Source organism: Coccinella septempunctata, chromosome 3 (genome assembly GCF_907165205.1).
Source record: "Coccinella septempunctata chromosome 3, icCocSept1.1, whole genome shotgun sequence".
NCBI lineage: Eukaryota > Metazoa > Arthropoda > Insecta > Coleoptera > Coccinellidae > Coccinella > Coccinella septempunctata.
The window spans coordinates 13,088,848-13,233,026 of NC_058191.1; the positions used below are offsets into that span (position 1 = coordinate 13,088,848).

A 144,179-nucleotide genomic window follows, 5' to 3' on the forward strand; every position below is an offset into this window, starting at 1 on the left:
AACCTGTTGACGTTTCAAAAATCATGTTTTTAATATTCACATTTCATTATTTAACTGAACGACTACTTGCTTTGCTTCTTCTTAGATTTAAAGGGAGCATATGATAGCGTTAATTTGGAGATATTGTATGAAACAATGGTGGAATTAGGAATCAAGGAGAGGATCGCGTTTGTTATCACAGAAATATTCAATGGCAGAGAAATTTTCATCAGAGATCACTTAAATGAGTTGCATGGTCCGAGAGTGGTATACAATGGACTCCCTCAAGGGTCCATTCTCAGCCCAATACTTTTTAATATCTATACGTCCATCTTGCATCGCTTGTTCAAAAGTAATATAAAAATACTCCAATTTGCTGACGACTTCTGCTTTTATATCTCCCATAGTGATTATGAAGAGTGCTTGAGAGAGCTAGAGGAAGTACTGAGAATACTCAAGGAGTGGCTATTCAAAATGGGATTTTCAATGTCAAACGAAAAATCTGCGTTCATGTGTTTCACCAGACACCGTCTTCCTACGAGAACACACCTAAACATAGCAGATTTACAAATTCCCTTCGTCACACAATATAAATACCTTGGCATGATCCTCGACCCTAAGATTCTCTGGACAAGTCATATTGAATATTCGACGAACCGTTGCGAAAAGGCTCTGAATATATTGAGATGTGTAACAAAAAAATCTTGGGGTGCCGACCCCAAAACAGCACTACTTTTTTATAAATCTTATGTGAGATCAATTTTAGATTATGGGAGTATATTTTACGGGTCGTCAGCAAATACAAATTTAAAGAAAATAGACCGAATCCAATACAAGGCCATAAGACTCTGCATAGGAGCTATGAAATCCTCACCATGCGATGTAATATTGGCGGAAGCGAATGAACCTCCCTTAGATCTAAGACGTCAATACCTCGCCGAAAAGTTTATAGCTAGGCTCAGAGCATGCAACTCTCCATTAATAACTAGGCTTGCACACCTGAATACGGAGAACCTCACAAACCCTTTCTGGCGTATAGAGAATTCACCTCCCTTGACGACCGCCTTCTTGAATACTCAAGAATTTTTCCACGATCCTAACCAGTTGGAAACCTCACCATCATTTTCATTCCGGTTCGAATTACTTCTTTTTGAGCCGCTGATAATTTTTCCCAAATATTTAGACATCCCAGTATATAACCATTGTATTGTCCAATCACTAATACAAGACCTCCAAATAACAACGACCATTTTCACGGATGGAAGCAAGGATTCGTTTGGTGTTGGTTGTGCCTTCTTCATTCCAAACTTGAACCTAACTATAAAATTCAAATTGCCAAAATCTTGTAGCATTTTCACAGCTGAGGCCGTTGCAATCGAAAAGTCGTTAAAATGGTGTATTGAGAATGGCAATGGTAATGATGCAATTATCTTCTCGGATTCGAAGTCTGTTCTCGAAAATATTGACAACATACGATCAATTAACAAAAGAAGACCACTAATCTATCGAATTAGAAACCTCCTCGTGGAAGCGTCACATAAAAACATGAAAATTTTTCTTGTATGGGTAAAGGGTCATAGTGGAATAGACGGAAATGAAATAGTCGATGCCTCTGCGAAAGATGCTCGCATAGGCGGAGAAATCTTGAATATTCCTTGCTACCCGGACATCTTAGCTGAATTCAAACACGGCATTCGAAAAAGATGGAAACACAGATGGAAAGAGATCGGTCAAAATAGTAAAAATAAATATTTCCTCATACACCCCGACCTCCCCAAAAAAGTACCACACATTTTTGCGTTCGATGTGAATAAGAAGTATTGTACCATAATTACGAGAATGAAAATCAATCACGGACTATTTAATGAGCATTTGCATAAGATTGGAATCTCAAACTCTCCCTTATGCGCAGAAGACGAAGAAATCGCAGATCTAAACCATTTGATTTTTAGTTGTAGCAAAACTAGAGAAAAACACGAATTGATTGAAAAACTATTGGAGACAAATATACAACTTCCAGTAAATATACAGGCTCTTCTAGCCTCCGAGAACAAAAACGTCTACGATATCTTGGTAGAACACATTATCAAAAATGGCATATTAATATAAAACACCTAGTGTCAAAATTTTTAGTGTGTGGCTGAAGAACTATGTTCAGTGCCAACTAAGAGGGAAAAAAAAAAAAAAAAAAAATTTAACTGAAAAATTACTTCCCTACTACATAACGAGGCGGATTATTTAGTAGATTCTAGTGCAGATTCAAGGAGATGTAACTTACGAACGACCGAATGTTGAATATTATTTTCATCTATTCTGATACTCGTGATTAGGTAGGTTGAGCTATTTTTGATCTCTGAATTTCTTATCATTTCAATTCTACATCAATCACTTTGTTATTATGTTTAGCTTTCTCTATCTTCATTCTCTTTTTTTTTTGTTTCAGATATGTTTTCAATTTCGAGATGTACAAGGGAACAAGAAAATTTATCACAATGAAAGAGCCGGCCCGATAATTTAAATAGCTCATTATGTGAATAAATTCAATATAACTAAGCTCTTATAGGGACAGATTTTTGCTGAGGTTTTTATCGTGGTTGTTTTGTATCATACATATATGTGGATATTACTTGATTCCCATTTCCTCTGCTTATACTGAGATTTTATATTGGAAAGCGGTGTGAAGTTGGCTGACAATATCTAGCTGACAGAATCCCGAAGATACCCGAAGCGGCGATGGCCGCCAGTGGCGTACCCCTACTATTATTTTCGCCGAAAAATCGCTTCAGCATTAAGCTACATTCACAATCAATTCACGGGCCGAAGTGCACTTCGGCACGGAAGCTTAGCAGATGGCGTTCTCCGTTACCATTCACAATGAAATTCAAGAGAAAATTTCTTGCAAGTTGCAAACTATCACTTCGGCAAGGAATTTCGTGCCGTCTATGGATGATGCTGATGCTTATGTTTTGATCAATTACATTTTTTATTCATTTGAGTATTCGGTTCCAAGATTATTGCGAATGGTAAATTTCATGCCGAAGTGCACTTCGGCCCGCGAATTGATTGTGAATGCAGCTTTACGAAATGAGATTAGCAGTTGAAATAATATAAATATTTGATGTTTGGCATATATAAATTTGATAATTCGAACAATTCGTTGGAAAAATGTATTTGTTCCATATAATTTCTCGATCAATTGAACTGAAATCGTCTAGAAGCGAAGTTTATTTTATATAACTTCTATGTTTTTACGACTGTCAAGATGAGATTTTCACTCAGATGAAGGTGGACTATTCAGGATTCATAATCCGTAAAAAACTTTTCTTGCACCCCTTGCAGACTACCCTTTTTCGACCCTTTTCCGTATAAAACACCGAATTTGCGATATAAAGCGCGCAGTCAGCTGTCTATAACTTCCATGTTTTTACGACTGTCAAGATGAGATTTTCACTCATATGAAGGTGGACTATTCAGGATTCATAATCCGTAAAAAACTTTTCTTGCACCCATTGCAGACTACCCTTTATTGACCCTTTTCCGTATAAAACACCGAATTTGCGATATAAAGCGCGCAGTCAGCTGTCTATAACTTCTATGTTTTTACGACTGTCAAGATGAGATTTTCACTCAGATGATGGTCAACTATTCAGGATTCATAATCCGTAAAAAACTTTTCTTGCACCCCTTGCAGATTACCCTTTTTCGACCCTTTTCCGTATAAAACACCGAATTTGCCCTAGGAAGCGCGCAGTCAGCTGACTATAACTTCTATGTTTTCACGACTGTCAAGATGAGATTTTCACTCAAATGAAGGTGAACTATTCAGGATTCATAATCCGTAAAAAACTTTTCTTGCACCCCTTGCAGACTTCCCTTTTTCGACCCTTTTCCGTATAAAACACCGAATTTGCGATATAAAGCGCGCAGTCAGCTGTCTATAACTTCTATGTTTTTACGACTGTCAAGATGAGATTTTCACTCAGATGAAGGTGGACTATTCAGGATTCATAATCCGTAAAAAACTCTTCTTGCACCCCTTGCAGACTACCCTTTTTCGACCCTTTTCCGTATAAAACACCGAATTTGCCCTAGGAAGCGCGCAGTCAGCTGACTATAACTCCTATGTTTTTACGACTGTCAAGATGAGATTTTCACTCAGATGAAGGTGAACTATTCAGGATTCATAATCCGTAAAAAACTTTTCTTGCACCCCTTGCAGACTACCCTTTTTCGACCCTTTTCCGTATAAAACACCGAATTTGCGATATAAAGCGCGCAGTCAGCTGTCTATAACTTCTATGTTTTCACGACTGTCTAGATGAGATTTTCACTCAGATGAAGGTGGACTATTCAGGATTCATAATCCGTAAAAAACTTTACTTGCACCCCTTGCAGACTACCCTTTTTCGACCCTTTTCCGTATAAAACACCGAATTTGCGCTAGGAAGCGCGCAGTCAGCTGAATATAACTTCTATGTTTTTACGACTGTCAAGATGAGATTTTCACTCAGATGAAGGCGAACTATTCAGGATTCATAATCCGTAAAAAACTTTTCTTGCACCCCTTGCAGACTACCCTTTTTCGACCCATTTCCGTATAAAACACCGAATTTGCGCTAGGAAGCGCGCAGTCAGCTGAATACAACTTCTATGTTTTTACGACTGTCAATATGAGATTTTCACTCATATGAAGGTGGACTATTCAGGATTCATAATCCGTAAAAAACTTTTCTTGCACCCCTTGCAGACTACCCTTTTTCGACCCTTTTCCGTATAAAACACCGAATTTGCGATATAAAGCGCGCAGTCAGCTGTCTATAACTTCTATGTTTTTACGACTGTCAAGATGAGATTTTCACTCAGATGAAGGTGGACTATTCAGGATTCATAATCCGTAAAAAACTTTTCTTGCACCCCTTGCAGACTACCCTTTATCGACCCTTTTCCGTATAAAACACCGAATTTGCGATATAAAGCGCGCAGTCAGCTGTCTATAACTTCTATGTTTTTACGACTGTCAAGATGAGATTTTCACTCAGATGAAGGTGGACTATTCAGGATTCATAATCCGTAAAAAACTCCGGTCGATAGCCGTTTGATTGTCAAATCAATAAATTTAATTTCTCTCTCTCTATCTCTCTCCCTCCTAGAATACCTCCAGAAGTGTTTCGTCATATGTACGTACAGGTTAGAAAGATTTTCCGGATTCATGCATAACTATTCATTTGTGTTGACATTTCATTGCATTTCATTAAAGTTATTAGTAAACACGCTGATGATAGAAATACAGGCAACTTCTTTCAAAGTAAAAATCTAATAGCTAGGTATTGAGGGTAGAGACTACCCTCCATATAGCTAGGGCTATGAGTATCAAAAATGGCAACTTTTCTAAAGAATTCAATCAGTAGATAATGGATGAGACATATCCAACAACAAAAATTAGCATATGTAGTTTCGAAATAGTACAAAAACTTTTATTCTCGATAAAGGTGAAAGACGAATTTGCGAATTTTTTTTTAAAGGTCTGCGAAAATTGAGGGAGATTTTTCATGTAAACTAATGCAGCTTTTTCTTCGGAAAGTTTCGATCTGTATGAGAATGAATAGAAAAATTCTTACTATGCAGGAGTGCAGGAGGTTTGAAAGAATGGCATTTTGTGGGGATCTACCAGCAATAAGCCTACAATAGATATGAAAAATTGAACCTTCTTAGTTACTTTTATACGAGCAGTCTACTAACAGAACCTTTTTTCCCACTCAAAAATGACAAATTCATTGAAAGTTTTCATTTAAAAAAACGAAAGTTCGCCTAATGTTTCGAAATGAAAAAATATTTCGTGCTTGTCAGTGGATTCTGCTTAAAAGGGCCTGTAAATGGTTCAAGTTTCAGATCAAAAAAGTTATGAGAACTTTTCGAAATCGTCAAGATTTAATTTTTTGCTAATAACTGAAAAACGGTTTTCACCGTTCTTTGTTTCTCTGAAAAAGAGCTCGAGAATGAGTCATCCGTTATCTTCTAGCTGCCATAGTTTTCGAGTTTCCCTCAGTAGACAAAGAATTTTGCCCACCCTGTATATGGTTTTACCCATCCTCATGAAAACGACAAGCTTTCTTCCAATTCCAAACGGCTCACAGCGGCATCTTCAAAGCAAGCGCATTATGTCGTAAATCAGATATGTCAAGATTGCCCCTTTCTATCCAATAGGAAGAAGGCGCACACGTGTTTTGAACTTCCCTAGTTCGCAGGTGGTCATCTAGAGATTTTGTAATATAAATTAATTAATTAATTAATAACGCACCAATTTTATTATCGAATCTGTATATATCAGAGTTTTATACGGAAAAGGGTCGAAAAATGTTAGTCTGCAAGGGGTGCAAGAAAAGTTTTTTACGGATTATGAATCCTGAATAATCCACCTTCATCTGAGTGAAAATCTCATCTTGACAGTCGTAAAAACATAGAAGTTATAGACAGCTTACTGCGCGCTTTATATCGCAAATTCGGTGTTTTATACGGAAAAGGGTCGATAAAGGGTAGTCTGCAAGGGGTGCAAGAAAAGTTTTTTACGGATTATGAATCCTGAATAGTCAACCTTCATCTGAGTGAAAATCTCATCTTGACAGTCGTAAAAACATAGAAGTTGTAGACAGCTGACTGCGCGCTTTATATCGCAAATTCGGTGTTTTATACGGAAAAGGGTCGAAAAAGGGTAGTCTGCAAGGGGTGCAAGAAAAGTTTTTTACGGATTATGAATCCTGAATAGTCCACCTTCATCTGAGTGAAAATCTCATCTTGACAGTCGTAAAAACATAGAAGTTATAGTCAGCTGACTGCGCGCTTCCTAGGGCAAATTCGGTGTTTTATACGGAAAAGGGTCGAAAAAGGGTAGTCTGCAAGGGGTTCAAGAAAAGTTTTTTACGGATTATGAATCCTGAATAGTTGACCATCATCTGAGTGAAAATCTTATCTTGACAGTCGTAAAAACATAGAAGTTATAGTCAGCTGACTGCTTTGAAATTGTTCAAATCTTTCAACGAGTCGGTTCGTACTGAAAATAATTAATCATTAGTTTGTCATTCTAATCGAAATTTTGCACTTTTTTTAGTGATTTATGATGTTAATCATAATTTCCTGAATTTCGGGAACGAAATTTTTAATAATCACCCTTGCAGCCTTGATGAATTAATAAAATAGAAGCTTTAGAGTAATTTGAATATAAATATTAATTATGATCTTGAGGCAAGAGTATAGGAAATGATCTTCTGAAAAGCCTCGGATAAAGCTTTGGAATCATATGAAAAGCAGTGTCAGCAAAGACAGAGTCGTCTCTGGTGTCAGTGCGAGAGATTTTAAATATTCCAAATAGTTCAATATATAAAAGGAATCATATCAAAAAGTAAAGAACAAAATTGCTGAAATATTTTTATTTAACATAATTGGGACAAAAATGTTACATTTGCTTAACAATTATTAAATAAAATTAATTTAGTCATTTTCTGACGACTAGTAGAGGATCCCCATGAAGTTCATCATTCATTAATTTTGATTGATGGAACATTCTACACTAGCCCTAGTGCACTCTTCATGGTCGAAATAAATCCTAAAGCGAATGTCTTTCGATAGTGAAAAAGAATGTTGGTATCATCAATTTCCAATGATTCTAAATATTCTATAGTTTCACTGAAAATTTCCTCAACATACCTCAGGGAAAAAGATCTAATTGAGCTTTAAACCCTCTCCGGAACAGATTTCTAGAATTAAGAATGTCAAACACTCTATCAATTCAACGGTAGCAGCACTATCTTCGAATTGTAAGTTCTTACATTTGTTATCAAGAAATTCCATAGCATCTGCTACCCCATTACTCATTGTTTGAGTAGCTAATCTGACATTCATAATTCTATTTTTATAATTGATATGCTGAGATGAGAGGGAATTAGCCAACCTTAGACCTTCCTCCATTTTAACTTTTTCTAATTCCTTGACAAACTGCCAAGAAATGTTTCCTGTGGGGGACTGCAAATTTTTTTCTGCAAATGTATTTCTACGGATACCAATTTTTCCTTCCTGTAGCTTTGGTCCAAAATTGTAAAGTAAAAGGTTTTCGGAGAGGGAACCTAAAAAAATGAAAAACATAAGGCATAATTTCTAATTATTTACTGCTTCTCTCCTTTTGTGGATTCTCACTTCTGTAAAACTGTTCAGGATGGATTGGTTTATGTGATACCAACACTTCACAGAAAAAATATTATATTATATTTATATCCCCTGTATTATGGCATCCGTTTCCAACACAATACTGGACCATTGTTGTTATGAAATTCTTCTTATTCAAAATATTTTTTGTTACTGGAAAAACCACTTTTGTCACTCTGGGGAACACATAGACTTAAAATACACTCACCAAAAAACTATATTTAAGCTTTGAAAAAGCACAAGAAATTCTGTTCAACAGCTAACTTGACTTGATATTTAGACATTTTTCGAGTTTCTTAGGAGTGTAAATCGGAAGTATATGGCTTCTAAACAAGTTTTCACCATGATTTTTACTAAAATACTGACAAAAAGACATTAAACAATGTAATTTAAAATGTATCTACGAAAATGACATTTAAATTTAGGTTATAATAGTGTAAACAAAAACACGCTAGAGAGAGAAAGGTTGCTCTACACATCGAACTCTATGGGAACTGGAATGGCATCGCGATACAGGCAAAATGAGGAAGAGTGAAAGGGAAGATGTAGAGCAACCTTTCTCTCTCGCACGCCGTTGCTATTAGCAACGTAAACATTTCAATGTGCGGGAATGAAAGAATGAACTATTCGAACTGAAAATATTTGAAGGTTTGATACTGATTGGAAAAATTCACTTCTTTCTCTATTTCCCAAATTGTTCAAATCTTTCAACGAGTCGGTTCGTACTAAAAATAATTCATCATTAGTTTGTCATTCTAATCGAAATTTCTAAAAATTTTGCACTTTTTTTAGTGATTTATGATGTTAATCATAATTTCCTGAATTTCGGGAACGAAATTTTTAATAATCACCCTTGATGAATTAATAAAATAGAAGCTTTAGAGTAATTTGAATATAAATATTAATTATAATCTTGAGGCAAGAATATAGGAAATGATCTTCTGAAAAGCCTCGGATAAAGCTTTGGAATCATATGAAAAGCAGTCTCAGCAAAGACAGAGTTGTCTCTGGAGCAGAGACAGTCGTCTCTGGTGTCAGTGCGAGAGATTTTAAATATTCCAAATAGTTCAATATATAAAAGGAATCATATCAAAAAGTAAAGAACAAAATTGCTGAAATATTTATATTTAACATAATTGGGACAAAAATGTTACATTTGCTTAACAATTATTGAATAAAATTAATTTAGTCATTTTCTGACGAATAGTAGAGGATCCCCCTGAAGTTCATCATTCATTAATTTTGATCGATGGAACATTCTACACTAGCCCTAGTGCACTCTTCATGGTCGAAATAAATCCTAAAGCGAATGTCTTTCGATAGCGAAAAAGAATGTTGGTATCATCAATTTCCAATGATTACAAATATTCTATAGTTTCACTGAAAATTTCCTCAACATACCTCAGGGAAGAAGATCTAATTGGAGCTTTAAACCCTCTCTGGAACAGATTTCTAGAATTAAGAATGTCAAACACTATCAATTTTTCTAATGAATTCAACGGTAGCGGCACTATCTTCGAATTGTAAGTTCTTACATTTGTTATCAAGAAATTCCATAGCATCTGCTACCCCATTACTCATTGTTTGAGTAGCTAATCTGACATTCATAATTCTTTTTTTATAATTGATATGCTGAGATGAGAGGGAATTAGCCAACCTTAGACCTTCCTCCATTTGAACTTTTTCTAATTCCTTGACAAACTGCCAAGAAATGTTTCCTGTGGGGGACTGCAAATTTTTTTCTGCAAATGTATTTCTACGGATACCAATTTTTCCTTCCTGTAGCTTTGGTCCAAAGTTGTAAAGTAAAAGGTTTTCAGAGAGGGAACCTAAAAAAATGAAAAACATAAGGCATAATTCCTAATTATTTACTGCTTCTCTCCTTTTGTGGATTCTCACTTCTGTAAAACTGTTCAGGATGGATTGGTTTATGTGATACCAACACTTCACAGAAAAAATATTATATTATATTTATGTCCCCTGCATTATGGCATCCGTTTCCAACACAATACTGGACCATTGTTGTTATGAAATTCTTCTTATTCAAAATGTTTTTTGTTACTGCAAAAACCACTTTTGTCACTCTGGGAAACACATAGACTCAAAAAACACTCACCAAAAAACTATATTTAAGCTTTGAAAAAGCACAAGAAATTCTGTTCAACAGCTAACTTGACTTGATATATAGACATTTTTCGAGTTTCTTAGGAATGTAAATCGGAAGTATATGGCTTCTAAACAATTTTTCACCATGATTTTTACTAAAATACTGACAAAAAGACATTAAACAATGTAATTTAAAATTTATCTACGAAAATGACATTTAAATTTAGGTTATAATTATATTATATTAGTGTTCTGTGGTTATAATAGTGTAAACAAAAACACGCTAGAGAGAGAAAGGTTGCTCTACTTCTTCCCTCTCTCTCGGTCACAATTTTCGACGAATTTTGCTACCTACGATGCCATTCCAGTTCCCATAGAGTTCAATGGCTCTACATCTTCCCTCTCTCTCGGTCACAATTTCCGACGAATTTTGCTACCTACGAAGCCATTCCAGTTCCCATAGAGTTCAATGATATAGGTATAGTACGCCTGTAAATTCAAAATTCCCGCCATTCAATATCTACTTCCACAACCAAATATGGCGGCATATAAATCATAGAGAAAGGGAAAGAGGAGAGTAGTCAATTCAGTGTTATTCATGGGCGACACGTTTAGTGGCGCCCCCCTTGGCTACTGGAGAAACTAATCCGAAAAAATTTGCGCGGGAAATTCAAATAACGGCCTCGTTTTTGAAATAATATTTACCAAGTTCGAAAAATACACTCCGTCGCCTCTCTCTACTCCTATTGTTCTTTTTATCGAGTTTAGTGGGAAAGATTCGATTAAAAGAACGATAGGAGTAGAGAGAGTCGATGGAGTGTATTTTTCGAACTTGGTAATTATAGATTTTTAGACGAATCATGAAATAGTGTAATAAAATAGAAAATCAACTGAAATAAATATATATTCATGAAAATATTAGAAAATTACATTTGTATAGAAAAAATATACAGAAAATTAACCGAAATGAATATATAATAGAAATATTTGACAATAACAACTATAATTACAATATTGTACAGGATACATTATATAAAGGAACTGATCTTGTAAAGGGTTGAATGGATAAATAATATGGGCCAAACTAAACACAAAAACTGAACTTTGATATACATGAATAACTGAATTTGATGGATTCAGGCTTTATTTCTATGGGGTCATATCATATTGTATATTATCGTAATACTTTCTTACAATTATTAGAGAAATACATACCATACTCCAATTAATCATGAACAACCAAGTCCACATGTTCTTCACATGTAAACCAGAAAAATGTTACATGCGACTTTAAAAATAATTTCAACTTAGGGGTTATCGATGCAATATGTCCAAATGGCGGTACAATATGCCATTCTCATCATTTTCATAACTCTTGTTAGATTTAGAAATCAAATATCAAATTATTGCAGTTTTATATGATGTAATAATAAGAGTTCGAAAAGCAGCAAACATATTGGAGGTTCCCCTAGATTGAGACTTCTAGTTCTCAAAAACTTGAATCCCTGGTCCCTACAAGTTTTGTGTGGCATTTATTGTTTAAAGCCATCCAGACTTGAAAGCCATTTGAGTCTTTCTTGTTTCTTCTGGGCATGGGATCTGAAAAAATATTCTATATTTTGGTATCCAAAAAATGAATAACATTTCGCAATTTTGTAAAATCAAGCAATACATAATTTTAATTGATTATAGAAATAGAAATATATACAAAAACTCACCATGTGTTCAAAAGCAAACAATTTCTTTTTCGGGGAATAAACAAAAATCTCGAAATACTCTAACCACTCTAACTCTAACCAAAGATTATAGACTCTAACCAAAGATTATAGAGTTAACTCTATAATCTTTGACTCTAACTTTTTGGCGATTCAAGTTCATCTTCAGGCCACCTGGTGGCGGAAATTTAAAACTCCAGAAGTAGGTTGAAGAAGTTGTTTAGCTTGGTTTTCAGATCGTCCATTTATAAATCAAACAGTAAACACTTGGTTTGGAGAATTCAGTGATTTATTTTGTTTTGGTTTATATATTTGTATATTAAGATGGATGATAAATTAGTCAAAATGTCGAAATCGAAAGTGTTTTGTTGCGTTTATGGGTGCAATAGTTTTGCCAAAAGGGACATGGTGTACTTTCATTTTTTTCCCAAACATAATAATTTACATTATTAAATTGAATTATATTGCTTTCAAATCGCTACCAGTACTACCACACTCCTAATGTTTTCAAAGAATTAATTCAAATCTCCAGGATAGGTACAGATATGTATAAACACATATACATACATACATAATTCTTTAATTAATGAAAAAACATAACATATTCATACTTAATTCTTTAATTTAAAATGTCACAGAAACTCAACTATTTGAACGAATGTAATGTTTTCCAAGGTTTGCTTCTGCATATTATTAGGCCCATCTTCAGTACTGACAACCCCGTCTTCTTTTCGAAAATTTCTGGAGCCAATAGTTCATATTTTATACCATGTCTGGTATAAACATTCAAAAATTGCTTGGGATAGAAATATGTTCTACATTTCTCTTCCCATTAATTTTTCGAATAGGTATACTTATACAGATCATAGCATCGAGAACCAGTGACTCGAAATTTTCTTTCTTGCTTCCGGAGAGCCTTATTGTATTCAGTTGTCATACATACATTCAAAGAATTGAACAAAGCCAATTCATTGTATGTGATAATACACTGAGGGCATTTGAAATTCATTTGTGGGCCAAATTTATAGAAATTCTTCAGAGAATCAGAATTTTTTGCATTTCTAATTCTTCATTCTGAAAATAAATCATTATAGTTTCAAAGGTTCAAATGAGATTATAGTTATTTTCTTGTGAGATGCAATGCTGGATGAAGGCATCTTATTTATAAAAAATTTCCTTATATCTTCTTCATCCTGTGATGATAGTTGATGTGCAGGGGACGCTTTGTCTTCTAAGCAATTCGTTTCCAGAAGTGGAAGAGCTTGATATTTGGATTTCGTCTCTTTTTTTTCTTTTTCCACCAGCATTTTAGGTCATTGCTTGAAATTTTCTCAAGTTTGAGAAGGTCAGTCCTGAAACAAAAAACACAAGGAACAGCAAAAAAACTAACAATTATATTATGTATATATGATTGTCAAATTGTAAGTCCTGATTCAGACATCAAATACATTGAATTTATACAACCAGAATTGCTGAAATATGTTTGCACCTCCCTCCTAAACCGGCCTTACAAGAACAGGTAAATGCTGATTCTATGGCTGATTCTTCATCGATTATAATTTTCCCCTTAATCTCGTGAGGATCTGAGAAGAGGCCGATGTTCGCAAACATACACCAAAAATTTCAATGACTCTGCTGCTCTTTCCCAAATTTCCACACATCATAATATGCCCGGCATCCAAGACTGCTCCTCCTAAAATGTTTATTGTTTGGTCAATGAATATTTCATTCATAAATTTGCATTTACTCACCTTCAAATAAATTTCTGCTAGTAGGAAATGATCCGAAATATCTCCTTGAGGCTTAGGAATACACCATTTTCATTATTAGCCATCATTCTTGCGAACAAAAATAACGAATCTACACAAATTTCCTTCTGTTTACACTGATTCGACCTACTTGTGTAGATGTCACAAAACGAATGTTTATAGAGGGCGCAACCTACCATTGAATCGCGATTTGCATTAAACAAAACAAACTCCGACGGAATGACGGAAATCAGCTGACCTGAGTTCTGTCATAGATTACAGATTTCTTTCATCCACATCCACTAGTTCTTGAACTGGCCACCAAACACTAGCGCCATTTCCGACGGGATTCCAAAAATTCTTAACCTAATTCCAAAAACGTGTCCCCCGTGTTGCCTATCTATTCGGCAGTCTCTCTTTTCTCTTGTCTCTGATATAAATGACATTTGGTGTTGCCACAGATTACTTAGGACTTTTCACTCACAGAACACTAATATACACTTCTTTCACTTCTTGTATATTAGTGTTCTGTGATTTACATTTTGCACGGCATGGCAACGTTGGATTTCAATGCTCAATAGTAGAGTTCCAGAATTACATCTCGGAGGAAAGAGAGCGAGCAGACTTTGCTCTGATTCGTAGATAGACGTAGATCTACGCTCTGATTGGACGGTATTGACTTAACAGATTGAAAAGATGCGATTCTGGAACGAGTCATTTCTAGTCGCTCCTGTGACCTGCGCCTCCTTTCCTATATCTCCTTGAGCTGGGTTATTTGCGGTTAATACTAGTGACGTAGGATATGACGTCAGATCACTTCCGGTAACCGGTTTCAAGCTAAAATACAACGGTAACTTCAGGTGACATAACCACAAGTAACCGGTAACACCGTAGATAGACGGGTAACACGCTAAAAATCTCCTATAGTAAGCTGTGGTTACAGCGCCAAAATTCGCCTTGAAAGTACGTTTGTGAACGCTTCGGGTAATCAGAGCTTACTCAGAGCATGCTCAGAGTAAGTTTGTGAACGCAACCCTAGTATTCATAGATAACCTACATGTATTATGTCTATGACATAGACCTAATAAAATATGGACCAAAGATTATAGAGATCTCTATAATCTTTGATATGGACCGTAGATAGAGGAAGGGGAAGATAACGTAAACAACAAGAAAAGTGTGTCCAACATCTCTATGTTTTTGTTGACATTTACTGTGCATCTACTCCATGTTTGTTTACGTTTACCCCAATATTTGAATGTTTATTATCGTATTTGTGTTCGATGTAATAGTGTTTCGAGGGTTTTAAGACTTGAGTATCAAGATTTTCGGTGTTGACATGCCAGGAAATTGTCTAATTTGTGGAAAATATGCCGAAAAAGATAGATTCGGATTGGGGTAAACGTAAACAAAAACAAGTTGATGTTGGACACAGAGAGCTCTCCTTCGTAGCTGCGCAATGCGGTATCTTCTCTTTCCTCTATCTACGATATGGACAGGCCCTGAGAGAGAGAGGTCACGAGTAGTACGTTAGAAAGAGATGGACATATGGTAGAAAATGTCAAAATCATATGTTTATTGTTTACTGTACAGCTACTGTGTTTTCAATCGATATTTCATTCTCGTCACAAACAATTCAGCAGAAATCTAGGTTTTTAGAATCGACTGCTACATGCTAATAAAGCGAAAGTGATTTATTTTTGGAAATAATAGACCAATAAAGGAGTTTCTTTGTTATTTCATGTATGTACATATAGGACATGATTTACAAAGATTTACAAGGAATATACCTAGTCTACTTTCTATATTTCATAAGGCCACAGCAAGAATTTGGAGAGGTGACTTGAATTTCGAGATAGTAGATATATTATTGAATATTATAAGGAATGTTGTTCTAAACGAAGAAGTTACATATGTACCATCACATTCTATTTCAAGGCATGTCCGAAGAAAATACTTAACTCTAATCTGGATTCAATATTAGGAAGAGAAAAGATGTAAATCATTCAGTAAGCCCTGTGACATCGGCAAACTAAAAACTCAATATTTTATGTTGATCAGTGTCACAGAAATCTAACACTGGAAAGCCACACGATAAAGAAACAGGAGCAGTAAAATATTATTGCCAGGAGTGCCAGAGAAGAGCAACTAAACCACCTGATGGAGAACCTATCAAAATAATTGAAAAAAAGGTAAAAGTTTAGATTAGTGCCCACCTCCGATTTTGACGTCGATTTTTTCTTAGATAAAGTCTTGTATGAAAAATCGATTGGTACATGTCTCAACCTTAGGAGACTTGTAGTTTGGGAGATATGATTTTTCAAAGTTCTTATGAAAATTGCGAAAATTCGGTATAAATCAGTCAAACTGTAATATTTTCCCTGTTCAGCCCTTCAATAACTAAATCCAATCGTTTATTCGTTTAATTAATATCTTAAAATGGCATTTTCATGTACAAATATGATTTTTCACTGTCCTAACTTAAACTAACCTAACCTAACCTCAAAACCATTATTTATATTTCATCGAAAATTGAAAAATTCCCCACATTTTTCAGAATAAACTAACTGAAATCATTAACTCATCGAGTTCTCTTAATGCCAACATTCGAATTCATTGAAATTGATGAAAAAATCGAAGACAAACATCCAAGGTGGGCGCTAAAGTAAACAGGAGCCGAAAAAAAAATTGTGAATGATTAATCATCATATAAATATTTCCCCGGCAGTAAATTTCATATTATTTGTGAAAGTATCAATAAACATACTCAAAAGTATTGCCCTTTTCTCTATACCACACATGTTCTTGCTCAAGGAAGGTGAAATGTTTAAAAAATTCACTTTAACGATTTATTTTTCTCTGTGCAGCCAGAACGCAAAGCAGGGGTCCTTTTATCTTCCCAAATCACGAGTAATTTCAGTGTATATAAAATCAGACTCTGGCGAATGAGATAATAGTGTTGTTTTACACAACTCTCAAGTTTTTTACATTAATTAAAATCAGAAAAACAATTTTCAGGTAGTATTTTTTTATAAGGAATCTATTATTTTATCAACACTTGGAAGTTTCAAGTACGAGAAAAATATAGTTGATTTGATAACATTTTCGAAGTTGATTTCAGTCAGAGACAACCTCTGTTGTTGTCTTCTCTTTCAGTACAAAAATTGCTTCAAATTAATAGAAAGTCTATAAATCTACCGACAACCACCCAAAAATGCAACATGGAGGTTCAGCGGGCTGGTAGAATTCCCGAGTTTACTCGATAACTTGGTTGAAGCGGCAACGTTGATTTATTCTCTACCAGCTCCCAGCTTGACGTTTACTACCAGGGACTACTGTTATCTCTCTTTTCTACCACCTCCCTCTCTCTCGTTGGTATTCCTCGATGCGGTGAACGGGAAAACCACGTGAAGGCCTGTCCATGTATTATTAGGTCTATGGTCTATGATGAGGTGCGACTCTTGTTTACATATATATGTTTTGGATATTTTACATTTCACCTTTACCATTTACTTCCATGGGATATAACTTGAATTAAAAATTATTTAATTAAAATAAAATATTAGAGGCGATTGGACGGTTCTGTCTGCAATTATTTAACCTCAAATTGAATTAGTAAACGCATCAAATGGAGCTACCAGTCGATGAAGAGAAATATAACTTAAAATGGAATAGCCACCACAGTATTATAGCAAATAATATTTTAGAACACTTAGCTAGTGAGGATCTTGTTGATGTTACACTTAGCTGCGAAGGAAAATTCATCAGAGCCCATAAGTTAATTCTGTCAGCATCTAGCCAATATTTTAAGGTTTGTAAAGAATCAATTGTCTGAACATTATAATTTCATTTCGACCTTACTTTTCTAGGAACTCTTTCAACTTCACCAAGGTCATAACCCAGTAATAATCATGATGAATGTGAGATTTGAATATATACAATATATCATTGATTATGTCTATAAGGGTGAAGTTAAACTGTTATCTTCTGAGATTGAAGGTATTCTGAAGTTAGCAAATGATCTTCAAATTAAGGGATTGTATGGTGTATTGAACAAAAAATTTGAATCTCTTTCTGACAAAAAGACAAATCTTTCCACACAGAATAATGGAAAAACGAAAGATAAGGTTCAAACACAGAGTAGTACATCAAATGCTTCTGAAAAAGAATCTACCGTTTCAAAGAATTCATTTCCCAATAGTACATTAATTTTTGGTGAAGAACCTAATTCAAAGGTAGACTATGAAAGGAGACAAGCAAAGCAAATTGGGAAGAGGAGAAATAGAGAGAAATGCATTATACCTAAGAGACGGAAAGTTGCTAAAAGTCCAGATTGTAAAAAGGTATGTTTACACTTTGATACACTTAAAGTGCTTATGAATTGTATATAAATGATTCAGCAAAAAAAGAGTCTAGCTTTGGATACATTATATTTTAGCTTTTGTATGATATTAATGCAAATTATATTTTGTATTATCCTGATATTGAATGAATTTATTTTTGAGTTTGTCATTCTTTTGATTCACATCATGGGTTGAATGAAATTTCTATCCGTAGGGTTGATCCTCTTTTGGATGTGTTTTTGTCAGAAATCAGATTGCATATTGTTGAAATTGGTGAGTACTTATGAAACCATGATAATGAATTTAAGTATACCTACTCAAAACACAAGAAATTATGAAAAATTTTGTGTACTTGAGCCAGTTATGTTTACAAGAAACTTTGCATGTAATTCAAATGGTAAGAAAATTATTAACCTTCTTGAGAATGACCATAAATGTATCCTGTTCATTTCAGATAGAGCACATCTTTTGTGACAATTTATTTCAATAAATAATCACTTATATTCTTCGATAAATTAAACTGGACATTGTTCTGGTACTGATGAAAACACATTCTAAAGGACAACAGTTAGAACGCTACAATGTCAAAGTATTAATTACAGAAGACTAGTACTTCAATCTTGTTATGCCCATTTGCACCAACTTATTTGAGGTAGGCTTTAGTTGAGATATAATTATTTCAATGATTGCTATGGTAACTACCGGTGTGAACCTAGCAGACCGTTCGACGTAAACACCTGGACGCAGTGAATAACTACATACAAAGAATTGATCTTCGAAAAATTTTCGAGAACCCAATGTGTTCATCATCGAATATACTATAGCAAAAAATATTTGTAGGAACATAACCATATTTGGTATGTATAATTGTTATATCCAAATGATTAACCACAAAAAAAATCAGCGAATCGCATAGGGATACAAGGGGTGACCAAATATGGTTATGCTCTGGCGAGCAGTTTTCGTGTTATCCAATTTTGAAATATAAGGGATGACTAATCACATCCTGTATCCCTATGCGAGTCGCTGATTTTTTGTGTGGTTAATCAGACTGGTATAACGATCCCACATATAAGAGATGGTTATGTTCCGGTGATCAGTTTCTGTGTTATGGAATTTTCAAATATAGGGGATGACTAATCACCCCCTGTATCCCTATGCGAGTCGCTGTTTTTTTTGTGATTGATCAGACCCATTTAATAATCCCACATATAAGAGATGGTTTTGCTCCAGTTAACAGTTTCTGTGTAATGGAATTTTCAAATATAGGGGATGACTAATCACCCCCCTGTATCCCTATGCGAATCGCAGATGTTTTTTTGATTAATCACTTCGGTATGACGATTGTATCTACCAAATATGCTTATGCTCCGGCGAATAGTTTCCGTGTTATCGAATTTTGAAATATAAGGAATGACCGATCACTCCCTGTATCCCTATACGAGTCGCAGATTTTTTGTGTGGTTAATCACTTCGATATTAACAATTATACACACCAAATATGGTTATGCTCCTACGAATATTTTTGGCAATAGTGAAACACGTAAATTCGAGAATGAAAACATTAAATCCTTGAAATAATTTCGAAGATTAATTTTTTTGATGTCCTTCCTATTGTTTCACTCTTATTTCAACAAGTCTGAGATCTCCATGCATTCTCTAATGAAGTCTGTTTATACTGTAACGCAATTTCCATATGAATTTGAGCTTCCGGCTGTACGCCTGTGGTCACCGCATTCGGTCTGCTAGGTTCACACTTGTATGGTATGGTAACGTCAAGCCTGCCTTAAAAAAGTCGGTGCGAACAGGCATTTGAAATGCGGTATGTATAATATTCTTTTAGGAAGAACAGAGTCACCATTCGGACCTATGTTGACAAAACCTAATAAAAACATACTAAGAAATTATTGATAATTTTGAAATAAAACAATGTACTTCATTCATATACAGGATATTTTTTCACCATGAACTGGACGAACATAATAATATGCATATATTCGGGTAGAAGTATAGGTAGAAATATTTTTGCTTAATGAAATGGATCTATTTTTTGAAACACGACGTGGATACAGAGTGCTTAATATCATTTTTCAGCAATATTTTGTTGAGTGTGCTGAGATTTGTATTTGTTTTGAAATAATGGTTCATGGACAAACCTTGGTATTTTTCAGATCATAAATAAAATATGGTATGAAATTCTGCAGAAAAAATACTAATGGCGGGAAAGCTGCAAAGTCCGCTTTTTTTCTCGATCAAAAATTGGACTTCTTTTTCGGAATATATTAGATTTTCGATTTTCTAAGAATTTTCCTGAACAATTATTTACAAAAATATTAAAAAAATTTATGTTTAAAGCATTATTTTTCGTTTTAACACTGTTTGTCATCCTAAAGACTTAAACGAAAGCAGAATTGAAAAATATCAATAAGTTTTTTCATTTGATCCATCCAAAAATCTGTCGTGGACTCGTTAAGCTTTAGCTTACGAAGCCTAAAATTGTGAAACCTATATCCATAACTTTCCACCCCGTTTTTTGAGCTTTGGGATGGAATAAAAAAACGTTCAGACATGTCAAATTTTTTTGAAAGGGGGACAAATAAGGGTGTTCAAATGAGTTTGGGATCACTACCCCTAACAGCGCTAATTTTTGAATAGGGAAAAGGGGTCGAGCAGCTCCTTTTTGGAAAGGCAATTCAAATTCCTGCATGAGTGTATTTTTTTATCGCTTGATTATTATACAGAGTGACTCAGTATTCCATCAATAACTTCCACACGTCGAATTTGGATCTTTTAGATAGAGAAAACGCTCGGACGGGTCAAAAAATGAATTCGATATCACTACTGTTTCATCCTGTTTAATAGTTGAGCGATCGAAGAAATAAAAATAATACGCTCATGCAGGTAATTGAATTGCCTTTTCAACAAAGCTACTCGACCTATTATCTCTATTCAAAAATAATTGCCCTAAGTGGTAGCGGCTAGAGGGGAAGTGATATCGAATTCATTTTTTGACCCGTCCGAGTGTTTTTTCCATTTCAAAGATCCAAATTCGGCTTGTGAAAGTTATTGATGGAATACTGAGTAACTCAGTATACTAATAAAGCTATGAAAAAAACACTCATGCAGGAAATTGAATAGCCTTTCCAACAAGGTGCTGCTCGACCCCTTTTCCCTATTCAAAAATGTTGTTAGTGGTTGCGGCTAGAGGGGTAGTGATATCAAACTCATTTGAACACCCTTATTTGTCCCCCTTTCAACAAAATTCGACCTGTCTGAGCGTTTTTCGTTATTCCATCCCAAAGCCCAAAATTCGGGGTGGAAAGTTATAGATGGCCCACCCTGTATAAAAATTATTAGTCTATGAGCGTAACAACCTAACTTCAGTGATTTTTTCATTCGTTTGTGCAGCTACACTGCAAATCAGCTGATTCAAAGTGCAGTGTAGATTACACTTTTCCAAGAAACAGAAGAAAGGACCTAATTTTTTTACAGAATTGGAAAATTTCAATAGAAGAAAAGTTACAGCGGTATTCCGAAAGTAAAAAATGCATATTAGCGAAAAATAACCGGTCACTACATAACCAAGTTTCTCATGGAAATTGGCCCTCAGAAAATATTCCCTATCTTCCATAATAGAAAAAGAACTTCTTTCCAAAAGTGTTCAATTTGACCAATCCTGTAAAACCCAAGAGATTAAGGATATAATTTGAATCTCTGATGAAGTAAAGAAAATTTCTATATTTCAATACTTCATTCGTTCTTACAGGTTGAGACGACACAAAACGATGAGCCAAATATAATATCAAAGGTGATTAAATCGCTTATCGACTTCTTTTTCGCATTACTTTTAATTTTGCTTCCAGTGTTCAACAAATCCCATAGATCCCCTTGGTCATTCTCTGCAGGTTAGTTAAGTCATTATGCTGCCTTAGATATAATTTTTGTTTTTTCATATTATATTATTCATATTATCCTGATTCTCCATAGGTACCGAAGTACCCCTCAGAAGCTTTTTATATATTATATTATAGAGTTTTAAATATTTTTCATTCCAATAATTTTCTATTTTCAATAGTAGAAAAGCCACAGCGGTATTCCGAAAAGTAAAAATTTATATTTTCGAAAACACCTTGTCACTAAGTAACCAAGTTTCTCAAGAGAATTGGCCCTCAGATAATTACGACCCTCTATCTACTATAATAGAAATAGAACTTCCCTATCGAATGTGTCCAATTTGACACATCCTGTACAGGGTCGGCAAAATTAGATGGGATTGAATGGCAGCTCTGAAACCGTGAGAGCTAGCGAAAAATGGATGGCACGTTTCCTGCCTCGATTTTCAAGATGGATTATGGCCAGAACCGTATCCCTCTATTGTCTTTTGTTTTCAAGTTATAATTGAAACCTCATTTTTGGCTCTTCGAATTGGAGCCTCTATTTCGAAAAGTTTCATTGATATCGAAAAAGAAATGTAACATTCTACACACATAGTAAAAAAAAGGCTCACGTTAAATGTAAAATAGTTTAATTGAAACATAAAATAAAGAAATGCCGTTTTGTAGTCAACTTATAGAAAATTAAAATGATTAATTAAAAGAAAAAATCGCTCTGAATCATCGCATTAATATCGCGTATTTCCTCCTCTAGCCCTAATAACCTCCTGTAACCGAGTCGGGAGCCCATCCATAATATTTTGAATATCCCTTTGTGGAATATCTTCCCACTCCTCAAATGCTGCAGCTTTCACCTCACTCATGGTCGTAGGAACTGGCACACGACTCCGGATCCGTCTTTTTAGATTGTCCCATACATGTTCTATAGGGTTTAAATCTGGACTTCGAGCTGGCCACGGTAATCGTCGAATATTGACGTCGTCCAAGTATTCGGTGACCACTCTGGAGGTGTGTGCACGAGCGTTGTCGTGCATTAAAATAAAATTATCGCCTATTAATGGCGCAAAAGGAATGACATGTTGTTCAAGGACTTCTGTCACGTACCTGTGAGCATCAACGCTGCCTCTATCAAAGACGACCAACTCTGTACGGGCGTCGTAAGCAATGCCAGCCCATATCATGATCGACCCACCTTCGAAACCTACTGTTTGCACCAAACAGCCTTCAGCAAACCACGGCGTCTATACACTCGCTGACGTCCATCAGGATGTCGTAAAGCAATTCTCGATTCATCCGTGAAGAGAACCATTGTTCGGAAGTCCAATTTATGTGTTCTCGAGCAAAGTCAAGTCTCGCTCTTCTATGAACTGTGGTCAGTTCTGGGACTCGAGCTGGTCTATATGCTCTGAAATTCCTCTCCGCCAACCTTCTTCTTATTGTTCGAAGACTCACACTAATATTCCGTACCTCAAACAAGCGGTTACGAGCCTCAGCCGCTGTTGTGAACCGATTTCGCATAACGTTCGAGACGATGTAACGATCATCTCTCTCTGATGTACACCTTCTACGACCCTGTCCTGGCCTTCTTGTGTACAAACCAGTATCTCTGTAACGTCGAATAGCATCTTGTATCGTGGTTCTTGGGTATCCAAGCAGTCTTCCAATCGTACGCTGGCTGAACCCAGCGTCTGCAAGCGCTACAGCCTTAGCTGCTCCGGCTGCGTCCAATGGCATTTTTTTTTAGTGTGGAGAAAATAACGGCTTCCCAACACCTCGGTTTTATTGGAAAAAATTTTATCACAACGCTTTAAAACAAATTTATCCTGTTCATTAACGTTTCGACGGGAATGTCAACTTCCGACTGAACTCATTATTGTTGAATAAAAAGGAAAGAAGTTAACAAAACATATGTATGATTGTTTTATTGGTTGTCAATTTCCTCACTCATCACATTGCGCCAAGTTGTCGAAGAAAAAGTTATGGAAAACAAACCATATGCGATTCGAGATGGGTGGCCGGTTAATTTTGCCTCTGAGTGTATAATATACATCGCGTCACCAATTGTTCTTCCAATAAAAAAACTCAACAACTATTTCGGTCAAGTTGGCAGGTCATTTTCATTTATAATATGGCTATGCGTATAGAACTTCATGCTTCTATGTTGTGTCAGTTATGAGAGACTTTCAGGAAATTTTGTAAATCTGAATTCAAATGATAATGTTCCGAAACCGTTTATTACAAAGATTTTCATTTCGCCATCTTTCAGCTTTTATTTCACCTCGATATCGTGATTTCTTTTGAAGATACATGTATTCAAATTAAAGCTTGGAATTTTATAAACACGCCGTGCTCTATCAAGGAACAAAAACGAAGAGGTGGCTTCAGTCAGAATAATTAATTAGGTGTATGTTAAACTATCATCCATAAATATTCGAGAATAATATTCGTCGTGTAAAAATGGTTTTAAGTTCTGACAATGCATTGAAAATTGTAGTTTCAATTGAAGATGGTCGAAGTACTCGAAGTCAACGATATGTGTCCCGTCTTTGAAATATCCCGAACTACTGTAAAATATGCTCGGAATCGTTATTTTTAGGCAGGGAATTGTAATAGGCTACATGGCTTTGGTAGAAGAAGAGCAACCACAGGTGTTCATCAGCCTCTCTACATTAAGAGATCGAAGAACAATAGTTCCTTTTCTGCAACATCATTCAAGAAATGTAAGGAGACTTGGATAACGCTGAATTTATTCACGTAGTCCAGCTACTGGTTCACCACTACATCCACGACATCGACAAGACCGGCTTACATTTGCAAGAACATACATAAATTGGAATTTAGAACAATGTGGTAATGTATTGTTCACTTATGAATTGAGGAAAGGGTATGCAGACGGCGCAATAAGAGGTTTGTCGACTGCAACATGTCTGAACCAGACTCATATCAAGGAGATTCTGTTACTCTGTTGAACTTTTTTTTTTTGGTGTAGCAGGGGGAAAATGTGCAAGACAGACGAACCACCCTCATCTCCTGAGGGGGAACAGTGTGGGGTTTCTCACTCTCCTGAGCTCGAGACCCACTAAAAACCCTCAACTGCTTCTTGAATTTTGGTTCCGGGCATTTGCCTATAAACCGTTCATCTCTTGGTCGGTTTTCTTCTCGCACACTATCGTGCTGGGATTTATGTGTTTATGCTCTATTGGATTAACACTTTATTGAATTTTTCAATATGTTTCTGTTGTTATCTCTTTAATTGATCTCTTGGTCTCCTTCGGTAAATTCGCATTCTCCTTTTGTCTTCCTCTGGGTCGTAGTCCACTAGTCTCCTGAGTTCTTGATTCGGATGGTTTTTCGCTGTTTCGAATAATTTCTCTGCTTTTCTGTTCATGAATTCCGTTATGGTTTCCCATTTCAGGTCCTTATAAATCTGTCTATTCCTGACAAACCAAGGTGCATCCATTGCACATCTTAGCAGCTTGTTTTCAGTGGCCTGAATTCTTTTGATATGGCTCTTTGCCGCGAAACCCCAGGCAACTGATCCATAAGTCAGTTGAGGCCAGTGGCGGCTGGTCTGTGAGGGCTATAGGGCTACAGCCCCCCATACACGAAATCACAAGAAATCAATCCTTTTATGTTATTTACCTTCCCATACGATTTTAAATGAAAATATTACATTCCACGGTTATTTATATAATTCATTAATGTGAAACTTTCATGCGACTCCTGCAGTTTTGTTTATTTCAATCATAATCTAGCAGTTCGTCCCTGCATGGGCGATGAATCGTATAGCCCCGAATTCTTGCATTCGGACAGTCATTCGGCTCCAGCCGCAACTCTTCGTGTCGGTCGTTTTAAGGAGTAAAAGGGCTACGATAAAAGTCGCCCCTATCAAAGAGGAACAAGAGATTTCACTCCTCGAATTTAGTTCCCGAGTCTACGTCAATGGTGGGGCGACCTTCGCAATGCTTTGCCTCGAGCCAATTTCCCACTTGTCTTCTAGTTGCGAGGGAGCCAATCAGATCGCAGGAATGTTGAATGGCCAATCAGATTGAAGATTCAGTCGAACAGAATCAGCTGGTCTCGTGTTTTGATTGTCAAATTGAAAGCAAATAATCCTTGGTTAAAAGTGTTTTCGTAATTCAATTTTTTCATTAGAATAAAGAATAAGTCATCCATTTATGAATAATATCGATAAATAGGCCACTCCAACCCGCTGTCAGATAGATATCAAAATAGAATTGTTGAGGATTAACAGGTGTTGTGTACATAAATAAAACATATAAATCATATAATTAGGAATATTATTGTACTTTTAGTTAATATACGTACATTGAATTAGCATTAAATTCTTTGAGTGAGGAATTTCACTTGTAATGACGCGTTTTTTGTCGTCCACAATTTTTGTGAGGTTAGAAGGTTGGAATGGCTTCGATTCGTAAGAGTTTCAATCGTTTTCTTCATAATTCAACAGACAATCATATTGACATATCAATGTTTCTAGAGGATATTTCGTGATAATTTAAAATTCAGAAAATAATAATCTGTTCCGTCTGCTAGGTTATGTTTGAAAATTTCGAATTTGACGTAAGGGACTCCGCCCATTTCTGCTCAAGGTCACAGTAACACGCAGCGTCATAATAGTAGAGTGAAATCTCTTGTTCCTCTTTGCCCCTATCATCCGCTTCAGTCTAGCCGCTGCCCGCTAGCGTATAGACAACCTAGCGTGTGTTCGTATTTGTTTACGTTTTGAAATCATGGCGAACAAAATAGTGTTCAAAATATTTTAAAAACTGATTTCGAGAGGCTTTCGCTGGCGGAAAAAAGACGTATTAAACTGCTGGGTAGACCGACTCCCGATTTAAATTTAACCCAGGCAGATAAAACTCTAAAAATTGTTCGACAGAATTAGCTTTTCTGGTTACGACTAATATCGCTGCTCAATTAGATTCAGCTTACCGGAATAATATTATTAAGCACAACGAGCAAGTAGATAAAAACAGGTATGTTTTAAAAAGCATTATAAATTGCATCAAATTTTGCGGAAAACTGGTTTTAAAATTTCATATTTTTATTATTATTCTAAAAGCAGCCCCCTAGTGAACTAGATCACGAGCTATCAATGGTTGAGGCCTAGCAACGGCTTTGATTATCTTCAATTTTGTCTCTTTCGACATCTGGCTTCTTCTTCCTATCAGAGGATAGAGTCTATACATCGCTGCTTTCGTTTTGTCGATTGCTTGTTTGATATGACTTTTCCAGGTAAGTGCTTTGTCAAGCGTTATTCCTAAATATTTGGCTTCATTTTTCCAGTCGATTTCTTCGCCGTCAACATCCAGTTTTGTTGTGGGTCGCAGTCTTCTCTTCTGTAGTAATATTGCTTGGCTTTTTTGTCCATTGAGCTTGATTTTCCACTTTAAGCACCAGTCATTTGTTTCGTCAGTCGTCTCCTGTAGAACTCGTTCTATTACTTCTGGGTTGCGGTGTCGAGTTGCTATGCCTGTGTCGTCAGCATATAACGTTAGCATGGTTCTTGGATTTTTCGGAATATCGTGGATGTATATGTTATACAGAAGTGGCCCAAGTACTGATCCTTGGGGTACTCCAGCCACTATATCTCTTGTTGAGGAGCATTCTCTTCCCACTTTCACGTGAAATCTTCTATTTTTGAGATAATTCCTGATCAACTTGCATATTTTGATCGAATATCCAGCACATCTCATCTTATATATTAATCCTTCATGCCATACTCTGTCGAATGCTCTGGCGACGTCTAGTAAAACGAGACCTGTAGCTTGTTTCTTTTGGAATCCCTCTGTTATGTACTCTGTGAGCCTTAATAATTGTTGTTCTGTTGAATGCTCTCTTCTGAATCCGAACTGTTCTGGTGGTATTAGTTTCAGATTTTCGGTTTCCTCATTTAGCCTCGTGGCGATAATTCTTTCTACTACTTTTCCTAACGCCGACAGTAGACTTATCGGTGTGTAGTTTTGTGGAAACTTCTTCTCTTTGAATGGTTTATTGAATACTATGACTTCTGCCGTTTTGCATTTTTCTGGGTAGTGTTCTGTCCTCATAATTCCATTCGCGATATTTGTTAGAGCGGCTATACCTTTTTTAGGTTATTTCTTTAACATAACATTCGTTATTTTATCGCTTCCGGGAGCTTTCCTCTTCTTCAAACTTCTAATTATTTCCATGATTTCATTTGGCGATGTTGGCTCGTCTATTTCAGCAGTCGCTGGTAATTCATCCATTTCTTCATCATTTTCTTCAACCAGTTCTTCCAAATCTTCATTATCGTCGTCTATCCTGTAATTTATTCTCGATTCTCGTTCGATCGAGTCCGCCAATGCATCTGCCTTATCAGTATTGGTATACGCCATTCCCCTTTCTCCGTGTAGGGGTGGAATTTTAGTCTTTTCTCCTCGTAAGCTTTTTTGCATTCTCCATGCAGAATGATCGATTGTATTAAGTTCTTGAACCCTTTTGTTCCATCTGCTTGTTCTTAGATCTTTCAGGGCCTTTTTCAGAACTTGGCTATGTCGGTTGAGGTTCCTTCTATTTAGATCATTTTTGTTCATCCTATATAGTCTTCTGAGTCTTCGATTTTCTTGTATAAGATCTTTTACTTCTTTAGGCGTATCGCCATGTGGATGACTTGGTGCTGGTCTCTTCTCTCTTCTCGTGCTTTTTTCGTAAGCTTTCAATATAATCTCTTCCAGTTTATCAACCGCACATTCCAGATCGTCTAGAGTGCTTATTGTTGGAATTTCTGTTATTTCTGATTGTATTGAATGGCTGTATTTAGTCCAATTGGTTTATTCTCTTATTTCCAGCAGTTTTTCTCTTGGTTCTTCTCCAATAGTCAATTCCACGGGATTGTGGTTTGAGGTTCCATCTTCCAAAGTTTCAATCGAGAATTCTTGAGTTATATTTTTCAATATCGCGATATCTATTACATCTGGTATTCCTCTTCCAAAAGCAAGATATGTCGGTAGCTCTGGTGCAATCACTATGGCATTTTGTTTTTCGGCGAAATCCTTGAGTTTTTTGCCATTTCTATTCTCTGTTATGGTGTTCCATAATGGGGATTTACAGTTGAAGTGTCCGATGGAGATTTTCGGGTTTGATCCTTCCAACATGTTGTTTATCTCTTCTTCCAATAGATTGTTTTGTGGTGGCTTATACGCCGAGGTTATTTCGACTCTTTGCCGATTTAATTCGGCAACAATCGTCACTTTTTCTGTTTTTCCTTGTGTTTCGTCGGATCTACTTTTAAAGTAGTGTTTCAGATCTGTTCTCACCAATATTGCTACTCCTCCTCCGGTGTTTGTAATTATGTCACATCTATATGTTTCATAATTCATGAAATTTAGTCGTCTGTTCCGGTTTATTCTTGTTTCCTGTAGGGCTATAATATCAGGTTGTCTTTCTGATATTATTCGTTCTATCTCGGCTTTCCGAGTGTTGATCCCGTTTATGTTCCACGAGATTATCTCGAGGGATTTCTTCCTAATATCCGTAAGGTCCATTAATTCAGTTTACTAAATAATGCTTGGAGTTTTTTTCTCCATTTCCCTCTCAATTTTCAACATTATCTTGTTGAAAATTTTTTCCGTGATAATATCTAAATCATCGGCTGATTCAGATATCTTTTTCTTCTCCTGTTGACTGTTCACAGCCTGTTTCATTGTAAGCTTCTTCTGTCCTTCTTTTTTCTGAACGGGTTTTGGAGTCTCCCTCTTCTTTTCCTGCTCTGTAGGTTGGGTCTTCGCTACTTCCTGAATTTTTTGTTCAGAAGTTGTTGTTTTTGTTACCTTCTTTTTCTGTTCAACTGATTTTCGGGAATTCTTCTTTCGGGTCACCAACTTGAACTCGCTACATCCTTTGTAGCTAGCTGGATGGCCCTCTTCTTCACATAAGACGCATGTGGCATTTCTCTCTTCAAATTTTCTGGTGAGTGTGCAGTCATTGCTGCTATGACTTCCTGAGCACTTCACGCATCTCCACGGGAAGGAGCATTTGTTCTGTGCATGTCCGTACCTCTGGCACCTAAAGCATTGGCTTGGACTTTCTGCCTTCTTTTTTGGTCCGACTGTAATACAAGGGTTGTAGAGTCGTTGGATGTCGAATATCTCCTTCTTTTGGGTTTTAACCAGATATAATGGTATCGGCTTTTTCGTTTTATTTGATGTCATTTTAGACACCTCAGCATCATCGATTCCCTGGAATTTCAGGTCATTTTTAATAAATTCAAGATCTGCGTCTATTGGAAGATGCCTAATGACGGCGTAAATTTTCTTTTTCTCTTCCATCTGGTATGTGAAATACTCCTTTCCAAGTTGGTCGAAGAATTTAGTTATTTTTCTGTAGTCATCTACAGTTGTGGCTATAATCTTGATTCCGTCTTTCACTACAGTAGCCCGGTTATAGCTGAATTTCTTGGTATAGAGAGCTTTTGAGATCTTTACCCAATCTGATGTACCCATCATCGTGATGGAAGGGATTTTATCCCTTTTAGGTACTCCCGTTGTCTGCTTGACGGTCTCCTCATCAGAAGAGGAGCTTTCTTTTCGCGCCCGTTTTGTTGGGGGCGCGTTTGGGGCCTTCGCAAACTGCGTTGAATCATTTTTCCTTGTTTCGGGTTGAGAAACAATTCTTTTAAGGGAATTATTTTTTGAATCCGCTACCGGCTTTGTGATTGCGGCGTAAGTGGGAGATTTCGGCATATTATTGCGGGTCCTTTTCTCCCTCAAGAGGCGCATCTCACCGACCAACTGTGACACAGTTTCAGTCATTTTGACTATTTGAGCTTTCAACTGCCCATTTTCTTCTCTGAGCTTTACAAGCTCCTCGTGTTCGCCTTCGCTGAATTCTTCAGCATCGGTCGCTTCCATGTAGGAACCCTCATTATCTGAGGTTTTCGACATGGTTTTATACTAAAAAATCTCAAAATATCAAACAATTTGGAAATTATAAAATATTCAGAAATCTTCACTGAAATAGTCTAATATAGAACTATGGTATAAATCCAAAAGTTTTCTATGCTATGAGAAAAATCAGAAAAAAAGATACGAAAAATAAGCTCACCTGATGTTTTCTGCAGTACCAACGAAAAACAAATTCTGGACACTGAAGATGAACACCAACTTTGAAAATTTTAACGAATTAAAATTCCGATAACAAATATAGAACCTACACAAACTTCACAGTCGGAATCAAATATTCCGTAGCTTTGTTAGTGGGCACTTTCATACCTTATGGTATGGGCCGGTATATCAAGAGCAGCACGTACCGAATTATTATTTACTGAAAAAGGAGCTCTGAATGATCAACGTTATATGCAAGACGTTCTTCGGAAAGCTGTTATTCTTTATGCTCCATTAGTTAGAGATTACTTCATTTTAATACACGACAATGCAAGACCTCAATTAGCAAATATTGTTAACCAATATTTGGATGAGGTTGATATCTAACGATCAGAATGGCCTACATGTAGCCCGGATCTGAATCCGATTGAAAATCTCTGGGATGAAATTCAAAGAAACATTCGTCGTCGCCCTATACTACTCGAAACATTTCACGAGCTGTGTTTTGCGTAGCAATCAAGTATGACGCAGTTCCTATAAAGATCGCGTTATTCGTCTTATCAATTTTCGGCGAATGCGAACAGATATTTCTGCTAGAGGTGGGCATGCGAAATATTGGAAAATGCCAATTATGTTTTTCTTTTTGTTGCAAATTACTGTTGAATAGTAAAACATTATAAATTAAATTATTTGACGAACAATTCTAGGCTCTTATTTGAATGCGTGTATCTTAAAAAAAACCAAGATATCAAGGTGAAATAAAAACTGAAAGATGGTGAAAAGGATGGTCTTTGTAATTAACTGAGCGTAAACTCTTCAAATTTCCTGAAATGTTCCACAGGGTGTTAAGAAATTGTACTACAAATACATGTTTTTTTACCCTGTATAAATAGGCTATCAAAATTTTTTGGAGTTTGTTTCAATACCAGAGAATTAATCTACAATTGAATTTGATGAAAAATCACGAAAATTCTTGGCAAACGAACTTCACCAAACTTTTGAGGAGCCGAGTTTTTTTTTACCGGTGAGTGCACTTGTACCACACCCTGTTTAATGAACCACCCACAAATGAAAACTGCTGTGCTAGTACTAGTATAGGCAAATATGAAGAAGACATGGAAATTCTCGTTATTTCCACATTTTCCACGCATGTTCACAGATATCCGGAATGAAAGTGAACTTCAAAGTCTCTCATAACCTGAAACAACATAGAAGCATAAAGTTCATTATTATATCGATGAAAACGACCTGCCAACTTGATAGAACTATTTTCGAACTTATTTTATTGGTAGAACATTTGGAGATACGACGCATATTATATAATCAGAATCAGAAAAAAAAATATGGGACTAGAATATGTAAATAAAACATGGGGTTTATATTAAAAAAGAGTTACTATTAGATCAATGGAATGGCGGACTGAAAACATCTTCGACTACGCCACTGCATTCTACATGAAAAAGTGCCTTTAGAATGTTACATTTGTTTTTCGATATCGCTGAGATTGCACGAAAAAGAGGCACCAACTCTAAGAACCGTAAAATTAGTTTTCAGTTATAACTTGAGAACAAAAGAAGATAGAGGGATGCAGTTGTGACCATTATCCATCTATTGAAAATCGAGGTCGGAAACATGCCATCCATTACTGCCTAGCTCTTATGGTTACAGAGCTGTCATCAATCCCATCGAATTTTGCGCACCCTTTACAACTCAAGAGATTAAGGGCATAATCTAAATCTCTGATTAAGTAAAGAAAATGTTTATATTTCAATACCTTATTCGTTATTGCAGGTTGCGACGACACCAAAAGATGAGCCAAATATAATATCACAGGTGATCCAATCGCTTATCGACTTCTTTTTCGCATTACTTTTAATCTTGTTTTCAGTGTTCAACAAAGCCCATAGAGCCCTTTGGTCAGTCTTTGCAAGTTAGTGAAATCGATATAATTTTTGTTTTTTCTTTCATATAAGTTTCCATTATATTTCATTAGAATCATTATTTGCAGAGTGTGGCCAATCCAACTGATATTTCAGATGGCCGTCCTCCAGTGAGTACAAATCCTACTTTATATGTAAATGTCAAGATATTTATGCATTTGTTTGTTGGACTCTTGAAAATCTGTCCACGCTACACCACGAAGAGAGTTTTCCTCTTCGCATTGGGTGAGCCGTTTCGAAAATCACGCGCTTATGCGGTATTTCCGAAACTGGCTGATGGAGTTAGTTTGACTCAACCAAGTCCTTCCTCATATAAACCACAACTACCGAAGCAATGTTGGACTGTCCGTTCGTTGGCACGCTCATATCATACAATCCGAAGGTTTCCATCCAGTGTGATATATTGTTTATTGTAAATTGTACAATTACCACTATACAATTTTTGACCCATAAAACATACATGGGGTGTCAGTAAATAGAAGTATTATATTACAAATCGAAAATATATACATTAATCACTAAAATATTAACCTATAAAAGGCACACATGAAGGTATATGACAAGAACACAAAAAAGAAAAACCAATGTTAACAAACGTAGATGCATAACAGTCTATTGGGACTGCGAAGTAATCTTCCAATTTGTAGTAGGCTTTTTCAACCAGTTTTTCTTTGAGTACTGTCCGAATCTTCCTTCTATTTAGCGTTTTCTACTTTCCTGGTAACATATTGTATATCTTCACCGCTGTGTGATTTACACTTAGTTGAATTGATGTCAGTCTGTGGAAGGGAATGATGAATTGGGTTGCATTTCTGGTAGCATAGTTGTGGTTGAAGTTATTCTTCGGTAATTCGTCTTTGTGGTCATAGATTAAGTGACACAGGCGAGTATGAACAGAGAAGTCAAAGTGAGAATATTCTCCTGCCTGAACAATGGTTTACAGCTAGTTGTACGATCAGCATTGCACATATTCCGAACAGCCATTTTCTGTTTCAGGAATATGTTCTCTTTACCTGGCATATTTCCCCACACTAATACACCATATGCAATTGCTGAGTGAACGAAACCAAAATATGCCTCCTTTGCAGTTTGCTGTCCGACTGTTTCACCCACCTCATTACGAAGATTCCTCTCGAGAGACTCTTCCCCAGCTGATTAATATGCTGTGAAAATTGAAATGGATGACGCGGTGGAGACGAGTAACCATATGTCCTAATTGGCAAAGGATCGCGCTAGGGCGTTGGTGGATCGCGCTATGAAAAAATCAAACGTGAACAAATAAAGCTGGATGTCCTAATACAGCACAAAATTGGCTCGCACGATGGAGGAGGGCGCTCGCACTTGTTTGTTTCGATATCGCGTCGAGTACATCTCCTCCACGCCTAGATACAAACCTATACGTATGAATGGTTGTGACCGAATAGGTTACCGATTTCGAGCGGTCAATGCGATTGATCGTTCCAGAACAAGGAAGTTTGTTTTTGATCGCGCTATCGAACGTTGGACAGGATGGACTTTGAGGAAAATCTAATTAATGAAGTGCTGCTTTCAAGATAAAATATGAAGAACCAACTGCTGTCGATGAGGATACACTTTTCTTAAAATTGTTGGCTTCATGAAGCCAAACATTGAATGAAAATGAATGAATGAAATATGTTTCAAGGGAATGGAAGCTGTCCAAAAATTGAGGTTGAGGAGCAAAATCGAAAACCTCATCGCAGATGAAATATCCTATTCTTCTTGTAGCACAATAGTGGTTGTTGAAACCTTTCATAAATATTGTTGTTATTATATTTTAATATACAAACAAGCTGAATATAATATATTCGTTTTTGTCAAAATATTCCAATTTGGATAAATATGGCATCATCATCAGTTTGATGTGTTTGTATGAAAAAGGTTCAATAAATTTCAAGAAATTTTTTTCAGAAATAATGCTCATTGGATTGAAATTTTATAAGTGAGTTGAGAAATTAATGCATACCGCAACCAAAGTCGCACTGACAGCGTTACCAGTGCAGCTTTTAAACACCTTCTAACGCAGCTCCTATAAAAAGATGGATCAGTCGAACAGGACAATTTTTTTTTTGGTGTAGCAGGGAAAATCTGCAAATCAGACGAACCACCGAACAAGTGTGGGGTTTCTCACACTTCTTAGCTCGAGACCCACTAAAAACCCTTAACTGCTTCTTGAATTTTGGTTTCGGGCATTTGCCTATAAACCGTTCATTTCTTAGTCGGTTTTCTTCTCGCACATTATCATGCTGGGATTTATGTGTTTATCCTCTATTGGATTAACACTTTATTGAATTTTTCAATAAGTTTCTGTTGTTATTTTAATCTCTTTTTAATTGATATTTTGGTCTCCTTCGGTGAATTCGCATTCTCCTCTTGTCTTCCTCTGGGTCGTAGTCCACTAGTCTCCTGAGTTCTTGATTCGGATGGGTTTTCGCTGTTTCGAATAATTTCTCTGCTTTTCTGTTCATGAATTCCGTTATGGTTTCCCATTTTAGGTCCCTATAAATCTGACAAACCAAGGTGCATCTATTATACATCATAGCAGCTTGTTTTCAGTGGCCTGAATTCTTTTTGATGTGGTTCTTTGCCGCGAAGCCCCAGGCAACTGATCCATAAGTCAGTTGAGGCCTAGCAACGGCTTTGATTATCTTCAATTTTGTCTCTTTCGACATGTGGCTTCTTCCTATTAAAGGGTAGAGTCTATTCATCGCTGCTTTCGTTTTGTCGATTGCTTGTTTGATATCATCATCATCATCATCATCATCATCATCATCATCACTATTTGTTTATTTGTCTCAAATTTTTACAATAACAGGTTGACAGTATTATAAACAGACAAAAAGGACCACACAACGATTTAGAAACCGATGCACAGAATAACCTGTGTTGTGTGGCCCATGGGTAGATGAATATACTTAAATATAAACAAAAAATTCACTTATCAAACTAAATACACATCCTTGTTTGAAAATATACTAAGGAAGAGATCAAACTCTTCAGAAAACCGCAAGCATGCTGACTCATAATGCAAAAAAGCACCAAAAACGCAACAACAAAAAAATTAAATGAAACGGAACGCGCGTCGAGTAGGGGGTGAAAATGGCCTTTATTGAGCCCATACGAGGGCACGCAAACACAAACACCAAGCACTCTCCAATCCAACCAGTCATTTCAACAGTTTAACAAGTGTTTCTCTGTTTCTCCAGACACATTACCTCAACCTCTCTCCTGAACCTCCCGATGGAAAATTGTTTAATCCTATCAGGCAGCTCATTCCACATACGAGGAGCGACTACCTGGAAGGATCTGTGAAAAACTTCCGTTCTGTGCTGGGGGGTAACGAAACTACCGAAATTTCTTGTGGCGTATTGATGTGAACGATTACAGAACAATTGCCTCAAGTAGGAAGGCTCGCCCGTCCTGAGAACACGTCGAACGAAAATCAACATGTGCAACGTCCTTCTATTAGCCATATTGAGCAATGAGTGCTCATTCAAGTGAGGTGTTATGTGTTCTCTGTAAGGTATCATAAATGAAAACCTCATACAGGAATTCTGCAATTTTTGTATGGACTTAGCTGTACTCCGACTCAACGAATCTCCATAGACTACATCTTCATAATCAAAAAGCGTTAATACCAAAGAATTACTCAGATAATATTTCAGAATCCAAGTAAGATAAAGATATGACTTTTCCAAGTAAGTCCTTTGTTAAGCGTTATTCCTAATTTTTTTTTTTTTTGTAGCAGGGGGAAAATCTGCAAACAGACGAACACACCCTCTGCTGAGGGGGAACAGTGTGGGGATTCTCACTCTCTGAGCTCGAGACCCACTAAAAACCCTTAACTGCTTCTTCATAGGTTCCGGGCATTTTGCCTATTAACCAGTTGACTCTTATGGTTTCTGGACTCTCACACGATCATAGTCGTGTTGATAGTTGTATGCTGCCTATAGCTTTTATAGATTAAGCTCTTCTTTGTGTAACCAGTCCGGCCCTTGCGGTCGGACCTTTCGAGAACCAGAGCGGTCGCGAAAGATTCCAGAATAACCGCGAAGGTACCTGAATGTTTCCGGCGCCTATATAAGCCCAGCGGAGGAGCAGGTAGGCAAGTACAAGTACCGTTACATTGCAAGCGACTAGTGGAAATAAACAAGAGTGGAAATAAATAGTAGTGTAATAGTTAGTTTGTGAGTTATACGTGTATTAAGTGTAAAAAAATAATTTTAATAAGTTGGACGTTTTAATCAAGCGAAGAAAACGTTACATTGGTGTCAGGTGTGGGGTTCAACATCGCTCGAATTAAATAAATTTTGGATATTTGAAGTTCATGCCAGTGACCACAAGACTGCAGAACGCGATGGAGACTCAAGCGGTAATGGACTTTTTGAGACAATTAAATGAGAAAATGGACGAGAATTCTTGTAAGTTGAATGAACAAATGGTCCAAAATGAAGAAAATTCTCGAAAATTAAATGAGAAAATGGACGAGAATTCTTGTAAGTTGAATGAACAAATGGAAGAAAATTCTCGAAAATTAAATGAGAAAATGGACGAGAATTCTTGTAAGTTGAATGAACAAATGGAAGAAAATTCTCGAAAATTAAATGAGAAAATGGACCAGATTAAGGAAAATTGTAATGATGTGGTGAGTCAACTTACAGATAAATTGGATAAGAAACTGGAATCCATAAATGAAAAATTTTATAAAGTGGACGAGAAGTTCGATATAGTGAACGGAAAATTTGACGAAGTTTATGAAAGAGTTGATGAAAAGTTTGACAAGGTTAACGGCAAGTTTGAAGAAATGGCAGGAATAATTGAACATCATTCCAAGTTGATAGATTCCTTGAAAAGAATGTCAAACAGAACAGATATTCTGGCTTCAACACCCTACAGCACAGCGAAAGCGGAAAATGACGGCGAAGGTAGTAGAATGAAGATCAAGCCTCCAACTTTTGATGGAAAAATACCCTGGTCGACATATCAAAAACAGTTTGAAGCTGCTGCCCTGGTAAACAATTGGAACGACAACGAAAAAGCCACGGCATTAATTATAGCTCTACGAGGAGAGGCACTCAACATTCTCCAGACGATCCCGGAGAGTCAACAAGCCTGTTACGAAGTTCTTACATCGAAACTTCAGATGAGATATGGTGATGCTCATCTACAACAAGTATACCATGCACAAATAAAGAACCGAGTGCAGAAGATGTGGCGAGATTAGTCAGGCTAGCTTATCCATCTGCCCCAGATAGCTTCCTGGAACAGCTATCAATCCAGACATTCGTGGATGGGATAAAGGATAGTGAAATACAACAAGCCCTGAGACTAGCACGCCCTAGAACCATTGATGATGCCTTAGCCCAGGCTTTAGAAATTGAGGCAGCAAAGCAAGCGTCACATAGAGGACACCTTCGTGTAAGACAAGTCCAAGAAACAGACCGATCTATTCAGGACATTGTCAGAGAAGAAATCCGCAGAATATCACAAGTTAGGAAAAAGGATGCTGTGTGCTGAAACTGCAACAAAAGTGGGCATTTTAAGCGAAACTGTCCAGAATTGGAAAAAGAGTCTCAGCAGGGAAACTAAAAGGGGTCGGTGATAAGGGGCATAAATCGACCCAAGCCAAAAATGCCCCCGAAGTGATAATCCGAGGAATAATGTCTAAGGATTTATCAAGCATAGTTATCCCAGGAAAGATAAATGATAGAAGTGTGAAAATACTGGTAGACACTGGCTCGACTAAAACCATTGTGCGTCCAGAAATTGCTGAAGGATTCAAGATTCGCCCAGTTAGGATCAAACTTCGAACTGCATCTGGACAGGAAATACCGACTTATGGATCGATCGTCTCCACTATTGAATTGGGAAACACAACAGTTAGCCACGAAGTTCTGGTAGCTGGAATCACGGAAGAAGTTATTCTGGGATTGGACCTTGTTAAGAAGCTTGGATGCCAATTGGATATGAAGAGTGATGTACTTCGGCTAGGAAGTGAAGAGATTCCATTCAATGATGTGGACGACAAGATATATCGGATTCGACTGACCGAGGATATCACGTTGCCGGGCCGAACTGAAGGCATAGTGACTGGTAGATGTGAGGATGTAACGAGGAGTGGCTGCGTGAGAGTAATTGAGCCCTCTGACGATACAACCTTAGCTAAAGGACTATTACTTGGGAAGACCTTGGTATGGGTAAGAGACAACATCCCCATCCGATTGCTCAATGTCAACATGTTTCCAGTCACCCTGAAGAAGGATACCTTGATTGGACGTGGTGTACCTGTGTACCATATTTCGGGTGGGATAAGTACTGCAGAAGTCTCAAAATCGCAAAGCAATTCTGAAGAACTGGTGTCCCTCCTCACTTCAAAATGTCAAGAGCTCGACCGATACCAACTACTCGAAGTGAGAAAATTGGTTCAAACGTTCTCCGACGTTTTTGCTACGGACGGAAAAGCAGGGAGGACTGATGTTGTGCAGCATAAAATCAATACTGGTGATGCACAACCTATCCGACAGCATCCTAGACGTCTTCCTCTGGCAAAAAGAGAAGAAGCTGAAAGGATTATTGAAGACATGGCGAGAGAAGGTGTAATCCAACCGTCAGATAGCCCCTGGACATCGCCCGTAGTATTAGTGAAGAAGAAGGATGGAACTACTAGATTCTGCGTAGACTATAGGCAGCTCAATCAGGCCACGAAAAAGGACAGCTATCCCTTACCGAGAATTGATGATACCCTGGATACACTCTCGGGATCACGTTGGTTTTCCACCTTGGATCTGAAGAGTGAATATTTGCAGGTTGGCTTGGATCCAAAAGACAAAGAAAAGACTGCCTTCAGTATTGGAACGGGTCTGTGGCAGTTTAAAGTTATGCCTTTCGGTCTATGCAATGCTCCTGCCACATTTGAACGTCTGATGGAGACAATATTGAGAGGGCTATCCTGGAAAACTTGTCTGGTGTATCTGGATGATGTGATAGTAGTGGGAAAATCATTCCAAGATCACTTACGCAACCTATCCGAGGTTTTCCAGCGACTTCGTGATGCCAACCTAAAGCTAAGTCCTAAAAAATGTAATCTGTTTCGAACAGAAGTGAAATATTTAGGACACGTAGTTTCACGTAGAGGTGTCAAGGTTGATCCGGATAAGATCAAGGCAGTGCAGGAATGGACTATACCGAAAGACAAGAGTGAGTTGCGGAGTTTCTTAGGCCTTTGCACTTATTATAGAAGATTTGTATCTGGTTTTGCCAACGTTGCCAAGCCGCTGACGAAATTGACGGAAGATGGACAGGAGTACATATGGTCCGATGATTGCACTGAAGCCTTCGAACGATTGAAAAAGGCTCTGGTCACAGCTCCAGTTCTGAGTTACGCAAGGGCTGAAGGTAAATTTGTGCTCGACACCGACGCCAGTAATACAGCCATTGGCGGCGTTCTATCGCAAGTCCAGGATGGACAGGAAAGAGTCATCGGGTACTTCAGCAAGGTGTTGTCCAAACCAGAACGAAATTATTGCGTGACCAGGAGAGAACTTTTAGCAGTCATCAAGTCCGTAGAACATTTCTACAAATATTTGTACGGAAGGAAATTCTTACTAAGAACGGACCATGCTGCTTTAAAATGGCTCCTGAGTTTCAAGAACCCGGAAGGACAAGTGGCTAGATGGATTGAGAGGCTGCAAGAGTATGACTTTGACACTGAACACAGAGCGGGGACTAGCCATCGCAATGCAGACGCGTTATCAAGAAGACCTTGTCCCGAGAATTGCAGCCATTGTTCGTGCCTGGAAGAAAAGATCGATTTAAGGCGGACCACCGTAATCGAAGACGACTGGCTACCTGAAGAAATTCAAAGAGCACAAGAGGAAGATAACGACTTGAAAGTAATCCTGAGTTGGAAGAAGAGCGGTAGACGACCTACTTGGGAAGAAGTATCCAGACTGAGCCAGAATGTAAAGTCGTATTGGGCACAATGGGAAACATTGAAGATTGATGGAGGTCTTCTGAAACGTTGTTGGGAAAATGAAGATGGAACTGAGCAGAGACTTCAGTTGATTGTGCCAAAGAGCCGTGTGACAGACATTCTGACCAGACTACATAATGGAACTTCAGGTGGACATTTCGGGATAACCAAGACGTTGGAAAAAGTCAGGCAGCGATTTTATTGGCTAAATTGTAAGAGGGACGTTAAAGATTGGTGTAGGAGATGCAAGGTTTGTGCTGCTGCTAACGGACCTTATGGTAAAGGAAAAGCTCCAATGAGGCAATATAACGTCGGATCCCCCATGGAACGAGTAGCTATCGACATCGCTGGCCCCTTTCCCGAAACAGACCATGGAAACAAGTACATTTTGGTAGCGATGGACTATTTCACGAAATGGGTGGAAGCCTACGGTATTCCTAATCAAGAGGCAAGTACGGTAGCTGATAAATTGGTCAGAGAATTCTTCTGCAGATTTGGAATACCTCTGGAGCTGCATTGTGATCAAGGCCGAAATTTGGAATCGAAGTTATTCCAAGAAGTATGCAGCAAATTGGGAATTCACAAAACAAGGACTACACCTCTTCATCCACAATCAGACGGCATGGTCGAACGAATGAATCGGACCATGGGAAAACATCTAGCCAAAGTAGTTTCTGATCACCAGCGGGATTGGGATGTATATTTACATCTATTCACCATGGCATATAGATCTTCGGTTCAAGAATCTACCAAGGAAACTCCATCCAGTATAATGTTCGGCCGAGAAATAAGACTGCCTTGCGACTTAGAGTTTGGATGTAAGCCTGGAGAAGACGTAGCTGGGGAGGACTACGTTAGTAAATTAAGGAACAAGCTGGATTACATTCATGATAAGGTACGCAATCAAATGCAGCAAGCAAGTGACCGAATGAAAATGCGCTACGACATCAAGGCTATTGAAGGTGGATTCACCACTGGAGATCTGGTGTGGCTACATAATCCACAAAGGAGGAAAGGTTTTTCACCAAAGCTGCAGAGACAGTGGGAGGGACCGTATGAAATAATCAAGAGGATAAACGATGTAGTTTACCGGATAAGGAAGCTCCCCAGAGGAAAACCAAAGGTTGTCCATTTCAACCGATTAGCCCCGTACGCGCAGGACAAAGAAGAAGTACGTCTTGTGGAAGCCCTGATGCAAGGTAGCAGCGATTACCAGAAGTTTATGGATTGTTATGGTGAGACACGCGTTGCATGGTTCGGCGTTACACAGGAAGTACATCAAGATCTCTTTACCGTGTCTGAGGAATACTCTCTCGCTCATTGCGTAGCGAAGGACCTTCGTATGAGCAAAGGAATAGCAAGAGTATTCAGAAATAAATTTGGACGTCAGGAAGAACTATTGCGACAGCAGCCAAGAATCGGAAAAGTTTTGAAATTGAAGGCTGAAGATCGGTTCATTTATTACCTAGTCACCAAGCAACATTCCTATCAGAAGCCAACCTATCAGAATCTTTGGACGGCACTGCATAGCTTGAAAGAAGACCTTCAACGATTTGGGGTTAGGAAATTAGCTGTTCCCAAGCTCGATTGTGGATTGGACCAGCTAAATTGGCGAGTTGTGCGAAGCATGCTGGAGGTGGTATTTCAGGGGACTGGTATACGGATCCTGGTGTGCAGTTTCAACCCAAAGCAGGCCAGGGAGCCTGGAAAAACTGTGGAGTGCTACTTCCATCAGAATGGCTACTGAAGGAATGGAGATGGGTGCAAGTTTCGCAAGTCCTCGGAAAAATTCACTAAATCTGTTCTGGGACAGAACAGGCTTAAGGAGGGGACAGTGTAACCAGTCCGGCCCTTGCGGTCGGACCTTTCGAGAACCAGAGCGGTCGCGAAAGATTCCAGAATAACCGCGAAGGTACCTGAATGTTTCCGGCGCCTATATAAGCCCAGCGGAGGAGCAGGTAGGCGAGTACAAGTACCGTTACATTGCAAGCGACTAGTGGAAATAAACAAGAGTGGAAATAAATAGTAGTGTAATAGTTAGTTTGTGAGTTATACGTGTATTAAGTGTAAATAAATAATTTTAATAAGTTGGACGTTTTAATCAAGCGAAGAAAACGTTACATTTGGTAACATTTAAATCCTTAACTGATCTCTCGGTCTTCGGTGGTAGGTTCTTGACCTTCTAGCTTCTTCCGTTGGATCGTAGTCGACTAATCTTCGTAGTTCCTCATTTGGATGTTGTTTGGCTTTGTCGAATATCCTTTCCGCCTTTCTCTTTATGAATTCTGTAACTGGTTCCCATTCCAAGTCCTTGTAGATTTGTGTGTTCCTAACTAACCAGGGTACGTCCATCGCCATTCTAAGGAGTTTATTCTCAGTGGCCTGTATTCTCTTGATGTGGGTCTTGGCTGCGAAGCCCCTTGCCGCCGATCCATATGTGAGTTGTGGTCGCGCAATAGTTTTAATCATCGTCAACTTGATGTTCTTATTCATATGACTTCTTCTGCCTATGAGTGGATAAAGTTTACCCATTGCGGCTTTTGTTTTATCAACAGCACATTTGATGTGGTTTTTCCATGTAAGTCCTCTGTCAAGCGTCACTCCTAGGTATGTTGCTTCATTTTTCCATTCAACCTCTTCTCCATCAACTTCAAGGTTTTCTTCCATCCTCAATCTTCTCTTTTGCAGTAATATTGCTTGAGTCTTTCTTCCATTGATTTGGATTTTCCATTTGATGCACCATTTGAGTAATTCATCTATGGCTTCCTGCAGTCTCCGGTGTATGATCTCTGGGCGTCGATGTCTGAACGCTATTCCTGTGTCATCTGCGTACAAGGTGAGCATATTTCTAGCATTCTTCGGGATATCATAAACGTATATTACGTAAAGCAGAGGTCCAAGTACCGATCCTTGAGGCACTCCCGCTTCCAATTGTCTGGTTTGAGAGGTTGCTCCATCTATCTTCACATAAAAGTTTCTATTCCTCAGATAGTTCCTTATAATCTTGCATAGCTTGGTCGAATATCCTGCTTTTTTCATCTTGTAGATTAGGCCTTCGTGCCATACTCTATCAAAAGCTCTCTCGATATCCATCAGAACTAATCCTGTGGCCTGTTTGGTCTGCATTCCTTCGGTGACGTATTCTATGAGCCGTAGTAATTGGAGTTCAGTCGAGTGTTCTCGTCGAAATCCAAATTGTTCGGGTGGAATTATCTTCAACATTTCTGTTTCCTCATTCAGCCTTTTGGCGATAACCCTCTCGACGACTTTTCCTAGTGCTGATAGTAGGCTGATTGGTCTATAATTTTGAGGAAATTTCCGTTCCTTTCCAGGCTTGTTGAAAACTATCATTTCTGCAGTTTTCCATCTCTTTGGGTAGTATTCGGTCCTCATCACTCCGTTTGTTATATTCGTCAAGGCTGCTATTCCTTTTCTAGGCAATTTCTTCAACATATAATTCGTTATCCTATCTTCTCCCGGTGCTTTCCGGTTTTTCAGTTTCATTATTATCTCTCTGATTTCTGTTGGTGAAGCCGGTTTTGGAATGATTTCGGTTTCCGGTGGTTCCATCATCAGTTCTTCGTTTGCCTCCACTTCTTCTTCTAGATCTTCATTGTCATCATCATTTCTGTAATTTATTCTGGCTTCTCTCTCAATTGAGTCGGCAAGTGCTTCGGCTTTTTCAAGACTCGTATATACCATTCCGTTTGCTCCATGCAGTGGAGGTATAACTGTCTGTTCTCGTCGTAAGCGTTTTTGCATTTTCCAAGCCGAGTGATCTATTGTATTCAGTTCCCTTAATCTCTGGTGCCATCTGTTATTACGCAGTTCTGTTAAAGCATTTTTCAATATCTGACTATGCTTATTCAGTTTCTTCTTGTCTTCTTCTCTTTTTGTTATTCTGTAGATTTTCCTGAGTCTTCTCTTCTTTTTTATAAGTTCCTTTATATCCCTTGGCGTATCTCCATGTGAATGTTTCGGAATTGGTTTCCTTATTCTCTTGGTGCTTTCTTCATAGGCTTCTTTTATTTGATTTTCCAATTTTTCAACTGCTTCATCTAATTCATCCCGGGTGTTTATTTGGGGAATTTCCGTGATTTTCTCCTGAAGTAAATTCTTATAATATATTTCTCCTTGGTTTGTGTCTCTTCTTCGTTTCTTGGGCCATGTCCCACTATGAGTTCTATGGGATTGTGGTCTGAAGTTCCGTCTTCTATTGTATCAATGCTGATTTCTTCAGTGATGTCTTTCATTACGACAATGTCCAGTACATCGGGTAGTCCATTTACTCTTGGTATGTAGGTCGGTATATCAGGTCCTATCACAACTGCATTAAGTTTTTCAGCATAAATCTTCAGTCTTCTCCCGTTGGTATTTTCCACCCTACTGTTCCATTCCTGCGATTTGCAGTTAAGATCACCAATTATGATTTTCGGGTGTCTTCCTTCTCGTAGCATTTTTAGATCCTCTTCCAGCATGTCCTTATCCGGTGATTTATAATTCGAAATAATCTTCACTTGTCCTCGATTGGTATTCACAATAATCGATATTGCTTCTACTTCTTGACCATTGAATAATTGGGTCGAAATGGTGATCCATATTCCTTCTAGCCAGTATAGCAACGCCACCTGTGCTGTTAGGTCTATCATTTCTGTAGATATCGTAATTGGGAAATGCTATCCGAACGTTGGGGTTAAGTCTTGTTTCTTGGAGAGCTATGACATCCGGTCTTTTCTCTTCAATCAGTTCTTCGAATTCTGGTCTGCGGGCTCTCAATCCTTCGACGTTCTAAGAGACGATTATGAGATTGTTCTTTATCGTCGTATCAGCCATTAAATATTCTTAATAATTTGCTGCATCTTCTTCTCAATCTCTTTCTCCAGGTTCTGCATCATCGTGCTGAGGAGGTTTTTCGTGAACTTATCCAGTTCCTCAGTGATTCCAGAAATTCCTTTTCTGGTTTCGGCTTTTTTGGCGGTTTTTGCCTTTTCCGTCTTTTTCTCTGGTTTCTTCGTCTCTTTGACTGCTTTGGTTGCAGTTTCTTGGGGTTTCTTCACTTCCGAAGAGTTTTGGGCTGGCTTCGGAGTATTTTGTGTTGGCCTCGAGCTGGTTTGGTTTGATCTTGACGATCTCTTGGCCTTTTTAGTGACCAATTTCCATTCGCTACATCCCTTGTAGCTGGCTGGATGTCCTTGCTCTCCACAGAGAACACAAGAAGCATTTCGCTCCTCGTTCTCCCTGGTAAGCGGACACTCCTTGGAGCTGTGATTAAAGGAGCATTTCACGCACCTCCATGGAAAAGTGCACTTACTTTGGGCATGTCCATATCGCTGACAGCGATAACATTGTCCAGGCCCGGTCGTCCTTCTCTTAGGTTCAACAACACGGTTCATGTTGTAGAGCCTTCTCACCTCGAAGATACCCTTATTCTGGGTTTTAACCAGCAATAAAGGCATCGGCTTTTTTGTAATATTTGAGGTCATCCTTATGACCTCAGCATCGACGATCCCTTGATCCTTGAGGTCGTCAAGGATCGTCGGGATATCTGCATCCAGCGGTAGGTATCTCACTACCGCGTAAATTTTCTTTTCCTCCTCTCGTTGGAGAGTGTAAAACTCTCTGTTGATTTTGTGGAGGAATTCAGTCATCCTTCGGTGATCTTGTGGGGTTTGTGGGACGACCCTAATTCCGTCCTTCACAGTTGTCGCTCTACTGTAATTAATGCCGTTTCGCATTAGTGCGTTGGAAATTGACGTCCATTCGGACGTACCTCTCAGGGTAACTGGGGGGATTTTTTCTTTTCTCTCCACTGAAGTGGTTTTCTCTTGGGCTGGGGTTTCCAAGACTCTTTTTTTGTTCGAGTCTTTATTGGACGAGGAGCTATCCTTTCTCACTCTTTTGGCGGGTGGGGAAATTTTGTTTTGAGGGGTTTTGACCACCTCCATCTTCTGTTTTTGAACCGGTAAGGTTACTTCTTGAACATTTTTCAAAACAATGTTCTTTTCTAGTGCTTTGGTGTAAGGACTTTCCTTATTTCCCTCCTGCAACTCGAGCCTCTCCCTGAGATTTTTAATCTCAGCAACTAAGCTAGATACGCATCTATCTAGCTCATTCACCCTCGCTTTCGAACTTGCGTTCTCCTCTCTCAAAATATCGTGTTCGGACACGACATTAGCGATTTCTGGCGCGTCTTCTTCCATTACGGAATCGCAGCCCGAATGGTCAGACATTTTAAAATCTAATTAATAATTACTTTGCTACTCAAAGAAATTGGAAATAAAATTTTTCAAGACAAAAAAGAAAAATGTATTTCATGCATAAAAACAAAACGACTCATCAAAAATTCTCTATGCTATGAGAAAAATCAGAAAGAAAGATACGAAAAATAAGCTCACCTGATGTTTTCTGCAGTACCAACGAGAAAAAAAAATCCTCTGGACACTTAGGACGAACACCAACTTTTAAAATTTTAACGAATTAAAATTCCGATAACAAATATAGAATCTACACAAACTTCACAGACGGAATCAAATATTCCGTAGCTTTGTTAGTGGGCACTTTCACCTCCGCTTTCACTTTCACGGCACTGTGACACTTCGACTTTCTCGTCCGCTTTCTCTTTTATAGCACTAGGAGCACTGTAGCACGTCTTCTCTTGTCAAGCGAATGACTCGAACTGTTATTCCTAAATATTTGGCAGGACAAAATTTGTATCCGCCGGAGGTAAAATACTCTCCCATTCGGATCTCCGGGGGAAGGCGTCTGAGCGAGTGAATCATCGTACAACCACCAATGAAAAGCACATAGCTTTTGCAGCATGGAACGTCAGAACCTTGCTAGACAACCCTAAGGCCGACCGGCCAGAGAGGCGTACCGCCCTAATTGATAAAGAACTGCAACGAACATCCATAGCAATAGTTGCCCTAAGCGAGACACGCTTTTCGGACGAAGGTAGCTTGGTAGAACAAGCGTATACTTTTTTCTGGAAGGGCCTGCCGGAAGGCGAAATCAGACAACATGGCGTAGGCTTTGCCATTAGAAACGACCTGGCCGCCAAACTAACCGAAAATCCAGTTCTCCATCTCAGAACGTTTAATGACCCTACGCTTTCCTGCAACAAATAACACGTTTGTGAACATCATTGCAGTATACGTACCCACTTTGAACTCCTCTGACAACTTAAATGACACTTTCTATGAAACACTCGTTGCTACATTAAGTAAAATCCCAAAACGGGAACGAATTATTCTCCTCGGAGACTTCAACGCCAGAGTGGGTAGATGTCAAGACTCAGAACTGTGGCCAGGAATAATAGAGAAACACGGCACAGACAGCATCAATTCGAACGGCGAACGTCTGCTGTCTCTTTGTACAGAACACAATCTGTGTAAAACGAACACCTTTTTTATTACGAGACCCAAATCAAGGGGAACCTGGCGCCACCCACGCTCAGGTCATTGGCATACTGTCGACTATGTAATCGTGAGAAGAAAAGATCTCAGGAGGTGTTTGTCACTAAACCCAGAGCAGATCTGGAGTGCTGGACTGATCATAGGCTGGTAATCTCGAGAATGAAGATCTCAATGCTCCCAAAATACCAACGCAAGCCAAAGTTACTGAGAGAGCGCCTACAAACCTCCAAACTACAAAACTACTACAAAAGAAAGATTCACAGCTGCCGTCAAAGATAGTCTAACACCACCGAATTATAACGACGACATTGAGAGTTATTATCTCCGATTCAAATAATCTCTTACAAATACAGCGAAAGAGATACTGGGCACAGAACGCTACCGGAAATCCCCAGATTGGTTCGCCGACAGCGAAACTCATATCGCACCCCTTTTGGAGGCAAAACACAAAGCGATGAAAATAGCAATTAACAAGCCTGGCGATGTCGCAGCCCAAAAAAGTCTTATAAACATAAACCGCGAGGTCCGTCAAGAAAAAAAAAATCAAGGATAGCTGGTGGAAAGAAAAAGCTAAGGAAATACAAACTTACGCCGATAACCATGACTAAAGGCGTTTTTTCGAAGCTATGAAAACTGTTTATAGTCCGAGCAGAAAAGCTAACCTTCCTATAAGAGATGCTCATGGAGCTATCCTAACTGATGATAGAAAAATCCTCGAAAGATGGAAAGAGCATTACTCACAGGTCTTGAATCAAAATAACGACTCGGATTTATCTATTTGAGACCGGCTCCCTGCGTATTGCCCGATGACATCGCTTGATGACGAAATCTCGGAAATCATAAGTGCGATAAAAAATATGAAAAATAATAAGTCACCTGGTCTAGATGGCGTTCCGGCGGAGATATTCAAATCCCTGGATGAAGACATTGTCAATAATCTCCTAACACTATCCGTAAGATCTGGGAACAAAGAGATGTGCCACAAGACTTCAGAGACGCTTTAGTTATCAACCCCTATAAGAACAAAGGCGATACGTCAAATTGCAACAATTACAGGGGTATATTGTTGCTTAGTGTGGCCGGTAAAATTCTCTCGAAGATTATGGCTAATCGTCTAGAAAAGTTATTGAATCCCAGTGCGGCTTTCGACCAAATCGAGGTACGGTGGACCTAATTTTCACACTGCGACAGCTGCAAGAGAAGGCCCGTGGACAACAATCAAGGATCTATACAGCCTACATCGATTTAAGTAAGGCCTTCGACTCGGTGAATCGGAGAGCGCTATGGAAAATCAAAGGGACGTCTTGGAGTACCCGAAAAATTCTCCATATCAATAACACCGCTAGAGTACATCATAATGGCTCTACAACCGACCATTTCTTAACCAACTCTGGAATAAAACAAGGCTGCGTGTTAGCGCCTTTACTGTTCAATATTTTCGCCATAGCTGTCCCGATAATTGCTGACATGAGTATGCCTGTAAGAGGCGCTGGAATAAGATTCAGATTTGATGGAGGCCTATTTAACCTGAAGCGCCTCAGAGCAAAAACCCGTACAAAGTTTATCACGGAACTTCAATATGCAGACGACTGCGCACTTATCGCTAGCAGCCCAGAGAATCTACAGATAATGTTGGACACCTATAAACATATATACGAAGCTGTAGGCCTTAGACTCAATATCGACAAAACCAAAATCCTGGTAAGTCCGCCAGAGAGCCTTCAAACAGATATCAGCCTGGAGAATGAAACTCTAGAACAGGTCGAGCAGTTCAAATACTTGGGAAGCTTCATGAATACTAGGGCTAACCTGGACACGGAAATACACAACCGTATCAATTCGGCATCACGGGCATTCTGGAAACTAAAAGACAGAGTTTTTCAAAATCACGACCTCAATCTGAAGACGAAGACAGCTGTTTACAAAGCAGTGGTCCTCCCAACGCTTCTTTACGGAAGCGAAAGCTGGATACCCTACAGGCGACATATTAAACAAATTGAACATACGCAACAACGTCATCTAAGACAAATAATGCACATCAGATGGTTCCACGAAGTTTCGAATGCAGAAGTCTTGCAACGCGCGAGTTGTATAACAATTGAGACTCAAGAACGAGGGCCCGACTCAGATAGAGCGGCCACATTCTGAGGACGCAAGACACAAGACTCCCCAAAATAGCTCTGTATGGCGAATTCACAGAGGGACTTCGGAAACCAGGAGGCCAGTATAAGAGGTTTAAAGATATACTACATCAATCCCTAAAATCAGTTAATGCCAATCATAACTGGGAACAACTAGCGTTAGACAGGTCACAGTGGAGGTCTTTGGTACACAGTTATAATGGAGACTCGAGAAGGATACAGCGGCGGCTAGATCTGGTTGGTGACTATCCATGCCCGGAGTGTGGAAGGATCTGCAGGTCGCGGTTAGGTCTCTTCAGTCACAGGAGGACACACAGTCGCAATTAGCCTTAAGAAATTATAAGTCTGTTCGCACCGGTTTTTTTCCCCCTTTTTTTTGTCTTTTTGTAGGTTTATTCCCGGTAACGGGATGCAGCAATGAATGAATGTCGATCATGATCGTTAGAATCGTTGGGATTCGATCATTACCCATGCTGAAGTGACCGAGTCGCCGATCTCGAAATGACCCAGTCATATCACCTCAATCGACAAATTGACCACCAAATCGGCGAAGAATGCTCCAACTGGGAACTGGTTAAACGCGGAGTCCCACAGGGATCCACATTGGGACCAATACTCTTCCTGGTGTACGTGAATGATCTTCCCGCAAATATGGAGCATGTAGACACAGTCATGTTTGTGGATGATACGAACTTTCTTAACGTTGCCCGAAACCAACAAGATCTAGAACGCAATACTGGAATAACGTTGAGAAAAGCTCAACAATGGTTCGGGGCAAATATGATGAGGATGAACCCTGGAAAAACCCAGTCATTGTGCTTTCTTCATGGAGATTCAGAAATAAAACACCTAAAATTCCTGAGCGTACAACTCCAGTCAGATCTAAAATTTTCACACCAGGGGGAAGAGTCTCTCGAGAGGAATCTTCGTAATGAGGAGGGTGAAACAGTTGGCCGGACAGCAAGCTGCAAAGGAGGCATATTTTGGTTTCGTTCACTCAGCAATTGCATATGGTGTATTGGTGTGGGGAAATATGCCTGGTAAAGAGAACATATTCCTGAAACAGAAAATGGCTGTTCGGAATATGTGCAATGCTGATCGTACAACTAGCTGTAAACCATTGTTCAGGCAGGAGAATATTCTCACTTTGACTTCTCTGTTCATACTTGCCTGTGTCACTTACATCTATGACCACAAAGACGAATTACAGAAGAATAACTTCAATCACAACTATGCTACCAGAAATGCAACCGAACTCATCATTCCCTTCCACAGACTGACATCAACTCAACTAAGTGTAAATCACACAGCGGTGAAGATATCCAATATGTTACCAGGAAAGTACAAAGCGCTAAATAGAAGGAAGATTCGGACAGTACTCAAAGAAAAACTGGTTGAAAAAATTGGAAGATTACTTCGCAGACCCAATAGACTGGTATGCATATACGTTTGTTAACATTGTTGGGAAGTTTTCTCTTTTGTGTTCTTGTCATATTCCTTCAAGTGTGCCTTTTATAGGTTAATATTTAAGTGATTAATGTATATATTTTTGTTTTGTAATATAATACTTCTATTTACTGACACCCCATGTATGTTTGATGGGTCAAAAATCGTATATTGGTGATTATACAATTTACAATACAATACAATAAATTTCTGTATTGAGTGCATAGGTTTTACCTCTACTCTTATCAGTACATGATATAAATATATCCTAACACACAAAATAGTAAACATCACCTCAATTTACAAATTTCTGTTTCTGTATTGAGTGCATAGGTTTTACCTCCACTTTTATCAGTACATAATAATTAAAGAATAAGGACCATAGAAGAAGTAAAACAGGGAGGTGGTAAAACGCTCTTGATTCTTGAATAATCTTGATTGTTGATTTTGAATGGAATTAATGAGTTGGGTGCGATGGATCAATTGAGTTAGTAAAATATGGTCCTTTCGTTTGCATAAAAAGTGTAGTACTTTTCTACACTCGATTTGATTTACATCAGTGTAGAGGAAGTGTAGTTTATCCACACATAGTCAAAAGGAGATGTAGATAAACTACACCTCCTCTACACTGGTGTAATTTCAGTCAGCAAACGAATACTAAAATCTAGTGTAGAAAAGTACTACACTTTTTAAGCAAACGAAAGGACCTATAGAGCATAGGGGAATGTTTTACATATACTCTGGGAAAATTTTTGTTTCATTCGAACACTCCTAGAACCCCAGCTCCAAGGACCTACAGCTCCAACAGGTACCTACATGTTGCTAGAATAACTCAACCATTTCATCTTTCAATTCTCAGTACTAAAATTGTTATGCTTCAAGAACATTTTTTTTTCATTTTGCATTATATCACATAATAAAATAGAGCCTGATTGAAATTTCAGAACGACTTTATTAGCATCAAAATGTACTTATTTCTCTATTTTCAGTATTATCTTAACGAATCCAATGTGTCCAATAAAGCCAAAATATGTTTTGTTTTGTTTATTTCAGCGAAATATAAATGCAAAATACAAATAAATAGGTTATGTTTAACGTCTTACGTACACATGGCGGCACTACACTACAACTCAAATTTTATTACAACACGTAAACGTGATATTTGACGATCTTTCTCACGTTAACGTTTACGTTCAGGCTAACGTACTGTGCGCACTTCAACACTTCATTCAATGCACACGATATTCTAGTACAAATTCGGTTATCTTTATTTTAATGTATACCTATTTACAGAGCGTGACGAATTCAACAGATACTTCACGTGGCTCTTCTCCAGTGAGTATAATTTCAAATTAAGATTTGGCCCAATCCTTTCTTCAACAATACGTTATCAACTTTATTCCGTTTTTGAAGAATCTATTTTTAGAAGAACTGTTGTAGTCGGAGCTACATATTGGCAGTGACACAAATATGAGGAGCCGTTTGGGCCAAAAGTGTTTCAGCGAATAATTTATTTTTTTAGTCCAAATATACATATATCCTCGACCAGAATAGTAAATATCACCGCAATTGACAAATATATCAACTAGAATAATTTATATATTTCAAGACATACTTTTGACCCAAACGGCATGAAATCAAAATATTTTATAATTTGAACTATTCCATGTCGCCGAGAGATGGCGCAGTCGGTGCGAGTTTCAAGAAAATAGATCATTTGGCAACACTGTCAGACGAAGTCAGTAGTAAGGAAAGTGGCTTACATATAGCAATAGCAGCGGTACTGTTATTGTTATGCAGATAGCTAATAGCTCTTCTACAAAACAGTTGGGGTGCGCCCCCAAACGGTGATGCGAGCACTATTCCAAAAGGCCAAGAGGCGTACTAGAAATGGGAGATTTCCTTTCCAAAAGTAGGCTATTTTGAAATTTCATTTCATTTCAATTTCCGTAAAGTCAACTACACTTTCCATAGCTCAAATACGAAACAAAGTCAAAATTAATATATTTTTGATATGTAGTATCATATGCAACAATAGAAGCTTAGTTTTCAAATTGTGAAGACGTTTGCGCGTAAATTCTAGACGCGCCCCTCTTAAGGCAACAAGTTGTCCCTGTTTGTGAGTTTTTTTTGAACGATTTCCAGGATCATTTTCAGATAATAATAGTTATTATGTCCAATATTGTATCAATAGATGATTTTTTCAGGGAAGTCATTGATTGCTATCAGTATTCGTCAAATCTCGCATCTAGGGGAGAAATACATGTATTGAATTAGCAGCACCAAAAAATCGAAGATTATTGTCGAATTTTCAATATTTAATATCGGAGCAGCTTCGGATAATGTCCTGAAAGATATTTTGATCTCTATCTATCGGGAATTATGGAATCTTCACCAACTCATAGAATCGAAATTAGATGAATCAGATCTCAATTTATATGTATGTCCTGTGCAAAGTTATGGTTTTGGACGTCCTAGATACGAAATAAATCAAGAACAAATATGTTTTTTGAGAGGTTCAGGACTTAGTTGGCAACGAATTTGTCGTATTCTCAATGTGTCTAGGAGAACACTATACCGTCATAGGCAATTAATGTGCATTCCTGAAGCTCGAAAAATAACCATTGATGAGGAAATTGATATTGTCATACAGGAAATATCATCAATGATTCCTAATGCTGGTGAAGTATATATTATGGGTGGTGTTAAGTCTCGAAATATTCATATTTCTAGATGGCGATTGAGGGAGAAATTGCATGCTCTGTTACAGTTGGTCGGTGAGATGCGCCTCTTGAGAGAGGAAATGACCCGAAATAAAATGCCGAAATCCCCTACTTACGCCACAATTACAAAACCGGTAGCGGGTTCGAAAAATAATTCCCTTAAAGGAATTGTTTCACAACCCGAAACAAGGAAAAATGATGCAACGCTGGTTGCGAAGGCCCCAAACGCGCCCCCAACTAAACGCGCGCGAAAAGAAAGCTCCTCTTCTGATGAGGAGACCGTCAAGAAGACAACGGAAGTGCCTAAAAAGGATAAAATCCCACCCATCACGATGATGGGTACATCAGATTGGGTAGAGATCTCAAAAGCTCTCTATACCAAGAAATTCAGCTATAACCGGGCTACTGTAGTGAAAGACGGATCAAGATTATAGCCACAACTGTAGATGACTACAGAAAAATAACTAAAATCTTCGACCAACTTGGAAAGGAGTATTTCACATACCAGATGGAAGGGGAAAAGAAAATTTACGCCGTCATTAGGCATCTTCCAATAGACGCAGATCTGGAATTGATTAAAAATGACCTGAGATTCCAGGGAATCCATGATGCTGAGGTGTCTAAAATGACATCAAACAAAACGAAAAAGCCGATACCATTATATCTGGTTAAAACGCAAAAGGAGATATTCGACATCCAACGACTCTACAATCTTTGTATTACAGTCGAACCAAAAAAGAAGGCAGAAAGTCCAAGCCAATGCTTCAGATGCCAAAGGTACGCACATGCACATAATAAATGCTCCTTGCAGTGGAGATGTGTGAAGTGTTAGGGAAACCATAGCAGCAAAGATTGTGAACTCACCAAGAAAGGTGAAGAAAGAAACGCTACATGCATTTTATGTGGCGAAGAAGGTTATCCAGTAAGCTACAAGGAATGTAACGAATTTGAGCTGGTGACTAGAAAGAAGAGAGCAGGCCAAAAACAGACAGAACAGAAAAAGCCGTCGAATAAAGTTCAGGAAACTATAAAAACCAAACCTGCAGAACAGGAAAAGAAGAGAGAAACTTCTAAGCCTATGCAGAAGAAAGAGGAACAAAAGAAGACTCAATTAAAACCGACTGTAAATAATCAACCAGAAAAAAGAAAAATATCTGAACCAGCCGATGACCTAGATATCTTCACGGAAAAAATGTTCAACAAGATAATGTTAAAATTTGAAAGAGAAATGGAGAAAAAACTCAAAGCATTATTCAGTAAACTGACTTAATGGACTTCACGGATATTAGGAAGAAATCCCTCAAGATAATCTCGTGGAACATAAACGGGATCAACAGTCGGAAAGCCGAGATAGAAGAAATGATATCAGAGGGACAACCTGATATTATAGCCCTACAGGAAACAAGAATAAACCGGAACACACGACTAAATTTCATGAATTATGAAACATATAGTTGTGACAGAACTACAAACACCGGAGGAGGAGTAGCAATATTGGAGAGAACAGATCTGAAACACTACTTCAAAAGTAGATCCGACGAAACACAAGGAGAAACAGAAACAGTGACGATTGTTGCCGAATTAAAACGTCAAAGATTCGGATGATCTTGACATACAAGCCACCACAAAACAATTTATTGGAAGAAGAAATAAAAAATATGTTGAAAGGAAAAAACCCGAAAATCTGCATCGGAGATTTCAACTGTGAATCCCCATTATAGAACAGGAGAACAGAGAATAGAAATGGCAAACAACTCAAGGATTTCGCCGAAAAACAAAATGCCATAGTGATTGGACCAGAGTTACCGACATATCTTGCTTTTGGTATAGGAATATCAGATGTAATAGATATCGCGATATTGAAAAATATAACTCAAGAATTCTCGATTGAAACTTTGGAAGATGGAACCTCAAACCACAATCCCGTGGAATTGAAAATTGGAGAAGAACCAAGCGAAAAACTGATGGAAATAAGAGAATATACCAATTGGGCTAAATACAGCCATTTAATACAATCGGAAATAACAGAAATTCCAACAATAAGCACTCCAGAGAATCTGGAATGTGCGGTTGAACTGGAAGAGATTATATTGAAAGCTTACGAAAAAAGCACGAGAAGAGTGAAGAGACCAGCACCAAGTCATCCGCATGGAAATACGCCTAAAGAAGTAAAAGATCTTATACGAGAAAATCGAAGACTGAGAAGAATATATTGGATGAATAAAAATGATCTGAATAGCAGGAACCTCAACCGACATAGCCCACTTCTGAAAAATGCCCTGAAAGATCTAAGAACAAGCAGATGGAACAAAAGGGTGCAAGAACTGAATACAATCGATCATTCTGCATGGAGAATGCAAAAAAGCCTACGAGGAGAAAAGACTAAAATTCCACCCCTACACAGGGAAAGGGGAATGACGTATACCAATACTGATAAGGCATATGCATTGGCGGACTCGATCGAACGAGAATCGAGAATAAATTACAGGATAGACGACGATAATGAAGATTTGGAAGAACTGGTTGAAGCAAATGATGAAGAAATGGATGAATTACCAGCGACTGCTGAAATAGACAAGCCAACAACGCCAAATAAAATCAGGGAAATAATTAGAAGAGGAAAGCTCACGGAAGCGAAAAAATAACGAATGTTAAAGAAATTATCTAGAAAAGGTACAGCCGCTCTAACAAATATCGCGAATGGAATTATGAGGACAAAACACTACCCAGAAAAATAGAAAACAGCGGAAGTCATAGTATTCAATAAACCATTCAAAGAGAAGAAGTTTCCACAAAACTACAGACCGGTAAGTCTACTGTCGGCGTTAGGAAAAGCAAACAAGCAATCGACAAAACGAAAGCAGCGATGAATAGACTCTACCCTCTAATAGGAAGAAGAAGCCACATGTCGAAAAAGACAAAATTCAATATAATCAAAGCCGTTGCTAGGCCTCAACTGACTTATGGATCAGTTGCCTGGGGTTTCGCGGCAAAGAGCCATATCAAAAGAATTCAGGCCACTGAAAACAAGCTGCTACGATGTGCAATAGATGCTCCTTGTCCTCGTCCTTGTCCTTGGTTTGTCAGGAATAGACAGATTTATAGAGACCTTAAATGGGAAACCATAACGGAACTCATGAACAGAAAAGCAGAGAAATTATTCGAAACAGCGAAAAACCAGCCGAATCAAGAACTCAGGAGACTAGTGGACTACGACTCATAGGAAGACAAAAGGAGAATGCGAATTTACCGAAGGAGAAGAGAACAATTGAAAAGAGATTAAAATAACAACAGAAACAAAATTCAAGAAACAGTTAAGGGTTTTTAGTGGGTCTCGAGCTCGGGAGTGGGTGGTTTGTTTGACTTGCAGATTTTCCCCCTGCTACACCAAAAAAAGATTGCATGCTCTTAATTCTTTAGGAACTGCTCTAAGGAGGAGCAATATCATTTGTAGAAGAATTTACAGGGTTAAAGGTCCAAATTCTCTTTGGTAAGTGACTTCTTTTGCAACTGAACTTCTACAATCTCATCGTACTCCGGCTTGAACGGTATGTACTGTGATTGGTATGTCCATAAACTTGGACATAAAAATTAGAGAAATATTCATCAGAAATTTTAATGAGCTTGGATTCAATATTCAAACTAACATTATATAACACAATATTAATAATAATTATACTTTTTATTGATCCTCAAATCACATATAATGTATAGGACAAGTCAAGGGGACCTCAGATACCTGAAAAAAAATCTGGAATTCCAAAAGATTATACAAAGCTTGCTCAACAAAAATCTTGATTGCTCTTTTAAACCTCGAGAAGGTTCCTTCTGAACATATTTCCAGGGGCAGTAACATAACATTTTAGGGGTAAAGAACTATTTTCTTACCTCCATGTTCTAAACAGGTACTTTCATTAACTCGGTTTTATTTCCAACTTGACAACTGTGAAAAGTGAATTGCTCCAAAAAGTAACAACTGTTACTCTTTGGTAACAGTTAGTTAGCTGTTATTATACCGTCACTGCTAGTTCTATCTACAAGCCACTTTCCTCACTAGTCTTCTTCGTCTGACATCAAATCATTAATGATACCACAGAAATATTCCAGTCCCAATTCGTGAAACGATTTTCGACTTAATTATGAAGTGTTTTCTCAGTTGGCTTCAATAATGTTTTCGTTTTGTTGATTATTGAATTCATATCTTTTTCAAAAAAATGAGAAATTCGTTTCACGAATTGGGACTGGAATATTTCTGTGGCATCATTAATAATTTGATTTTCTTACCTGGTAATCTGATTAAAGATATGTAGGTATTTGGACTTTTTGGAGATTTCTATCGATCAAGTGTTACCGCATGTTATTGGAAATACTGCAAATTATATCGAAGATAATTTAGATTGAGTTTCAGCAAGATTGAGCTCCTTCGCAATACGCTTTGTTTGTTCGACATCTTGATTAAAGATTTCTATGTCAGTGGATTGGAGGAAGGAAGCCACAGTCATGGTTGTTTTGAAGCTCAAAATGTCGATTTTTCACAAAAAAACACTACAAGTGCCATGAAAACACCACTTCATTTTCAAATACTTAGTTGAAAATATTTCGGGAACAAATGCATAAAATGAAAAAACAATTACTGTGCTGAAATCAGTATAAAAATACCTTTCAAATGAGGTATCACTCACCCCATCCTCCCTATTCAAAAATTGGGGGTGAGGGTTGAAGCGCTATGCGTCCGTAACCTTTATCTTAAGTTGTCCCCCTCGAAACAGAAATCGACCTGTCCGAGCATTTCTATCGAAAAATTTATTTCGTCTGTAATCTCGTCTGTTTCGTTTTCAAATGGCCACCCTGTTTATTTGGCGAAATCGGGTCTTGGGTGAATTTTCATTGCAATTCTGCGACTACAGCTGTAGACCAATAATGACAATCGAAGAGTGAAATATACTGAGGTTCAAATCAATCTTACATAAAATGCGGCATTAAATTAAATAATATTTAATTTAATATCTTTCTCCTTCGAAACATAATATTAACTTAATTTGGGATTTGAATTTCAAAAAATAAGTGACAGGAATTTAGGATCCATTACTTTTAACACAAATAATCATTGCATTATCTTAGACTAGAAGGGGATTGAATTCCTTACAAAACGACTTATTATTTATCTGTTTCAGTTACTCGAAGTTGTAGTAAAGGAAGATTTAGAAAAAGTCCCATCTGCAGATGAAAATCACGATACCAAGTCCAGCGATGCAAATGTCGCGAAATCAATTGATGGAATCACAAAACCTGTAAAACAAATAAGTGCATTCATGCTGTTCACTGAAGAATTTAGACCGGGAATATCATTACAACACCCAGGTGAGATTGTCTTATTGTCTATAGAATATAGATACTTTTGTATCTTAGTCAGTCGGAATAGAGCGAGTTCCGATATTGGTGGTGTTACTGGCCGCATTTTGCAAAAAAGAACCATTACAGTTATAGTAACTTGGTTATCATCCATTGTTTTCGAATTAGGAAAGAAAGAATATATTGGGAGTGTTGGACACTGTTTATTATCTATTATTCACTGTGTAACAATGCCGACGTTTCGAAACAAATCGTTTCTTTTTCAAGGCTGTAAATAAATACAAAAAGTATACTATAAGACACACAATATGACATAACATGAAAATAAATTACCTAGTTACGAGAACAATATTGTACGCTTTTTAAAAACATTAGGATTCAACAAAGAAATCAAAATCTCCTGGAGAGCAGACATACAATCCCATCACTTTATCCGTTTCTATATTTATGATAATGACATCAACATAAGGTTACAAAATATTGATCAGGAATGGTCTTAACACTATTGACGAGGCCAGCCATTACTTATTACTTTCTAAGTATATTATTATAGATCATGCTTAGGTGTTGCACATCTTCTCTATGATTGACGGTATAATTTCTTTTTATGTGTATCATCTCGCTTATATTACGTCTATAACCAACCTCTTCTCTATCAAGAATTTTTACATCTTCAAAATCAAATTTATGGCCCGTAGTCATTTGATGTAAAGTTAAAGCAGTTTTGTTAAAATTTGCAATATTTTCACTATCATATTTATGTTGTTTCATCCTATCGCGTAAATACTGTTTTGTTTGGCCAATGTAACACTTGTTACAATTAGCACAGGGTATCTTATATACTACTCCTGATTCTAAATTATAAGGTGTTTTAAATTTCAAATTTGTGAAAAATCTCTTTGTGGTGAATAAGTTGTAAAAGGCACACTTGACATTCAACTCCTTAAATATTTTATTTATTCTGTGAGAAAGACCAGGTAAGTACGGAAACCTAAAGTAGGAAGAAATAGATGAGTTAGAAGGAACATATGACTTCGGTTGGACGTGTGTTTATTTATTATTCTTTTGACTAAGTATGTAGGATAGTTATTCTGCTTCAAAATATTTTCAACTTTATCTAAGTTCTTCCTATGAAACTTTTTGTTGCTCAGTTTTAAAGCTCTTTTAATTAAATTCTCCATTATATTAGTTTTTTGTTGCATGCTATGACTGCTGTAAAAATTTATGCATCTGTTAGTGCTTATTGCTTTAGTGTACCAGTCAGTAATAATACTTGAATTTTCTCTAATTATCAACAAATCCAAAAATGGCAAACTGTTATCTTTCTCCACTTCAATCGTGAATTGTATCTTTTGATGGTAAGAGTTGAAAACATCTAAAATGTACTGTATTTTGTCATATGGTACCAACAATAATGTATCATCTACAAAGAACTTAATGAGCGGGATATAAAATTTAAGTGTTTCAACAACATAACAAAAGATTTCTTCCATAATCAAGTTAGCAAATGATGGGCTTGCCGGTACTTCCGTACTTACCTGGTCTTTCTCACAGAATAAATAAAATATTTAAGGAGTTGAATGTCAAGTGTGCCTTTTACAACTTATTCACCACAAAGAGATTTTTCACAAATTTGAAATTTAAAACACCTTATAATTTAGAATCAGGAGTAGTATATAAGATACCCTGTGCTAATTGTAACAAGTGTTACATTGGCCAAACAAAACAGTATTTACGCGATAGGATGAAACAACATAAATATGATAGTGAAAATATTGCAAATTTTAACAAAACTGCTTTAACTTTACATCAAATGACTACGGGCCATAAATTTAATTTTGAAGATGTAAAAATTCTTGATAGAGAAGAGGTTGGTTATAGACGTAATATAAGCGAGATGATACACATAAAAAGAAATTATACCGTCAATCATAGAGAAGATGTGCAACACCTAAGCATGATCTATAATAATATACTTAGAAAGTAATAAGTAATGGCTGGCCTCGTCAATAGTGTTAAGACCATTCCTGATCAATATTTTGTAACCTTATGTTGATGTCATTATCATAAATATAGAAACGGATAAAGTGATGGGATTGTATGTCTGCTCTCCAGGAGATTTTGATTTCTTTGTTGAATCCTAATGTTTTTAAAAAGCGTACAATATTGTTCTCGTAACTAGGTAATTTATTTTCATGTTATGTCATATTGTGTGTCTTATAGTATACTTTTTGTATTTATTTACAGCCTTGAAAAAGAAACGATTTGTTTCGAAACGTCGGCATTGTTACACAGTGAATAATAGATAATAAACAGTGTCCAACACTCCCAATATATTCTTTCTTTCATTACAGTTATGTTCAACTTGGGGTATAATGAGTCCTGCCGAATGGCAGGATGATGAAATGATTGTTTTTGATTTTATTGTGTTTGTATGCATGTTGTTACGAGTGTGATATTTTATATTAATTTATTATGGTCGATACCATTTGTAATGTTTATTGAAAATAAAGATCCATCTATCTAACAATAGAACCGGAACGACCAGGCCAATAGTCATCGCCTCTGACCCATTGAATTATGCACACGTATCATACATACTTGGAGTACGTTTTTGTTCAATAAAAAATAGGTTGTTCCATTTAAAAAATACCAGGTTAGATAAAATGTTTAGGTTTTCGATGCTTTTTTTGCGTTTCCCATTACTGAATCCTGAATGGTCATAAAAAGTACTTTATGTTTGCCTATTTAAACGTTTCTGTGAAGGCGCGTACTCACTGGCTAGCAGCAACAGCAACCGGCCATAAAAATCCAATAAAATTTTACGGCCTTCTACTACTTCGAAGCGATCCAAGACTTTTCTGCCTTCGCCACTCTCAAAGGAAAGTAAAACCGTGCTCAACGAAGAACGGGACGTACTCACTGGTGCAACATGCAACATCGTTGAATTTTATGGGATTTTTATGGCCGGTGCTGTTGCTGCTCGCCAGTGCCTTTACACTTTAGACGTTATCGGAAACTTACTCGGGCTCATTCGATCCCTAACCTTTGCCAGGTCCGGATCTACGATTTTTTCTGACCGGGGCAAAAATTCATGATGCCCCCCCCCATCCCTCTAAGGTTCTTAGGAAACATATAATTGCATATTCGTCATCGCGATTTCAACCCGAGATATTTTTTTCACTAATTCGAGGTCGTTGATTACGAATATGCAATTAGATTTTTCCTAAAATTAGTACTTTAGGAAAAAAAAAAACTTTTATTTTTTCCCATTGTTCCATTAAAAGTTATTTTTTTTTCAACGTACTCTTAGGAAAAATCTAATTGCTTATTCGTAATATTCGACCACGAATTAGTAGAAAAAATGATTCGTTGAAATCGTTCGAAAAATAAAAAAGTTTGTTTTTACAAGAATGTCGTTTGCAACCCTCGCTCAACTATCGTTTTTACCCGCGCTTTACGAACGAAATTATTCCGAACGAGAACGAAAATTAATTTTTTCAGCGACATATATCGACCCGGGTTATTTTACTTATTAATTCGAGGTCGTAGATCACGAATATGCAATTAAAATTTTTGTAGGATCAGTATTTTGAAAAATAAATCACTTTAAGTGCAAAATTTCGAAGAAATTGGTCACCTTTGAAGAGGTGTAGCAGCCAGAAAAAAAGCACTTGTCATATGCTGATTTTTTTGTGATAGATTGGTTTTTTGCGAATAGAAAAAACCACACTTCATTCATTTACCGCTAACAGTTTAGATTTTATATTTTTTTCCGCGAAAGTCCAAAATTTCCGATTTTCCATCGACCATAACTTGAAAACTTAATTTTAAAAAAATATCTGTTTGCATATTCGTGTTCTACGCCCTCGTATTAGTGTACAGTACGAATTTGGTTTTGATCGGAGACCAGAAATATTTTTCAAAAAATCCATACAGTATGGAAAATTTGCGAATTTGCGATTTCCACCAATATTGTTGTATTTACTAAATAGAGGGCGTACATTATGAATATGCGAACAGAATTCTGCTGAAAGGATTAGTTTTTAAATTATGGTCCATAAAAAATCGGAAATTTTGGCCCTTAGTGAATGGGGATGAGTCGGTAATTCCCCAGGCAAAGAAATTACTGGCTCTATGCTTGCGACACATTGCACACATATCCCATCTTTTAACCTATTTCACCCAAGTGTGGCGGTCATTCCTAGATGACTGAATAAAACATATACAGTTAATTGACCCATCCCTCATTGATTTTGAAGATTTTTGGCATAGTGATGGTTTATCATGTTTCCATTCTACAGTTTCGATTTTAGCTCTAGGGAATTAATTTTTTCCGAGAAACTAAAAAAAAATTTCAACCTCTGGTTGATTTTGGCGCCCCCTTAAGCTGACGCCCCGGGCAAGCGCCCCGCTTGCCCCCCCTAGATCCGGGCCTGACCTTTGCGTTCGTTTACCTAACCCGAACATCTAACCCGTGTTCGGAAAGTAGGGTGCTGCTACCTCGATCACTGACTCGGGTTGATTTTCCGTAACCTTACACAAAAGCAGGGTCGTTCGAATCGCTAGAGTCACCGCATGCGCACTGCAGTTTAGTTTTTTATCTGAAAAACGCGCGAATAAGCTTTCTACTCTTATTCTCAATAATTATGGAAAGAGAAGAGAATTCGGCTCAATGTGAAATGTGTGGTTTCATTAGCTAATGCCACTATAGCTGCAATTTTCCTCTTGCTCCTAATTTTGATGAATAGATATTGATATTGATCACTTGAAGGTTACACTATAAATTATAAGAAAATTCAACAAAGCATCAGAAAATCCAAATGTTAACAGGAACTCAGAGAAACTGACTGGGAATAAAATCATCAAATATTTTGTTATTTATTTATTTATTCTTGAAAACAACACTCAAGCTAGCAACCCCTCCTAATTTCGGTAGAATCTTGGTTATTGTTTTTTTGAGGTCCTGGGGAACTGCAGATACTAGGATGATCCAATTCCCAAGAAAACTTCCAGAACTTTTACATTTTGACGATCTATTATTGACGAAACACTCAAGTTTTTATGAATTTCTTGCTTTTTCCTGGAGCATCAAGGGACTTGTGTATCCAACAATTCCTTAACACTATTTTATTTATTTTCAAAAGGATTTCGTGAAAAAATTAATTCGGAGAAGCGTACATACGAGTATAATGCGATACATTTCCCCAATTGGCAATAAAATTATTAGATTCTATAAATCGAAATCCGATTCCGAAGATATGGCTTTTGCACAATCTGGGTAACAAAATGCTCCGATGATACTGTTCGCGCGTGCGCAATTGGGATGTCGAAGATCTGCCCACATCCACATGACGAAAAGTCATGATTATTACCTCCAAATCCTAACGTGATATAGTCCATTCAAGAATGATTAACATCCCAGTAGCTCTTGAAAGTCCAGGCGCAGCTAAATATTCGGTCACAAAAGATTTTTAAAAATTTCTGTACTTTCAGTCACAGAACTGGAATATATTGATATAACCTAAAAAAGTATATGAAAATGAGAAATATTCAAATTTGCACCATATTTATCAGCATTCAAAATTGACACAACTATGTTTTCAATTCGTACGATTAAATTAAGAACATAAACAGCTGTACAAAATTCAAATAACCATCGGTAAGTGCATAGATTCACATATAATAAGTCTATAGATCAATGTTTATTCACAATACCAACCTTAATTCCGCAACACAAAATCTGAACTTATGGGCTATTACCAACTTAAATTCGATTTTCCACAACCACCCGAGATGTCAATCATTCTTGAATGGACTATAAGTTCGTGAACTTAGAACCGGGTCTGTGATCCGAGAAGATTCATCACGTGACCTCAATGGAACGAGTTAGTTTCGGAAAACGTCTTTTTACTCTACAGGTGTGTTTTATACAAGTTGAAATAATTTAAAAAAATCCATATGTTATTCTATATTCATTTGTTTTCAAATTGTAGCGTGTAATCGAATTTTGTTTTCAAGGGTTTAATCTCGAGCGCCAGCTATTCTTTCAATAGGGAGAAATAGCAAACACACCCAGGTATTGACTAGTCGAGACAGAGACGGGGGCAATTTCAATGAATGGAAATTCTAGATACTTCTAGATCTTTTCACTACGCTGTTTGTAAACTGAACCAATATATCTAATTTCACAAAATGGCATAATTTGAAGTTTAGCAGATCGCCTCGTCAGCAGTTTCGCTATTACTGAAGAGAGTTCTGCTATTCCATGGAAAAAGTTGGCAGATCGATATGAAAACAAACGTCGCCTGGTTTCATCTCATTTGTCTGCGATTTTCGATATGAGAACGATGAAAAAGGAATCTTCTTTCGAAATTAGGTAAATAATTCCCGACATCAGCACACCGTTAACAGCACTTGAGGTGCTCAAGCGTCCTGTCAACACTTGGGGTTGGTATGTCATGTTGTTTCCCTATTATATTGGGAGACGCGCAAACAATGGGAAAAAACATAAAGAAAACGTTTATAGCTCCTTGGAACCCCCAACTTTTGCTTCCTTGATGTCCTTTTTAGAAAATCAATTTATTCTTTTAGAAGCTATTATAAGGGGATAGTCATGTAACTTTCTCCGGTTCTAACCTTTCTTCCACACCTGAAAATTCTAAACCAATTTTGTTTTCTAATACCAGAGTACATCAAGTGGTGAGTCAGTCAAATAAGTGTCCCTTCTGCAATGTACTTCTCTCTTCTTCGTATATATGAAAGGTGATCCTAGAGCCCCCAAGAGCCTACAACGAATTAGATTTTTTAATTTTATTTATGAAAAAACTAAGAAGAAGCAATGAAATGAAAAGGAGAGATTCCTTGTTGACAATTTTAGGAAAAAAAGTCATAAATATGGAACTGCAAATGCTACCTAGAGGTACCTACAGGATGTTACTTGAAGTCCTAATTTGCAATTTTAATTGTTCATTCAATTATTACCACCCCCACCTAGAAATTCAGTCTAGAACCGCCCTTGATATATACAGTGACATAATAATTGTTTCCTTTCTTACCAAAATATTAAGAATTGCACTTCTAAAAAAACTTTATCAAATTTGTCAATTCAAACATCATGCTTCATATTGAAAACGATACAAATAACTCAGTTCCTCATGTCCCTCCATTTTGGACTTGTGCAAACTTGGCTCGATGTGATTGTTTGGCGCGATGCATTCGGCTTCACCGTGAATGGCCAGTTATATTGATCATTATATTTTTAGAGCTAAGCAGTCCGTGACTTTTTTCCTATACTATGTTTGAGGAGTTTATTTATTTATTTCAATTAGATGATTACTACTAAAAAAGTACTACTGATGATAATCATAAAGTTTAATCATCACCAGACGATTCAGTTCATCCAAGAACCATTGTGTACTGAATTTAATTTGAATCTCCCAAATTTTGAGAAAGCTATCGTAAATTAATTGGATTTTAGAGGACATGTTAAAGAGGCTCTAGGGCCCTTGGAATGCGTTTCAGGACCTAAGTTTATATGAAGTTTTTTTTCATATTTTGTCATCTAGAATCAACCCCTTAAATACATGAATGTCAAAACTGGACACCTTGTATTCATTTCGTTCCGCAAACTAAGTAAAGATTTGAGACGCTCCATAAGATTTCGATTTTCCGTTTGAATATATGCTGTTATTCCCTTAACTTTACATATTCATGAAAATAAATGTCCATGTGAAACTTTTTCATGCTTCATTTGTGTTTGTGATAAGGCCCCCCTGTCAAACACTGATACAGGGCCCCACTTGAGCAAGCTATGCCAGTGGCCAAGGGAATAATACCCATTTTTCAGTAATTTTCAACTATCTCTCTCTATCTATACTCCATTCACATTTATTTTAGCAGTCGGTTGGCCATGAAATAATTTTCTCAAGTTTTTGTAACTAGGACGGAGTAACTCTTCATAAACTTTTTAGGGTTTTCACTCCCAATCTCTGAAACAAAATCAATTAAAAATGAAATCAACGATTTGCTCCTGCGTAAATTCTTGCACTAATTTGTCAGGAGCAAATTAACTAGAAAAAATTGTTGCCTGACAATGAACTCAAAATAAATAACGTTGAAATTATAATTCTTTGTAACGTTTCGGAGTCTATATCAGACTCCTTCATCAGACGAAAAATCTATCTTTGAAAATCTTCTGAATTGTGGCTTTTGTTTGACATTAATTGTCATCACACAGAAACAGAGACTGCATAGAAACATTGATTCATTTAATTTTGAAATAACCGGATGACAGTTCCTTCTTTAGTAAATTGATCCAAATATGATCTATTCCTACCGAACAATTTGCCAAATTATTATCTTGATCTAATAGAATACACGTAGACTCTTTAATTTTTCTTTTAAAATGGTCTGGTTCCGTCATTAAAATTTTAGTGTTGTCCCAATCCATCATGTGGTCTCTCCCGTATTAGAACAAATGTGATCTGCAATTTGTGATCGATTAATTTCTCTATTTTTAATATTATTTTTATGTTCGTGTTTTCTTATTTCTAGAGGTCTGGACGTTTCACCTGTATAAGTTTTACCACAAATACAGGGTATGTTGTAAATACAACTTTTTGATTTTTGTTTTTCGTTCAAAGGTTTAGTTTTTGTTAATATAGATCTTCATTTTGCGTTTTAAAAACAGTTCGTGTGTTGAACTTCGAACCGATTCTTCTAATTTTTTCTGAAAGGCCATTAACATAAGGAATTATTATATATTCAACAAATTTGGTTGTTCTTGACGGTTTGTTGGTTGTTCCTGATCATTATTACGATTTTGGTTAGTCATTTTCCTCTCTAAATTTAATATTGTTTTTTCAATAAAATTTTTTGGGTATTGATTATCCCTAAGAAAATGTTTGATGAAGTCAACTTCATTATTTCTAATTTCGGGTGTAGATGAAATTGAATTAGCTCTATCATAAAGTGTTTTAATGATACCTCTTTTGACACTTACTTGGTGATTGGAATAAAAATTCAAATATCTATTAGTATGTGTCTTTTTTCGGTATACGCTCGTTTCAAAATAATTCGAAAACTTTTTTATTGAAACATCTAGGAATGAAATTTTGTTATCCTGGACGGAGTAAGGTTGGCGCTCATGAAATGTCGTTAATGTCACAACGCCGTTGCCACAACTAATATTAATTTTTATTACGAAAATGACGAAAGTGGTTGAAAAAAGGGACAGGGTTTCAGGAAGTGCTATTTAGAATTCAGATCCGCTCATTTAAATAGTTATACCCCGATATTCCAAAATCCACAATAGGTAGGTCAGACGGTAGCGAATATATTCAATGTAAGAGAATTAATATAATGTTTCATATGAATCTAAACGAGTTAGATTTCAGCTGAATATTTCCACAATCAGAAAGATTGTGAATGAAGAGGATGACAAAGAATTTCCTTCTTTTGGGAGACCCAAAAAAGTGGTGGCATTTGAGAATTTTATGTTTGAGTGAATTAATGCGGAAAGTTTAATACAGGATTTTCGATGAATGTCATCGTAGAATAAGTTCCCGAAAATTGATTTTTCATTTGACTTGTCCTATACATTGTAAATGTCTTAAGGTGCCAATAAATCCCTAATTATTATATCAATGTATTAAGATGAACAGCCACAAATACGCGCCAGTTGTCCTGTTTATTCATGTGAAATTTTTGTTCAAAGGTGAAGTTCATCTTGACTTGAAACTTCCTTTAATTTCTTTTACTTACATTGATGCAAGATGACTTTTGTTGAAGAATTTAACATTCTTGTAATTATTTGTTAATTCCTTCGGGAGATACCCATTCCCAACAACTGCATCATATGCATTTCATCTTCGGTTAATATTTTGGAAATCTACAACTGATGTAACGTATGATATGGTTCTACGATGAAACTCTGGATTCTGAGCTAGTCTCACTGCTGCAGAATTGTCCACTTGAATTATTGGAACTTGGTTCAGTTTCGTTATCGCTTTGAAGAGTCTACTCAGTCAAATCGCTTCTTTTGCACCCTCGTTGGCTGCGATGATCTCAGCTTCCGTTGTTGAGGTGGCGACTAATGCCTGTCGTTGACTCATCCAGGAAATCGCCTCACCAGAGTATCTAACGAGGACTCCTGAGTTTGAGCGATCCGTTGTTCTGCACCCTCCGAAATCTGCATCACTGTAAACATCTAAAAAACATTTTTCTGGATTGCTCTGATAGACTATTCCTAGATCTAAGGTCCCTGCAATGTATCGGAAAACTCTCTTGACTCGGGTTACGTCTTCATGAGTTGGATTTTCAATTGTTCTCGAAATAAACCCTACATTGTACGCCAAATCTGGTCTCGTTCCAAGCTTCAGATACATAAGGGCTCCAACTGCTTGTCGGTAGGGAAATTTTATTTCTTTCTCAGCTTTCCCTGGAATGAAAGATTCTGTGTTCTTGAGTATTGGTGTCGAAACCGCCTTACACCCTGAAGAATTGAACCGTTCTAACATATTCTTTGCATAGGTTTTCTGTGTTATTTTAATTAACTTCTCCGTTTGTTCAATTTCAAGCCCTAAAAAAATATTCAGCATTCTTTGATATAAATCTAAACTCTGATTCCAACTCTCCAATAAAAATGTCCAACTCTCGTGAGTCTGTTGAAGCAAGAATACCGTTGTCCACATGTCCACAGTCAATTCCATGACGTTGGTTGAACCCCTTGACGACCAATCAACCTTTGTACTTATTTATACTGCCGTCAGGATTTTTCTTTAGTCGGAAGACCCAGTTGCATGGAATGACCTCCGCACCTGGTGGTACTTCTGTTAAAATCCAGGTCTGATTCTCTTTCAGGGAGGACATTTCACGATCCATGGCTTTCCTCCACTCTGCTGAATCGTCGCTATGCAAGGCATCTTCATAGGTCTCCGGATCACCTGCAACTTGGTTTGCGAACTCCTCTATCAACATTGTGTAATCTTCAAGATGTCTTGGTTTTCGCAAAGATGACCGATCCCTCAAATTTCTTTTCGATGTTTTCAACTTTTCTCCAGTGTTCACGAGTTGATCATCATCATCTTCTTCCTTGGATTGCAGCCCATCATCGTCTTCTTCCTCAGAATGTACTTCCCAATTTCGACTTGAAGTTCTCAAATTCGTCAGGCAAGATTTTGAACTATATTTTTACCGATTAAACTGCGTATTCTGGGCCCATAACCTGTTAAAGTCTTCTATTTGGTAAAAAAGAACTTCTGTTCAACAAGTCAGACTTTATTATATTTCTTTTTTTTGACTAACTCGACACATTCACACTTTTCAAAATCTAAAAATACATTTTCCTTGACAAAATGCAGAACATAGAACATGAGACTTTCACTTGGTAGAAAAATCATTCAACTTAAATTTACACTCAGATTGGGGGTTTACCTTACCTTACCTGACTTAAATTTACATATAATTTCAACACAACTGAGTGCTAAAATAAAAGTGAATGGAGTATACACTTTACCGCTCAACAAGATTACTATAATGTAATAATCACTACCTTTATGAGATTATCGACTTTATTGAAATGCTTTGCATCATTGAAGATAATAATATAGGGATATGGACTGAATTTTTTTCCCACTTATTCAATGGTTCAGTTGAGCATCATTCCATAATGAAGTATAGCATAATTTTGTTATTTTCAGATGAAAACGTCAAGCAAATATCCTTGAGGCTCAGCAAGATGTGGAAAGATTTGCCAAATGTCAAGAAAGATTCATATTATGAAGCTGCCAGTAAAGAGAATGAGATATTGAGGCAAAAAATGCATAATGGAATTTTTTGAATCAATTAGTTATAATTAATATTTTTTTATTGTCTAATTTGTACAGTTCAATTTTATTTATATTTTATTCGATTTAAGTTATTGGATTGATATATGAAGTTTTATAACACCATGAATTGTTCAAATTTGTAGAATTCTTGTGTAACTGAAGAATGAATTTTAAAATGTTTTTACATTCGAAAATGGATAAACTCGCAATAAAACTCTGCTTTTAATTAGACCTTGGGGCACTGCTCCGTAGTTTCTAGAGTCGGTTGAATTTGATGAATTATCACCTTCTAACCATATATGACCAATTGGAACAATTTCTGATCTTCCATAATCCATATAAACCTTGTCACCAGGAAGTCCTTTAACTCGTTTACATATATTCTGAAGAGGATTGTGAGGGCACTTAGCGATAACAATATCTCCTTTCTGAATTTGCTGAAACCTGGGTGTTATATGTTCAGTGATAATTATATCATCTGTAAATATCGTAGGTTCCATAGATGGTCCCGAACACTGAAAAAACTGTGTTGAGGGCAGAATGGATGTGAAATATGCAATACTAACAAGGACTAGATCTCCTACATATTGAAAAAAACAGTGGACCACACAGCCGTATTGTATGAACAATCTAGTAGAATTTGCAAGTTTCCAAAAAAGCTTTTCCATATTTCTCCTTATCTCACCTCATACTCATTATTCTTATTATTGTTATTCTATCCATTTGAAATCACAGATACTTAAAAAGTTAGGTTATGTTCGTTTCGATAGTTTTCGACATAGACCTAATAATACTTTTATTAGGTCTATGGTTTTGGACAAGGACATATCCTCTATGGTTTTGGACCTAAAAACAATGATACCATTCTTGAAATATAATTTATTTCAATGCAATCAGTTATTATAGGATTGTTCGTAGAGTGCATAGAGAAAGAAGGAAAAGAGTGCCGACTCAGTGGTGAAGTAAATCAAGCATGATTGAAGCGCTCTCATCGGCAGTAGATCTTAACTAACTCGTTACGAAAGTTGACCCCAGGGGGCGTATTGCTCTTTTTGAATTCCCATTTTGACGCCTCAAATCACAATTCAACAATTTGAATTAAAACCTTCATTGATAATAAACTGTTATGCCAATTACAGTTCGTTATCAATCTTCAGTGATGTTTCCCACTGGTAAACTTTGATTTCAGAAATGATACTCAACGAATATAATGATTCTATTTTATTACACATTATATAATACATATTGATTTTTTCAACAAGAGGTAAGGTAACAATTCAGTGATGCCAAATCAAATATTCTATTGTATATGTTACGGCTAAAGATAGGTGTAAACATAAACTTAAGATTAGCCGGCTAAACTTAGGTTTAGCTTCGGGTATTTGCTAATGTAAATTTTTTCTATCCTTAGCCGGCTAAACTTGAGTATATAGCCATCGGCTAAAAATGTAGAAGCTAATAGCAAAAAAGAAAAGTATTGGCAAGGCTTGAAGTGCTCAAATTTTCTGCAATTAAAAAAATGTAAAGAAATAGTAATATAATCAAACTATTAATGCAATGCATTTTTGTATGAATCTCACATATTTTTAAAAGTAGAAAAGCATTAAGCAGTTGATAAGTTGAGAATGAACATATATTTGTTTCTAATGTGTATCAACCCTTTCTTATTAGCGAATCTAATAATGTAAACGCCTAATGACAAAATTCGAGACGAACATGCTATTTTGAGTGTGAGGGAAAGCTGTAGAGTTAATGGTTATTTTTCATCTTGTTATTATTCATATTTTGCAAGGGAATTGAATGAGCAAAAGGAAAAATTGAAGACAAGAATGGTGCCGCGAACTTCTTCATCAAAATACCAAAGTCAAATATAAGTAGCAGTATACATTCTTGTCTTTTGTAGCTAACTGGACTATTTCGCTGATAGGCCTTACGATAACCCCACTTGAATCCTCCGGGATTCAAGGGTGGCGACAGGTCGTATTTTGAAATCCGTATGTTCAATGACTTGGGAAGAAATATTTAACAAAATCAGCTAGAAAAATTGTCTTCAACTATTTTCATGTTCATAGTTTTTTTTTGTTCGTTTCTGCAAAAATATTGAGATTGGAAAGAAATTGCAACAATATACAGGGTGTTTCATTGGTAAATGAACATACAGTAACCTGAGCTAGAGCTACCCAGGCTACCCTAAACCCTAGGCGAGTCCAAAAAAACCCGTATTAGATATAGGTCTAATCAATTCCATAACCGAGATACATGGTGCTTCATGTATTCACCTAAAATTTGAATTTCTCATAACTTTTGAACTAACCAGTATAGTCGGTTGATATTTGGAATATATAATATTCACTTACACAGTTCGATAGATTAACATTTAAATTTACAAATAATTCCAGGTCCGTATTGGAAAATATGGAACTTCTTCCAAGCTGGAATTCAACACCTTGTAAATTAAAATTTGAAATTTGATTGAGATATTTGGAAAGAGCAGAAAATTTTCAATGAAATTCAGTAGGTTTCATTGTCCCGCACGTCAATTTGCTCAAAGGAAAATCCAGGGAAAGATAAAATTGAATATTGGAATTCCTCTAATCTTCAGAAAAATCGTACATTTTGATCAAATTGGCTTTTTTCTCCCACTATTATTGCACATTCGTATTTCACAATATTCTGAGAAATCACATCAAGTTATTACCAGAAAAACATGACTGATTAAGAAAAATTTATTCGAAGACAACAACGATGAATAAATAAATAAAGAATCATAAAAACTTAACGTAAATTGAATAAGGTGCTCGAAATTACCACCGTTTTGCGCAATTGGTACACATTCTTGCCCTCTTCAAAATATGTCTGATACTTTTTTCTATCATGTCTGGATTATTGTGTAATTCTTTGCAGGCGAATTCGATACGTTGCATGAGAATCACCCCACTTCCTATTTCAGATGTGTATACTGAACTTTTTAAATAACCCCAAATAAAATAATCAACCGAATTGAAATCTGGTGATCTAGCGGGCCAGGCTCTTCCTATCCACACATTTGGAAAGTTCTGATCCAAAAAATGTCTGACCATTACTCTGGAATGGGGTGGAGCTCCATCATGCTTAAAACGCATTCTTGCAATATCCGTACCTTCTAGTAATACAGGAAGATGATTTTGGAGGAAATCTAAGTAAAGATCACCCGTAAGACGTCTTGGTAGGACGTGTGGTCCAATTAATCGATTTTTATGAACGATTTGTGACCAAAATAAGCAAAGAAAACATTTCTCACTTCGCTTTCCCTGGAGTTTCCTTTGTGCAAAATGACGTGCGGGACAATGAAATCCACTGAATCTCATTGAAAATTTTCTGCTGTTCTCAAATATCTCCATCAAATACAAAAATTTTGATAGACAGTACAGGATGTTGAATCACAGCTTGGAAGATGTCCCATATTTTTCAATTACGACCTGGAATTTTTTGGAAATTTAAATGTGAATCTATCGACTTGTGCAAGTGAATTATATATTCCGAATATCAACCGACTATACTGGTTGGTTCAAAAGTTATGAGAAAATGAAATTTTAGATGAATACATGAAGCACCCTGTATCTCGGATGTGGAATTGATTAGACCTATCATATATGAGTTTTTTGGACTCGGCTAGGGTAGCTTTAGCTCAGGTTACTGTATGTTCATTTACCAATGAAACACCCTATAGAAACTATCGTTTCTATTTCGTAGAACATTTTTCCATAAACTCAATTATTGTATGGTGGTCTAATATTTCATTTCCTTTTGAGGTCATATATTCTGGTTTTTCACAGGGCAATTGACTATCCACGTTCCTATATATTTTGTCCTGTGGAAAACTGTATATCTAACTTCTGTATGTGAATTGATTTTAAAAAACTTAGGCTCGATTTGAAGAGCATTAATCTCCTAAACAGATAGAAATAACTCATTGAATGTTGAACTGCGTTATGTAACACAACCCCAATACAATAGCATTCGATGCTCTTTTGCATATTTTTTAGCCGTTCCGTTTTGGGTAATGTGCACACTAGCCGGCTAAAGATGAAATTCCCTGACGCAAATGAATATTTTATCGAACTTTAGCCGGTCCTCGAATATAAACCTAAGTTTAGCCGGCTAATCTTAAGTTTATGCTCACACCTATCTTTAGCCGTAACATATATATTGTTATGGGAAATAGGCATAAGCATTCCTCAGAGCAATGTAAATAACCTGGGATAGAGTTCGAGGAATAGCAGTTTTCGCTTTCCTCTAGTAGAAATGTAGTTATTTGTGATTCATTATAATTCAGTCCTTCTTGAATTAAACTTGCTTCGAAAAATAAAGTTGTTTTTTTTTTTAAGTGAAGTGAAAAAGTGAGCGTAAAAATATAATTGGCGACGAGGATGGGATTTTACTAGTGTATCCCAAAGGAAAGCAGGTGTACACGTAAATTTCAATTCTTTGGGTAAAAATCCAAGAACAGAGATTTGTGTTGTTGCGACGTTACTTTCAACAGAACAACCGAGCACTAGAAGCAAAATCTCCAGCCCCACTGGTGTGACCGATTCAATCAAGAAGCGTTGCTGAATTACTGAAAAGAAAAGGAGAATCAACCTTACCTGGTTACCCTCAAATATCACCCTTAGGAGTTTGGATAAGTAGTATCCCAGACACGAGATTTAAAACTGAAGACAAGTAAGTTAGGCTGTTATAATAATCCCAGTTTTTTCCTATCCCTGGACCAAAAGATAAGGACCACATTTATATTTATTCATTGAACATTTTTTTCCCTTCAGTATAATCTTCAATCATTAAGTCGTTAATTGAACAATTTGATTCACTTAAAATTAATACTTCGGTTAATACCAAGAAAAATTCGAAAATGACCTCTTCCAATGAAAATTGTGTTGTAAGAGATCTCAATACAGTCAAATGCTTTGGAGAATTATTACCTAGATTTAATGTTAACCCTAACGAGTTACAAACTTTCCTGTTAGAAGTAGATAATTTTATGAGTCGATTCGGAACCATAAATAATGAACTGATTAACCGATATTGTTTTGCAACTATAAAATCAAAGTTAGTTGAACAAGCGAAAACAATATAGTTCATTCCGGACCATCATGCAATTCATGGTGAGAATTGAAACACGTATTGAATAATAAATTCGGGTTCAAAATTAATTTTGATGTTCTACAAAGCGAGTATCAATATTTGAAAAGGAAACCCAAAGAATCTCCATCAGATTTCATCGAAAGGGTGAAAACAATTATATTACAATATGATTACCAAATTCAACTACAAGTATTATCCCCTCTAGAAATTGATGTCTGCCGAAATTTATCAGACAAAATTGGAAACACGGTTTTATACAATAATGTAGACGAAAATTCCAGAAATCTATTAGACCTACAACCAAAATCATTTGATGATACCTGCAAACTATTAGAGAATAGAGAAATAAAGAGGCAACAACTCTATTCACCAACGATTCCAAAGACTACAATTTATTCTCCAAACCTTATATCAAACGAAAGACAAAATAGTAGTTAAAATTATAATCAACGCCCTTCGACTAGAAGAGAATTCCCATCTCAATCGATACCATTGAAATTCAATAAAATACCGCAGCCGAAATTCGCAACTAACAGTTTTCGGAAAACCGCGAGATGTGTTCAAACCAAACCCAAATCAACAAGTAAATCAACCAAAACCGGAACCTATGTCAATCAGAACGAGAAATTATCCTACTAAAAGACCAGCTAGTAGTCAAATTCGCCAAGAGCCTCCGAATATCAGGCAATATTTCAGGAAAACCGGACCTCCACAGTTTATATCCGAGGAGCTAACTAATACGGAAAATTTTGAAATCGAAGAATTTGAAGCAGATCAAGAATTTGAATATCATGACGAAAAAGGCTGTGAAAACGAAGTTGATACCAACGAACAAGAAGATAAAAATGTTCAAACATTAGCCTTCAAGCATCCCACGATTTGAATTTTACGAAAGAACATTTGGCATCATTACCATACATTAAATTAGAAGATCCACCTTGTAAGCTATTGATCGATAGTGGTAGCTCTATGAGTATAATTGATCCAGCTGTAGCTTACAGTGTATTCCCTGAAAATATTTATGATGAACACTCATATTTCAGAACGACTGTAGGTAAAGATCATAGTAAATACAAAGTCGCTTTTCCTCTTAATTCATTTGGCCTCGATAACTCATATCCGTTTGTTATCTATAAATTCCATACACAATATGATGGTGTTATAGGAGGTAATCTATTGAAAGATTTAAAATTAAAATTCGTTTGGAAGAATCATGAACTAGGAAATGATATAAAAACTCAAAAATTCTATCCTCAGCAAACTATCCATAATGAAAACCTCCCTATCTAATTAGACCATTAGTTCAATAAAATCCTCCAATCGTTTATTTCATTCACCCTATCACAAGATCACTTATGATAAATTAAATATTCGTCCCAAACTATTGTTTTTTTTGCGTAGTCTGATAAGCGCGCAAACGGACAGTACACTATTAAATTCCTGGAATAATTGGTGAATTTGAATTGGGATTTTATAATTACTAAAAAATATATTTTCAGTTTTTTCATTCAAATTATTGCCATAGGTTTTGATTATACCTATTTTCCATATTATATTTTTCTGAATTTGAACACAATTAACCTAACATTGTGTGCGTAACGTATCATTAGGAATTAATAGTCAATTATACCTATTCAGTAATTCTCCAATGTGGGCCTTCTTAAGAAATCATTTCATTGAGGAGAGGTAATAATATATATCTATAAGGTTTCCAAAAGTTTGAGAAACGAAGGAGAAGAAAAAGTTCGGAGTATATAAGGTGAACATTTGGTATATTGTCGTATATTCCTGCTGCGAACTTTTGGGTTTTTAAAAAGGTTCTTCTGACACCAGGTGGCTTTTTAGAGAAGACACCAAAACTCGTCGAATGGTCGTTGGAATTGAAACTGTGCACTTAACTTAACTTGATTTATTTACTGGTTATGGTTACAGGTCACTTTTACACTTAACTGGTACTTAGAGCTACTATACGTATGAATTACAATATGCGATACGTGTGGTATGATTACTTAAGCGGAACTAACGTTCTATACGACAGTCTGGGCGGAACTGCTTCGCAGTTTGAGGAAGTCTCTTTTATATTATTTTAATATTGCTTATTCAGCAAAGTTATTTTTAGTAACAATAATGGGATTTTTTGTATACAACACCTCTGGGGGTATTTAAAATTTTTGTGCTTTCTTAATTTAACAAAAATTTGTAAATATGGAATGATGAAGATTGAATTTATACAATACAAAATATTCATAGAGTCAAGTACTGAATTAATTTCTTGATATTTTTATGTTCTTGAGTCTTTGTGATCTTCTTAATGATTTTAGTGATTGACTCTCATCATTTAAATCGGATTCAGTTGATTCAAATTTATCGTTTTTAAATGAAACACTGAATTCATGAGTGGGTTTTTGACTACAATTATTAAATATTTGGAGACAAGGAAGGCATCTTTCATTGCTGCTATCTGATTTGCAACATTTTCTGAATAAGTCTATGAATTTGAAGCATTTCAAACATTTGTAAATTATAATGGAAATTATCATAAAAGCAATTATCAACAATATGGTTGTGAACCAATTCGTATGTTTAATTATAAATGGTTTATTCAATTGGTTCTGCAATTGTTCATCGAATTCTGATAATTTATGTTGGGCATATTTTAATTCTCTAAGATCTAAATTGCTCAATTTTAATGGTTCTAGTTTTACTGCTTCTAGTGTGAGATTTTTCTTTGAGTTTTTACAACAATCGTCTTCATTAATATCTGTGAATGGCAAAATATTCATCAGTTCACTTATGCCAATTTGTCCTTGAACTTCTAGAATTACTGTTTTTGTAAATGCTTTACACTTTGGATTTAATTCAAATAAGCCTATTTGAGAGATTTGTTCAACTCTTGTGGATTTATCATCGCACACAATTGATAGTTGTGTTGGATAAGATAAACTATAAAACCATTGATTATTTCTTAATTTATGCCAAATTTCTAGTTCTGCAATGAAATTATGGATTTTGCAAGTTTTCGGAATAACATCAACTCTTTCATTGAATAATATTATTTCACATTGATTATTGTTGTTTGTCTTCCTCATAGTATATAAATGTCTGCACAAATAATTATTTGGAAGTGTTTCGAAACATTTATCTAAAGTATTCAAATTAAAGTAATTGGTTTTTTCTCTCGAAATCACAATATAAGGTGTACTTGGTTCAATATATGAAAATAACATTGGATCTTCATGATGAGGCACTGGTGCTGATAATATTTCATAAATTTCATATTTTCCTTTAGTAACAATCGGAACATTGAACGATAATACTAATAATCCTTTGTTAATGAATGATTTCATTTCTAGCAATTTGTAAAAGATGAAAATATTTTCAACGCTCAATGGCAATGGGAGATCTTGCTTCGTAGAAATTTTATGCAATTCGGAATAAAGAGTTTCTGGTGGTAAAATATTGTAACTGATGATATTATTTGAAATAAGAGAAATATCATTCACGTATTCATTCAACTGATTGGTTAACTCATCTGTCATCTCGATAAGTAAAATAATGTGGTTGGATAATCCTATTTCGACTTCAAAACTGTTTTTAATAGTTATCATATCTTGTTGAAATTTATTGAAACTTTTCAAATTTTTATTCAGAATATTAATATTTTCATTCATTCTAGTGAGTGAATTATTGAAATTTGTTATGGTATCGGAAATAACATTAACTTGCTGTTGCATTAAAACTTCGGTTTGTTTTTCATTATTAATTAACGAGTTTATGGAATCAGAATAAAATTGTGCATCGTCACTGTCTGGGTTTCCAAATAACCATTTAATTCCCGTGCCAACGGCATTCATTAATCCTCTTCGTTTTCTTCTAGATATAACATTGATTTTATGAGTAATTATATTGAATGATTTTTGAATAGTTTCCAACTTTTTTTGAATATATTTCATTTGATTAAAACATTCATTAGCCAATTGATCGTTAATTGCGATGTGACACGTACTGAGTGTTATTGAATAAAAATCTTTAATTACTTGTACTTTCTCCTCTATATGTGTAAGATTAATATAGGATAAAAGAGTGAAATGTTCATTAGATATTTTTGCTAAGCCTAAGTTATGAAATATGATTCCTGAGGATGAAGGAATTGGAGTTACTTTATATTCGGTTGCTAGGCCCTGGGTCATCAATAGAAGGGTCGTTAATGGTAATATCTTGATTATGTCCATTTTGGGAATTTTCGTCTTCTGAAATTATATTAAAGGGTTTCAGTAGATTGAAGTGATAAGTTTTTAATTTGTTTTTATCGATTTCAATAGTGGCGGTTTCATTATCATGAATTTGAATTATTTTAAAAGGTCCTTTGAAATGTTTGGATAATTTTTGACTGGTTTGTTTTGCTCTTGAATCTTGAATTATTACTAGATCATTTTCTCTGAATGTGTAAGAACGATTATGTGTTTTGTCATAATAAGTTTTTCATTTTTCTTTCGACTTTAGTATGTTTTCCTTTGCTGCATCTCTGGCAATTTTCAATTTTTTCGCAATTGAATTCGCTAAATCTGAGTAATGAGGTTTTTCAGAAGGTTTTCGAATGGAGTTAGGTAATCTTGATTTTTGTCCAAATACTAATTCATAGGGTGTTACTCCTGTGCTTTTATGTATGTTCGTGTTATAGGAATATGCTGCTAAGTTAAGAAATTCATCCCAATTATTTTGATCTTTGTTTACGTAACATCTCAAATAATCTTTTAACGTTAAATGAGTTCTCTCGAGTGATCCGTTTGTTTGTGGGTGATATGGAGTGGTTAATTTGTGTTTTATTCCTAGCATTCTATTCAATTCTTTCAATGTCTTGGATGTGAATTCAACTCCTTGATCTGATAATATTTTTTCTGGGAAGCCAAAATTAGTACAGAATTTTAAAAAGTGAATTGCTACGTTTTCTGAATCATGATTAGACATTGCATATAATTGAATATATTTCGTTAAATCATCTTGAAGAGTGAGAATAAATCTGGTGCCGTTTTGAGTTACTGGTAGAGGACCAACTATGTCCATTGCAATTTGTTCACAAAATTTTGATGAGGTTGTCGTTATTTGCATTGGGCTTTTATTATTTCTAAAATCGGTTTTCGATAATTGACATGTTTGACAATTTCTGATATAATTTCTTATATCTTCTTTCATATTATCCCAATAAAAATTTTCCTTGATTTTATGATACGTTCTTTCAAATCCTTGATGTCCTGATAATGGTGAATCATGATAGTCAAATAATATTTGTTTGATCATATTTTTGTCTGTTATTGGCATTCTATCTTCTTCTAATATGTTATATTTGAAATCACGGAATAAGTAGAATAGAAGGCTGTTGAAAGTATATTTTCTGATCAAGTCATTATTCTTGGGAATATCAGTTATGACAAACTTAGAACAATTGTTGAATTTTAATAAGGCTTTCAAGTTATATAGGGTTTCAAATAATGTTTCGTATGTTGTGGATTCTGTGACGTCATCTTTGATGAATATCACATAGATTATTTGTTCAGGTAGTTTTTTGAGACTTACTTCTGCAATTCGATTATTTTGAGGAATTATATTCGAAAAATGTTTGTACACGTAATCGGAGTATTCATTTCTTTCTGATTTGTCTGTTGAAAATGGAATTACTAAATTACGAATTCTATTTAGAGGTTTCTTTATCATTTTTGGTTCTGGAATATTCAAGTTCATCTGATGAAAACGTTTAAAATCATTGAATGTGAAATTTTCTGTTTCGTCACACCTCTCCTCAATAGAGTTCACATTATAATCTGGAATTCTACTTAAAAAGTCAGCGTTTTTATTTTCTTTACCCTTTTTGTATTTTATTTCGAAATTGTAATCCATTAATAATGTTTGCCATCGTGCTAATCGTCCTGAAGGATCCGAACAATTTTTTAGATAAATTAAAGGTTTATGGTCCGTATAGATTTGAATATTACTGGTTCCAAATAAATATGGTCTGAAATGTTTGCAAGAGTCAACGATTGCTAATAGTTCTTTTTCAGTGGTTGAATAATTTTTTTCCGTATTTGATAATGTTCTTGAATAATAGGCAATTGGTAAATCTTTTCCATGTTTTCCTTGCGAAAGAACTGAGCCTATAGCTTCATTTGATGCGTCTGTTGTTAAAATAAATGGTTTAGAAAAATCTGGGTAAATTAATAATGAATCGGTTGTTATTATGTTCTTCAGTTCAGAAAAAGCTTTCTGTTGTGATTCTCCCCAATCAAATTTTTGATCTTTTCTCAATAATGATGTAAGAGGTTTCGCAATTGCTGAAAAATCTTTAATGAATTTTCGATAATATCCAACAAATCCTAAGAAACTTTTAATCATTTTTGCGTTGGTTGGTTCCTTTAAATTCTTAATAGCTTCGACTTTTTTTGGGTCTGGTTTTACACCTTTATCCGTTATGATATGACCAAGATAAGTAATTTCTTTTTTCAAGAATTCACATTTGTCTGGTTGCAGTTTCAAATTATGTATTCTCAATTGATCAAATACTTTCCTTAATTTTTCGTTATGGTCTTGTAAAGAAGAGCCATATACAACAATGTCATCTAAATAACAAAAACAAACAATTCCTTGGAGTCCCGATAGAACAATATTCATTAGTCGTGCAAAAGTATTGGGCGCTGATTTTAATCCAAATGGCATTCTGTTAAATTCAAAATGTCCTGAAGGAGTACTGAATGCAGTTTTTTCTTTATCTTTTTCGTCCATTTCGATTTGATGAAAACCTGAGGCTAGATCTAATGTTGAAAAATAAATTGAGTTTCCTAACTGATCCAAAATTGTTTCAATATTAGGTAATGGATAATTATCTCCAACAGTTATTTCATTGAGTTTCCGATAATCTATCACTAATCTCCACTTTTTGATTCCTGAAGCGTCTGCTTTTTTGGGTACAACCCAAACTGTGCTGGAGTAGGGTGAATGTGAATTTTGAATTATGTCTTGTTCAAGCATTTTATTTATTTGCGTTTTCACTTCTTCTTCGTGAATTTTGGGATATCTATAAATTTTTGTGGAAATTGGAACTTGAGTTGTCGTAGGAATTTTATGTTTCAAAGTTTTTGTTGAGGTAAGAAAATCTCCAGGTAGATGGAATAAGTCTGAATAATGATTACAAATTTGCAATAAGGATTGTTTTTCTTCTGAATTCAAATGATCGGTACGTAGGTTTTCAAATAACAAGTGCTTCCTTTCATTCGGCGTCATTTGCTCGGTGAAATTAATCATTACATCAGGAATTATTTCTTCTAGTTCGAATTTCAATTTGTCAGTATCAATCGTTACGGTACTGTCTCTCAGATTCAGAATGGGTAGATAAGCCTTTTGTTTATTGTTCTTCACGAGTGCGTTCGGAATGAGTATACCATCGTCGATTTCGCGGTTTTTAATCACACCTTCAGATAAATTATTAATTAGGTTAACTTCAACGATCGTTTCACTGCGTGGTTGTAAGATTATTTTCTGAGGACTCTTGTTTTCAAAGGGAATAATTATGTCGTTGATGATTAAAGCTTTCTTATTATAATCAAGTACTGCGTTGTTTTTCTGTAAAAAGTCAACACCTAAAATTCCATCATAATTTTCAAAACGAACTTCATGACTTACAACTACTTGAGTCATTATGGGAAAAGTGAAATTTTCGAATTTAAGTTCGAGGTCGACTGTGCCTAAGGATAAAATTGGTTGGTTTGGATTTATTCCGTTGAATGAAACAACATTTTCACGATTTAATTTTGTGATATTAGGAATTAATGAATCGTGTTTCACTAAAGACATTGCTGCTCCACTGTCTATTAGAAATTTTATCTTTTTGTTTGGTGAATTTTCGACATTGAATGAAATTATTTGGAGTTCTGCTCCGTAATGATTTATTCGAATGCCTCCATATGCTGGCCATGGTCCAACTCTGGGACATTCGACAGAGTTTGACCTTTCGAGTTTAAAGAATCCTTTTCTACTTTATTGACTTTGGGATTTTGAGTATAATTATTTCGATTTTGTCTCTTTCTACAGTTTTCATAAACGTGTCCAGGTATTTTACAATACGTACAAAAGATTCTCTTGAAATTTGGGTTGAATTGATTAGGATTATGATTGGAATTTGCATTATGAGTATTATTGGAGGTTCCTGGCTGAGAATTGTTGTTGTTACGATAAGAGTTCCGACTTGATTGATGGTTGGAATTATTAGACCTTGGTTTTTTGCGACAATTTTGTGTGTTGTGGTTTTTCATTTTACAATAAGAACAGTAAAGTCCGGTTGAACTATTCGATTTATTTTTTGTATAATTGAGAATTTTTTCTTCTTGAAGGGCCATATTATAAGCTTCGTTCAAATTGTCGATATCTCGAGCTCTTAACATTTGAGATATTTCCGGTTTGCAATGAATGATAAATCTTCTCAATGCAGTTCTTTGAATTGATTTCTTAATCGCGGTGAATTCGTCTAGTTCGGAAGATAGATATTCAGCTTGGATACATTCATTTTTGATTTTTTCGACTCTTTTGAAGAAATCGGTAATTCCCTCATTCGAATATTGACGAAGTGTTTCTAGTTCTTCATGGCTTTGTGCGACATGCTTTGTTTGACTGTAATACGTTTTCAGTTTGGTTTTTGGGGTTGTCCAATCACTTATTTCATCAATATCGATTTCATTTATGACATTTGTGGATAATTGTGATACTACGAATAGAAAAAGACTTGGAATTTGATTTGGTTGAGCCAATGAAAATGCTGAATTCACATTTGTTATAAAAGTGTTGAGTTCCGTCCTGTCGCCATTGAATGTTTTTATGAATTTGAATAGAACAGTTAATGGTAATTCTTCAAATGGTTCGTCGTCACTTAGATTATCATTCGCGGTGCCTGGTTTTTCTCCTTTGAAAGACATTTTGTGCAGTTTTTATATACTTTACAAAGTTTCAAAAATTTGACTCACTTTTGGTTGCGGTGTTTGGGTGGGGCCTTCCGTCGAGGTGCTCCTCTGACTTTGCGTCCGGAAGTTCTGGTTGATTGGTGTTGATCCCTCTGGCTCTGGCTTTGGCTCTGGCTCTAGGTTACCCTTGGATTGATTCTTTGGTGATCCCTTTCTGGCGATCCCTTGTTGAATTGTGGTGGTCCCTTTTTCTGGTGACCCCTTGTTGCGTTGAGGTGATCCCTATCCGGCGATCCCTTGTTGTCCCTTTGTGGGCTGATTATTTGTTGTCCCTCTTGGGGTTGGTTTTGTTTTGTTGTCCCTCTTGGGGTTGTTGGGTACCTCTGGGTGATCAACTTTGTGGTTAATCCCTGATCAACTTTCTTTTTGATTAATCCCACTTCTGACACCAAAAATTCGTGTCGTATTCCTGATGCGAACTTTTGGGTTTTTAAAAAGGTTCTTCTGACACCAGGTGGCTTTTTAGAGAAGACACCAAAACTCGTCGAATGGTCGTTGGAATTGAAACTGTGCACTTAACTTAACTTGATTTATTTACTGGTTATGGTTACAGGTCACTTTTACACTTAACTGGTACTTAGAGCTACTATACGTATGAATTACAATATGCGATACGTGTGGTATGATTACTTAAGCGGAACTAACGTTCTATACGACAGTCTGGGCGGAACTGCTTCGCAGTTTGAGGAAGTCTCTTTTATATTATTTTAATATTGCTTATTCAGCAAAGTTATTTTTAGTAACAATAATGGGATTTTTTGTATACAACAATATACATCAATTCTGCTTGTGTAGCAACTACGATAAGTCGACAGTGGCGGCCCGTGACACTATGAGATGGTGAGGCATATCAGAAAAAACATGAACCTCAAGGGATCGCCAAAAACGGTTTGCTAAAAGCAAAGTTCGCAATAAAGGATAAATGTAAATTCATTCATTCATTCATTGCTGTATCCCGTTACCGGAAATAAATCTACAAAAAGAAGAAGAAAAAAAAAAAAAAAAATTGGAACAGACTTGTAACTTCTTAGTGCTAGTTGCGATTGTGTGCCCTCCTGTGACTAAAGAGACCCAACCGTGACCTGCAGATCCTTCCACACTCAGGGCATGGATAGTCTCCAACCAGATCTGGCCGCCGCTGTATCCTTCTCGATTCTCCATTATAACTGTGGACCAAAGACCTCCACTGTGACCTGTCTAACGCTAGTTGTTCCCAGTTATGATTAGCATTAACTGATTTTAGGGATTGATGTAGTGTATCCTTAAACCGCTTATACTGGCCTCCTGGTTTCCGGGCTCCCTCAGTGAGTTCGCCGTATAGAGCTATTTTGGGGAGTCTTGTGTCTTGCATCCTCAGAATGTGGCCGCTCCATCTGAGTCGGGCCCTCGTTACTTGAGTCTCAATTGTTGTACAACTCGCGCGCTGCAAGACTTCTGCATTCGAAACTTTGTGGAACCATCTGATGTGCATTATCTGTCTTAGATGACGTTGCTGCGTCTGTTCAAGCTGTTTAATATGTCGCCTGTAGGGAGTCCAGCTTTCGCTTCCGTAAAGAAGCGTTGGGAGGACCACTGCTCTGTAAACAGCTGTCTTGGTCTTCAGATTGAGGTCGTGATTCTGGAACACTCTGTCCTTCAGCTTCCAGAATGCCCGTGATGCCGAATTGATACGGTTGTGTATTTCCGTGTCAAGGTTAGCCCTAGTATTTATGAAGCTTCCCAAGTATTTGAACTGCTCGACCTGTTCTAGAGTTTCATTGTCCAGGCTGATATCTGTTTGAAGGCTTTCTGGCGGACTTACCAGGATTTTGGTCTTGTCAATATTGAGTCTAAGGCCTAAAGCTTCGTATATATGTTTATAGGTGTCCATCATTATCTGTAGATCCTCTGAGCTGCTAGCGATGAGTGAACAGTCGTCTGCATATTGAAGTTCCGTGATAAACTTAGTACGGGTTTTTGCTCTGAGGCGCTTCAGGTTAAACAGGCCTCCATCAAATCTGAATCTTATCCCAACACCTCTTACGGGCATGCTCATGTCAGCAATTATCGATACAGCTATGGCGAAAATATTGAACAGTAAAGGCGCTAATACGCAGCCTTGTTTTATTCCAGAGTTGGTTGAGAAATGGTCGGTTGTAGAGCCATTATGCTGTATTCTAGCGGTGTTGTTGGTATGAAGGCTTTTACACACTGCCAGGAATTTTTCGGGTACTCCTAGACGTGCCATGATTTTCCAGAGCGCTCTCCGATTCACCGAGTCGAATGCCTTGCTTAAATCGATGAAGGCTGTATAAATCCTTGATTGTTGTTCACGGGCCTTTTCTTGTAGCTGTCGCAGTGTAAAAATTAGGTCCACCGTACCTCGATTTGGTCGAAAGCCGCACTGGGATTCAGGTAAAAGCTTCTCTAAGAGTGGAACCAGACGATTAGCCATAATCTTCGAGAGAATTTTACTGGCCACATTAAGCAACGATATGCCCCTGTAATTGTTGCAATTCGACGTATCGCCTTTGTTCTTATAGAGGTTGATAACTAAAGCGTCTCTGAAGTCTTGTGGCACATCTCCCTGTTCCCAGATCTTGCGGAATAGTATTAGGAGACTATTGACAATGTCCTCATCCATGGCTTTGAATATCTCCGCCGGAATGCCGTCTAGACCAGGTGACTTATCATTTTTCATATTTTTAATCGCGCTTATGATTTCCGACATTGAAATTTGGTCATCAAGCGATGTCATCGGACTATACGCGGGAAGCAGGTCTAAAATGGATAAATCCGAGTCGTTATTTTGATTCAAGACCTGTGAGTAATGCTCCTTCCATCTTTCGAGAATTTTTCTATCATCAGTTAGAATAGCTCCATGAGCATCTCTTATAGGAAAGCTAGCTTTTCTGCTTGGACCGTAAACAGTTTTAATAGCTTCGAAAAAACGCCTGTAGTCATGGTTATCGGCGTAAGCTTGTATTTCCCTAGCTTTTTCTTTCCACCAGCTGTCCTTGATTTTTCTTATTTCTTGACGGACCTCGCGTTTTATGTTTATGAAACCTATTTGGGCTGCAACATCGCCAGGCTTGTTAATTGCGGTTTTCATCGCTTTGTGTTTTGCGTCCAAAAGGGGTGCGATATGAGTTTCGCTGTCGGCAAACCAGTCTGGGGATTTTCGGGAGCGTTCTGTGCCCAGTATTTCTTTCGCTGTATTTGTAAGGAATGACTTGAAACGGAGCCAATGAGTCTCAATGTCGTCGTTATAATCCGGTGGTGTTAGGTTATCTTTGACGGCAGCTGTGAATCTGTCCTTTGTAGAAGGGTTTTGTAGTTTGGATATTTGAAGGCGCTCTCTTAGATACTTCGGCTTGCGTTGGTATTTTGGGCGCATTGAGATTTTCATTCTCGAGATTACCAGCCTATGATCAGTCCAGCACTCCAGATCTGCTCTGGGTTTAGTGACCAACACCTCTTTCAGATCTTTCCTTCTCACGATCACATAGTCGAGGGTATGCCAATGCCCTGAGCGCGGGTGGCGCCAGGTCCCCCTTGAATTGGCTCTCGTAATAAAATAGGTGTTCGTTATACACAGATTGTGTTCTGCACAAAGAGCCAGCAGACGTTCTCCATTCGAATTGATGCTGTCTGTGCCGTGTTTCCCTATTATTCCCGGCCATAGTTCTGAGTCTTGACCTCTGCCCACTCTAGCGTTGAAGTCTCCAAGGAGAATAATTCGTTCCCGTTTTGGGATTTTACCCAATGTAGCAACGAGTGTTTCGTAAAAAGTGTCCTTTAAGTTGTCAGAGGAGTTCAAAGTGGGTGCGTATACTGCAATGATGTTCACAAACGTGTTATTCGCTGCAGGAAAACGTAGGGTCATTAGACGTTCTGAGATACCAACTGGATTTTCGGTAAGTTTGGCGGCCAGGTCGTTTCTAATGGCAAAGCCTACGCCATGTTGTCTGATTTCGCCTTCCGGCAAGCCTTTCCAGAAAAAAGTATACGCTTGTTCTACCAAGCTACCTTCGTCCGAAAAGCGTGTTTCGCTTAAAGCAACTATTGCAATGGATGTTCGTTGCAGTTCCTTATCGATTAGGGCAGTACGCCTCTCTGGTCGGTCGGCCTTGGGGTTGTCTAGCAAGGTTCTGACGTTCCATGCTGCAAAAGCTATGTGCTTTTCATTGGTGTTTGTTCGATGATTCACTCGCTCAGGCACCCTCCCCCGGAGATCCGAATGGGAGGGTATTTTACCTCCGGATACGAATTTTGTCCTGTTCGACTGATCCATCTTTTTGTAGGAGCTGCGTTAGAAGGTGTTCAAAAGCTGCACTGGTAACGCTGTCAGTGCAACTTTGGTTGCGGCTACGACTAGATTATCTTGTGGCACAGGTATCCTGAGACGACAAGGTCTGAGACGTAACTTGAGCAACGCAGAGAGCCATTTCCTGCTCAAGCCAATGTTTAGGCTACGTAATTGTGGGAAACAGAGTTATACCGCTCATGTTCGGTCGCCAGAGCCTCGTTCGTAAGAACAGGGTGCACCGCGAGTAGGTGAGGTTGGCATTTGAGAGGAGAGGCTATAAAACGCATCCTTTCCCCTTACACCCCTATGTAAATAGCTATTAGGAATTAACTATTATTTTTATTCTCTAAAAATCGGTTCGTTATATGCGAAAGTTCGCTGAAAACGGAGCCGTTGTAAGCGAACACTACTGTATACAAGGTGTTTTCAAAGGTAAGGCTTTTTTTTGGAACTCATCAATTAAGTCGTTCCACCAAAAATTGTCTACATAAAATATCCAAGATGGCTGATATACAACTACTAGAAGTTCGACGAAATTTCATTAAATTTCAAGTACGGGACTGTGGAAGATGACTCCGTCATCGCAAAAACGAAACACAACATATAAACATATGGCTGGACAATGAATGGTTCAGTACCAAGTTCATCGGATTAGATGCATCAGGTCACATTTGAAAGAATCATAATTGGTATATCGTTCAATTCAGGATGAAAAAAAAATTAGAAAATCGAGGCAGTTTCTTGAAAGTGCTATGGTAGTTATGTTGAAAAAGTGCTATGATATTTCCCCATTTCATCTCATTTTCAGGACAATTGTTGGAATGTTCGAACAAGAAGATTGTGATGCCCATTGTGAAAAAATTCGTGAATAATTTAAACCAATTTTATTGGTGAGATTTTGAGTATTCTCTGGAGAATTCTCTACCAAATTTTGGTATGAAAAGAGCAGAGATTATTTTGTATGCAACTGAACAGTGAATTCTACCGAAAGTGCGTATGTAACGGTAAAGAATTTACGGCGCATGAATTCTCCAGTAAATTCTCTAGAGAATTCTCGGCTGTTGCAAACGGGCTAAAGTTACTAAAAAATAATGAGAACAATTCGGCAATTCTAAATTTCCATTTTCATTACCACGTAAATATCGAACGAGCCAACATCCTAAACGAAAACACATGGTCAAATCAGGAGATAAGATTTTTCTTACTGCTTTGCGATAATTCACCTAACAAACGGTCTAAGGTGTATAAGGATCTATTTCAGTATTAATTTTCAAATTTTTTCTTCCAACTTTTATTCTTGGTGAAACGCTTCATTTTAACCACTTCTATTCCGTTGAAAAAAAAGGCTCACCTTCGGAAACACCTGTATACATATCTACACATAGGAAAATAATTCTTTGCCCGATAATTCTTTTAAACTTCACGTATTTTTGGTAGATCCAAGCGCTATCTCCCGCTTCCCGAACAGTGCAAAATAATTGCAGTTTGCCGAGGACATGGAATGTTCGCTGTACGAGAGCCGAGGCATGCCTCAAAATGATCATTAGAAGCAGAAGCCGCTTTCAAAGGCGTGTGGATATATTCGCGTCGCGTCGATGTAGATCACGCGCTACGCTAGACAAGGAAGCGCGTAGGCATGCCTCAAACCTCTTACTTCTCAAAGAGGAAGTGAGATGAATATAGAAGAATCGTAAGATTGAGCAGGATTATTATTGAAAACAGAGTGCCGTACGGTATGATGGGAAAATTCGAAAATTGGACTGAAAAGATGATGAAATGGATTATTAAAATATTCGATTAATACGTGTAATCTCCAGCATTTATTTGGTGAGGCAATGCCTCATAGGACAAGCCGCCACTGTAAGTCGATTAAACTATTTTGTTATAAAGGATCAAATAATAGGTAGCTTTATGTTCGGAGTGTCGCACAAGAAGTCATACTTTTTCTTCAATGTGAAAAAAAAATTTGCCCTTTACGACCCTCGAAATCTCATCAAGAATGTGAGAAATTCCTTCTAAAAAAGGGACATTGCAGTCGGAGGTGCCGCACTGGTGCGAATATTTCTTGGAGTTGCATAAAAGAAACGTACCTACCAAATTGACTTTAGGAATACTCTTTCTCGTGCTCTTCTGAAGGTAAATGAAAAGTCATATAAACTCAAACGCCTTTTAGAGAATGAAGGTTAAACTCGCTATCCAGATCTTCAGCAAAACCTTGTATTCAACCATGATGACAGTAATTTTAACTGGTGAGCTGAAGTCTACAAGACAACAGAACAAATCCTTCTGAAAATGAATGATCTTTTTGAGTGCCCCAAATCTCAGGCAAAATTTTAGGGCAATTATCTTCGGAAACTTGTGTCGCCTGTGTCGGACAAAAATACCACAGCCAACCAAACTTAAAAAAAATCAGTTGATTTCATTAAGTCCTGGACTGTAGAGAAACATGTACCATATTGTTTTAATGGTTTAATACCTACCATCAATGGCGTCTTTTTGTTATGGAAAGAGACAATAAAATCAAAACCTTACTTGATCACGAGTCGTCTTAACCAGCACTCAATCGAGAATTTATTCCCGAAAATAAGACCTCAGCACGATGTTTCAGATTTGGGTTGCAGTTGGTCATGACGGGTTGTCTAGAAAAATGTACAGAAAATTCCAACTGCCAGGAAGATGGTGATTTCCAACTTACCACAATAAGGGAAGCCTATTGTGGTAAACTATATCCGATAGATTGCCACCGCCTTTTTATTTATTTTTGTTATTAAGAAATTTATATAACTGAACTGGGCAAAATAATGCAATTGGCAGCTGTTGTAGTCTTTAGAGGGCTAGGTCGCGGATAAGGAGGGTGTTTAGTTTTAAATGAAATTAAAATTAATTTATTGGGCGCCACCAGATTTCTATTTCACAATTAAATGCAATGATGTTGAAAATTACACAAAATCTGGAAAGTGTATTATAGAAAATTGGAATATATCATATGTGAGGAAAATTAAATGATGAAGAAAATATGAAACTTCATTAATATCTATTGAACCAAAATTCCCAAAAATCCCAAGGTACCTTGTTGAATCTAATCCTAAAATACTTATTCCTAATTATTTACAAAGTAATTCTACAAATTGCTCAAAATGGACAGATCTGACCTTTCTCCTGATCGATTTTTAATTCCAAGCGCCTTTTGATAGGCGGTGGATCCTGCCTTGAGAAATGGAAAAGAACAGCACACAAATCTCCTTTCAAAATGTTCTTCAATTTCAAATATTGAGAGGAAAGTCTTTATGAGAGCTCCCTCAGTCCCTAACATAATTATAATATAAGTAACCTAATTTAATTCTCGAGGAACATGTTAATAGGACTTACCCCTTGTAGGAGGAAAGCTAATAAAATTCTTGAATTCCTGATACAGTATTTGTACAGTTCGGAACATCCAAATCGGTGAATACAAATGGAGCAGATACACTATAGATATACTCTCAACTGAAATACAATGTATTGAATTAGAGAAAGGACGTGAAATCTTCGGTTGTTACACTTACGTATTAACTGAAGAACGAATATTAACACCCTCAATTCCAGGATGTAGATAGTAATTGCGAAATGAGATATAGATAAAATTAAAAAGGTACAAACCTGAATTACAAAGGAAGCACATGAGTTTCTCAAGATCAAATCTTGAATGATGAATATTTAAAGTTAAAGCACGCTGATATATCTTTTAACAGCTTAATAAATATTAGATTGGAGAATTATAAAATAATTTGGAGACCAATATATGAATGTCGCAAAAAAAGAATCGAGTCTGCCTGCACAAAAAAAGTTCTAACTATAAATATTTGATGTGGAGGAAGGATGAACCTTATCCAACCCCTAGGTTACGATCATAATCTGCTTCTTTATAGGTTTACTGCTGAATCCTTAATTGAGTGAATATGAATATTGTACATTGCTACAGGAACATAACAAAATATTTTGACCAGATTGGTAAGGAGTACTTCACGTACCAGATGGAGGAAGAGAAAAAGATCTACGCAGTTATAAGACATCTCCCAATAGATGCTGACCTAGATTTAATACAAAATGATCTAAAGGTCCAAGGAATCCATGACGCCGAGGTGTCCAGAATGACATCCAATAAAACCAAAAAGTTTATACCCTTATACCTGGTAAAAACTCAGAGAAAGGAGATTTTCGAAATAAGACGCCTCTACAATCTCTGCATTGTAGTGGAATCAAAAAGAAGGGCAGAAAATCCAAGTCAATGCTTCAGATGCCAGAGGTACGGACATGCCCAAAACAAGTGCTCTTTTCCATACAGATGCGTCAAATGTTTGGGCAATCATTGTACAAAAGATTGCGAACTTACCAGAAAAGGTGAGGAGAGAAATGCCACATGCGTTCTGTGCGGTGAAGAAGGCCATCCAGCAAGCTACAAAGGATGTAGCGAATTCAAATTAGTTACAAGGAAGAGGAAAACAGGCCAGAAATCGGTTCAGCAGAGCACGATTCCTCAAAAAGTCCAGGAGAAAAAGAAGCCCATCCCCTCCAAAGTAGACGACAAGAAAAAAGAAGTACCCAAACCAGAACAGAGGAAGGAGCAACTGAAAATGCCCCAAACTAAACTTACGATCAACAAAACAAAAGAAAACAGAAAAGTTTGTGAATCCGCCGACGATCTAGACACTTTTACTGAAAAAATTTTCAACAAAATCATGTTGAAAATTGAAAGAGAGATGGAGAAAAAACTCCAAGGAATGTTCAGTAAACTGAAATAATGGAACATACAACTAGGAAAAATTCCCTTAAAATAGTCTCCTGGAACATAAAAGGGGTCAGAACTCGAAAACCCGAGATAGAAGAAATAATATCAGAGAGAAAACCTGATATTATAGCCTTATAGGAAACAAGAATACAACCAAATACGCGATTGAATATTGCCTTACTGGTTAGACGAGATCTGAAACACTATTTTAAAGGAAGATCTGACGAGTCACAAATAGAAATAGTGACGATTGTTGCTGAAATAAATCGACAAAGAGTCGAAGTCACATCGGCATATAAAAGACCCCCAAATAACTTATTGGAAGAAGAAATCAACAACTTACTAGATGGAACAAACCCGAAAATCTGCATCGGAGATTTTAATTGCAAATCTCCAGAATGGAACAGCAGGATGGAAAACAGAAATGGCAGAAAACTGAAAGATCTCGCTGAAAAACATGAAGATATCGTTATTGGACCTGAAGAACCAACGTACCTAGCATTCGGAAATGGATTACCAGATATAATTGATATCGCAATTATGAAAAATATCACTAGAGAATTCTCGATAGAAACCTTGTGGGACGGAACCTCTAACCACAACCCCATCGAATTAACAATAGGAGAAGGGCCAAGAAGAGAACTAATGCAAACAAGAGAATACACCGATTGGACTCAATATAGCCATCTGATACAATCGGAGGTAACAGAAATACCAACAATCAACACACCGGAAGACCTAGAAAGAGCAGTTGATAAACTAGAGAAGAATATACTAGATGCCTACAAAAAGAGCACAAAGAAAATAACGAGACCAGCACCGATACATCCACACGGTGATACACCCAGAAAATCAAAGATCTCATCAGGGAAAATCGGAGACTAAGAAAAACATACAGGCTCAACAAAACAGATATAAATAAGAGAAATCTAAACCGACACAGCCAAATTCTAAAAAATGCCCTGAAGGACATGAGAACAAATAGATGGAACAAAAGAGTTCAAGAACTGAATACTATCGATCATTCTGCATGGAAAATGCAAAAATGTCTGAGAAGAGAAAAGACTAAAATACCACCTCTCCACGGAGAAAGAGGAATGGCATATACGAATATCGATAAAGCAGAAGCACTGGCGGACTCGATCGAAAGAGAATCGAGAATAAATTACAGACCTGATGACGATAATGACGAACTGGAAGAACTAGTAGAGAACAACGAAGAAGAAATGGACGAACCACCAGTAGACGACAAAATAGAAAAACCATCTTCTCCATTTGAAATAAAAGAGATAATCAGAAGCTTGAAAAATAAAAAAGCTCCCGGAAGTGATAAAATAACGAATGCTATGTTGAAGAAATTACCTGGAAAAGGTATAGCTGCTCTCACAAATATTGCAAACGGTATAATGAGGACTGAACACTATCCGGAAAAGTGGAAAACTGCAGAAGTCATAGTGTTCAACAAACCAGGCAAAGATAAAAAATTCCCCCAAAACTACAGGCCGATAAGTTTATTGTCCGCCCTAGGAAAAGTAGTAGAAAGGGTAATCGCTAGGAGGCTTACAGAAGAAACTGAAAATCTTAATCTCATTCCAGCAGAGCAATTCGGATTCAGAAGAGATCACTCAACTGAACAGCAATTACTAAGACTCACAGAATACATAACAGAAGGATTTCAAAATAAACAAGCAACAGGTCTTGTACTACTAGATGTCGCCAGAGCATTCGACAGAGTATGGCATGAAGGATTGATTTACAAAATGTGATATGCTGGATATTCAATGAAACTGTGCAAGTTGATTAGGAATTATTTGAGGAACAGAAGATTTTACGTGAAAGTGGAAGGAGAAAACTCCACAACCAGATATATGGAAGCAGGGGTGCCTCAAGAGTCAGTACTTGGCCGTTACTGTATAACATATATATTCACGATATACCAAAATCTCCAAGGACTATGCTGACACTATATGCCGACGACACAGGAATCGCAATGCGACATCGCAAGCCAGAAATCATAGAAGGAATATTACAAGAAGCTATAGATGAAATAAATGACTGGTGTATTAAATGGAAAATAAAGCTCAACGGACAAAAGAGCCAAGCGATATTACTGCAGAAGAGGAGACTAAGAACTACAACAAATCTAGAGGTAGATGGAGAAGAAATCGAATGGAAAAACGAAGCGAAATATTTAGGTATCACCCTAGACAAAGGTCTAACTTGGAGAAGCCATATCAAACAAGCCGTTGACAAAACCAAGGCAGCGATGAATATGCTCTACCCGCTGATAGGTAGAAAGAGCCACATGTCAAATGAGACAAAATTGAAAATAATCAAAGCCGTTGCTAGACCGCAACTGACTTATGGATCAGGTGCTTGGGGATTCGCGGCAAAGAGCCATATACAAAGAATTCAGGCAACAGAAAACAAGCCACTACGATGTGCCATAGATGCGCCTTGGTTTGTCAGGAACAAACAGATATAGCGAGATTTGAAGTGGGAAACCATCACCGAATTTATGAAGAGGAAAGCTGAAAAGTTATTCGAAACAGCGAAGGAATTTCCGAACGAAGAACTCAGGAGACTAGTGGACTACGATCCGGAGGAAGACAGAAGAAGAATGAGAATTTACAAAAGGAGACCGCGAGATCAATTGAGGAGAGATTAAAATGAGTACGTAAACTTATTAAAACTATACTAAGAAGAGATATCCGAAATGGACGAACATGAAAACCCTAGCACGACAATGTGCAAGAAGAAATCAACTTTTTTTTTTATAGCAGGGGGAATCTGCGACCGTGAAAACACGGGGCTCTATCTCTCGCCCAGAGGAACCCATTTCTAGGGAACACTGTGGGGTTACTCACTCTCCTGAGTTCGCGACCCACTAAACCTAACCTGCTTTTTATTGGTTCCGGGCATTTGCCTATAAACCATTTATCCCTTAATCGGTTAATTTCTTCTTGCACATTGTCGTGCTAGGGTTTTTATGTTCGTCCATTTCGGATATCTCTTCTTAGTATAGTTTTAATAAGTTTTCGAACTCATTTTAATCTCTCCTCAATTGATCTCGCGGTCTCCTTTTGTAAATTCTCATTCTTCTTCTGTCTTCCTCCGGATCGTAGTCCACCAGTCTCCTGAGTTCTTCGTTTGGATGTTCCTTCGCTGTTTCGAATAACTTTTCAGCTTTCCTCTTCATAAATTCGGTGATGGTTTCCCACTTCAAATCACGATATATCTGTTTGTTCCTGACAAACCAAGGCGCATCTATGGCACATCGTAGTAGCTTGTTTTCTGTTGCCTGAATTCTTTGTATATGGCTCTTTGCCGCGAATCCCCAAGCACCTGATCCATAAGTCAGTTGCGGTCTAGCAACGGCTTTGATTATTTTCAATTTTGTCTCATTTGACATGTGGCTCTTTCTACCTATCAGCGGGTAGAGCATATTCATCGCTGCCTTGGTTTTGTCAACGGCTTGTTTGATATGGCTTCTCCATGTTAGACCTTTGTCTAGGGTGATACCTAAATATTCCGCTTCGTTTTTCCATTCGATTTCTTCTCCATCTACCTCTAGATTTGTTGTAGTTCTTAGTCTCCTCTTCTGCAGTAATATCGCTTGGCTCTTTTGTCCGTTGAGCTTTATTTTCCATTTAATACACCAGTCATTTATTTCATCTATAGCTTCTTGTAACATTCCTTCTATAATTTCTGGCTTGCGATGTCGCATTGCGATTCCTGTGTCGTCGGCATATAGTGTCAGCATAGTCCTTGGAGATTTTGGTATATCGTGAATATATATGTTATACAGTAACGGCCCAAGTACTGACCCTTGAGGCACCCCTGCTTCCATATATCTGGTTGTGGAGTTTTCTCCTTCCACTTTCACGTAGAATCTTCTGTTCCTCAAATAATTCCTAATCAACTTGCACAGTTTCATTGAATATCCAGCATATCTCATTTTGTAAATCAATCCTTCATGCCATATTCTGTCAAATGCTCTGGCGACATCTAGTAGTACAAGACCGGTTGCTTGTTTATTTTGGAATCCTTCTGTTATGTATTCTGTGAGTCTCAGTAATTGCTGTTCAGTTGAGTGGTCTCTTCTGAATCCGAATTGCTCTGCTGGAATGAGATTCAGATTTTCAGTTTCTTCTGTAAGCCTCCTAGCGATTACCCTTTCTACTACTTTTCCTAGGGCGGACAATAAACTTATCGCCTGTAGTTTTGGGGGAATTTCTTATCTTTGCCTGGTTTGTTGAACACTATGACTTCTGCAGTTTTCCACTTTTCCGCATAGTGTTCAGTCCTCATTATACCGTTTGCAATATTTGTGAGAGCAGCTATACCTTTTCTAGGTAATTTCTTCAACATAGCATTCGTTATTTTATCACTTCCGGGAGCTTTTCTATTTTTCAAGCTTCTGATTATCTCTTTTATTTCAAATGGAGAAGTTGGTTTTTCTATTTTGTCGTCTACTGGTGGTTCGTCCATTTCTTCTTCGTTGTTCTCTACAAGATCTTCCAGCTCGTCATTATCGTCATCAGGTCTGTAATTTATTCTCGATTCTCTTTCTATCGAGTCCGCCAGTGCTTCTGCTTTATCGATATTCGTATATGCCATTCCTCTTTCTCCGTGGAGAGGTGGTATTTTAGTCTTTTCTCTTCTCAGACATTATTGCATTTTCCATGCAGAATGATCGATAGTATTTAGTTCTTGAACTCTTTTGTTCCATCTATTTGTTCTCATGTCCTTCAGGGCATTTTTTAGAACTTGGCTGTGTCGGTTTAGATTTCTCTTATTTATATCTGTTGTAACGTGGTTTACTCGGAGAAACCCAATCTCGAGCGCCAGCTATTCTTTTCAATAGGAAGAATAGCAAACCTACCAGAGTAGCTGCTATCCGGAGACAGAGCTCGGTGTTGTCTAGGGTAGTAGCGACAACGAAGAAGTCAAAATCGAATTATGTAAAAGTTTATTCACACCTTCGGAAACTAGTTATATGTACAAGGGAGATATGTGAGATATGAGTGATTCTATAAGTGAAAATATATTCGGGAAATCCTATCCGGTCACGAGCACTTTATGAAATTTATACCGGGTGTAGGGAAAAATTAACGGTTCAATAAAAATGCGCCAACCAGAACTGACGAATGCTAAGGACTTGCTATACGGTATCGGTATGTAGTTGTATTTCTCCGGAAATGAAACACAATAAGGGCGGATCTGTTCGAGACTTTTATTCGCTGCCCCAAGGGTTATAACACGCCATGACTGACAGCGAAGAAAATGTCTATTTTTAACGCAACTACGGGATTTCAGTGACTACGTGCGGTATCTCTCATTCTCTGCCCCAAGGATTATAGCACGCCATGACTGACAGAAAAGAAGAGATTTCGGATTTAACACTTATGACGCGGACAGGGGGGTTGACGGAACTCTCCCTTCAGTACCCCAAGGGTTAACACGCCATGACTGATAGCGAAGGGAAAAGTCAGACTCGCGAAACAGGGTAAAGAACGACAAAATACAACAGAAAACGATACAGTACAGCAGTGTCAAAGATAAGGAAGTAACGGCGTAGGTCTAACAAAGAAATTGAACGGTACAGACGGGGACCTACCTCCTTTGTTTCAAGCACTCGAAACTCAAAGGATTTAAAAGAAAAACTAAAAAATTAACTCTAAGCACTGATGTCAACACAAAATGATTATTCTTCAACGGCGAAAGAAATACCGAAAATTAACTGAATCTAAAAAGAAGTCACCACGTTAGAAAGCGAAAAATCGAAAACACTGAAGCGAAGTGAAAGCACTGAAGTAAAAGTCAAAAGTCAGCCGAAGAACTGAAGTAACAGTCGAAAAGTGACCGTCGCGGGGGGAAAATTTGCTTTTATAGGCATATCCCCTCTCACGGTAAAAATCTGAAAATTCCAGAATGCGACAAGAATGAAAAACGTCGTCAGCTCCGGTTTATCGCATATCAACAGATGAAAAACGTCGAAATCTTCAGCGGCATGTAAGAAAAACAACGTGAAATACAGATAAGCGGTTTTTTACATTTACTCTGCCTATCGGAATGAACGTACGGAATATTCGAGAATTAAAATATTTTCAAAGACGGAAACTTAAAACGAAAGAAATGCACTAAGATGAACTCCAATTTTCCTCAGAAAACTGGACTTCAGTGATGTCCTGTGAATTTTTGTAACGTGGTTTACTCGGAGAAGCCTTAATCTCGAGCGCCAGCTATTCTTTTCAATAGGAAGAATAGCAAACCTACCAGAGTAGCTGCTAGCCGGAGACAGAGATCGATGTTGTCTAGGGTGGTAGCGACAACGAAGAAGTCAAAATCGAATTATGTAAAAGTTTATTCACACCTTCGGAAACTAATTATATGTACAAGGGAGATATGTGTGATATAAAATATGAGTTATTCTATCAGTGAAAATACATTCGGGAAATCTTATCCGGTCACGAGCACTTTATGAAATTTATACCGGGTGTAGTGAAAAATTAACGGTTCAATAAAAATGCGCCAACCAGAACTGACGAATGCTAAGGACTTGCTATACGGTATCGGTATGTAGTTGTATTTCTCCGGAAATGAAACACAATAAGGGCGGATCTGTTCGAGACTTTTATTCGCTGCCCCAAGGGTTATAACACGCCATGACTGACAGCGAAGAAAATGTCTATTTTTAACGCAACTACGGGATTTCACTGACTACGTGCGGTATCTCTTATTCTCTGCCCCAAGGGTTATAGCACGCCATGACTGACAGAAAAGAAGAGATTTCGGATTTAACACTTATGACGCGGAACGCGGACAGAGGGGGTTGACGGAACTTTCCCTTCAGTACCCCAAGGGCTAGGGCGGATCTGTTCGAGACTTTTATTCGCTGCCCCAAGGGTTATGACACGCCATGACTGACAGCGAAGAAAATGTCTATTTCGCGCAACAGGGTAAAGAACGATAAAATACAACAGAAAACGATACAGTACAGCAGTGTCAAAGTTAAGGAAGTAACGGCGTAGGTCTAACAAAGAAACTGAACGGTACAGACGGGGACCTACCTCCTTTGTTTCAAGCACTCGAAACTCAAAGGATTTAAAAGAAAAACTAAAAAATTAACTCTAAGCACTGATGCAAACACAAAATGATTATTCTTCAACGGCGAAAGAAATACCGAAAATTAACTGAATCTATGAAAGAAGTTACCACGTTAGAAAGCGAAAAATCGAAAATACTGAAGCGAAGTGAAATCACTGAAGTAAAAGTCGAAAGTGACCGTCGCGGGGGGAAATTTGCTTTTATAGGCATATCCCCTCTCACGGTAAAAATCTGAAAATTCCAGAATGCGACAAGAATGAAAAACGTCGTCAGCTCCGGTTTATCGCATATCAACAGATGAAAAACGTCGAAATCTTCAGCGGCATGTAAGAAAAACAACGTGAAATACAGATAAGCGGTTTTTTAAATTTACTCTGCCTGTCGGAATGAACGTACGGAATATTCGAGAATTAAAATATTTTCAAAGACGGAAATTTAAAACGAAAGAAATGCACTAAAATGAACTCCAATTTTCCTCAGAAAACTGGACTTCATTACACCCTCTTCAGCTCGGAAGAAATTAACTTACGATGAAATAGTGAGCTTAATTTCACGACTCTATCTACCCCTAGAAATAATGACCGTACTTTCGCGCGCGTCACCGATATACTCGTGACCAATTTACAACTCAATCAAGTACTTATCCTCTCTATGGTTGGAATGGTAGTTCCAATGCGCACGCAGAAACGTCAGCGTCAGTCACCCCGGCGCAGGTCTCCGCCATCTTGTCAAAGAACTTTGTTCAGCGTTCCGTGGATAAATGGTGTATAATAGAGGAAAATCTTCTTTCTCTATGTGGAAATTCATCTTCATCGCTGGTCGGAAACGTGCCATGTTTCATTCCTCCGGTGAGTACCTAATTTAACCGTGTTTGGCGGATGTTTGAATTCCATCGTGGTTTTGTAGGTTACCCAGGATTCGTGGGAGCTGCAACAGGTGGAAGACCTCCGGTACGTGGGGCGCAATGGACCGGTTCACCCCTTCCGACCTGGCTATACGGACGTTGGGACTCTCGGAGCCGGCATGAGACTTGCAGGTGGGTAATTTCTAACAATAAACTCTCCAATCTTCATCGTTCCTCGTGGTCAACTTTTCTTCTTGGAACGGTTTTTCTCTGTATTCTGCTTTCAGGTAGACGGTGTTTTCTTCAGGTAACAGTGTTAAATTGACGGTACAATAATTTCGATTCGGTTCAGGACAGAAATTGGTTAGATCTATTGGATTAATAGACGGATATACTCAGTTGCAAGGTGAAACAGTATCCTTTATTGGTATTCCTTACATAAGTAACAGATTTTTCGGACAGTTTTAACAGGTTTGATTTATAATTGCATGCTGAACGGATGAAAATCTGTAGATACGGTATTTCGGTCAACGGTGGTGCCTGTACGGAATTTGAACGGAATTGTGACGGTGTAGTTGGTTATAATTATGCTTAATAACGGGCTTCAGATTTACGAGATTTCTTCTTACAGGTGGCCTTGGTTTCTTGGACAGGCACAGAGGGCCAAGTCCCTACTGGCTAACATGCGGAACTTGTTCAACTTCTTCCGGGGTGGTTCTATCCGCTGATTCTTGGAGATAGACTGTCTGGATGCACTGGTTCTGGTTGATCGAGCAACTACAGTTATTCAGATAAACAGGTAAACGGAAAATAATAATATAATCGGTAACGAAAAAATATATATATATTCGGTAACGGAAAAATAACAGATTTCCTCCTTTCAGAGGTTATTTCTATAGAACGGTTAACGGATCATGACAATAATATATATTATGCATGAAATGGTTTTAAATCTTTAATGTGTATGTTAGTGATTTTTCTACCCTCTGTATCTTTCAGGTCATAGACGACAGGTGAAACAACTTTAACGACGGTAAACGGTCCGGAAAACTTCGGAGCCAACTTGGCGGCGAAACTGTCAACGGCCGAGGATAAAGGACGGTCCCGGCGTAGAACTTTATCTCCCACATGGTATCGGATTTCTCTTCGTCGAAGATTGTAGTGGTGAGCCTGTTGTTGGAAGGCATGGTATAGTTTAGTACGGACGAACTCATAAGCCTCCTGGAGATGTTTGATCTGTTGAGTACGGTAAGTCATGTCTCTGTTTTCTTCTTCTGTACGGTTGAATTCTCCGTTCATTTTATTATTGTGGGGGTTTGTCGAATAAATCGCCCTCGGGACTTCTAGTTCCCTTCCATAATTTAAAAATGCCGGTGTAAATCCAGTAGACTCCTGTTTAGCGGTGTTGATGGCAAACGTTAACTCTCCTATCTTTTCATCCCAGGTGCGTTGATCGGCTTCACAAAACTGTGCTATCATGGTCTTTAGGGTACGGTTAGCTCTTTCTAGAGGATTGCACTGAGGAGTATACGGTGGTGTGAAACGGTGAGCAATGTTCAGCTCTCGGAGACTGTTCTTGAATAGCCTGCTGTCGAATTGTACTCCATTGTCGGATATTACTAGTTTTGGGCAACCGTATTTCAGTATGACTTGTTCGTAGAGGGCCGAATAAACAGTTTTGGCGGTGGCTTTCCGCAACGGACGACACTCTACCCACTTTGTGAACCGGTCTTGCATTACCACGATGTAGGAGTTTCCCTTTTTTGACCGTGGCAATGGTCCAACTATGTCCGTGGATACTTCTTTGAACGGCGCATCCGCCATTCGGTGTGGTTGCATCTTACCAGGGGTTTTCTGTTGCGAAACTTTGTACTTTTGGCACGATGTGCAGTTCCTCACGTATTTCGCAATGTCTCTAAACATCCCTGGCCAGTAATAATTTCTGGCTATCCGTGCAATCGTCTTAGCAATCCCCATGTGACCTGCTAGTTCTGAGTCGTGGTTTTCCTGCAGTACTTCTGTTCGCTGTTCGGATGGTACACAGAGTTTCCAGGGTTGGCCGGTTCCATCTTCTGTGAAGTCGGATGAGTCCCAGAAATGTCGCAACAGTTTTCCATTTTCAACGGCGTAGTCAGGAAAATTTGCTGGGTCTTTTTCCACCTCCTGTAACTTTTTGTTGTACCATTTGCACTGGGTTGTTTCTATCTCGGACAAACATACGGAATCTAGGGACGGCAACGGGTTTCGGGACAGGCTGTCGGCTACTTTGTTCATCGATCCTTTACGGTACTGGACTTCGAAGTCGAATTGCTGAAGGAAAACGGCCCATCGAGCAATTCTTCCGGACGGTGACTTGATGGAGTTAAGCCATTTCAGACTCATGTGATCGGAAATTACTGTGAAATGGAATCCTTCTAGGTACGGTCGCAGTTTCTCTATGGAAAATACTATGGCGAGACATTCCTTTTCTGACACGGAGTAATTTTTCTCTGCGGGGTTTAGTGTTCGGCTCACATAGGCGATTACTCTTTCCTCTCCCTCGATCACTTGTGTTAGGGCACCTCCAAGGCCCATGTCACTGGCGTCAGTTTGCAGAACGAACGGTTGGGTGAAGTCTGGACAAGCCAGTATCGGAGATTCTGTGAGTTTTTGTTTCAGAAGCTCGAAGGCCTTCTTCATCCCTGGACGACAAATACCGTGCGGAGATGGAGCGGTTGAGATTCCCCGTCCGATGGTACATCGAGGGTTTGCTCCAGGATAACCCGTCCCACCGGAGACCTGCTGCACAGTGGGAGTGGCCTGGAACCGATACCGTCCTGTTAGTTGAAACCGTAGCTCAGCCACCCCCACTGATACCGGTGTCCACACTGAGGCCAGCACCGCTTCCACCAACTGCTCCGTTAACGCCACCACCCCAACTGTCTCCCGTCCCACAGGAACCGCCAGCACCAGGGAAGACACTGATTTTACCATCAAGGCTAGCATCCAAAATCCAGGCTCAACCGAACCCCCGTCTGTGGTCACCCAGTCTTCGGACTGAGGTCATCGCCCTGATACCAAGCACCGTCGAGGGCAGACGCCGGCTCCGGCTGAAGCTCAGGTTTCCCTCCGGCACTGCCCACCGTCTCTGGGTGCCAGTGGATTGAAACCGTAAGAATTATCTTCCTGAAAAAAAAAAAAAAAATTTGCGCCAGTCAAACCGTGTGTTCACCGTATAGAAATGAAAATACCAGGTATTAATGAGCTTACCTCTTTTCAGAATACCGTCAGACGGCTGCAACATGAGCGACTCAGACTTCCTGGAACGACTGGACGAGGAGCTGGGTCTTGTCGATCCATTAAAAGACCAGGAACCGGAATCTCATCCCCGTCCTGTGCCGTTGCCGTTGGGGGCACTCAAAGCATTTGGTCGTCCCAAACCAAACACCTCTTCCGCTGTCACTGACCGTTCCACATCATCACCCAGGAAGCAGGAACTACAACAGGCGACTGTTCCGACTCAGAGGCAGAGTGCAATGGAGATAGACATTCCAGCTGAAAAGAGAAATAGGCAAGATAAACGTTATTTCATAAACAAGGGGAAGATTTCCAAACAAGCGAATAGCCATCAACCGGATAATCGTCAACATGACATCCATCGACATAATATCCGTCCAGCTCAAATAACAACCAAGATTCCAGCCGGAGTACGTACAGTTGGCACAATGGGGCCCAATGTCTACTTGGAGCTTCGCCCTAATATGTGTTGGAGATGTGGCCAAGGGGAGCACAGTCGAGCACACTGCACCGGTACCCCGATTCTTTTCTGCAGCAGTTGCGGCCTGCTAGGTACATTAACCAGAAATTGTTCTTGTCAGTCTCATCACCGTCAAAGAGAGGCTGCCGTCCAATGTGATATCCCCAGCGCATCCACCCAATCTGAACCACCCCGGAAGAAATCGAACAAGTTCCGCATGCCAACCAGTAGGGAATTAGCCCTCCGTGCCTGTCCAAGATGTCGAGAACTCCGTGAGGCCAAGGACAATAGCAAGGAGAAATCACGTACAACTGAAGCCCGTCACTAACCTAGTTATAACCGATTACACCGTAACAATTCCGTTCAAATTCCGTACAGGCACCACCGTTGACCGAAATACTGTATCTACAGATTTTCATCCGTTTAGCATGCAATTATAAATCAAACCTGTTAAAACTGTCCGAAAAATCTGTTACTTATGTAAGGAATACCAATAAAGGATACTGTTTCACCTTGCAACTGAGTATATCCGTCTATTAATCCAATAGATCTAACCAATTTCTGTCCTGAACCGAATCGAAATTATTGTACCATCAATTTAACACTGTTTACCTGAAGAAAACACCGTCTACCTGAAAACAGAATACAGAGAAAAACCGTTCCAAGAAGAAAAGTTGACCACGAGGAACGATGAAGATTGGAGAGTTTATTGTTAGAAATTACCCACCTGCAAGTCTCATGCCGGCTCCGAGAGTCCCAACGTCCGTATAGCCAGGTCGGAAGGGGTGAACCGGTCCATTGCGCCCCACGTACCCGAGGTTTTCCACCTGTTGCAGCTTCCACGAATCCTGGGTAACCTACAAAACCACGATGGAATTCAAACACCCGCCAAACACAGTTAAATTAGGTACTCACCGGAGGGATGAAACATGGCACGCTTCCGACCAGCGATGAAGATGAATTTCCACATAGAGAAAGAAGATTTTCCACTATTATACACCATTTATCCACGGAACGCTGAACAAAGTTCTTTGACAAGATGGCGGAAACCTGCGCCGAAATGACTGACGCTGACGTTTCTGCGTGCGCATTGGAACTACCATTCCAACCATAGAGAGGATAACTACGTGATTGAGTTGTAAACTGGTCACGAGTATAGGTGGCGCGCGCGAAAGTAAGGTCATTATTTCTAGGGGTAGATATAGTCGTGAAATTAAACTCACTATTTCATCGTAAGTTAATTTCTTCCGAGCTGAAGAGGGTGTAATGAAGTCCAGTTTTCTGAGGAAAATTGGAGTTTAGTTTTCCTTTTAAATCCTTTGAGTTTCGAGTGCTTGAAACAAAGGAGGTAGGTCCCCGTCTGTACCGTTCAATTTCTTTGTTAGACCTACGCCGTTACTTCCTTAACTTTGACACTGCTGTACTGTATCGTTTTCGGTTGTATTTTATCGTTCTTTACCCTGTTGCGCGAAATAGACATTTTCTTCGCTGTCAGTCATGGCGTGTTATAACCCTTGGGGCAGCGAATAAAAGTCTCGAACAGATCCGCCCTAGCCCTTGGGGTACGGAAGGGAAAGTTCCGTCCACCCCCCCTGTCCGCGTTCCGCGTCATAAGTGTTAAATCCGAAATCTCTTCTCTTCTGTCAGTCATGGCGTGCTATAACCCTTGGGGCAGAGAATAAGAGATACCGCACGTAGTCAGTGAAATCCCATAGTTGCGCTAAAAATAGACATTTTCTTCGCTGTCAGTCATGGCGTGTTATAACCCTTGGGGCAGCGAATAAAAGTCTCGAACAGATCCGCCCTTATTGTGTTTCATTTCCGGAGAAATACAACTACATACCGATACCGTATAGCAAGTCCTTAGCATTCGTCAGTTCTGGTTGGCGCATTTTTATTGAACCGTTAATTTTTCACTACACCCGGTATAAATTTCATAAAGTGCTCGTGACCGGATAAGATTTCCCGAATGTATTTTCACTGATAGAATCACTCATATTTTATATCACACATATCTCCCTTGTACATATAATTAGTTTCCGAAGGTGTGAATAAACTTTTACATAATTCGATTTTGACTTCTTCGTTGTCGCTACCACCCTAGACAACATCGAGCTCTGTCTCCGGCTGGCGGCTGCTCTGGTAGGTTTGCTATTCTTCCTATTGAAAAGAATAGCTGGCGCTCGAGATTAAGGTTTCTCCGAGTAACGCACGTTACAAAAATGATGTTGAGCCTGTATGTTTTTCTTAGTCTCCGATTTTCCCTGATGAGATCTTTGATTTCTCTGGGTGTATCACCGTGTGGATGTATCGGTGCTGGTCTCGTTATTTTCTTTGTGCTCTTTTTGTAGGCATCTATTATATTCTTTTCTAGTTTATCAACTGCTCTTTCTAGGTCTTCCGGTGTGTTGATTGTCGGTATTTCTGTTACCTCCGATTGTATCAGATGGCTATATTTCGTCCAATCGGTGTATTCTCTTGTTTGCATTAGTTCTCTTCTTGGCCCATCTCCTATTGTTAATTCGATGGGGTTGTGGTTAGAGGTTCCGTCCCACAAGGTCTCTATCGAGAATTCTCTAGTGATATTTTTCATAATTGCGATATCAATTATATCTGGTAATCCATTTCCGAATGCTAGGTACGTTGGTTCTTCAGGTCCAATAACGATAGCTTCATGTTTTTCAGCGAGATCTTTCAGTTTTCTGCCATTTCTGTTTTCCATCCTGCTGTTCCATTCTGGAGATTTGCAATTAAAATCTCCGATGCAGATTTTCGGGTTTGTTCCATCTAGTAAGTTGTTGATTTCTTCTTCCAATAGATTATTTGGGGGTCTTTTATATGCCGATGTGACTTCGACTCTTTGTCGATTTATTTCAGCTACAATCGTCACTGTTTCTATTTGTGACTCGTCAGATCTTCCTTTAAAATAGTGTTTCAGATCTCGTCTAACCAGTAAGGCAACACCTCCCCCAGTGTTTGCGATTCTGTCACATCTATATATCTCATAATTCATGATATTCAATCGCGTATTTGGTTGTATTCTTGTTTCCTGTAAGGCTATAATATCAGGTTTTCTCTCTGATATTATTTCTTCTATCTCGGGTTTTCGAGTTCTGACCCCGTTTATGTTCCAGGAGACTATTTTAAGGGAATTTTTCCTAGTTGTATGTTCCATTATTTCAGTTTACTGAACATTCCTTGGAGTTTTTTCTCCATCTCTCTTTCAATTTTCAACATGATTTTGTTGAAAATTTTTTCAGTAAAAGTGTCTAAATCGTCGGCGGATAAAGAGACTTTTCTGTTTTCTTTTGTTTTGTTGATCGTAGGTTTAGCTTGGGGCATTTTCGGTTGCTCCTTCTTCTGTACTCGTTTGGGTACTTCTTTTTTCTTGTCGTCTACTTTGGAGGGGGTGGGCTTCTTTTTCTCCTGGACTTTTAGAGGAATCGTGCTCTGCTGAGCCGATTTCTGGCCTGTTTTCCTCTTCCTTGTAACTAATTTGAATTCGCTACATCCTTTGTAGCTTGCTGGATGGCCTTCTTCACCGCACAGAACGCATGTGGCATTTCTCTCCTCACCTTTTCTGGTAAGTTCGCAATCTTTGGTGCAATGATTGCCCAAACATTTGACGCATCTGTATGGAAAAGAGCACTTGTTTTGGGCATGTCCGTACCTCTGACATCTGAAGCATTGGCTTGGTTTTTCTGCCCTTCTTTTTGATTCCACTACAATGCAGAGATTGTAGAGGCGTCTTATTTCGAAAATCTCCTTTCTCTGAGTTTTTACCAGGTATAAGGGTATAAACTTTTTGGTTTCATTGGATGTCATTCTGGACACCTCGGCGTCATGGATTCCTAGGACCTTTAGATCATTTTTTATTAAATCTAGGTCAGCATCTATTGGGAGATGTCTTATAACTGCATATATCTTTTTCTCTTCCTCCATCTGGTACGTGAAGTACTCCTTACCAATCTGGTCAAAATATTTTGTTATGTTCCTGTAGTCGTCCACAGTCGAGGCTACGATCCTGATCCCGTCTTTTACGACGGTTGCTCTGTTGTAGCTGAATTTCTTCAAGTAGAGAGCTTTTGAGATCTCTACCCAATCGGCTGTACCCATCGTCGTGATGGGTGGAATTTTATCTTTTTTAGGTAACTCCGTTGCTTTTTTTGCGGTCTCTTCGTCTGAAGATGAACTTTCTTTCCGCGCGCGTTTTGTGGGCAGCGCGTTCTGGGTCTTAGCAACTTGAGTTGCAAAATTTCTCTTCTTCTCGGTTCTGGAGCTACTTCCTGTTTGGAGGAATTTTTGGGGACCGCTACCGGCTTTGCAATTTCTGCAAATGTGGGGGATTTCTGTGCCGTATTCTGTTTTGCAATTTCAGCAAAACTAGGGGATTGAGGAGCTTTATTCTTGTTAACTTCCTCTCTCAAGAGGCGTATCTCCCCGACCAACTGAGACACGGTTTCAGTCAGTTTATTTATTTGAGCCTTCAACTGCCCATTCTCTTCTTTGAGCCTTACAAGCTCCTCTGCATCTCCATCGCTAAATTCTTCGGTGTCCGTAGCTTCCATGTAGGAGCTCTCATTGTCTGAGACCTCCGACATGGCGTTTTGTCCGTATTGAACTATATGAGGTATTTCGGAATAATAATGAATATTGGAAATCCTTACTACTATGTTACTATTAAGCTATGTGGCTAAATTAAATATTTTCTATATTATCAGAGAAATTAATCGACTCACCAGTGATATCCGTGGAACCAGCGATCTTGGGATCTGGACTCGACACTGAATACACTGAATTTGAACGAATTTCCGCTCTATAACACATACACTTATAGAACTTACAAAAAACTTCGGAAGTTTCGTAGACGGAATCATAAATTCCGCAGCTTCGCCAGTGTACACTTTCACCTCCGCTTTCACTTTTACGGCACTGTGACACTTCGACTTTCTCGTCCGCTTTCTCTTTTATAGCACTAGGAGCACTGTAGCACGTCTTCTCTTGTCAAGCGAATGACTCGGAATGAACCGGAAATCAACCGATTAAGGGATAAATGGTTTATAGGCAAATGCCCGGAACCAATAAAAAGCAGGTTAGGTTTAGTGGGTCGCGAACTCGGAAGAGTGAGTAACCCCACAGTGATCCCTAGAAATGGGTTCCTCTGGGCGAGAGATAGAGCCCGTGTTTTCACGGTCGCAGATTCCCCCTGCTATAAAAAAAAAGTACATTGCTTCTATTCAAATCATTTTGTGAACACTTCATTCGATGCGGAATTTAAGAGGTCAATCATTCAATATTTATTGTTTTTGTGTTTTCCTATAATTGAGAGTTTATCCTGTCTTTTTATTATTTTATTCTATTGCAGGTTGATTTTACAGCTTTTGACAACTTATCATTGAGGTTTATAATACTTTATGCAATATTTCAATATGTATTTGGACAACAAACTATTACTTCTCATTCATCATACCTATTTTCAAAGTATCTTGAAGCCAAATCTCGAAAAAATTGTTTTTTATGCTTGTATCCAATTCAATTAAAATATTTCAGTTACCGAACACTCTGTAACGTAGGTATATTGAAACTCGATGATAATATTGAGTATTTTTCAAAAAAGGTTTTTTATTCATTTATATAAATGATTTTTTGAAGAAGGAAAGCGATTTTAAGGAAAATAAATTGAACTGAGAATGAAACCTTCATTATTTTTCATGATTATTCACAATCGCAGTCTTTCATTGTTATGAAATACAGCGGACATTTCCATACGCCGGACCTGAACATCATCAACTCAACGTCTAGCCTATTCATGAAACATCGCCTAATAGTTCAGTCACCACCGCCAGATGCTAGGGTGAAAAATTTCAGTTCTTCGAGGCTCAGCTGCGCCCCTACGTACCGAAGAAGAAACTACAGCTTATTTTGGCTTCATTTCTTTGAACCGCGTTGTTCTTCTAGGTGGGTTTAATACTCAATGCTAATAGCGTCAAACATCACATTAGGACTATTGATGAAAATCCAGTGTATGTAAGAAGGTATAAGTACCCTGAGGTACGAAGTACATAAGCAAAAGTCAAAAATCAAATTCAAGACTTGTTGAGTAAGAATATTATAAGACCAAGTACCTCCACGTATTCGTTTCCAATTGTAATCGTTCCCAAGAAAACTGATCAATCAGGAAATCGAAAATGGCGAATGGCCATAGACTATAGAAAATTGAACGAAAAAACGGTCGACGATAAATTTCCCATCCCGAACATTGATGAATTATTAGACCAACTCAAGAATACAAAATATTTCAGAGCCCTGGATTTAGCCAGCGGCTTTCACCAAATTGAATTAGATGCAGAATCAATCGAAAAAACAGCATTCGCTACAGATGAAGGACATTTCGAATTTCTGAGAATGCCCTTTGGTCTCAAAAATGCGACGTCAACATTTCAGCGTGCTATGAATAAAGTCTTGAAACTTGAAACCAGTAATCAATAAAATATGTATCGTATACATTGACGATATACTAATTTTTTCAGAAAAGAGAAACATTTAGCCGACATCCAAACAGAGTTTTTACAACTCTTAGAAAAAGAAAATCTCAAAATACAATTAGGTAAGTCTTATTTTTTTCAGAAAGAAATCATATTTTGGGGATATCAAATTTCGGAAGGTGTAGAACCAAATCCTGAAAAAATTTAAATCATCAAAAATTTTTCCATTCCTTAATCGATTAGAAATTAAATTCTACCTCGGAATGATGAGGTTACTATCGGAAATTTATTCCTAATTTCTTTAAATTGACAAAACCTATGACGAAATACCTGAAAAAAGATGTTAAACTCAATATTCATGATCAAAAATATATCGATGCATTTCATTCAAGCAGAAACCTTCTTATGAATTATCCAACTCTTCAACACCCAGATTTTAACAGGCCTCTCGTCCTTACAACAGATGCATCCCAGTATGCTACAGGGCTATTTTATCCCAAGGGACACCCCCAAATGACCTACCTATCGCGTACGCAAGTCGAACGCTAAACGAAGCGGAAATCAAATATTCGACAATTGAAAAAGAGCTTTTAGCGGTAGTATGGGCCACGAAATATTTCAGATCTTATTTATTCGGTCGTAAGTTAACCATCTACACAGATCACAGGCCCTTGATATGGCAGATCAAATATCGAAAAGGAGCCAACAATAATGCGGATGCAATCTCTCGCATAAAAATAAACGGATTAAACATAAATGAATCCTCCGATGATGATCTAGACGCAGAATCGATTATCTCCCAAATTACGCATGAAGACCTTGAATTATCACAGAAAAAAATAGACGAAATTACGAAAGCAAAAACGAAACATAGAGGTTTTCAAGAAAATTTAGAGAGCATTAAAAGGCGTTTTTATTGGCCGAAAATCAAAGATATTAGATCATATATTAACTCTTGTGAAATTTGTCAAAGCCAAAAATACGAGCGACAACCGAACAAACTGATTTTTAAAAGCAATCCGATATCATTATCATTATCATTTATTTCCAAACATCCTCACATATTCTTACAAATACAAAGACCTACAGGAGGCATAAATGACCGTACATAGGTGGACCCTGAAAACTAAAAAAAAAACTCAACTTATAATATACATAGGCATACCTGCCCAGATTCCAAAAATAAATAATTTCACAATGGTGTTGGTTCAGCTATTGAACACTCATATAAAGAAAAAAAAATTTATCATAGCAGAGGTATAATATCAGCCATTAGAACCACAAATTTTTCATTGTTGTACCACAACAAAATCAATTTCCCACCTTAGTGAACATTCAGATATTCAACAAAATTTTTCAAATTTTTAAAACGCACTTTTTTACTGACACTTCAAGTTTTTAAATTCACTGGCAATTCATTATAAAATACTTATATGCATAATATCTATAGCTTCTTTGAGCTATTTTTAGAAATTTTTTTGGTAAGGATATATTTTTAAACCTAGTTTTATTAGTATTATTTTAATAACAATTTGTTAATTCATTATACATGAAGACAATGGATCTCAACACAAAATAGTTCCTCAGGTCAAGTGGTCTGTTAGAATCCGTATCATCAATTCCAATGACTTGTAATATCTTATTTTGTAGTCTTTTCAATGGGTTGTATGATACATTATAGAGTCCACCCCACCCGATTGTACCATACACAGCTATACTATTGAAAAGACCATAATAAACTTGTAAAAGTTGATTTTTAGAAAGAATATTCTTTAATCTATAAAACACACAAACTAGATATTTTGTCTTCTTGATTATGCTTTCAACATGCTTATTTCACCTCATATTACAGTCATAATAAATTCCCAGATATTTAGTAGTTGAAGCACGAACAAGATCAACCCCATTAACCGAAGTTCGGAGGACATCAGGAACAGAGTCACTATAGATCCCAAAAGTAACAACACAACACTTGTTGACGTTGAGAACAAGGTTATTATAATACAACCATGCATAAATAGAATCCAATCTCTGACAATTGAAAAAAAAAAGTGAAATCTTGACAAAAGAGGACGTGCTATAGTGCTCCTAGTGCTATAAAAGAGAAAGCGGAAGAGAAAGTCGAAGTGAAAGTGCCCACTAACAAAGCTACGGAATATTTGATTCCGTCTGTGAAGTTTGTGTAGGTTCTATATTTGTTATCGGAACTTTAATTCGTTGAAATTTTCAAAGTTGCTGTTCATCCTAAGTGTCCAGAGGTTTTTCTCGTTGGTACTGCAGAAAACATCAGGTGAGCTTATTTTTCGTATCTCTTTTCTGATTCTCATAGCGTATGAAACATTCGGCTTTATACCATAGTTTTATATTAAACTATTTCAGTGAAGATTTCTGAATATTTTATTATTTTCAAATTGTTTGATATTTTGAGATTTTTGAGTATAAAACCATGTCGGAAACCTCAGATAATGAGGGTTCCTACATGGAAGCGACCGATGCTGAAGAGTTCAGCGAAGGCAAACACGAGGAGCTGGTAAAGCTCAGAGAAGAAAATGGGCAGTTGAAAGCTCAAATAGTCAAACTGACTGAAACTGTGTCACAGTTGGTCGGTGAGATGCGCCTCTTGAGGGAGGAAATGACCCGCAATAATATGACGAAATCTCCCACTTACGCCGCAATCACAAAGGCGGTAGCGGGTTCCAAAAATAATTTCCTTAAAGGAATTGTTTCACAACCCGAAACAAGGAAAAATGATTCAACGCAGGTTGCGAAGGCCCCAAACGCGCCCCCAACTAAACGCGCTCGAAAAGAAAGCTCCTCTTCTGATGAGGAGACCGTCAAGCAGACAACAGGAGTACCTAAAAGGGATAAAATCCCACCCATCACGATGATGGGTACATCAGATTGGGTAGAGATCTCAAAAGTTCTCTATACCAAGAAATTCAGCTATAACCGGGCTACTGTAGTGAAAGACGGAATCAAGATTATAGCCACAACTGTAGATGACTACAGAAAAATAACTAAATTCTTCGACCAACTTGAAAAGGAGTATTTCACATACCAGATGGAAGAGGAAAAAAAAATTTACGCCGTCATTAGGCATCTTCCAATAGACGCAGATCTGGAATTGATTAAAAATGAACTGAAATTCCAGGGAAGCGATGATGCTGAGGTGTCTAAAATGACACCAAACAAAACGAAAAAGCCGATACCATTATATCTGGTTAAAACCCAAAAGAAGGAGATATTCGACATCCAACGACTCTACAACCTTTGTATTACAGTCGAACCAAAAAAGAAGGCAGAAAGTCCAAGCCAGTGCTTTAGGTGCCAAAGGTACGGACATGCACAGAACAAATGCTCCTTCCCGTGGAGATGCGTGAAGTGCTCAGGAAGTCATAGCAGCAATGACTGCACACTCACCAGAAAAGGTGAAGAGAGAAATGCGAAATGCCACATGTGTCTTATGTGGAGAAGAGGGCCATCCAGCTAGCTACAAATGATGTAGCGAGTTCAAGTTGGTGACCAGAAAGAAGAATTCCCGAAAATCAGCTGAACAGAAGAAGAAGGTAACAAAAACAACAACTTCTGAACAAAAAATTCAGGAAGTAGCGAAGACCCAACCTACAGAGCAGGAAAAGAAGAGGGAGACTCCAAAACCCCTTCAGAAAAAAGAAGGACAGAAGAATACCTGTGCCACAAGATAATCTAGTCGCAACCGCAACCAAAGTTGCACTGACAGCGTTACCAGTGCAGCTTTAAAACACCTTCTAACGCAGCTCCTACAAAAAGATGGATCAGTCGAACAGGACAAAATTTGTATCCGGAGGTAAAATACCCTCCCATTCGGATCTCCGGGGGAGGGTGCCTGAGCGAGTGAATCATCGTACAACAACCAATGAAAAGCACATAGCTTTTGCAGCATGGAACGTCAGAACCCTGCTAGACAACCCTAAGGCCGACCGGCCAGAGAGCCGTACTGCCCTAATTGATAAAGAACTGCAACGAACATCCATTGCAATAGTTGCCTTAAGCGAGACACGCTTCTCGGGCGAAGGTAGCTTGGTAGAACATGCTCATACTTTTTTCTGGAAGGGCTTGCCAGAAGGCCAAATCAGACAACATGGTGTAGGCTTTGCCATTAAAAACGACCTGGCCGCCAAACTAACCGAAAATCCAGTTGGCATCTCAGAACGTTTAATGACTCTACGCTTTCCTGCAGCAAACAACACGTTTGTGAACATCATTGCAGTATACGCACCCACTTTGAACTCCTCTGACAACTCAAAGGACACTTTCTACGAATCACTCTTTGCTACATTAAGTAAAATCCCAAAACGGGAACGAATTATCCTCCTTGGAGACTTCAACGCCAAAGTGGGCAGATGTCAAGACACAGAACTATGGCCGGGAATAATAGGGAAACACGGCACAGATAGCATTAATTCGAACGGAGAACACAATCTTTGTATAACGAACACCTTCTTTATTACGAGACCCAATTCAAGGTGGACCTGGCGCCACCCGCGCTCAGGCCATTGGCATACTCTCGACTATGTGATCGTGAGAAGAAAAGATCTCAAAGAGGTGTTGGTCACTAAACCCAGAGCAGATTTGGAGTGCTGGACTGATCATAGGCTGGTAACCTCGAGAATGAAGATCTCAATGCTCCCAAAATACCAACGCAGGCCAAAGTTACTAAGAGAGCGCCTTCATCTCCATCTACAGAACCCTTCTACAAGTCATTGGCTTCGCTTCAAATCATCTCTTACAAATTCAGCGAAAGCCCAGCTCTGGGCACAGAACGCTCCCGAAAATCCCCAGACTGGTTCGCCGAGAAAGAAACTCATATCGCACCCTTTCTGGAGGCAAAACACAAAGCGATGAAAACAGTAATTAACAAGCCTAGCGATGTTGCAGCCCAAAAATGTTTTAATAACATAAAAATGCGAGGTCCGTCAAGAAATAAGAAAAATCAAGGACAGCTGGTGGAAAGAAAAAGCTAGGGAAATACAAGGTTACGCCGATAACCATGATTACAGGCGTTTTTTCGAAGCTATTAAAACTGTTTATGGTCCAAGCAGAAAAGCTAACTTTCCTATAAGAGATACTAATGGAGCTATTCTAACTGATGATAGAAAAATTCTCGAAAGATGGAAGGAGGTCACAGGTCTTGAATCAACATAACGACTCGGATTTGTCCATTTTAGACCTGCTTCTCCGCGTATAGTCAGATGACATCGCTTGATGACGAAATCTCAATGTCGGAAATCATAAGTGCGATTAAAAATATGAAAAATGATAAGTCACCTGGTCTAGACGGCATTCCAGCGGAGATATTCAAGGCCTTGGATGAAGACATTGTCAAACGTCTCCTAACACTATTCCGCAAGATCTGGGAAGAGGGAGATGTGCCACAAGACTTCAGAGACGCTATAGTTATCAACCTCTATAAGAACAAAGGCGATACGTCGAATTGCAACGACTACAGGGGCATATCGTTGCTTAGTGTGGCCGGTAAAATTCTCTCGAAGATTATGGCTAATCGTCTGGTTCCACTCTTGGAGAAGCTATTGCCTGAATCCCAGTGCGGCTTTAGACCAAATCGAGGTACGGTGGACCTAATTTTCACACTGCGACAGCTGCAAGAGAAGGTCCGTGAACAACAATCAAGGATCTACACAGCCTACATCGATCTAAGTAAGGCGTTTGATTCGGTGAATCGGAGAGCGCTATGGAAAATCATGGTACGTCTTGGAGTACCCGAAAAATTCTTAGCAGTGTGTGAAAGCCTTCATACCAACAACACCGCTAGAATACAGCATAATGGTTCTACAACCGACCATTTCTCAACCAACTCTGGAATAAAACAAGGCTGCGTATTAGCTCCTTTACTGTTCAATATTTTCGCCATAGCTGTGTCGATGATTGCTGACATGAGTATGCCTGTAAGAGGTTTTGGGATAAGATTCAGATTTGATGAAGGCCTGTTCAACCTGAAGCGCCTCAGAGCAAAAACCAGTACCAAGTTTATCACTGAACTTCAATATGCAGACGACTGTTCACTTATCGCTAGCAGCTCGGAGGATCTACAGATAATGTTGGACACCTATAAACATATATACGAAGCTTTAGGCCTTAGACTCAATATCGACAAAACCAACCTTCCAACAGATATCAGCCTGGAGAATGAAACTCTAGAACAGGTCGAGCAGTTCAAATACTTGGGAAGCTTCATAAATACTAGGGCTAACCTTGACTCGGAAATACACAACCGTATCAATTCGGCATCACGGGCATTCTGGAAGATGAAGGATAGAGTGTTTCAAAATCACGACCTCAATCTGAAGACCAAGACAGGTGTTTACAAGGCAGTCGTCCTCCCTACGCTTCTTTACGGAAGTGAAAGCTGGACGCCGTACAGGCGACATATTAAACAGCTTGAACAAACGCAACAACGTCATCTAAGACAGATAATGCACATCAGATGGTTCCACAAAGTTTCGAATGCAGAAGTCTTGCAGCGCGCGAGTTGTACAACAATTGAGACTCAAGTAACGAGGGCCCGACTCAGATGGAGCGGCCACATTCTGAGGATGCAAGACACAAAGACTCCCCAAAATAGCTCTATATGACGAATTCACTGAGGGAGCCCGGAAACCAGGAGGCCAGTACAAGCGGTTTAAGGATACACTACATCAATCCCTAAAATCAGTTAATGCCAATCATAACTGGGAACAACTAGCATTAGACAGGTCACAGTGGAGGTCTTTGGTACACAGTTATAATGGAGACTCGAGAAGGATACAGTGGCGGCCAGATCTGGTTGGTGACTATCCATGCCCGGATTGTGGTAGGATATGTAGGTCACGGTTGGGTTTCTATAGTCACAGGAAAGCACACAGTCGCAATTAGCCTTGAAAAATTATAAGTCTGTTCGCACCTTTTTTTCCTTTCTTTTTCTTTTTTTCTTCCCTTTTTTCGTCTTTTGTAGATTCATTCCCGGCAACGGGATACAGCAATGAATGAATGAATGGCTTCTCCAAGTTAGACCTTTGTCTAGGGTGATACCTAAATATTCCGCTTCGTTTTTCCATTCGATTTCTTCTTCATCTACCTCTAGATTTGTTGTAGTTCTCAGTCTCCTCTTTTGCAGTAATATCGCTTGGCTCTTTTGTCTGTTGAGCTTTATTTTCCATTTAATACACCAGTCATTTATTTCATCTATAGCTTCTTGCAATTTTCCTTCTATGATTTCTGGCTTGCGATGTCGCATTGCGATTCCCGTGTCGTCGGCATATAGTGTCAGCATAGTCCTTGGAGATTTTGGTATATCGTGAATATATATGTTATACAGAAACGGTCCAAGTACTGACCCTTGAGGCACCCCTGCTTCCATATATCTGGTTGTGGAGTTTTCTCCTTCCACTTTCACGTAGAATCTTCTGTTCCTCAAATAATTCCTAATAAACTTGCACAGTTTGATTGAATATCCAGCATATCTCATTTTGTAAATCAATCCTTCATGCCATACTCTGTCGAATGCTCTGGCGAAATCTAGTAGTACAAGACCTGTTGATGTTTATTTTGGAATCATTCTGTTATGTATTAGAATAGAATAGAATAGAATAATTATTTATTTTCTCATCACCCACTGTACAGTAAGAGAAGATAGAAAACAAGTCAGCAAAAATATCAACTATTATTAACAAAATTAATACCATAATACCATATCTGCACACATATTATCTACTGTCTTGAATGCTTACATGACGAGTAATATTCTTCCAAAGTATATGGTTCAATATCGAGAATCAATGCAAAGATTTTCTTTTTAAAAACGAATAAGTTTTTCTCATTTTTGATACTTATCGGAAGATAGTTAAAAAGTTTCAAGCCTGTGTAGTATGACTGCTTTTCAGTCAGAGTAAGTCTGTGGCGTGGATAAAAAATAGGAAATGTTCGCCTTGTGTTATTCGAATTATTAGATACATTGTGAAATTTGTAGAAAAATAACAATGTTCTATACACATATATTCCTGTTAAGGTAAGAATACCATTTAACTTGAACACTCCTCTACAGGTCTCTCTAAATTTCAACCCTTGCAAAATTCTTATGGCGCGTTTTTGTATTGCAAATATCTTCATCATGTGCATACTGTTTTCCCAAAAAATGACACCGTAGTCCATCAGCGATTGAAAACTGGCAAAATATACCATCCTTAGTACCTCATGCTCCACCTGATGTCTCAGCACCATCAAAGAGAACACCACGGAGTTCAATTTATGTCCCAGCTATTCCACATGTTCATGCCACTTCAGATGTTGATCCAAGTGTATTCCAAGGGTTTTGGCGAAAGGAAGTATGTGAAGGACCTCATTCTTGAGCTGTATTTTCTTTGGGAATTCCTGTCTAGATTTATCAGTAGAAAACACCATACATTCTGTCTTTGTGGGATTCAGCACCAGTTGATTTTCAAGGCACCAGTCCTCCAGTCTTGACAGCGCCCTTATAACGATCCCACCAAGATCCTGAGCATGTATCGTTGTATCGTCTGCATAGATGAAAAGTTGCATAGATGAATCCTCAAATGCAGAAGGTAAGTCGTTTATATAAACAGCAGAAAGGATGGGTCCCAGTATACTACCTTGAGGAATTCCCATTTCAATAATTTTTTCCGTCGAAACATAGGTGGTATTGCTCTGAGTTAAACAAACCCTCTGCTTCCTACCTCTCAAGTAAGTCTCAAATAGTTTTAGTTGCTCATTACGTATGCCATAGCGTTCCAGCTTGTGAAGATGTCTGGTGTGGTCCACACAATCGAAGGCCTTCGATAAATCTGCAAATAAAGCAACAGGGATATCACCACCTTCCAAAGAGTCTATTATTGCTCTAGTTAGCTCGTAAATAGCTGTTTGTGTACTTCTGTTACTTAAAAAACCATGCTGACATTCAGTCAATATTTTAAATTTATCAAGAAATTTTACCAGCTTTTCTGCTAAAACCTTTTCAAAGAGTTTTGCAAAGGTGGTAATTAGGCTTATTGGACGGTAGTAATTCATATCATTTAAATCTACTTTTTTGTGCAATGGTTTGATAATTGATATCTAGAGTCCTTCTGGAAAAATACCTTCTTTAAATGAACATTTCATTATATAAGTTAGTGGTTCTATTATAATATCCAAGGCTCTCTTTATAACTTTGAGTGGTACCTCATCGTAGCCCGTTGATGGTGTACATTTCAAACTTTTTATAGCTTTTCTTATTTCGGCTTCAGATATATCGAACATAAAAAATGAATTCATATTATATTCTACCTCTGATTTCAAATTTTTGGTGATTTTAGGCAAAGAAGCTGTTAAGTTTGGAGCAATGCTTACAAAATATTCATTAAAATCATCTACAATAAGTGATGGGTTGCCTTCTCTCATTGCCTTACAGGATTTTTCTGACTTTTGAGTTATATCTTTAATTATTTGCCAAGTTGTTCTTGATTTATTTGATGACTCAGATATTTTTTTTCCAAAAAATTTCTTTTTTTCAGCATCAAGAATTTGATCATATTTACATTTCACTAGTTTATATAATTTTTTACAATTTGGATCAGATACAAACATAACATATGCTGCATCTAGTATTTGCTTCATATACTTCGCTTTCTGTGTTTTCAGAATCGCCGGCATCGTACTCTGTCGAGAACCGAGCGCGTCTCAGACTTCCCATCATACGTCCGACGTTCGCAAGGCGAACCGGCGTACTGAATTAGGGAAAATATGGGGCATATGCTATTGTCTTCGTCTTGGTTTCTATCTGGGGGGGATTGAATCGGATACCGTTTCATGTTGGATGGCGCTGTGGGTAAATAAATAATACCCACTAGAACATAACAACATTGAATAAAGTTCCATCAATTCCAAACGTTCTCCACCGTGGAAAAAATGCTATGTTGCTCTGATGAGGCCAAATGAGGCCGAAACCATGGTCAGCATCTGCTTTTCTTCGATGGAGCGTACTCCATTTGGGGGCCTTGACGATGACAAACTGGCTAGCTCAATTCAGATCGTAACACTTGTCGATATTCATATCGTCGGGTAGTATGCATCTGAATTTATCCTCATTATTTTATTCATTGCCTCCCTGTTTAGGCGTGATCACTTTCTTCATTATTGTATCGCCGGCATCGTACTCTGTCGAGAACCGAGCGCGTCTCAGACTTCCCATCATACGTCCGACGTTCGCAAGGCGAACCGGCGTACTGAATTAGGGAAAATATGGGACATATGCTATTGTCTTCGTCTTGGTTTCTATCTGGGGGGGATTGAATCGGATACCGTTTCATGTTGGATGGCGCTGTGGGTAAATAAATAATACCCACTAGAACATAACAACATTGAATAAAGTTCCATCAATTCCAAACGTTCTCCACCGTGGAAAAAATGCTATGTTGCTCTGATGAGGCCAAATGAGGCCGAAACCATGGTCAGCATCTGCTTTTCTTCGGTGGAGCGTACTCCATTTGGGGGCCTTGACGATGACAAACTGGCTAGCTCAATTCAGATCGTAACACTTGTCGATATTCATATCGTCGAGTAGTATGCATCTGAATTTATCCTCATTATTTCTGTGTTTTTTTATATTGATAGTTTTTTTTTGGCAAAACAACATTCTTTTTAGGAAAGTTTCTCTCAAACATAAGCATGAAATATTGATGAAAATAATCCCACATTTCATTAACTTTTCCTGGTGAAATCCCACGATTTCTGCGATAAGTCTGCAATAAAGTTACTGACAGCAGTTTTATTATAATTCCTAACATAAATACATTCTGGTTTTTTCACTTCTAATTTCACCCTAAATTTCACATATTGCGCTAAATGATCCGAAATATGGGTATTTAATATTGTTGGTTTACAGTGTCTACTATCAATGTTAGTTAGCACATTATCAAGACAAGTTGATGAGGATGCCGTAATACGAGTAGGTTCATTTATTGTGTTAACACTGTTGTAGCTTTTGATTAAAGATAAAAAATCATGAGCTTCACTTGATTTCTCAAGAATATCGGTATTGAAATCGCCCATTATTATTACTCTTGCATTTTCAGCCATACAAATGTCACATATCAGGCTAAGTCTTTCCAAAAATATTCCAACATCTGCATAAGGCAAAGTGCTGGGTCTATATATACAAATAATTATTATTTTTTGCTTACTACAATACAGTTGTACCGCAGTACATTCAATAACCTTGTACACTGACAGTTTTTCCAAGTCACTTCTTATTGTAGGTACATGTTTATCACTACAGAAAATTGCGCTTCCTCATGACGTCCTCCATCTCTACAATAGCTGGAGATTAGATTGTAACCCTGAATACCATAATGTTTCAACTGGTTAAGATCTTGCCAGTGTTCTGTAATTCCAATAATGTCAGGAGAATAAGTTCTCGCTACCTCCTGTAGTTTCAAGTAAGATGTTGATATGGATTGAAGATTTTGATGCATAACACTAAAATTAAATAGTTCATCAGGGAGTGGTTTCTCTATATCTGAGGTTGGTTGGTTCCCTTCCTCCCAAAAAATTTTGCATTGAAATTAAATTCTCTTAATTGTATCCCTTCAGGCCAGAAATTTTCGCTTAATAATGTGTCATAAGCCTCTTGTGTTGTAACTCCTATGCTGAATGCAGAATTATTTCCCTTCGTTTCAAGCTTCTTTACAATTGCGTCTTCACAATTCTTGACATCTTTTATATATTCCTTTATATCATCCTCTATGATTTCCTTTCCAGAAATTCTACCTATATATAACCATTTTCGTTTCACTGCCCCTTTGATTTTGCTACTTCTGTGTGAGTTTTCATTTCCCTTACAAGTTAGGCTGTCCCTCAATCTTCTAGTTTGTTTTCTATTTTTTACCTCTGTCCAGGCCTCATTTATTCTCAGATCCATACTTCCATGCACTGTTCATGATTTCTTTAATGTTTTTGTTTTGGATTTGCAGGTTATTATCAGATTTCTTATTATTTTTACGTTGTTCTATGTTTTGTAGTTCTTTTGTGAGTTGTTGATGAGAACTATTTTGTGGATTACTGGTTGACGCTTGCGCCAAATCATGATTTGAATTGATTGAAGATGCCTCCTGTTGCTGGCCTTGAAATATTTCATCTTTCATCGGTGCTTGTGGACTCGGTTGATTCGATCTTTGAAAACGATTGTTTACTTCGTTTTTTCTGTTTTGTTTATCTCTGATTGTGTCGCATTTTTCCAATGGCTTGATTTTATCGAGAAGTAATGCATTGTTATGCAATAATATTTCGTTCTTACTTTGGCATTCGCTCAGCAATTTTTTCAGAAAGAAATTCTCCATTTTCAGAAATTTCACATCGACCTCTGGTTCTTCATTTTCAGTGGATTCACTGCATGTTAAATCGTCACCTTCTGCGGATACATGTATACATTTAGCAGACTTTCGTGTGTTAGCTTGTGTCATGCATCCAGGGTGAAAAATTTCCTCACACTTGATACACTTAACGTAGATACACACTTTCCTTTCGCATAAACTGAAAATATTGTCCTTTTTCGATTTATTTTCACTCGAAACATCTCATCGATCAACAGCGCGACCGTCATTGCTCGCCATCTTGAAAATTCAAATATTATGTGAGTCTCAGTAATTGCTGTTCTGTTGAGTGATCTCTTCTGAATCCGAATTGCTCTGTTGGAATGAGATTCAGATTTTCAGTTTCAGAAGGAGGCTTACAGAAGTAAGCCTCCGAGCGATTACTCTTTCTACTACTCTTCCTAGGGCGAACAATAAACTTATCGGCCTGTAGTTTTGAGGGAATTTTTTATCTTTGCCTGGTTTGTTGAACACTATGATTTCTGCAGTTTTCCACTTTTTCGGATAGTGTTCAGTCCTCATTATACCGTTTGCAATATTTGTGAGAGCAGCTATACCTTTTCCAGGTAATTTCTTAAACATAGTATTCGTTATTTTATCTCTTCCGGGAGCTTTTCTATTTTTCAAGCTTCTGATTATCTCTTTTATTTCAAATGGAGAAGTTGGTTTTTCTATTTTGTCGTGTAGACGTAGTGGTGGTTCGTCCATTTCTTCTTTGTTCTCAACTAGTTCTTCCAGATCATCATTATCGTCATCAGGTCTGTAATTAATTCTTGATTCTCTTTCTATCGAGTCCGCCAGTGCTTCTGCTTTATCGATATTCGTATATGCCATTCCTGTTTCTCCGTGGAGAGGTGGTATTTTAGTCTTTTCTCTTCTCAGACTTTTTTGCATTTTTCATGCAGAATGATCGATAGTATTCAGTTCTTGAACTCTTTTGTTCCATCTATTTGTTCTCATGTCCTTCAGGGCATTTTTTAAATTTGGCTGTGTCGGTTTATATTTCTCTTATTTATGTCTGTTTAGTTGAGCCTGTATGTTTTTCTTAGTCTCCGATTTTTCCTGATGAGATCTTTGATTTCTCTGGGTATATCACCGTGTGGATGTATCGGTGCTGGTCTCGTTATTTTCTTTGTGCTCTTTTTATTGTAGGCATCTAGTATATTCTTTTCTAGTTTATCAACGGCGCTTTCTAGGTCTCCCGGTGTGTTGATTGTTGGTATTTCTGTTACCTCCGATTGTATCAGATGGCTATATTTAGTCCAATCGGTGTATTCTCTTGTTTGCATTAGTTCTCTTCTTGGCACTTCTCCTATTGTTAATTCGATGGGTTTGTGGTTAGAGGTTCCGTCCCACAAGATCTCTATCGAGAATTCTCTAGTGATATCTTTCATAATTGCGATATCAATTATATCTGGTAATCCATTTCCGAATGCTAGGTACGTTGGTTCTTCAGGTCCAATAACGATTGCTTCATGTTTTTCAGCGAGATCTTCCAGTTTTCTGCCATTTCTGTTTTCCATTCTGCTGTTCCACTCTGGAGATTTGCAATTAAAATCTCCGATGCAGATTTCGGGTTTGTTCCATCTAGTAAGTTGTTGATTTCTTCTTCCAATAAATTATTTGGGGGTCTTTTATATGCCGATGTCACCTAGACTCTTTGTCGATTTATTTCAGCAACAATCGTCACTGTTTCTATTTGTGACTCGTCAGATTTTCCTTTAAAATAGTGTTTCAGATCTCGTCTAACCAGTAAGGCAACACCTCCCTCAGTGTATGCGATTCTGTCACATCTATATATCTCATAATTCATGATGTTCAATCGCGTATTTGGTTGTATTCTTGTTTCCTGTAAGGCTATAATATTAGGTTTCCTCTCTGATATTATTTCCTCTATCTCGGATTTTCGAGTTCTGACCCCGTTTCAGGAGACTATTTTAAGGGAATTTTTTCTATGTTCCATTATTTCAGTTTACTGAACATTCCTTGGAGTTTTTTCTCCATCTCTCTTTCAATTTTCAACATGATTTTGTTGAAAATTTTTTCAGTAAAAGTGTCTAAATCGTCGGCGGATTCAGAGACTTTTCTGTTTTCTTTTGTTTTGTTGATCGTAGGTTTAGCTTTGGGCATTTTCGGTTGCTCCTTCTTCTGTACTGGTTTGGGAACTTCTTTTTTCATGTCGTCTACTTTGGAGAGGGTGGGCTTCTTTTTCTCCTGGACTTTTTGAGGAATCGTGCTCTGCTTGGCCGATTTCGGGCCTGTTTTCCTCTTCCTTGCCACTAATTTGAATTCGCTACATCCTTTGTAGCTTGCTGGATGGCCTTGCTGCTATAATTGAACTTCTTGGTGTAGAGTGCTTTAGAAATCTCTAACCCAATCTGAGGTGCTCATCATCGTGATGAGAGAAAAGAACAAAAATAACCAATTATTATATAGAAAAAAGTCTCACCTGATGTGATTCGCACAACCAACGATCTTTTGATCTGGACTGTATACAAAACAACACAACAAAACTTATTCACAAAACTCTCCCGAATAATCAGTATTCGATCGAATTCCTTTTCCGTGTGCTCGAAAAATCACTCAGCACGTCTACTCGCTTGGACATCTCGCACTGAACTAATGCTCTCTTTCCTTTCCCTCTTTTGATTCCTTTTATAATTCCTCTTCTTACTACGAAATCCAAATTTCTTCTCTTCCTCTAGTGGGTGGATCTCCAATTATTCTACGACGCTCAAGCCCTGCATTTTTCTGCACTAATTGAATTAGCCGGTTGATACTCAAAAGCCTGCTAATTCTTACAACGCCAAATCAATTATCTTCGAATATTGAATTGATATATATATATATTTTTTAGTTCATCTTCCCCTTCCCGGATTTAACCAGCAAGAGGAGATATTCCGACTAGTATGGTGAGACTACTCGTCTTATTATGTTGACGGTGCCCAATATTATAGCTTTCTGCATCCATGTTACAGTGTTGGGAGGTAGTTGTAGTTCCTCTAGGTGCGAGGCAGTTTTCTTCAGCACAAGACCATTAACACTAATCACCAGAGGTACTATCCTGACTTTTTTTAGATTCCACATGCTCTTGATCTGCTGAGCTAGTGCCTCGTATTTATTGATCTTTTCTCCATATACCTTCGTCATATTAGATAGATAGATAACCTTTATTTGATCTAAAAATCATAGATTGTTGATCACGTCACAAAAGAGAAGAAAAAAAGAACACAATGACAAATAGAAAAATTCAAACAATATCAGAAAAGAATTAAAGTTCTTCAAAGGATTTTTCACTGAGAAACTCGTTGAGATTGTAGTAGGCCTTTCTCAGTAGAAATTTTTTCAAGCTTTTCTTCTGCAACACTGCACTGCCACGCTTAAAGCTTGGGGGCAAGATATTCCAGATCTTGATCATGAGATGAGTTACGTTTTTTTGTATGTAGGTAAAGTTGGTTCTTTCCACACAGTGGTGAGTTTTACCTCTAGTGTCATACTCATGCTTCAAGAGCAAGGTTTTGAAATCCTCATAGTTTTTTATCACATACATTATACATTCAAACATAAATAAAACAATAAAAAACACTCGACTATACGTTTCACAATTTATTAAAATTATTTTCGTTGACATGCATGTTTCGGGTTTCATCCCATTCTCAAAACTTATACATTCATATATGTATAAGCTGGTGAGTGTTAAGATATTATGCTGAATAAATACTTCCTCACAGCTTTCTTGTTGGTTCTTCTTGAAGATTGTTCTTAGGCATCTTTTTTGTAGCTTAAATATTCTGTCAGCCTCAACGGAAACCGCCATACCGAAGTCTGGAATGCACATAGGCATGATATGCAGACAGGGCAGCATCAATCCCAACTCTGTCAGTGATGACTCTAAGAGCATAGCAATATTTTGCTAGACTTATTGCTATATCTCCAATCAAGGTTGCAGTCAAATGAACACCAAGGAAAGGTATAGAGCTCTCAGCTGTTACGTCCCTATCCTGGAAAGTCACCTGCAGTGCCCGCTGATTTTTCTCTCTGAAAATTAATAGTTTTCAGTGTCAACATCTGTTTCCCGTACCAGATCGTTAGTGTATATATAATGTACAACAGGGGACCCAGTATTGACTCTGAGGTACACCCCTCTCCACATATAGGGCATCTGATGTTATTCGTTCACCATCTTTTGTTGTTTCAGATGTTCTTTGAATTCTTCGAGTTAGATAAGATGTGTACAGTTCTAGAGCCACACCTCTTATGCCATACCTTTCCATTTTCCTCAGTAATATTCCATGTCCTGGGGAACCGCAAAATCTATAATGGTGGCTGTTTTTCCAATTTTTGTCCCAAAACACCATATCAGGCCGGTTGTGTTCGACTGTGCACTGCCGAAAAACTGCAGACCTATTACCTGTCTACCTGCCATTTATAAGAAAGTCACATCAACCATTGGCCATAAGATCAACTCCCACATTAAAACTAATGGAATTATGTCCTGGGAGCAGAATGGATGCAAAAAGATAACGCTGTCACCAAACAGGCAAAGAAAAAACTTAGAACATCTCCGTTGCCTGGATCGATTACCAAAAGGCTTTCGACAGTGTCCCCCACCCCACTCATGGCTTCTTGAAATACTGAACATCTACAAAGTCCATCCTGAAGTGATTTGACTCCATGCGATTTCTTTTTATGGGGTTATTTGAAATCTCTGGTTTATGTCGATCGACCACGGACCATAGCACATTTCAAGAACAACATTCGCGACGCCATTGCCAATATACCGATTGATATGCTGCAAAGAGTGGATACGAATTTCAAAAATCGACTTCATCAGTGTATATTATATATGCAATGGGGGCCGCCATTTACGCGATGTCATTTTCAAGACTGTATGAAAAAAAAATTGAGATATTGTATTCTCAAATAAAAAAATTTTAAAACAATAATTGAAGTACTTTTGTTTTTATTGACCTTTCAAATAAGTAAGTTTCTCTGGCGCACCCTGTATATATATATGGTGTTTCCTAATTGAATGTCAATATTTATAGGGGTGATTTTTGGGCCCATTTTAAGAAAAAAACTTCAAATGAAGATATGTCCTAAACGTCTAATCTTTTGAGATACAGGGTGGTATTATTTAGACAGTCAGCGACACGCCACTGACTGTATTCAACTATGAGCAAAACTGATCTCTTGAATTTTTTAGTCCGACGCACGGGTTTTATTTTAAAAAAATTAAATTTATGTATGTCTCTGCAGGGTGATATTGTCATATGTATGTAAAGGATATTGTTATGATCACGTAGAGAAACGGTTTTTATTTTTTTAAGCGGAAACCCTGAATCGGATTGAAAAAAGTCAAGTGATCACTTTTGGTAAGAAACAATTGGGAATTTCAAAAATTATTTTTATTTCAGGAAAAATCTGTGGCGTACCATCAATGTCTGCCAAAATAGGTAGGTCAAATTACGTACGAACGCCACTGGTGGAAATTCAGAAAAAAGTGATACATTAAAAAATGCCTCTTGATTCATAGTATACATATATGACAAATTTCATTAAAATATTTGAAGTGGTATTGTTGATATTGATAATAAATTATTTATTTTTGAAAATTTTAGCATCCTGTATCTCAAAAGGTAAGACGTTTATGACATATGTTCATATAAAGTTTTTTTCTTAAAATGGGCCCAGAGTTCATCCCCATAAGTATTGACATTCAATTAGGAAACACCCTGTATATAAGCTATTATGAGCAAGTTATTGTCTAAACTAAACCTTTTCCTTTTAACTTAAAATCGGCTTCATGTCCGACAAGAAACTCCACTTCTTCAACACTTATCTTACCATTGGAAAAATATAATTCATATCCAAAATGTAGTAATAAAAAACACAATAAACATTTAAGTATACTTCATTCACTTTTATTTTAGCAGTCGGTTGGCCATGGAAATTTGACACATTTCACTCTGGTTGAGTTCGGCTTAGCGACTTTTCGACTCTGAGCATGTCAAGTGTATTTCAATCGCGTTCGACTTCGATCTCTGAGTATTCCCTTTTCTGTTCGGGTCGTGACGGAGCATGTTCTCCGATCACGCTCGCACTTCCCCGAGTTTGCTGATAGAGAACGATGGGGATCTGTCAAGTGTGAAGTTGTGACTGCCGTCAGTGACAAAAACTAAAGAGTACCTCTTTGAAAAACTGCCCCTGCCGCCGTAATAGAAAACAAAATGATTTTTTCGAACGCTTCAACTGAATATGAAGAAGTTATTGACATTGGAATGATGCCCTATTTGAGAAAATTTGTAGATGTTTTTCAGATTTCAGAAAAATTTTCTGCGGAATCATTGGAGCAATGTAGAATTCAATCTGAAATTGAAGACAAAAGTTGGTACCATTTCAGATGCCTTTACTTTCCTCTTCCTCATAATCCAAAAAGAGTTCAACACCAAATCTTATAATAGCATGATTCAAATTCATTTCGCACTTTCAAATATCAGATAAACTTTCAAACAAACAAAAATCAAAAAGTACAAATAATAAGTAAGAAATACAATAAGTACAAATAATACCATATGAATAAATGACTAGGTTATTACTATTTATTTCTTGGTACATAATTAAATTGCACTTATCGAATGCATATTATGCATATTACGTCGTTGGTTTTCACCAATATTTCTATAAAATTATAAATAGGACGCGGCAAAAGTTGTCAACTCGTCTTGACAACCATTTGAAACTCCTAGGTGATGTCGACAGAGAACTCTCAGTACGTTCGATCTGTAGAACTTCAAGTCGAACTCAGCCTCTGTATAGTACGAAAATGTGGGGTTATGAAGCTTGTCAAAACATTTTTGGGTTTTAAATCAACGCTATGTTGCCCGTTCTACGTAAAAGTTTTTGTTATTACGTAGTTTATCACAATGTCGAATCTCTTCGGAAAATATGTGACGAACATAATTGAAGTTTATACAAACTGATTGAAGGCATACCAAATCCAGTTATTTGCATGGAAAATACAAGAGATCAGTATAATATCATAATATGCACTAGCTTGAGGAGAGTTAATGTTCGTTATCTTCTTTCGCTAACATCATTTGTAAATTTCAAAAATATTAACCCGAAGATGAAATGCATATGATGCAGTGGTTGGGAATGGGTATCTCCCAAAGGAATTAACAGATAATTACAAGAATGTTAAATTCTTCAACAAAAATCATCTTGCATTAATATAATTAAAAGGAATTTAAGTTAAGATGAACTTCACCTTTGACTTTGAACATAAATTTGAATAATTTCACATGAATAAGCAATTAACAGGACAACTGGCGCGTATTTGTGGCTATTCATCTTGATACATTGATACAATTATAATAATTAGGTATTTATTGGTACCTTAAGACATTTACAATGTATAGGACAAGTCAAATGAAAAATAGAAAAATCCATTTTAGGAAACTTATTCTCCGATGACATTTATCGAAAATCGTGTGGTAAAGTTTTCGCATTAATTCACTCAAACATAAAATTCTCAAATGCCACCACTTTTTTGTGTCTCCCAATAGAAGGAAATTCTTTGTCATTCTCTTCATTCACAATCTTTCTGATTGTGGAAATATTCTGCTGAAATATAAGTCCTTTAGATTCAGATGAAACATTATATAAATTCTCTTACATTGAATATGTTCGCTACCGTCTGACGTATTGTGGATTTTAGAATATCAGGGTATAACTATTTGAATGAGCGGACCTGAATTCTTAATAGCACTTCCTGAAACCTTGTCTCTTTTTTCAATCACTTTCGGCATTTTCGTAATAAAAATTGATATTAGTTGTGGCAACGGCGTTATGACATTAACGACATTTCATGAGTGCCAACCTTACTTCGTTCTGGTTACAAAAACTTGAGAAAATTATTTCATGGCCAACCGACTGCTAAAATAAATTTGAATGAAGTATATGTATAAATACATAATCAAAACATCTCAAGTTCCCCTAAACATTAATTCAATATTCGATTCGATGGTTTTCGCATAGCAAAATACAATTTTTTTTTATCACGATGTCATTCTCGATGATCTCACTGGAATTCATTTGATAAAATTAACAAAATATATATGTCCCACCAAATCTATTGTTCATGAATTTCAAGTAACAAGTCCAAAATTATTTGAAAAAATTTTGATATACTTTACATCCAAGAAGATTTCAATATGAAAAAAAATTTTATGACTAAAAGTCCGAGTGATTGACATAGTACGTGACTTTCTCAGTTCATAATCATTCAATTCAAAAAGTGAAATTCATATAAAAAAGTTCTATTGTGAGAAGTTTGAATATAGTTTTATAATGATGAAACTAATTATATTGCCTTGTTTTACATGAGTCTGAAAATATGGATATGCCAGAGATAATCGAAGTTGAAAATAAGGTAAGTGAATTCCTTATTGCATCAAGGAATTTACTAGTATGCAGGATGAGCTCTTCAAGTGAATATTTGAAGAAGTTTGATGAAGATCAAATTTATATTCATTTATAATTTCGGTTAATTTATAGTTTAACGCCCCCTCACCGATTTTCAAAATATTTTGCATGGTGATTCTACATGATGTCTTCCACATTCTTATGTCTTAGATTTCTACAAAAAATGAATCCTCAAGAGTGTTCACTAGAAATCTCAGTCCGTTTTCAACAACTCAGGAATATCCTAAAATTCCAACAGTTTTGGTTCTTGAATTCTTCAATTGTTTCCTGAAGGAATTTAATCGATCGCTCAATTATTCATTAATCATTCTTTTCTCCTCAGCAAATTCGGAAAAAATTGTCAACCAATCCTTCCATTTTCCTCGGAAAATATGTAGGTAAACTTCTTATGCGGCTTACGTCTAGAGCTTACGAGTTACGAGGGTAGTGTTTCTTACTTACAATCAAACGAAGGACCACTGCATTAGCCAAAATAGAGATTTCTCCTCGAGCACTAGGGGAGTTCTTAAGTAAACAAATTCGATTTGGGGCTTTCATTAGGTCTCACATTGAGCTGCTCGGCACGTAACAGTCAGAGCAGCACAACGGGTCTGACCAGCTCAAAGATATTACTCTATTTATATATTATACGCTCAGAACTCACGTAAAATCTACGTGACAGCAAAAAGGAATCTCTTTAGTCGTTCGTCGTAATTATCGATGGAACTTTTGAAGTGTCAGAAGTTTTTTGAATTTCCTTCTCGTTTTTTCAATTTTATACTGAATAATCACTGGTATATCTATGGGTGATGATTCCCCAACATAAGGGTCCTGTAGCGTTGCTCGAACAACTGAAAAACAGAAGAATCATCACTTGGAAGACTGGACCTGGTCGAAAGACCCTCCCAGTCAAAAGCAAGACTGTTTGATGAAGGATATATATATATATATATATAAATATCAAAATTCACTCTGAAACACAATGAAGCAGGTGTAAAGAAATGGCAACAAGAGACAGATCCTAAAAACCTGTTCCTCGTTCCAGATCTCAGTGTAAGCAGAGGAAAAATGTCAACGGGGTACTATACATATCTTCGTATGATACATGAAAAAACAGAGATAAAAACCTCAGAAAAAACTCTCTGTTCGTGTGTAATGATGATGTATTTGTGTGAAGAATAAGCTGAAATTATTATATTGAAGGACATCTTCTTCATAGTACAAAATACAAAAATTTCCTCCCCTTCTTTCTACTATGATGATTGACGAAGAATAATCTGAAAACAAAAAAGAAAGAAAAAAACGGGAGGGGTATTAAATTTTATATTTCTCATTAAATAAGTTCGAAATTTGTAACCCATCTCAAAAAAGAATCGAAAGCCTTCGAAACCACCCTGAAAATGCTATATTCTACAACTCTTTACCAAGTGGTCTATAGTTTCTTCTTCTGCGCCAAACTCAAATCTTGGACTATCAACAGCATTCCACCTAAAGAGCATGCTATTACACCGACTATGGCTAGTCCTCAGTCGATTTAGTGTACACCAAATTTTTCTAGGAAGATCAAAGCCAGGAACTTTTTTTGAAGGATCAGTAATCAAATCTTTATTAAAGAGATAACACGAATTCCATTCTGATTGCCAAAATTCTTTATGGCTATTAGTCGAATACAGAAAATCATTAGTCCATAAAGGCTTACGAGATTTCAATCTGGCATTTCTAGAATCTGGTAAATATGATAAAATTGGAAATAAATTTGACCGCTATTGGTACGTATTCCAACGGTTTCCCCCATTTCTTACAGCCTTAGCTTGGCGGTATTCCTTAGACATTGTGTAATGGCGGCCTGTAAACTCTTTAGGTGCCAAAATGGGGTAAGCAGACGTGACATGCTGTGTTGTGTCTAGACCCTGAGAGCATTGTCGGCATCTATGTGATATCTTTTTATTATGTTCTTAATATACTCTGGTCGTAACCACGTGGTCCTGGATTGCCACCAGTCTTCCGTCAGTCTCAGGATTTAGGAAACGCTCTGTTATATATTTGATTGTTCCTCGGATTGTTCTTTGTTTACATTATAATTTTTTAGGGCTTCTTTTTTTTATAGCAGGGGGAATATGCGACCGTGAAAACACGGGGCTCTATCTCTCGCCCAGAGGAACCCATTTCTAGGGAACACTGTGGGGTTACTCACTCTTCCGAGTTCGCGACCCACTAAACCTAACCTGCTTTTTATTGGTTCCGGGCATTTGCCTATAAACCATTAATCCCTTGATCGGTTAATTTCTTCTTGCACATTGTCGTGCTAGGGTTTTCATTTTCGGATATCTCTTCTTAGTATAGTTTTAATAAGTTTCCGTTCCCATTTTAATCTCTCCATAATTGATCTCGCGGTCTCCTTTTGTAAGTTCTCATTCTTCCTCTGTCTTCCTCCGGATCGTAGTCCACTAGTCTCCTGAGTTCTTCGTTTGGATGTTCCTTCGCTGTTTCGAATAACTTTTCAGCTTTCCTCTTCATAAATTCGGTGATGGTTTTCCACTTCAAATCTCGATATATCTGTTTGTTCCTGACAAACCAAGGCGCATCTATGGCACATCGTAGTAGCTTGTTTTCTGTTGCCTGAATTCTTTGTATATGGCTCTTTGCCGTGAATCCCCAAGCATCTGATCCATAAGTCAGTTGCGGTCTAGCAATGATTTGATTATTTTCAATTTTGTCTCATTTGACATGTGGCTCTTTCTACCTATCAGCGGGTAGAGCATATTCATCGCTGCCTTGGTTTTGTCAACGGCTTGTTTGATATGGCTTCTCCAAGTTAGACCTTTGTCTAGGGTGATACCTAAATATTTCGCTTCGTTTTTTCATTCGATTTCTTCTCCATCTACCTCTAGATTTGTTGTAGTTCTCAGTCTCCTCTTTTGCAGTAATATCGCTTGGCTCTTTTGTCCGTTGAGCTTTATTTTCCATTTAATACACCAGTCATTTATTTCATCTATAGCTTCTTGCAATTTTCCTTCTATGATTTCTGGCTTGCGATGTCGCATTGCGATTCCCGTGTCGTCGGCATATAGTGTCAGCATAGTCCTTGGAGATTTTGGTATATCGTGAATATATATGTTATACAGTAACGGCCCAAGTACTGACCCTTGAGGCACCCCTGCTTCCATATATCTGGTTGTGGAGTTTTCTCCTTCCACTTTCACGTAGAATCTTCTGTTCCTTAAATAATTCCTAATTAACTTGCTCAGTTTGATTGAATATCCAGCAAATCTCATTTTGTAAATCAATCCTTCATGCCATACTCTGTCGAATGCTGTGGCGACATCTAGTAGTACAAGACCAGTTGCTTGTTTATTTTGGAATCCTTCTGTTATGTATTCTGTGAGTCTCAGTAATTGCTGTTCTGTTGAGTGATCTCTTCTGTATCCGAATTGCTCTGCTGGAATGAGATTCAGATTTTCAGTTTCTTCTGTAAGCCTTCTAGCGATTACTCTTTCTACTACTTTTCCTAGGGCGGACAATAAACTTATCGGCCTGTAGTTTTGGGGGACTTTTTCATCTTTGCCTGGTTTGTTGAACACTATGATTTCTGCAGTTTTCCACTCTTTCGGATAGTGTTCAGTCCTCATTATACCGTTTGCAATATTTGTGAGAGCAGCTATACCTTTTTTAGGTAATTTCTTCAACATAACATTCGTTATTTTATCACTTCCGGGAGCTTTTCTATTTTTCAAGCTTCTGATTATCTCCTTCATTTCGAATGGACTTGTTGGTTTTTCTATTTTGTCGTCTACTGGTGGTTCGTCCATTTCTTCTTCGTTGTTCTCAACTAGTTCTTCCAGATCATCATTATCGTCATCAGGTCTGTAATTTATTCTCGATTCTCTTTCGATCGAGTCCGTCAGTGCTTCTGCTTTATCGATATTCGTATATGCCATTCCTCTTTCTCCGTGGAGAGGTGGTATTTTAGTCTTTTCTCTTCTCAGATATTTTTGCATTTTTCATGCAGAATGATCAGTTGTAATTTAACTAGTGCAATGAAAATTATCGATAATTTTTGGGAAAGATGCTTGAATGCAAGTTAAGTTGAAAAAGAGCACGAGTGCGCGGAGCGCTCGAGTGCCTTTTACAGTTTAACTTGCATGAGAGCAGATTTGTCAAAAATTATCGATTCATTTTCATTGCAAGAGTTAAATTTAATAAGAAAATTTTGTTAATCCATCAAATCGTATTGTGTCGCTGTCAGTTGCTGTCACATTGGCGTCACAAGTGGCGACCATAATTGTATAATTTATACTCATTGCAGGCACGTAGGAGCTGTTGGAAAAAATCGTTGCTACGAACAATGAAAAATTTTTTAGTGAACGACGCATTATAAAAAACCCATTGTCAAATTTTCTAAGTGCAATGTGCGATTTGGAAACTCTTCTGCTGTAGATATTGATAAGAATATAGACAATCTTACGCCAACGAATACAAAAAAGTCAAAAACGTCAGTATGGAGACAATTTCAAGAGTTTTGTACCGAAAGAAATCACTTATTAGAACGAGGAACTTCGGTGGAAAAAATTGCCTTCATTCTAAAGGAGTGGACAAGCAACATGCGCAAGAAGGATGGATCCTTTTATAAAGTAAGTGTGGTGAAAACAATGTGGAACGTGACAGCAAAACTTGTTCAGGAAAAATATTGTGAAGATTTCGGCATTGCAATGAATCCATTTAATGATGTAAGATTTAAATTGGCACGAGATGCTGCGCGCAAAATATTACAAATGAACCCGGAAAAGAGAAAAGAAAGCTCATCGGCTTTTACTTACAAAGAATTGCTGCAAATTTTGAAGCTTTACGATGAAAACAAGCCGGAGGGTCTGCAGAAAAAATTTTTTCATCTCATATCTTATGAGCTAGCATTTCGAGGAGGTGAGGCAGCCAACTGTTTGAAGGATTTCTTTCAAGAAGAGAAGTTTAATGATGGAACTAGCTCAAATAAGCTATGTGAAGCTGGCACCCCCAAATGCGAATTTTTTGAACCAAAATTTCAGGGTCGTTTGTCCCTCGTAGGTCCATGTTTGTCCACCCAATTTTTTCATTTGTCCACCCACAGAACCGTAGAAATAAACCTTTTAAAATTTTGGAAAGTGTGAAGTAGGCAGCCCCAAATGAAAATTTTTGAACCAAAATTTCAGGGTCGTTTGTCCATCGTAGGTCCATGTTTGTCCACCTTTTTTTTTCATTTGTCCAGGCACCGTTTGAGAGATATGGAAAAAGAAGTTGTTGCGGTGTATTTTCTGAGCAGCTCACCCAAATTGCGAAAACGTGTTTTTTATGGTAGAGATAGTTTGTCTAACGTTAGTCCACTTTTGTCCACCAAATTTTTTCATTTGTCCACCCACAAAACCATAGAATTCAATCTTTGAAAATTTTGGAAAGTGTGAAGTTGGCACCCTCAAATGAAAATTTTTGAACCAAAATTTCAAGGTCGTTTGTCCATCGTAGGTCCATGTTTGTCCACTTTTTTTTTCATTTGTCCAGGCACCGTTTGAGAGATATGGAAAAAGAACCTGCAGTTCTGAATCTAAACTCGCCAAAGTGTGTTCGGATTTATTTTGTTTCGATTTGGATCTTGTATTTGAAATTGAGAAAGATCTATTTCCTGATGGAATAAAATTGAACGAAATTCCTGTGGATATTGAGGTACTACATGAAAAATATATGCTAGGCGGGGTGATTGTCCATTACCCCCAACACTCGCATTACAAGACGGGAACAGGACAAAATGCGATGATATTGTCAAGGACAATATTTTTGTATATCCAGTCATCGCCATTTATATCAAATGAAGAAACTGATAAATTAATGTAGGTACTCGAAGTCTTGTCCATATTTTTCGTTTCAAATAAATAATAGAAAGGAAAACAGATGATCAAATTATTTACCCATATATTCCCCATAAATTGAAAAACATCAACAAATCCTTATTCGCAATTTTTAAATTTTCATTACATTACATTCCATTCCATTTGCGAATGGTACCTGGACAACTGAAGAAATTCGTAGACAAATATGACCTGCGATGCAACAACGTTATTCTCAATAAATTCGCAGTTGTTGGTAAAATTACGAATTAAAAGAATATATTTGCTTTTTTTATCAATAAAGCATATGAACCAATGAAAATTTTGATTGGACAAACGTGACTTTGGACGAACGATTCATTTGGTAAAAAATATTCTTTAGCATTTTAGGAATAGTCAACGAAGAATTTTGATTAATCAATTTTTCATCCCGTCTTGCTAATGGAGTCTATACAAATGCAAATGAATAATCGATATACAAACATGAACCAGCGAAAGACAAACGAACCTGAATGTTTTTTTCGAAAATTTGCATTTTGTGATGCCAATATAACCCTTTTTTTTAAATTGTTTTTGATGGTTCTGCGAGTGAACGAATCAAATAATTGCCTAGATTGTAGTGGAATTGCGGAAAACGCTTTCCCTCAATAGGGTGGAACTGCTCAGAAAATGCAATGGAAAAATTCCCTTTTTTATATCTCTCATACGCTCCCTGGATAAATGAAAAAAAGGTGGACAAACAGACCTACGATGGACAAACAACCCTGAAATTTTGGTTTCAAAATTCGCATGCAGCTTCACACTTTCATCCAAAAGTTTCAAAGATTGATTTCTATGGTTCTGTGGGTGGAAAAATGACAAAATTTGGTGGACAAAAGTGAACTAACGTTGGACAAACGATCTTTAACATAAAAAACACGTTTTCGCAATTTGGGTGAGCTGCTCAGAAAATGCGCCGCAACAACTTCTTTTTCCATATCTCTCAAACGGTGCCTGGAAAAATGAAAAAAAAAGTGGACAAACATGGACCTACGATGGACAAACGACCTTGAAATTTTGGTTCAAAAATTTTCATTTGAGGGTGCCAACTTCACACTTTCCAAAACTTTCAAAGATTGATTTCTATGGTTTTGTGGGTGGACAAATGAAAAAATTTGGTGGACAAAAGTGGACTAACGTTGGACAAACGATCTCTACTATGAAAAACACGTTTTCGCAATTTGGGTGAGCTGCTCAGAAAATGCACCGCAACAACTTCTTTTTCCATATCTCTCAAACGGTGCCTGGACAAATGAAAAAAAAAGGTGGACAAACATGGACCTACGATGGACAAACGACCCTGAAATTTTGGTTCAAAAATTTTCATTTGGGGGTGCTAACCTCACACTTTCCAAAATTTTGAAAGGTGGATTTCTACGGTTCTGTGGGTGGACAAATGAAAAAATTGAGTGGACAAAAGTGGACTTACGTTGGACAAACGATCTATACCATCAAAAAAACGTTTTTGCAATTTGGGGGTGCTGCTCAGAAAATGCACCGAAAAAAGTTTTTTTCCCATATCTCTCAAACGGTGCTTGGGCAAAAGAAAAAAAAAGGTGGACAAACGTGGACCTACGATGGACAAACGACCCTGAAATTTTTGTTTCAAAATTCGCATTTGGGGGTGCTAGCTTCACATAGCTGCACAAATAGAATATAATCCAGTGTTTTCAAAAACCTGCCAAGGAGGAGGCCGCATCGATAATTTGCACTAATGCAAAATTATCGCCTAATTGTATTCTCATTGGCTAAAACAACAATCAAAAATTAGTCGGAACATTGTTGTCTGTCAAATTTGACAGATGAATAAAATTTTCGATAGTATTTAGTTCTTGAACTCTTTTGTTCCATCTATTTGCTCTCATGTCCTTCAGAGCATTTTTTAGAACTTGGCTGTGTCGGTTTAGATTTCTCTTATTTATATCTGTTTTGTTGAGCCTGTATGTTTTTCTTAGTCTCCGATTTTCCCTGATAAGATCTTTGATTTCTCTGGGTGTATCACCGTGTGGATGTATCGGTGCTGGTCTCGTGATTTTCTTTGTGCTCTTTTTGTAGGCATCTAGTATATTCTTTTCTAGTTTATCAACTGCTCTTCCTAGGTCTTCCGGTGTGTTGTGTTACCTCCGATTGTATCAGATGGCTATATTTAGTCCAATCGGCGTATTCTCTTGTTTGCATTAGTTCTCTTCTTGGCCCTTCTCCTATTGTTAATTCGATGGGGTTGTGGTTAGAGGTTCCGTCCCACAAGGTCTCTATCGAGAATTCTCTAGTGATATTTTTCATAATTGCGATATCAATTGTATCTGGTAATCCATTTCCGAATGCTAGGTACGTTGGTTCTTCAGGTCCAATAACGATAGCTTCATGTTTTTCAGCGAGATCTTTCAGTTTTCTGCCATTTCTGTTTTCCATCCTGCTGTTCCATTCTGGAGATTTATTATTATTATTATTATTATTATTATTAATTACATGATATGAGTTGAGGTAATCCTATATAACTCATTAAATACAAAAAATTAACAGTAACACTCAGCCATAGTTATCATAATTATTCTTGAAAGAGTTCACGGTATGGGAGGCAATGATCTCGATGGGCAGTCTGTTCCACTCTTCAAAAACTCTGTTGGACAAAAATTGTTGACGGGCTCTTGTGTTGAACTGCTCTCTGTATAGTTTCAGATGGTGACCTCTCAGGTGACTATGTGGATTCAGGACAAAAAGATTGGACAGGTCAACACCGAAAAATCCGTTTAGGGCTCTGAATGTAACGATCAAATCACCTCTGCTCCTACGCTTCTGAAATTCAGTGATTCCCATGATACTCAATCTTTCGGAATAAGATGGTCTATTCCTATCAAGTCCGTAGGGTAAGCGTGTTGCTCTCCGTTGAAGTCTCTCCAATAACTCCATGTCTCGCTGGAAGGTTGGAAACCAAGCAGGACCCGCGAATTCAAGAATGGGTCTGACGTACGACTTGTATAATAGGGAGGCAGTTGCAGGGCTGCAACCACGAAATGTTCTCTCAATAAGGTACAGAGCCCTTCCAGCTCGTCTTGTGACATTGAGGGTATGCTGGGACCAACTAAGGTCCGCCGTTACTGTGAGACCAAGATCACAATGACTTCTTGAGGTTTCGAGCACGTGTCCGTTGATGGAATATTGTGATTTCGGGTTATTATTGCCGAGATGCATCACCCTACACTTCTCCAGATTGAGGGGCAGCATCCAGTCCTTGCACCATTCACTCAGGATATTCAGATCAGCCTGTAGAACCATGGGATTTTTCAACGAACAATTATAAATTTTCATGTCGTCAGCATAAGCTACCACACCAGACTTCAGCATGAACGGCAAATCAGAAACATAGAGCAGAAAGAGCAAAGGACCCAAAACTGAGTCCTGAGGTACTCCACTACACACAGGTCTTGAGGTGGAAAAATCGTTCCCCACCCTAACACTGAACTCCCGTCCCGTCAGGAAGGCTTCGATCCAAAGCAGAACATTTCCCGCGATACCCAGGTGTCTCAACTTGAATAGTAAGCGGCGAAGTGGAACCCGATCGAAAGCCTTGGAAAAATCCAAGTAAATAATATCGACTGGCTCACCAGCGTCGACCATTCTGGTCCAATCATTCACGCAGGAAAGCAAGTTAGTTAGAATGGACCTGCCAGGGACAAAACCATGTTGTGCTGGAGGTATTAACCCGTTCTCCAGGGCAAACTTAAGTAGTTGTTCTTGTATAATCCGCTCTAATACCTTACATGGAACCGATGTTAAGCTTATAGGTCGATAATTTGCTGCAGATTCTCTATCGCCCTTCTTATAAATTGGTGTTACTGAGGCTGAGACCCAGGAAGACGGCAGACAATGCGAGCGGAGCGACTCCTGATAAATAAGAGATAGAGGTAACGCAAGTGAACTCGCACATCTTCGTAAAATAGCAGGAGATAATCCATCGCGCCCTGGTGAAGAATCCTTGAGGACAGAGAGATGTCTCAACACCATATCCTGAGAAATCTCCACGAAATCAAAGGTAGGAACACACCTGGGGATCCCTAGCCCCGGCATTGGTCCGTCTGGTTCTTGGGAAAAGGAAGCCTCGAAACTATCTGCAAAAACTTCCGCGGATTCTTGATGCAGCTCACAAAGTGTTCCATCAGCTC

The 144,179-nt window shown here is 37.7% G+C and overlaps 3 protein-coding genes and 3 long non-coding RNA genes across 14 annotated transcripts; 1 reads left to right on the forward strand and 5 right to left on the reverse strand.

Moving 5' to 3' along the window:
• Positions 1-8,046: 8,046 nt before the first annotated feature.
• Positions 8,047-10,349, reverse strand: LOC123310124. Its single transcript, XR_006537330.1, has 3 exons — positions 10,292-10,349; positions 8,167-8,328; positions 8,047-8,096 (listed from the first exon to the last, which is right to left on the reverse strand). It is a non-coding gene; the product is annotated as an uncharacterized LOC123310124 (long non-coding RNA).
• Positions 10,350-12,558: 2,209 nt separating this feature from the next.
• On the reverse strand, positions 12,559-14,019 carry LOC123310125. The gene is made up of 2 exons (XR_006537331.1): positions 13,748-14,019; positions 12,559-13,689 (listed from the first exon to the last, which is right to left on the reverse strand). It is a non-coding gene; the product is annotated as an uncharacterized LOC123310125 (long non-coding RNA).
• Positions 14,020-17,184: 3,165 nt separating this feature from the next.
• LOC123309299 (protein tramtrack, beta isoform-like) lies at positions 17,185-72,135 on the forward strand. 9 transcript variants are annotated; one of them, XM_044892339.1, is made up of 10 exons: positions 17,185-17,555; positions 17,614-18,087; positions 21,854-21,895; positions 21,951-21,992; positions 32,861-32,902; positions 32,958-32,999; positions 33,063-33,119; positions 53,292-53,333; positions 59,896-60,082; positions 71,776-72,135. In XM_044892339.1, the coding sequence occupies exons 1-10, from the start codon at positions 17,373-17,375 to the stop codon at positions 71,913-71,915; spliced, it is 1,251 nt and encodes a 416-aa protein (XP_044748274.1). In that variant the 5' UTR covers positions 17,185-17,372; the 3' UTR covers positions 71,916-72,135. The 9 variants fall into 9 exon arrangements, with proteins under 9 accessions (XP_044748274.1, XP_044748275.1, XP_044748276.1 ...); XM_044892340.1 differs by having other exon boundaries at positions 33,078-33,119; XM_044892341.1 differs by lacking the exon at positions 53,292-53,333.
• LOC123309301 (mitochondrial inner membrane protease subunit 1) lies at positions 71,925-72,673 on the reverse strand. Its single transcript, XM_044892348.1, has 2 exons — positions 72,471-72,673; positions 71,925-72,419 (listed from the first exon to the last, which is right to left on the reverse strand). The coding sequence occupies exons 1-2, from the start codon at positions 72,570-72,572 to the stop codon at positions 72,075-72,077; spliced, it is 447 nt and encodes a 148-aa protein (XP_044748283.1). The 5' UTR covers positions 72,573-72,673; the 3' UTR covers positions 71,925-72,074.
• A 7,322-nt stretch (positions 72,674-79,995) lies between these two features.
• Positions 79,996-86,248, reverse strand: LOC123309621. The gene is made up of 3 exons (XM_044892821.1): positions 86,031-86,248; positions 80,251-81,275; positions 79,996-80,014 (listed from the first exon to the last, which is right to left on the reverse strand). The coding sequence occupies exons 2-3, from the start codon at positions 81,255-81,257 to the stop codon at positions 79,996-79,998; spliced, it is 1,026 nt and encodes a 341-aa protein (XP_044748756.1). The 5' UTR covers positions 81,258-81,275; positions 86,031-86,248.
• A 6,800-nt stretch (positions 86,249-93,048) lies between these two features.
• LOC123310088 lies at positions 93,049-93,939 on the reverse strand. Its single transcript, XR_006537324.1, has 3 exons — positions 93,861-93,939; positions 93,685-93,801; positions 93,049-93,621 (listed from the first exon to the last, which is right to left on the reverse strand). It is a non-coding gene; the product is annotated as an uncharacterized LOC123310088 (long non-coding RNA).
• Between the last annotated feature and the right edge of the window lie 50,240 nt (positions 93,940-144,179).

Excerpts from the sequence above, each read along its gene's own strand:
- LOC123309299 (XM_044892339.1), top strand. The coding sequence starts at position 17,373 with ATGGAGCTACCAGTCGATGAAGAGAAATATAACTTAAAATGGAATAGC. Across the intron at positions 18,088-21,853 it reads AAAGTCCAGATTGTAAAAAG|GTTGAGACGACACAAAACGA; the intron begins GTATGTTTACAC and ends TCGTTCTTACAG. Across the intron at positions 53,334-59,895 it reads CTTCACGTGGCTCTTCTCCA|TTACTCGAAGTTGTAGTAAA; the intron begins GTGAGTATAATT and ends TATCTGTTTCAG.
- LOC123309301 (XM_044892348.1), bottom strand. The coding sequence starts at position 72,572 with ATGGAAAAGCTTTTTTGGAAACTTGCAAATTCTACTAGATTGTTCATA. Across the intron at positions 72,420-72,470 it reads ATGTAGGAGATCTAGTCCTT|TGTTCGGGACCATCTATGGA; the intron begins GTTAGTATTGCA and ends CAGTTTTTTCAG.
- LOC123309621 (XM_044892821.1), bottom strand. The coding sequence starts at position 81,257 with ATGGACATAATCAAGATATTACCATTAACGACCCTTCTATTGATGACC.